This window comes from Myxocyprinus asiaticus, chromosome 31, assembly GCF_019703515.2.
Source record: "Myxocyprinus asiaticus isolate MX2 ecotype Aquarium Trade chromosome 31, UBuf_Myxa_2, whole genome shotgun sequence".
In the NCBI taxonomy this organism is placed as follows: domain Eukaryota; kingdom Metazoa; phylum Chordata; class Actinopteri; order Cypriniformes; family Catostomidae; genus Myxocyprinus; species Myxocyprinus asiaticus.
The window spans coordinates 3,967,562-4,084,485 of record NC_059374.1 but is presented as its reverse complement, the minus strand read 5'-3'; the positions used below and the strand labels follow the sequence as shown (position 1 = coordinate 4,084,485).

Sequence of the window (116,924 nt, the reverse complement as noted above, 5' to 3'; positions counted from 1 at the left end):
GTAATTTTAAATAATTATTATCTAAATTTGTTACTCTAAAAGCATCTTGCTGTCTCATAAGTATTTGCATAAGTTGACAAATTTTGCCCCATAACTACCCTTTATCTACTGTACCACACACACACAAAAAAGAAATGGTCAAAATATGAATAACTACAGTCTTGACCAAAACAAAATAGGTATCATTTGAAAGCTTAGAAGCTGTACTGTCCAATGCATGCAGGCATTTTGACAAAAACTGTCTGCAAATTTCAAACCACTTGTTCAAATCAGGTGTTCTGTTTTGATAATTTATGACAAATTTTGCACTCAAATTTTGTAATCAGTAAAAAATATCAAACACATCAAATAGTCATGTGTTATAATGTAAGTTGTTGGAAAGCTCTCAATGAGTAGAATGCAACCAGTTTTACTCACAAACAAAAATATAGCGAGTAATAGCTAAGTATATATCTTTGACATTTATGTTTCATGTGAATAAGTGTTGCTCATATGTCGTGGCTTCACTTATAACGTCACGAAAAATAAACTGAACATAAAATATCACAAATATCACATTGCCCACACACAAGGCAATCGGATGCATAGATCATTAGATAACTGGCACAAAGCACAATGTACAGAGTGCACACAGCATCTGGCTATCTGGCATCTTACAATCTGTCTGAAAACATGTTACCTTTCCTGGATCAGATGACGTCATCATAAATAATGTAGCATCATGAAACGCTAAACAAATCGGATTGGGTTCAGATCGGTGCTAAAAGTCATCCATATTTGGGCAGAGAGACATGTGATTGGTGACTATTACATATGGCCACGAGGAGATGGTGCCAAGTACGTCACATAGACTTAATGATGACTCAAATAGCACAGAATGAAACTCTTTCTGTAAAATCTCATAACTAAAATCATGTCTGCACGCTATGCAAACCTTTAGTAATTGTTGTGTTTGCATGTGTAATATGTTCTTATGTACAATTATTATGTTTTATTTGTTTGGAGAGGCTTTTGGACACATATTTGTACACTAGGATAAATTGTTTTTGTAATTCAATACCTTTTGATTGCTTTGTTGAATCAACACAAAATTTTACTCAGTTAAAGTTGACATGATTGGGAAGAAAACAAAAGCAGTTTTTCGGAGCTACTTTATTTACGCTTAGAGATATATAATGTCAAATCAGAAAAATAAGAAAAAAAGGAAATTTTTGGCTGATTTTTTTTCAGCAGTTTCTTAGACTGATAGTCTCAGAATTTATCATAATCTATATCATTAACAAATTTGAAAAGTTTTCTTTTAAATTATTCCAAACACTTGACCCTCCTTGTTTTTGTTGTTTGTTTTTTTTTTGTTTTTTTTTTTTTAGTTTTTTGTCAAGTTATAAGCCTTTAATTTTGGGTATGCCACTGAAACAGGAAATCTTTAAAAACACCCTCAGAGCTTAAAGGGTTCAAAGAAAATATCAAAACAACCTTCAATTATTGTGATAGAGACCAAGGTGGTCACAATGAGAATTGCACCGAATAGAAAGAATGGTGTTCCAAAAGATGTTTATTTCGTCAGAGGTGTAAAATGTGCAAATAAATAAGTGTTCAAAAGCAAACATAAAACCAAAGCTAGGTCTAAAAGCTAGACCTATTTTTTGTTTTTAGAGTGGTACCTACTCTCCTCCCTAAACTATGGAGGCCAGAGTTTTGTTGCACTCAAGCGGTGCTAGCAACCTTGTTTCACATGCTCCAAACACAATCATCCATCTTGTTCTACCCCTCTAGTGGCGACTGAATTAAATACATTACTTTTCCCGCCATACCAATTGTAACGATCGCTGGCAATGACAGGCAGATGAAGACAATGATGATGTGAAGAACCCAAGTGCAGTTTATTTACAGTGGCATCCAAATGTGAAACATAATAAAACATAAACATGAACTTGACTATACTAGACTAAACTTGACACGATGTTACACAAACAATACCTGACCAATTGTTTCTGACAACTGACAATTGTTCTGACAATGGCAAACATAAGGGCTAAATACACAAACATGGGTAACAAGTAAACAAGACAACCAATCACAAGACTGAACTAATAATAAGACAATGAAACATGAACCAATGACATAACAGAACTGATAACAAGACTCATGAACACAAACCAATGAGAACAAAACACATGGAACAAGAGAGGATCACATGAGGGAACAGATCACATGACATGGCAATGAAACAGGAATTAAACTTTCAAAATAAAAGACATGAACACAAAACATGAACAAAACACATAAACGTCACATATCCCCCCACAAGGGGCAGCTCCCGACGCCCAAACACTGTGGAGCAGAGGCAGGCCTGGACCGTTCTACTTTTCAGAATTTCAACTCTTAATCAGTAAATGAATTAAAAGTTGAAAGCGAAAAGACACTGCATGGGTCTGTTCCAAAACCTAGTGATCTAGCTCATTGTCTCCTACCTAGAAAGGCAGCTGTTTTCTACGGTAGAATCCTAACTGAAATGGAGCTTCATAAAAGAAGGATTTGGAACACTACAAAGGCGGCATCTCCATGCGTCATTCAAATAGCGTTCCACACATGAGACTCCAAACTCTTAGAGGAAAAGGTTCCATATAGAACCCTAAAGGGTTCTATCGATCGCTTAATATTTGGAACCCCTAAAAGGTTTTATATAGAACCCTTTTTTAATTTATATAAAAATCATAAAAATTACATCATTTTATATTAACTATAAGTTAACATTAGAACCATAAGTAAGATTAATAATCAAGTAAAAAACTACCAACTGACCAACGAAAAGCTGTTAAAATTTTTAGCACTGGGGCAGATACAGATACAAAATAATTTTGTTGCCACTGGTGTGACAAACTGAGTGAGGTCTTTTGGATACAACAAATTAAACAAAATTTCACTTCACTTCAGCCATCTCCATGTCATCAGTTTGATGCTCACTCTCTGCTCTCTCTGAGGGTTCTGGACACCATATGAAAGATCAGGTTGAGGATGGATGTGCTGATCCCTGCAAGTATGTGAAACATTTAATAGACCTGCTGTTAGTATGCAGAGTAATTAAAAACAAAAAAATTGGTAACTCTCTAAATTACATCTCAAAACTTACATTTTTATTACATACAGTGTTGTGTTTTATCTGTATGAAGATACAAACTAGTAATGCTGCACTCTAGAGCCACTGCAAACAAAAATTAACCATTATTTGGAATCATAAAAATGCAATGCAAAATAATGAGAAATAATATAAAAATATGTACAGTGCAGTGAAAAAGTATTTGCCCCCATCCTGATTTCTTCTGTTTTTGTGTATATCTCATACTAAATTGTTTCAAAAATTCAACCAAAATCTAACAATCTGATTAAACACAAAATACAGTTTTTAAATGATAATGTTATTTATTGAAGCAAAAAAGTTATCCAATACCAACTGGGCCTTTGTGAAAAAGTTACTAAATACCCAAATCTATGAAACTACATTCATAATGGGGTTCAGCTGGACTAAACACACCCAGGCCGGATTACTGCCAGCCCTGTTCAATCAAATCAACACCTAAATAGAACTTTTTCAGCAGCATGAAGTTGGCTAAAAGGTCTCACCCAGTAGCACACTATGTCAAAGTCGAAAGAAATTCCAGAAATGATGAGGAAAAAGGTGATTGAAATACTGTACATCAGTCTAGAAAGGGTTACAAAGCTATTTCAAAGGCTCTGGGATGCCAAAGAACCACAGTGAAAGCCATTAGCTCCAATTAGAGAAAATTTGGCACAGTAGTGAACCTTCCCAGAAGTGGCCAACCTTCCAAAATTCCTCCAAGAGCACAGCGACGACTTATCCAGGAAGTCACAAAAAAGCCAAGGACAACACCCAAGGAACTCCAGGCCTCTCTCGCATCAATAAAGGTCACTGTTCATGACTTCACTATCAGAAAGACACTGGCTAAAAATGGCATCCATGGAAGAGTGGCGAGGCGAAAACCACTGCAAACTCAGAAGAGCATTAAGGCTCGTCTGACTTTTGCCATGACACTTGATGATCCTCAAACCTTTTGGGAGAATGTTCTGTGGACTGATGAGTCAAAAGTGGAACTGTTTGGAAGACAGGGGTCCCATTACATACCTACGGTCAAGCATGGTGGTGGTAGTGTGATAGTGTGGGGATGCTTTGCTGCTTCAGGGCCAGGGTAACTTGCAATAATTGAGGGAAACATAAATTCTGCTCTCTACCAGAAAATCCTAAAGGAGAACGTCCGGTCATCAGTCTGTGAGTTGAAGCTCAAGCGCAACTGGATTATGCAGCAAGACAATGATCCAAAGCATAGGAGTAAGTTCACCTCTGAATGGCTCAAAAGAAGCAAAATTAAAGTTCTGGAGTGGCCTAGTCAAAGTCCTGACTTGAACCCGATTGAAATGCTGTGGCAGGACCTTAAATGGGCAGTTCATGCTCGAAAACCCTCCAATGTGTCTGAACTAAAGCAGTTCTGCAAAGAAGATTGGGCCAAAATTCCACCACAGCATTGTGAAAGACTGATCTCCAGTTATCGGAAGTGTTTGGTTACAGTTGTTGCTGCTAAAGGTGGCACAACCAGCTATTACTGTTTAAAGTGGTGGATAACTTTTGTGCTTCAACAAAAAATATATACAGTATATATATTTGAAAACTATATTTTGTGTTTACTCAGGTTGCCTTTGTTTTATGTTATATCTTGTTTGAAGATCTAAAACAATTTAGTATGAAAAATACACAAAAATAGAAGAAATCAGCAAGGGGGCAAATACTTTTTCACATCACTGTATCTTTTATGACAATGTTTATGTCATTGTTTTGAAGTCGGATGTCCCCTTTGACTTCCACTTGTCATGGCTCTGATGATGTTGATGTCTAGAACTTCAGGAGTTCTCTGAGTTAGGTGAAGGTCTTTGCTAAACCTATGTTAAATGATTATGGCATCTTCAATAAAAAACTAAACAAAAAACATAATTATCATATTTTTGTACATGAAAATAAAACTACAAACACCAAATACTCACAAGTTAAGAAACTGAAGCATTTCCACCACTACCTCTCTTTGACTTTGTACATTTGACATATTCACACTCTTGAATAGTGCTTGATTAATCTCTTTATATCAGTGCAGTATTTCAATGCTGTGATGTGCTCCTGGAAACTTGTTTCATTTTTTTCACCCATGTTTTCTAGATGCAAAGAAAATGTAATTATAACATATCCTGGTATCAGGATTACTAGTCAATCCACAACAGAGATTTTAGTGATTCAAGTTTGAAATTACTTACCTTCTGGTGGAGAATATTGCAGGCCTGGACGAAACAGTTTTGTCGACATTTATTCTTTGTGCTTGCTGAAATAAATGTGTAAGTCTTAAATAACAAGGAGTTAGGTCAAAATAAAAATTAATCAATAAATTAATTTATATTTCTTACCAGGGTAACGTTGCCCTGAAGCTTTCAGCTCAACCGACTTTCCGTGACTGTTACAATTTTAAATGGGATGCTTAAACGTTTTCATCACTCATTTTAAGCGCTGCTTAAATGCGCCATTTGCTCTATGTAGATAGGAGGGGAAAAACAGCGCTACATGCTCAATTTGTTTGCTGTTTATGATAAACACAATTTTTTTTTATCTTTTGTTGAATTATGAGTCAAAAATAGACTATACCATAGACTGTATATTAATACTAATGTAGCGAAGTGGCGTGAAGTGTGATATACCGAATTGAGTTTCTAAATTAGCGAAGAATAAGAATGAGTCTGACTACGCCACCCTGGGAATTTTACCCAGGGAATATACACAGATGTGGAATTAAACCAGTGCATAAAAAGGTCACACATGTCCGTTTCCACCAATGAGAGGCAAGAGACATGGATACCAGTAAAGAAATATATTCTCTTTTTATTTGTCACACAATAAAAACAGTAAAAACATTGAACAACTGTTTTGGAACTGCTGAAATTCACATACAATAACAATCCCTGATAATACACTCAAATACACACAATTTGACACACATACAACACTAAACAGAGCTGAGGTTTACCAGCAGGGAGCAACTAATTGCAGAGGCTATCTGTCCCAGAAAACACCACAAATCACACGTGCGTCTCTCTCTCTCGCTCTCTCTCTCTCTCTCTCACACACACACAAACACACACACACACACACACACACACTTGAGTGCCTAAGAATGATATGGTGATGAGCACAGCACATAGTGAAGAAAAACCACCACCAGGTACAGAATGGAAGCCAGTCTCCCTGCCCATAAGCACTCAGCTGCTGCAAAGAATGAACAAAACAAAAATCAAATTAATATTCAAATAAAAACAGTTGGTGTTAGAATGACAATGATGGGCTGAGAAACCCTCAAAACAGGGCCAGACACAAATCAGAGCTTAGCACAGTTAGTATCCACACAAAAGTATGCATATATCTGTGTGATCGTGTTTCAGAATCACTCGGAGAAAAGTAATCACAGTCCAGACCAAATTAATTTGACACCCTTAAAAGAAAACCTTAATATTCCACATTGTATGAACAGCCAACATCCAGGGAGACAAACAGTTATTTTGGCATAAACCTGAGATTGTGAAAACACAGTCCCACCAGGAGAGAAAATGCACTAGTATAGCACACGTCATGACTCGGCCCACTGTCCATAAACAAGAAAACAAATCAAGCAGAAACAAAACTTAACAGAATGGAGCTAAGTGGGTCAAAGAAGGTGAACCCCGTAACTCTAGCACAGAGGGAACACTTCAGCATGTCAACCAGCCCAGGAAAGATGGCTCATTAGAACATGCCAAAGCAGCCAACAGTGGTTACATGACAGATAAACTAGCTGGGGACAAACAGCAAGGGATGTGGTTCTCCACGTGGGAAACATCCTGCGAGTCACTTTAAACCCAAAGCTGTGGAAGTACATTGTAAAAATTTTATTTTTCTTCATTATAAAAAGCAAATGCAAAAGTAATGTAGTGTTCAAAACTATTTAGAAACAAAACTTTCAATAATTTAATTTATGCATACACATACATACATACTCACATTAAGCAATCGTCAACCCAAAGAACCCTCTTTGTAAATCTTTGTAAGTAGGACCTTTTTGGCATAAAGAGTTCTAGCCAAGTAAAAAAAAAAACCTAGGGTTCTATATAGAACCCCAAAGAACCTTTTTTTTTCTAAGAGTGCACTTACAACAGATTTAAAATTTTGTGATTTGAGAGAAATAACGCTATACACAAATGAGCATGAATATAGCACACACACATTTCGGGTAAAATAGTCAGGTTTCTATTATTTTAAACAACTTTTTATCGATACCTTTCACTATTGATTGGATAAGTATATTTGTGATAAAAATTTATCTCGCTTCTTCCGCCATCTTGGATTGATTTTACCACCGAGCTCATCACATTGCATTCTTGGATCGTCTGCCCTGGGAAGGATACATTCGATGCTTCCTTCAAATTTGGACAAACACTTATGGTTCACATATGGTACCTGAAAACACACAGACAAAAAAATAAATAAAATTGGACCATTTTCTTTACATTTTATTCTTTTTATTTCACTTTGTTACACCTGTTGTGTTCCTGGTCAGAAATTATTGGAAATTAATGGATTAGACTACGAAATACAGAAATAAAGTTTTCAGGAGCATCCCAATCCTTTAGATGAGCACATGCTGTCTGTGGACAGACACACACACACACACGCACACACACACACACACACACACACACAGAGACAGAGACACACACAAACACAACATGTGTTGAGAGCCCTTTAAGGCAACGTCTTACCATGTACACTCTTTGAATAATATTTCATGATCTACTTATCATATTATGTTGTGTTTGGGCTCGTTTGAATCGGAATAGGCTGGGTTTCCTGAAGCACTAAGTATTAAGTTAGCAGTACTTAAGTAGTACTTAATCTCTAAAACCCGTTTCCCTAAAGCATCGTTATCTAAGTAGATTGTAAAAACGATCGTAAATTAATGAGAGCTTTGAACCGCTCTTAAATCCATTAAGTGCAACTTAAACATCTTTCTGGCATCTTTCACAGTTTATCAAAGACAATGAGACATTTAATACATTTTTTTAATATATTTTGATCATTGGAAAGCCATTGTAATCTATTTCAGAGGATTACAAATTGTTGAAAAAATCGCTTATGATTCACATACGTATATTCACGTTACATGCATTTATTGCGTCACTTTCATTAACCTCTAAGACAGAGTTTCAGATGTACTGATGCTCAATCATACTAAAGCCATAATTATTTCTTTAATTCAATTCTGTAATAGGTAGGTAATACATTTCCATGTTTGTCAGTATTTCCACCTTATTTTCATGTTGAGAAGACAAACTCCTGGACATACTGGCCAAAGTGATCAGCACCTTTGGACCAGATAGCTCCCGTAACGAAGTACTTAAGTTCTACTTTACAACGAGCGATCTACATGCTGGTTTGGGAAACAGGCATTACTCCATCATAAAATAACGAGCGACATAACTTAAGATGATCATTAAAGCTTAAGTTGCAACGTTATCGGGAAACCCAGCCATAGTCTGCTGTAAGTTACGATACGTACATAATTGTCTACACTCTTAAGAAAAATGGTTCTATCAGGAAGACTTGCAGGCTTGAGTGAAATTAGAAAAGATTACATTTATTTGATGAATATAAAACAGAAAATGTAATGTCTCTCTTTGGGGTAAGCCCTGTCTGGCGGTCCGAAGAAGTTGTACTCGGAACCGTCATATCCTGCCGGAGATAGGAGGCAGGGGCGAGGAGCCTACCCCCGTGCAGGATGGGACTCAACTGGTGGTGGTGGGGTGGTGGAGGTTGCCGTGTTAGCACACTGAAACAGCAATGTGATAGATTGTGAGAAGACTTATAAAGCAATGGCTTACATGTGATTGGCTAGGAATTACCTAGCTAATGGTGCGATGATGTACAGCTGATAGTCTTCCCGCTAGAACTAGGCTGCGCTTACATTTCTAAATAGTACCAAATAAATGTTCTTCGGCTTGTAACAATAGCAGAACCCTTTTTTGGTGCTAAATAGAATCCTTTTTAAAGGTTCCATAAAGAACCTACCTTTGAAAGTGCTATTTAGAACCTCGATAGTGCTATAAAGAACCTTTTTGATGCAAGGAGGTTTTTTTTTTTTTTTCACCCCTCTATATATCTGCTCCTTTAAAATTTAATGTTATAGCATAAATTATGGTTTATGGTAAACAAATAAATAAAAGCCAGGCATGTGTGTCAATTAAGAACTTTTATTTTCTATTTAAATAAAAACATTTAGAAAAAAAAAAAAATGCTTTTACAGCTATCATTAGTTGAATACATTAATAAATTATTGTGATTAAATAATGCATAAATCACTCACATTAATAAATACATCAACAAATACATAATGTGAAAGGCTGGGATAGAAACTTGTACATTATTTTATCTTTTATATAGAGAGAATGTTTCTTTCATACTGACAGCCAGTCCTTCAAGGAAGAACAATGTCCCATGGAATCAGAAAATAGATGTAATAAAGGCTAAACTAAACTGAAGACTTCACTAAAATCTCTGTACAATCCTCTATGATATCTTCATCATCCATCACTGTGTATTTTGGTGTATTTGAGTGGCAGCCCCTCTCTGCAGGTAAATGAGGTTGTGGGGTCCAACAGCGCCTGTCTGAATAGAAATACACAATTAGGTTTACAGTCAGTGTTTCAGTATATGTGGACAATGTTTGTGAGCCCTTCACAATGTGAAAAAGAAAAAGTGAAATAAGGTGTGATAGTTTATTTTTGTTTTATTTATTTGTATTTATTTATTTTGTGACTGGGCAAAATGTTTATGCATAAACCCAAGTAAATAATTGAAACATTTCAAAATTCTATATGGATCACTCACAAGCTTAGTGGAAAAGCGGAGAGAAGTATCCTCATCGAACACAGCTGGAAGACACATGTAGCCATCGGCGTCGCCAGGTCATTTTTCCGGGACTTCAGCCCCGAATGTTTTGACTGTAGCCCTGAATGTAATTTTAAATGTAGGCTCTGCAATAAAATTGCTAACCCCCCCCAAGCCCTGAACCTCCTCAAGTCCTAGAAATGCCCCTGCATGTAGCTGCTTTTTAACTGTAAACCTATGACACAAAGAAATTACAATCTATTAATGAATTACAGTATATAAATTAATGGCAAACACAGATATGAAAAAAGAAAGATAAAAGTGCTTAAAACTCACATAAACTGATAGCTTTCAGGCAGGCATATGCTGTTATCAGAGCCGACCATGAATCATACCCTGGGTGGGATGGATACCTGAAATCACCATAAAAATAAAAAATTACCCACTTTTTCAGAACATTATATCAGTATTTGAAAGAAAATGAAAAAATAACAGCTCACCTCTTGAGTTGGTCACTTGCATTTTCTGGAAGAGGTCTATAAAATAAAAAAAGACAATCTTAAGGCTAGGAAACCACCAGTTACAGAAAGTTTTACTTTGTAAAGGTTACATTTTAAAACACTTAATATGGAATTGCTCAACATTGTGCAAAAACGTGCCCATGTGCTGTGCTGCCTTTATTGAGCAGTGACAAAACCACCTATTGTCTTATAACAGGTGTAGTTTCATTCATTCTGTGATTATTATTTAGAGGTTAAAAGCAGTAAAGTTGGTCCATCAGTCTCATGCTCTGCAGAGAGAGAAAAACAGATGTCATGAACTCTAGGTTGTATGATCATGAATTCCTTTCAAGTTTATTAAATATTTTTGCAAAAAATAACTGGATGCAGGTTTTTATTTGGACTATGTAGGGCTAAATTTCTAAATCTAAAGGTTAATAAGCTCTGAGTAAAATAACTTATAATTATTGAATGCGTAGAGGATAATGTTTCAACAAGAAACATTATTTTGCAAAATTAGTCATGCAAATGCTTAAAAAAGTAACAGCTTTTGGAAAGTCCTGCGATACAGTTTACTGTATATTCTTCTAGGAAGTTTATGACGTGAATGATCTGAGAAAATGCAATCTCCCCAACACGAACAGTTACAGCCATAGCGGTTACAAAAGTGTTATAAATTATGACTTCAAATTTGGCCAACCTCTTAAAATTGTTTTGCTCCCAAACAACACATTTACGATAAACTGTAAACTTTAATTTCACCATGGTTTCACTTTCAAAAACTGCAAGTGAAGTAAAAGAAAAATAAGCAAATGCTCACTCCCATTTAACTGAACTAATGGGATTTTTTTTCCCTGAAAACCTTCCTGCTAAAACTAATAATGGTTAAAATTATTTCAGCGAAATATAAAAAAACATTTATATCAAGTTTATCTGTGGTGACAGTCTGTGTAGCAGTCGGTTGAGCTGCCAGGACTCCAGTGCTGTGAGTCAACCAACGATGCGGTTGCATTGAAAGAATTTATTGACCGTTATATTCAAAAACCAAAAGGGTGGCAATAAAGAACCCCTAATGCCCAAAGCAAATAACCATTTCATCACAAAAAGGTTCTTCAGGAAGATATGGTTCTAAATAAAACTCTTAAGGTCAGTAAAGAACCTTTGAAGAACCATCTTTTTTGAATGTATGTTATATGTATGTTTCATGAAGTAATAAGGAAAACACATTTACTCATTGCATTCTACAAATTGAGACCTTTCCAACGATATAAAAAAAAGATGAGATAGCCATGTGTTATATGTTTTAACAACTCTGAATATAATTGTTGTGTAACAAGATTCAAGGTTTAGGGAATGATGAAGTGGGAGACGGCGATTCCAACGCAGGAATGTCTTTTTATTAAAGAGCACCTATTATGGTTTTTAAATGTGCCTAATTTTGTTTTAAAGGTCTCATACAATAGATTTACATGCATCCAAGGTCAAAAAACACTTTAATTTCCTCATAATTTAAATTGCAGCATTACTTTTTTTCCCAGTGTCAAAAACGACTCCTTCAATGATCCATTCTAAAGGGTTCATTCTAAACTCCTCCTTTCAGAGAGCCTACTATGCTCTGATTGGTCAGATGTCCCAGCCTGTTGTGATTGGTCTACCGCTTAGTGTAGTGTTTGAGGGTGGGTCAAAGCTGTTCGCGAGCAGCCAATGAAGACCAGAGGCGGGATTTTTGTTACCAAATTACGTAGGTTAGTACAGGAAGTAAGTCTGGAATTACTAACGACTCGTTTCAGGTGTTCAGAATCGGTTCTTTCTTTTGGGAGTCAATAACTCCATTTGTCGTGCACTTTGATTTTTGAAACTTTGCAGACTTTTTTACATTCACAAACAGCTATATAACACACTACATGAAAGGTAATATTTGAAAAAACATAATAGGTGCTCTTTAACAGAAAAAGTTGTTCGCTTCAAAGCGCAACGGTACAGCTTCACACGCACAACTCAAGGTGCTTCAATATAAATTTAAGACGGCAATGGCCAACACTCTACTGCCACCGTCTCCTCTCCTTAAAAGTCCCCGTCACTCCTCACTAAAACACAAGACAGTTGTTAAGCACAGGTGGAAATCATTCACCACTCATGCCTTCCTACCTATTTTCAGCATTTAGACGCAACCTTAAGCTATTCTAAACACCTCCTGTCAACTTGAAAAAGTAGATAGAAAGCAGAACATTGTATTCATTTCAGCGTAACCACATAGTCAACACTTTTTATCATACACATCATAAAATACATACAAATTCTTATCACCTACCCTTGTCTTTTAATTGCCAAAATATTTTTATATCTGGCTGTCAGGACCAAGTTATTTCATGGCAAATTTGTCTTGAATTTGCAATGGAAATGACATGTTGTTACACACATTTTTATCTGTAGTGCTCACTATATTCACAATCTTCCTTGCTGCTGGCACACAGTAATACTATAGTTACCTTGGTCTTGGCACTTCATTTAGCAGCAAGCAGGGGAGACTGATTTCTGCCCCATTAGGTCTTAATCTCGTTGTTGTTCCATATTTGACCAGATTTCCATTGTAAAAAATGAGGGGCGCTGTGGAGTGGGGAGTGGGCAGCAGATTCACTACCCCATATGCTCGTATAGCTAAAGTGTATAGCTAAACAGGCGTTTTAACTACCTGTACCTTACAACTTAAAAGTAGAATATTTTTTTTACTAGGCCTGCTTTAAAATACACGTGTCAGCGTTTTGAATGCATTTACGTGTAATCGAATTACATAATTGGCAGTTTCTAGTATGGATCTATGTTTTCAGGTGGATTAATATTTTAGTGGGGTTCTGCCCCACCTGCTCATATAGACGAGCTGCTGCAATTGTGGATTTTTGTGTAGCGGAACTATGTTTTACTTGTGTAGTAGAATATTGCACCATCCGCAGTTGGGTAAATTCTTAAAGGTGCACTCAGTAATTCTAATCCAATACACTTTTTGTCAAATTCTGCAAATATCTCCTCACAGTCTGCTAGCTGTCCGTTCTGTGGGTGGGCTGAAAAAAAATCGAGTATTTGTACACAGCCCTGGCTCTGTAAATGGGACAAAAACAAAGTGGATCAGACCGATACACACAACACTACTCGATCAGTCAGCAACAGGGGGTTCTTGTGCATGCACAGAATGGGGGGTGGGGGCAGAGCGAGAGGGAAATTCATTAGAAGAGCGACGGTGAATCTGGCTGGTGTGAACTTTCTACACTCCAAGGAGGACAAATGGCTGAGAAGCAGACCAAGAGAAAAAGGTCAGATGAATATAAACTAAAAAAGAAGGATTATGATAAGTCGAGGGCTAGGAGCCGCGTCAACATCGGCGAGGCTTTTCAGCGGTGGAGAGACCTCTGAGAGGTAAAAGGCTTGAAGACGGATGCAGAAGTTGCTCTTTTTCTTCTCAATAGGTGAATTTAGCTGTTTCACAGAACCCATATATGCTATTGTTGTGGTGTTAGATTTTGTAGCAGGAAAGTTGTGAGTGTCTGGAGCTGGTGTGCGTAAAACCGTCTCGCGTGCATGAATTTGGGGGGCAGAGCTTCCAAAGGAGCACTGATGGGAGGGGTGTGTTTGTTTTGGCAGTTGAGTTCGAATATCAACATTGTGTCTCAGGAATCACTGAGTGCACCTTTAAATGAATCAAATGTACTCTGCAATCTACAACTTCCATAGATGTTCAGTGATGTTTAGATCTGGTGAGCCATTGCATGAAACCACACACAAATGTTCTAAGTAGTGTGTATGGGGCATTATAATCTTGGGAATATCATGAGTGAACAGTACTTGAATCATGATGCATCCGGACCTGTGAAATTGTTACATATTCTTTGGCAATTATGCAACTCAATCACTGGACCTCATGACACCCACCGAATGGCTGCCCAAATTGAAAAGAAAAGGCTGTCCTTGTTTGGCATATCATCATTCCTATTATATAAGGTTTTTTTGCACTAATCAGTCATAAATATTAATAGTGTTTCTACCAATGCCACTGAATTCAAACATTCACTATTTGGCATCTGTGGAACTCTGTTAGTTGCCTCATGTTACTGAAAACTCTCATATGAAAGTGCTGATTCTCAGGCTTTGTGTTTTTTGTTCAGAGATCCACTCCTGCACAGTGGAGATAAATAATGGTCAGTCTTTACCTTAGTTTGAACAACTCTGACCATTCTCTTTTAATCTCACATATTACCACTACGATGCATTTGTCCCACTACAAATACTATAAATACAATTACATGACATCATATAAAATGATAGAATGTGAAATACAAAAAATTACAGTACACGCATAATTTGTACTATTTGCAAGCATTTTGTATGAGTTTACATTTATATACATACAAAAGTGCAACAATGGTACTGTGGTACTGTCTCTTTTAGAATTGCAGCAGGTCAGTGAGCAAGTACTGTGGTTGAGTGCACATAAATGAGAGAGTCGCTGCATGGTATCTTTACTGTGCTACCGTGCTTGATTTTAATTAGAGCTGCAACGGTATGGTATTTTCACTCTATGATAAACGTTGCGAAAAATACCACAGTAATACGGTATCGCATTACCAGTTTAATATTTAGGACCCTATTTTATGAGCGCTAGCACCAAGTGCAGCATTATGCCATGAGTCATAAGCGCAAAGTCTAGGCTCAGGTGGGTTTGATGAAATCGCTCGTGCAAGGCGCTAATGGGCTGGGTCAAGTGCAATTCAATTCAATAATTCTTCTCCAATTATTGCAGTGTCTGGGTCCTATTATATAGTCCATTCCCTCAAGCACCAGCAATATAAACAAAGACAGCACATTCATTAGGAGTTGGAAATCTGAATGGACTGTATGGAATGAATTAGAAGAATTGAAAAATGGACTTACATTATTGTGTGCATTAACTGTGTCCTTGTTGAATGTGACACCCTCCTTCATACACATGGACAATGTGGTTCAGGGTATGGATGTAGGTTCCATTAACTAATAGAGAATGTAAGTATTATTACTCATTTTCATGTACTGACACACAAATCATGGCTAGTATTAACAGTGATTGTATCAGCACACACTTCACTTCTACTGGTCGATTTTGATTTAGAAAAATTACATAAATTTATGAAAACACAAACAAATGTAACCAAAAATATTTCTAGATTCAAATTGCACTTTAAACTAAATGAAAACATAATCAAAATAACAAATTGCTAAAAAAAAGAAATCATACCAAATCCAAAAATGTTACCCTCTCCAACTTCTTACACCGGCCCCTTTTGCAGACTTAAAAATCACTCTACGACAACAGGTGGAAAAGTACCAATAAAATTAGATCATATATGCAATAACAACAAATATAAACAATAAGAATGATTTAAAAATAAACCATGACCTATAGACAGTTTCTTTTTCGCAAATCTCATACATTTTTGTTACAACAGTGATTGTCATGGACACAATTTGATGTTCCACTATGTTTTCAGAGTTTGGACATAAAATGTGGTACCACTTGCTGGTGGATTCTCCAAACTGTAAATGCAGGAGCTGAATTTAGACGTTGTGCTGAATACAGTTGTGGCATTGAAACGTTTTAGCGCAATGACCTATTTCTCAAAAAAATAGCAAACTACGCTTTACACCACTTCATTAACATACAATAAACTCACAGTTTACGCATATACACCCACAGAGAGCGCAAACACTCCCACCCACATCCACTTGCGCTGGCACGAAAATTGCACTTAGAATTAGTGCTCTCATGAAACTAGGATAAGACGCAGTGCATAGTCTTATAATAGAGCCCTTAGTCAAAACTAAATTTAGACTAAAAAAATACTGCAATTTAATTGTATGCCATATTGTCTAACGTATTTTATAAAATTATTATTTTAAGTCATGAAATTGAATTTAGCAAATAAATAAATAAATAAAAAATATTAATAATTTCTAAAGATTACTGTCCAGGTTAACTGTTCAGATATGCATTTGATTTAGCAATTGGTTGCTTCTTTATTTAGTTTGATTCTAAACAATACCTACTAAAAAATATTCTTTTCATTTGCAGTAATTTTTTTGGATTTTTCTTATACTAATGTCTATTTTCTGCTTCAGTATAATTTCCTGCATGCCTAAATCAATGTGTAAACCCTCTTTAGTACTTAGTAGTAGTGTTAAACACATAGAATGCCTTCTATATAAATAAAAAAATGTGACAGGACCAACTTATTGCCATAATCATACGCTAGATTTAATTCTGTTATATGGCACTGATGTTGATACTATAAAAATTCTACCGTTGAGCGATGACATCTCAGATAAATACCTCGTCTCTTGTATACTGCGATCAGCTAATGTTACTCAGTCTTCACCACACTATCATTCAGGTAGGACAATTCTTTCGACCACTAAAGATAGCTTCACTAATAAACTTCCAGATCTATCTCATACACTCCGTAAACCCCAAAGCCTAGAAGAACTTGATGAAATAACAGAAAATATAAATACAGTCATCTCTTGCACTCTTGATAGTGTCACCCCCCTTCGATTAAAGAAAATTAAAGAAAAAAGCCCCGCACCATGATACAATGATGACACTCATACTTTCAAGAGAGCAGCTCGGAAAATGGAGTGCAAGTGGAAGAATACAAAATTAGAGGTATTTCGCGGTGCATGAAGGATAGTGTCTGTAGCTACAGACAGGCACTAAAAGCTGCCAAGTAGCATATTTTAGCAAACTCATAGAAAATAACCACAACAATCCTAGGTGTTTATTCAGTACTGTGGCTAAATTGGTTAGGAATAAAGCCTCAACAGAACCAGATATTATGTTGCAGCACAAGAGTAATATTAAAATATTAAAAGAGATAAAATTGAAATAATCAGAAATAAAATTGGAATTATGCAATCATCTGTCACAGTGCCTCAGAAAACAGTGTCTCATAATTTTCCTCATGTGCAACTTCAATCCTTTGCTGTCATAGGTCATGAAGAGCTAACAGAACTTATCAAAAGTCACAGCATGATGTTAGATCCAATACCAACTAAACTCTTAAAAGAGGTATTCCCTGTAATCTCAGAACCTCTTTTTAATATTATTAACTACTCGCTATCCTTAGGACATGTCCCAAGAAACTTTAAAATGGCAGTTATCAAACCACTGATTAAGAAGCCACGACTTGATTCTGGTGAATTGGCTAGTTATAGACTGATTTCAAATCTCCCATTTAATTTCTACAGAGAAATAGTATATATGAACAATTTCAGTCAGGATTTAGGCCACACCACAGTACAGAGACTGTACTTATCAGAGTTACAAATGACTTGCTCATATCGTCTGATCGTGGCTGCATTTCACTTCTAGTGCTTTTAGATCTTAGTGCTGCATTCGATATGATAGATCACGATATTCTCTTGAATAAGCTAGAGAATTATGTTGGCATTTGTGGACTTGCATTAGCATGGTTTAGGTCCTATTTAGCAGACTGCTACCACTTTGTATGTGTAAACGAGGAATTGTCAAATCAAACAAAATGTAAGTATGGAGTGCCACAGGGATCAGTTTTAGGGCTTTTGCTTTTCTCCTTATATATGCTTCCCCTGGGAGATATTATCAGGAATCATGGAATAAGTTTACACTGTTATGTCGATGATACTTTATATTTCTTCAAAACCCGACGAAATGTCACAATTATCCAAATTAGCAGAGTGTATCAATGAAATGAAAGATTGGATGGCCCAAAATTTCCTTATACCTCTGTTTTGTCAGAATTGAGTAGTAGTTATTGGACCAAAAACCTCTAAAAATAAGCTGCTAGAATATCATTTGACTCTTGATGGATGTACTGTTACATCTGTCTTCAACAGCGAAGAACGTAAGTGTTATATTTGATAACAATGTCATTTGAAAAATCTAATTTTCAATGTTTGTAGAACAGCATTCTTCCACCTAAGAAATATTGCTAAGTTACGACACATGCTCTCTGTTGCTGATGCCGATAAACTAATTCATGTGTTCATGACCTCAAGACTAGATTATTGTAATGCATTACTGGGAGGATGTCCAACAAGTTCAATAAATAAACTTCAATTGGTTCAAAATGCAGCTGCCAGAGTGCTGAACAGAACCAAGAAATATGATCATATTTGCCCAATTTCATCATCGTTGCATTGGCTACCTGTTAAATTTCGTATAAATTTTAAAATTCTGTTAACTACATACAAAGCTTGGAATGGTCTAGCTCCACAGTACTAAAGTGACCTTATGACATGCTATATTCCATCACATTCATTACAATCGCAAAATTCTGGCTTGTTAATAATTCCAAGAATATCAAAATCCACAAAAGGAGGTAGATCCTTTTCCTATTTGGCTGCTAAACTATGGAATAGTCTCCCTAACACTGTTTGGGATGCAGACACACTCACTGAGTTTAAGTCTAGACTAAAGACTCATCTATTTAGCCAGGCATACACCTAATTTATTTTTCACCACACAATTAGGCTGCTTTAGTTAGGTCTGCCTGAACCTGAAACATTGATCATGATCTAAAAATGTAATAGCATCTATGCTAATATTATTCTATTTGTTCCCATGTCTCAACCTCGGGACTCCTATCCCAAGGTCACCAGAACCAGCTGGATCCAGCTCCATTCCTGCTTGGTAGCGGACTCCACTACTACGTGTCTCTGAGTGATAATGACAAAATGCAGCTGGTGCCAGCCAGACATCACTTCAGTCTATTACAATGGACTTCAGAGAATGAACTGATGCCAACTCCAACCATAAGACATAGGATAATTCATATGCCATTGCCTGAATCTTAGATTTAGGATAGACATCACCGAAATTACTGGCCGGTTGAACTGAGAAGCACTTCACTGATCTCTGCCTGCATCACTTTGGTCTAATGATGGACTACACTCTTAAAATGGAATACATAGACTATCAATAAATTGCCAACAAAAGGCTTCATCAGCCATCTAACAAAGGACAATTGCATCTATGTGAACTTCTGCAGTTAATCCAGGATGAACTTCAAAGACATTAGTCATTAATCTTACAGTTCTTACAAAATCTTTGTCTAAACACTGGCCCTTAACACTTAGATTAATCATTTTAAACCATGTCTTGCACTGCACATAAATAACTAATATTGGCATTATATTCATGCTGTTAGCCAGAGTTGAACTGGCCCCAACAGTGAGTCTGGTTTCTCCCAAGGTTATTCTTCTCCATTAACCAACATCTTATGGAGTTTTGTGTTCCTTGCCACAGTTGCCTTCAGCTTGCTCACTGGGTTTCTAAATACAATTATTATTTAATTATTTTTATACACACTTCATAATCATATTTAATCATATTTAACTAAACAATGATGACTCTAAGACTTTATAGATATTACGGTTTCATTTTCTGTTAATGCATGATTTTCTGTAAAGCTGCTTTGAAACGGTGTGTGTTGTGAAAGGCGCTATACAAATAAAAATGACTTGACTTGACATCCTTACCCTAAACCAACACCTAAACCTATCCGAAAGTGTCCTAAAAGCACATGCAACATAAAAAAAGCAAATATTCTGAAACAACCATGTCATTTCGTGACACTTCTATGACACTTTCATCTTACGTGTTAGCTTATGTGTTTGGCTGGGTTTGAACCGTGGTCGTCCAAACCAAAGTCCAAAACTCTATCAAGTGAGCTAGAGTGGACACTAGTCACATAGGAATAAGTGTGTACATGTAGGTGTGTCTGTGATACAAATGTTAAATCGTGTCATTTTTAAAATGATGCAATATAGTAAAAGTGTTTTGGTATCACAACATAGCAGTTTGTGAGTAATAATGTGAAAAATAAGTGTTTATAAAGTCATAATCAGCCGCTGTTGTCTTGATTTATGTGAAAGTGAATAAAACGCACAGTTGTAGCTCCTCTAGTGTTAATTTCACCAGGAATCTGCAGCGAAACGTAGAATGCAGCATGTAAAAGTCCGTTTTTTTAAAATGTTGTCATAGTAACATTCATTCTATGAGACTAGGTTGAACAAAATGCCAATTTAAATGTGAAATGCGTATTAAAGTCGCCCATTTTATTCATATTGTTTATATCCGCATATCAATGATTCATTTTTAATGAACCCCATTATAAACCCTTAAGAAAGGGTTTATTTTTATGAAAGTTCAAACATGCAAACATTTTAAACTACAAATTACAATAACATAATAGTACCATATTAATATAAGATTAGTCAGGTCTTTAAAATGAAAAACTACAATAGATGAATAAACAAGGTGAATTACTAAAACGTTTTATGAAAGGGATTACTTTAAAAGATTCAGTTAGGCCTACATTTATATATTTACTTTATTTACCTAAGCAGTGGAAAGTAAAAGTCTTATTCTTTGAAAGGTCTGATAGAAGATAGATAAATGTGAGATTGAATTATTTGTATTACAACCTCTGAAAACAAAGAGATGAATTGTCTCATCTCAACGAGGAGTGACTCTGCAGATTTTCTCAAGGTTATTGAAAGAAGTGGACAGATGAGACACTAGTGGAGTTTCATGTTAATGAAGGACAAAAAAAAAAAAAAGCATGCTTTTCTATTATCCCAAGGTAGACAGTTGTTGAAAGTACAAACGAGCTGAAACCTGAACCTTACCATTTCTGGGGTACAAGTTAGAAATACATTTAATCTTAGTTTTTTTAATACATTACTTGCTTAAAATTGACCTTTCAAAAAAACATAATATTATTACTTCCAGCTTAACCCTTACGAAAATCGAGAGTTCATGGGAAATTTGCTGCAAACTTATCGCAAATTGACCACTGATAATTTTCACATGCAAATGAGCTTTGCGGCAAACTTGCGGCAAATTGTCCATTGTTGCCAAAGGTTTGCCGGAGGTTCACCACTACCGGTTAAGAGCTGCAAACATTTTCTGGCAAACATTTGCAGTGAATCAAAAGCTCATTTGCATGTTAAAATAACATGCGGCAAGTTTGCGGCTAGTTTACATTTTTTGTAAGGGAGGACACCAATAACAGCAATTAGAAGGTTCTGCAACACATTACATTGAAGGAATATGTTGGGTTCAATACAAGTTAAGCTCAATTGGCAACAATTGTGGCATAATGTTGATTATCACAGAGATTAATTTAGTATATTAAAGTATAGCCATAAGATGTAAACAATATGTGGGTTAACAGGAGTTTAGTGTGATTAAACAGAAAAGGTTAGTTAGCAATTTTAAGTTATATCCAATTTTTCAACTTTGTTGCCATGACGACGTAACACCGTAAACCCTAAAAACCCTAAAAAACAACAACTGTAAAACCCATAACAACCCAGCGAAAATCCAGTGTTTGCTCTGCACCTTTAAGACTGTTATGATTGCTTATACCTTTGAAGTACACAGAAACCGAATTTTTCATACAGAGGCCAAAGACAAAGAAAAAGGTAATGTTATACTACATAATGACTGTTTTTTTATTCAAAAAACACTTTACTAACATTATCAGTGAATCTCGAGGCAAAAAACAACAACAACAAAAAAAGCATGACATGACCCCTTTAATGTTCTCTTTTGTTAAGAATTTATAAAGAGGTTTATTAATGTATTATATCATTAATAAGCTGTTATAACAACATGAATAAAAAGGGCCACTTTCATGCAATACTTGCCAAATAGTGGCCATTTTAACTGCTTAAATGCTTAAAAGGAGGGATTACGTCATTTTGCTGCAGACAGCTTTTTGTTTATATTCATTACTGTAATGTCTTGACTCGCTTGTGTTGTCACTTTCCATGTCACGTTGATTTCAAAAGAATGGTTTTACCTAGTCCTAGTTAGCTTCTGCAGATCTTCATGCTCATTCAGTATACAGTATACAATGTATTATAAAGCCTGATGACGATTAAACCATAATAAACTTTGTGTACGTGGGCTTCTAACACCTTAATATATGCATCATATGTATCCACTTTACATTTTCATTGGTTACTAATGTTAAAAAAGTGTTAGTAAGCATTTATAACGTGATGTAAAATTGCTCACTATTTGGCACAAAGTATTACATGAAAGTCTCCTCTTTTTATTCATGTTAATAAAAACATTTATAACCGCAAATCAATGTTTTATAATGCATTTGTAAATGAATTATTAGTCATTGTTGAATCCCTTTATAAACCCTTAACAAAAGGAAACATTCATGTGAAGTGATCTCGAAGATTCTTGCTGTTTTATATTCTGCAACATTGCCTGATGTTGTCTTATAAAAGATAAATATACAGGGCAATATATTTAAAAATCCAGATATGAGGCAATTTACTGGATCATTCTAATGACGCCATCTCGTGCTACAAAAGTCCTACTTTCTCTTATACTTCACTAAACATAATGCCATGCAAGACTCCACCTTCCATCTTCTTAGCAGTATAAAGCAGGTAGAAACTGTATCTCTCGCTCTCCCTCCCTCTCTCTCTCCCTTTTTCTCTTTCACCATCTCTTCATTTATGCAAGTCTCCAAGAGTGGGGGCAGCACCAATATCGGAGTTAATCCTCTTCTGCTGTGTCTTGGACTCTAAACACCCCAGTCTGTGAAGCTGCAGAGAACCGCACAGCGCCAATGGCTTCAGCCGGCCTGGAGATCCTGGGGATGATCCTGACTGTTGCGGGCTGGCTGGGCATCATGGTCGCCTGCTGCTTGCCCATGTGGCGGGTAGCGGCGTACGTAGGCCAGAACATCGTAATCACGCAGATTGTTTGGGAAGGTTTGTGGATGAGCTGCGTGGTGCAAAGCACAGGACAGATGCACTGCCGAGTCTATGACTCAATGCTGGGGCTTCTGGATGACCTTCAAGCTGCCCGCGCTATCACTGTTGTGAGTACGCTACTAGGCGTAGTGGGCATGGCGCTGTCGGTGGCTGGCGCGAAGTGCACAAACTGCACCTCAGACCGAGCGAGCAAGCCCCGCATCATGATGGCAGCTGGTGGGACGTTCATAACGTGTGGGCTGCTATTGTTAGTGGCCGTCTGTTGGACAGCCAACGGTATTATCCATGATTTTCGCAACCCGCTCATGGAGGAGACGCAAAAGAGGGAGTTCGGGAACTCGTTGTACTTTGGATGGGGTGCGTCCTGCCTGCTGATCCTAGGGGGAGCTATTTTGTCTTGTTCCTGCTCCTCAAAATCACAGAACAATGCCGTACCTACAAGAGTGGACTACTCAGGGGTCAAATCTATCTCTGTTAATGGATATGACAGGAGAGACTATGTTTGAGGGCTCAGAATCTTTGCACATTTAAGACCTTCAGAGTAAAGCCAACACATCTGCTAAATGAAGGCAACAAGTATTTAAAGATCAATAACACATTAAACATTGAAGCTGGATTTTGATTTTAAAAAAATTTTATCAGTTTTTTGTCATATTTTCCAGTAAAAAATATTGAAAATATTCTTTTAGTTTATATAGAATATATAGTAATCTTAATCTTAATTTCATTTTTCTTACTCCATTCCCTGCAAAACCAAATTTTACTAAGTATTTTTGTTTTATTGCCCAGCACAGTTACAAAAGTTACTAAATTTGGTTTGATTTCTCTGAAAACAAGACAGAAAGCATCATCTTGTGTCACTTTGCTTCTCGAGTAAATTGATCTTGTTTTAAGAATGTTTTTTTTTCTTCTTTTTTTTTTTTTTCTGTATTGGCACATTGTTTTTTCTATTTGCCAATGGGACTACCTTGTTTTAAGGCTGTTTTGACATTTTTACTGAAAAACAAGACATAAATACTGATTAAGAAAACGATTGTATGTAGTGTACCTACATGGCCGACATATTAGCATTATTGTATATTTGCATATGTATGTATTCATTAATGTTGCATAAACCACTATGTTAGTAACCATGTAATGTAAATGGTTTTGTCTTTTGATCTAATTCTTGCATGATCCAAACATAAGATGAATAATCAGTAGATCTTTAACTCAGTGAAATAGTAATCATAGATACTGACTTTTCTACTAAAATTCCAAGATTCACCTGATTAATCAAAGGATAAGTACTTGAAACAAGTTTAGAAAAAAATCAAGGGCACAACTGTACTCTATACTTTTTATGAATAAAAACATATTTTATTAAAAAGCAAATGCACATTTATTTGTATATCAGCAAAAATGAATTGCTTTGTTTTGCGGTCTAATTGTTTTACGTAAAAGAAATTTGCCGGCGGGATTACAAACCTGAAAGTAGTTTACATATACAGTATAAAGCCTTTTAGTTAACTTTTTCTTCTTTTCTCTAAATGTATGTAGACTAACATTAAATAAATGTTAAACTGTGGAAACAAAGAAACTAGGAAAACTGAGGAACTTTAGTGAAAGTTAGCTGCAAAATGCACTTTATGATTATTTCAAATCAACCCTGCTTTTAAAGGTCTGTCACATATATATATGATACTCTCCATGTCGGCACAGATGTGAATGGACACAATGTGCTGGTTGTTCTAGTAAATCTCTGTACCTCTTTGTGCCCAATTCTTGCTTCAGGAGAGCGTAACTGAGACGGCCATGAGTGAAGATAAAAGCACCTGCCTTATTGCTGTGAGGCCGCTCTGTAATTACCTGCTGTAACTCTTTCTCAAAGCATTCAGTGATCAGTCATTAACTATCCACTTTCAAACTTCATTTAGAATTCAAAAAATGTAATCAATGGCATTTTGAGTAATATTAATTTTAAAGTTTAAAGATGTTGAAAATAAGCAACAACACATGAGTTTGAATGAATTTTTGTTTGATGCAACAATTTTTAATTGGTCCTGATCACCATGTCAGTGTTTATTTGGTAAAAATGACTCAATAACTGTACATTATCCTACTTATTACATGGCGACTTACCAAAAAAAATAAATAAATACACGGACATGAAAGTCATTTTAAATTCTTTGATTATGTGGAGAGTGATACAAGAGACATAAAACTAGCACAGCTATGTAGGAAATCAGTTGCCTGCATGGGACAACAGCCAATTACCGTTTGTTTACGGTCATTCTAGTTTACAGCAGTATTTTAGAAAGTCGTGTTATACAGATTTATAATGCGCAAGTGTAATAAAAGGCATAATTAAAGTCATTAATACATTATTTAGTAGCAGTTTTATTAGTGGTAAAGCTTTGAAAGAAGCAACATATTTTAGCTTGCTCTACTTTTGAAATAGTTGCATTTAATTTAACCAGCAAAATAAACACTAAAAAGGTTAATGCAAGGTCACCATGCATGCATGACTGATTAGTCCAGTGTGTGTGTGTATGTGTGTGTGTGTTTGAGGGGGTGAGTGTAATGTTATGTGGCCTCGAGAAACCCTGGACTCCTGATAGCAGCTAATGACAAACTGTCAAGCATTGCTGATTCTGTCTCTATTGACTTCACTGGCTCCTTCTCAAGTGAAACCAGGAGAATCAGATATTTCATATTGATTTTACATGATTGTCTCCTCAAATAAGTGAATGTAATGCAGTGGAACACATTTTTCATCCATTTTACTCGATTTTATGAGTTTTCAGATTTTCAAAAAAACAAACAAAAAAACAATTCCTCATTACTAATTATATTCAATATGCAGGTTGTCACTTTGGCACTACATTAATTTTACATAACAAACAGAAGTTTTTAATTTTTAGGGCTTAAATTTGTTTTAAAGTGCAGCTAATGCCTATTTGGTGTACAGTGGGTATGGGTCTGAGGTCAGCACAAATATTGCCAAATTTGACTTTTGCAGACATTTAAATATATTTTATCCATGATTTACCTCCGTATGCCGGTGAGTCTGATATGTGACCAGCGAGTGCACACGCCTAACGATACATGTTATTACAGCCTGATCTGAAAAAAAAAAATGATGTGACTGTGGTGACATTTCTGCAAAATGACATTATGCGATTCATTACACGTATTGCGGTAGTCTTGAGGTCAAATTTCCACTGTGTGGCACTAAAAGCGAGTTACATTTTCTCCAAAACAGATGAGGTTTATAAGGTTAACCTTATCTATAGTGTCATAAAAGCAAATGTGAGATGAAAAATGCAATTGCTTAAGGGACAACATCATTTTGAGGTGTTTCCTCTTATGTTTGAGGTGCAACGCTCAATCAGTTGAGCTACTGTGCAACCAGTGTTGAGTAAAGTAACTGATACAAAGTAATTCATTACTGTAATAAAATTACTTAATAGTACAAAAAGTACTGTAGCACATTTCATTTCTTGTAATCAGATTGCAGTTACTGACTTAAGTTAATTACTTTTATGTACATTACTTGGGTTAAACATAGTTGTAATATTATTTATGTAGAATACATTTAAAACATGAATTACATTAGTATGTTCAGTTGTTTGCATTTCTGTGATAGCTAAATGGCGTGCACCCCCAATGAGTCAATGGATAAGGAGGAACCCAAAAACTTTTCTGTGCAAAGTGATTTAGAAAGTTACTTAAAGTAATTAGTAAAGTGATTACTTGGTAATCAATCAGTAGACTGATTACAATTTTAAGGAAGTAATTTGTAGTGAATTACTTTTTCAAAGTAACTTACCCAGTAAATGTAGTTGGTTATGTAATGCAACAGTTAAAATGTTACGCTTTACAAATCATGCGATATAGTAAAAGTGTTTAGATGTCATAAGATAGCATTGTGTGAGAAACATGGTGAAAAATAAGTGTTTATGAAATGATAATCTGCCGTTTACTTGTGATTTGTAAAGTGAATAAAAGTCTTTGTTGCTGTAGCGCCTCTAGTGTTCATTTCACCAGGAAACTGCCACGATATGTACAACGAGGCACGTAAAAATTATTTTGCCAAAATGTAGGTATAGTAACGAGATTCTGTGAGGCAATGTTGCATATTTACTTATATTTATACAACAAGCATGCATTTCTTTCATCTTCTGCCATTGGAAGCTTTGTTCAAATGTTTAAATCTGTGGTGGTCTTTTCAGTTATCCTTTAACCAGTTTATGTTGGGCTCCGGTTATCTATCCAGCACTTGGTCACCAAGTGGCAAATACTGTGTGAGGAGAGCTAAATCATTAAACTGACTTGTTTCCATGCCAAGGTTACGCTCACTTCAAGTCCGGCAAAGTTTAGCCAATCCCCCGAGACATTTCCCCAACATGACTCCACCTACATCTTTGTAGGCTATTATAAAGCATTGAACCCTTGTGCTGAGAGCTTTTCTTTGGCATATGGAACCTGCAAATTCAATTCTTGAGCACATTCTACAAGACTGAGTCATCAGAATGGCTGCTTTAGGGTTGGAGATACTAGGAGTCACACTTGCCATGATAGGCTGGATTGTGGGCATCGTGTCCTGTGCTTTGCCTATGTGGAAGGTTACAGCTTTCATCGGGGTGAATATTGTAACAGCACAGACCATATGGGAAGGAATCTGGATGAACTGTGTGGTCCAGAGCACCGGACAGATGCAATGTAAAGTCTATGACTCGATGCTGGCGCTCAGCTCAGACTTACAGGCAGCTCGGGCTCTCTGTGTGATCGCCATTGTGATGGGCGTGCTCGGGCTCCTGCTCGCCATGGTTGGGGCCAAGTGCACTAAATGTGTCGAAGAGGAGCGCATCAAACCCCGAGTTATGATCACCGCCGGGGTCACCTTCATTTGTGCGGCAGTCATGCTCTTGATCCCTGTATGTTGGTCTGCTCACAGTATCATCAGTGACTTCTACAACCCCATAATCATCGAGCCTCAGAAAAGGGAAATAGGTGCATCTCTTTACCTTGGATGGGGGGCCTCTGCCCTTTTACTCATTGGAGGGGGCATTCTCTGCTGCAGCTGCCCCCAGCAGGAGGAGAACAGGTTCGGCCCACCCAGCAGGATGGTTTACTCCGCCACACGCTCTGCAGCACCCAGTGGCTTTGACAAAAGAGACTATGTGTGAACGAACAGATTCTTTCTGAGTTAAAATGCTCAACTTGCACTCTCTTCGCTCATTTCTGTCCTAAACTGAGGACAGAACATAATGACGCAACAAGGAAACATGTGCTTCTGTACAGTGAGTTCTGCTACATTGCCAGAAAATATTCATCATATATACTTTCTTTGTGTTATTGTTATGTCCTGACTTTTGTTCAATGGCGTTACCCAGTTTATTCAACAAATTTTGAAGTATTGTAATTATTGTATTATTCGTGATAATGATTAATATGTTGTAATGATTGAATACACAATGAAATCAAAATCCAACTTTTGTGGCTTTTAGTCCATGTCTATCAGCTTGGAGGTCATCTACGTATATGCTAGTGTACTCCCATCTTGTACTCACAGGCCATCCTAAAAAAAAGCGACAAACCATATTTTGGCCGAAATGATGCCTATTGTCCATTTTTGCAGCAAAATGCTTGAGGGGGACCAAGCCCCCCACCCCCTCCTCCCCCCCGGGCAGACAACAAAACGTCCAATATTGACAGCTTTGTTTCTCGCATTGAAGCATTCAAAACACTTTATAGGGTCAGCAACCTTATCTGTGACATTCACTATAGGCTATTGGCTATTTAGAAAAAAAAACAACAACAACAATGTCCCACCCCAAATGTATTTTTCAATAGGAAATACGTCAACACAGAAAAGACAACTGCCCTAATCGAGGCATTTAATGGGGTCTTTAATGTTCTGTTTCTAATAGTTATAATTTCTCTTCAGTGTTTCAATATATTTTTTGTAAATGTTTTAGTACATGAGTGATTTCAGGTTTCATTTGAATATTATTTTATGCTTAGCAGTATGTGCCTTATTTTGTAACATACAATAAATGGTAACACTTTACATTTATGTTCCGTTTGTTAAGGATTTATAAAGGGGTTCATTAATGACTGATAATTCATTTACAAATGCATTATAAATAGTTGATATTCGGTTATAACGGCATAAATAAAATGAGTGACCTTCATGCAATACCTGCCAAATAGTGAGCCATTATATTTCACGTTATAAATGCTTAATAACACTTATTCCACATTAGTAACCTATGAAATTGTATCTCGATGCAAAGTGGACACATATGAAGTATTTATTAAGGAGTTTATTAAGGACCTATATACCTAAAGTGTAACACTTTATTTTAAGAGTCCACAGTAATGCACTAGTTAAACATGAATAAGAGCGTAGTTAATAATTAACTGAATGTAATGTAAGGCTCTCTTGGCCATAATTTACAACTTATTAAACATCACATTTATTGTGTAGAAAGTAATATAATGCTCAATTTTTAATTAACTGAATACATAATAAGGCTATCTTATCTATAATTTACAACTCATTAAATGTCTTATTAAAGTGATGTAATTAATGCTCTATTTTAGAGATCCATCATAAATCAAGTTTACTAAACCATATTAAGCCAGCAACTGAAGCTAATTAGTTTTGGCAATTTTTTTTTACTACTGATACACTTTCTGAAATCTTCTAATAAAGATTATTGGCCCCCAGTTCTAAAGTAAAAATGATACTTATTCAAGTTATTAATTTATTTGACATTTATTATGTGTTTACTGTATTTGCTGTGGTAACACTTTATTTTAAGTTTCACAATAATGCACTAGTTAAGCACAAATAAGTCAGTAAAAATTAACTGAATGTAGACTAAGGATATCTTAACCATAATTACAACTTATTTTTTGTTTAGAAATTAATGTAATTACTGCCCTATTTCAGAAATCATACTTCAAGTTTACTAAACAATATTAAAGCAGCAATTAAGTCTAATCAGTGTTGGCTTTACAAAGCTGTTACTAATAAATGACTAAAATATTCTGTTAAAGATAACATGACACTCTATTTTAAAGTGAAAGTTTAACCTACTCAAGTTATTGGTTTGTTTTGCACATGTTTCAATTACAACAAAACTCTCTGACACTTTAAAATAAGGTTACATTTGTTAACTGTAGTTAACTACATTAGTTAACATAAACTAACGATAAACAATACTTTCACAGTCTTTATTAATCTTAGTTAATGTTAATTTCAACATACAGTAATACATAAAATCAAAAGTTGTATATTTTAACATCAGTTAATGCATTATGAACTAATATAAACTAACAATGGACAATGTACTGTATTTTTATTAACTAAAATTAAATATTGAATACAGTAATACTGTAAAACGATATATATGTAGCATATAACAAATGTAACCTTATTATAAAGGGCTACCAATCCCTCCTTTTATATCTCACAATAATAGTCTATATTTGCTGCATTGTGACATAAATCATGATTTAGGGCATTTTAAGTTTTTGATGAATGTCGGTATGAATAAATGCATTTCTTAAGCATTAATAACATTTATAACAAGTTTTAATGCTAAATATTTGGCAACTATTGCATGAAAGTTACCCTTTTTATGCATTTTGTTACAACTGCATATTAATGATTTATAATGCATTTTGTAAATGACTTATTAGTCATTAATAAACCTTTTAAAAACCCTTAATATAAGGAACATTAATGTAAAGTGTTAACCAATACATTTCCAGAGGGGAAAAAAAAACTCTTTCTTTAAGTTCAATGTTACTGTTGTTTTTTTATAAACACAATGTTTGGGATTCTGTAAGAATTTTTTTAAATATTTTATTTAGAGTTTCTTTGGGTTTTAAACTTCAAGTTACTGTAATACAGAATTATGACTCTGTGCCACTGTCCTCTCATATATGTTTAAATGAGCCATAGTTAAATTAGCCATAATTAGAAACATTACAAATTAATTCTATCGATGGTCCATTTTTTTTTTCTGAAACAGCTAATTGAACATTCTGTGTCATAACATACTGTATATGGAGATAAAATTAATTTGTTATTCATTGATAAAATTATTTGAAACTGTCCTGATTTTATTTCTTTTTTAAACAAAGTTCAATATTACTTACTGTGCCAGCTTTTTTGAGTCTCTGCAATGTAAGGAAGAACAGGCAGTTAAAGAAACATTCATGGTCCCAATTATAAGGTGATGAGTTGAAGCCTCTGTCAGTGTAGGTCTCAAAGGTCTCTTCACTCTCTGCACAAGAATCTTGTCTTTGTCAGGGCCCTAATCCAACTGTCCAAAACAGCCCTGGACAATGGGCTTGTTTCAGGAATGAAGATAAAGACCAGACAGGCATTTTTCACCACTTGGTCATGGAATGTGAAGGAATCACATTAGACTATTACCTGTACTTCTGAGACCATCCATGCAGCTGAAAGTGCAAAGATTCTGAAGTGATGGGAAAACGAATCATCGTTTTATATGATGCCTATAAGTATGTGATTCTGTCAAGGTTCAATGTTAAGAACAAACAAACAAACAGTTAATAAATGCAAATAAATGTAAGACATGTAAATCACAATAAACATAAAAAGGTTTTAGAAAAAAAAAAAAAGGTATTGAACTTCATCATCAACAAAAGATTGGCAAACAATAGGATACATTTGCAGGTATAGTTTCAATGGATTTTAGGTAAATATCCACTTCATCCATTGTTCTGTATGCTCTCTGTGTTCTAAAGTATGCCATCACTGTTACATAACTACATACTGCTACATATAACAGTGCGAGAAAATACTCCAAACGATTCTGTGTAGGAGTGAACAGTGCAAATCATTGAAAAGAACCGACTCAAAGAGGGATTCATTTGCGAATCGGCATTGCTACAGTAGTTCTGATTCTACACAACTGACATACAGTATAAGGGACACATGACATGATGACACACATTCAAATTGGTTAGGTAGGGATCAGGGCAGTGTCATGACCAAAACGTCAACTTTTTGCCTGATTCATCAAAATGTCATTTTCATGCCGTTCTCACCTCAGTTTGGACGATTCCTTCACAGGTTTGGCAATCTTTGGATTTATTGAGCCTGTTTAATATAATGTTAGTTACATTGTACATTCATATTGATATTTTAGATCCCCTAACCCAACCCAACCCCATCCCTTAACCTAACTCTTAATATATCAAGAAATCAAAAGACACAACAAGCAGCACAGTCATAATAACTTACCAAATGACTCATGCGGCATTTAAAGTCTTCTGAAACAATCTGATAGCTCCGTGTGAGGTTTCTAAAAAGAAAATTTCATCATACCTATTCATTTAAATTGATATTTAACATGGTAGCTTGATCATACATTCTTTGATAAATTCACAGTATGCCCACTACTTCAGTTACTATTGCACCACTGGAGATAGGATAACACAGAGCAGATCGCTTTCTGGATTCAACCAGTCTTCCCTCAATATTGCGGCACAGACCACAAAACGTATGCAACCCATTTGAATTCTACAAAGACTGTTCTACATTACAGGGCTTTGGAGGAAGCCAAACATCACTGACAAGGAGAAGGGGGAACACTGAGCCATGCACCAACATTACAAGAAATACAAGAATGATTGTTTTTGAGATTTTTTTCATGTTTTTATTGCTTGTCTTGGAGAATTTAGATGTTGTCACATTTAATTCGTAACTGAACCGTTAAAATATGCAGTGAATTTAAACAAATAAACACAAGTAGATGTGCATGGCATAACCATATTATCAGTATTGTTCCAGTTGACAACATTTGTTTTACAGTTAATGGGTCCTAAAGTATTTTAAGAGCGCTGACGCTAAGCGTAGTGCTGTACAATAATTCATACATGCAAAGCCAATGGGCATGGCCATGATGTTTTGGTATATTTGTGCCATGTCTAAGTGCAAGTGGGTTTGGAGAAACGGCGCCCGTAAAGCGCTAATGGGCTATGCAGAGTTGCAAAAACCATATATGCAATGTAAGCAACACATAGGGTCACCATATTAAGGGGAGCGTTAGCGGCACACCAAGGGGGTGCAAATGGGATGAGGTTCTCATCAGGATTTGGATGTAGGCTCCGTTACATTAAAGAGAATATAAGCATTAATAATCATATTGATCAAGTGACACACAAATCATGGCTTGTATTACGTTTTCACTTCAACCATTCAATTTGCTTTTAAAAAATTAATTCATTTATTGAAACACACAAAAAATTAAAAAAAATTAATTAAAACAATAATATTTCTAAATTCAAATTACACTTCAAATGAAATGAAAATATAATCAAAATTACAAAGTGGTCAAAAAATCTTATATAACCACCTCCCGTAAAATCCAAACATTCTCCAACTTCTTCCACGGCCCGCTTTTGCAGTGACTTAAAATCACTCTATGACAACAGGTGGGAAAATACCAATACAAATTAGATCATAAATATGAACATGACAATAATAACTGAAAAATAAACCATGACCTCTAGAAGGTTTAACACAAATCTCATAAATGTTTATTTCATAAAATGGCTACAACTGTGATTGTCAGGGACATAATTTGATGTTCTACTATATTTTCAGAGTTTGGACATTAACTTTATTACCACCTGCTGGTGGAATCTCCAAACTGCAAATGCAGGAAATGAGTTTAGACTTTGCACTGAAAACAGAAATGGGTCTGAAATGTCTTGGTGCAATGACCTATTTCTCAGGAAATTGTGCTTTGCGCCACTTCATTAACATACAATACACCCACAGTTTGCACAAACACTCCCACCCACACCCACTTGCGCTGGCATGAAAATTGCACCTAGAATTAGCGCCCCCACGAAAATTAAATAAGATGTTCCATGGTCTTTGCTTGTGACCTAGCGCGGTCACAAAAATAGAGCCCAATATGTTTTTTTACATTCGATTATTTCTAATCACCCCTTAAACTGTGGTGTATAGCCTAAATGTTCATACTGCCAGTCAACGTGTCATGCAGGTGAATTGAAATTTTTTGTTAAAGTGTTTTGAATGTTTTTTTTCTCATTGAGCAATTCAACAACACACTCGTCATTTTCTGTATTCGATTGGCTCGCTGGAGTGCTCACTTGCATGTCTTGGTTGACATGGTTGTTTTGCAAACTTTTAAAGTAGTTATTTTTATCCGTGAAGGGCAGACCAGCTGAATGATGAGAAAAATTGACTAAGATGCTCAAAAACACAGAACGCCTTCTGTCAACAGCTGTTGCTTAGAGTCCCTAATGTTCTGAGCTGTGCGGTTGAGAACGATCCACGAGTAAACGCACCTGGTCTCCGCTCACGTCATGCTGTCGGTTGGGCTGTGCTGGCAATTTGTTTGTGCAGCACTGTTTAGTTCTGCTTTTGGACCATTTGTCGTTTAGTATTTCTCATATGCAACAGAAAACGTGCGACTTATAATACAATTTTATTAATGCAAATTTAGTCACTGTGACAATTTGGTCACAGTCTTTTCCCTGCTAAAAGTGTGTACTTTCCACGAATAGTCAAGAGTTTCAGTTGTAATTCAAACCAAACATCAGAATGGGCAGGAAATTTGGTTTCATTCAGTGGTTCTCAGCCTTTTTGACTCCAAGACCCCCCATTGTGGGAGAAAATATTCGCAGGCCCCCCATGTAGGCTATTCAATATTTATATTATAAGATATATCTATTATAAGATCTTTCCTCTAATACATCAACTGTAATGATGGCAAAGCTTGTTTTTCAATGTTTTTTAATTAAAAAAAACTACTAGCCTCAAGAGATTAAAACAATTCATCATAAATTGTGTGATTAAAGAAATATCTAGAACTGTATATTCTTCATAAAAAGCAAGCTGTTGAAGGGAGTTGATACTTTATTTAACATTTTCAGTAAGTTGAATTATAATAATTAGAAACAAATTATAATAATCTACCTTAATTTAAATAATTTTAAGAGATCTTTAGGCCCCCCTGGAAGTGTGCTGAAGCCCCCTAGTGGGTCCCAACCCCCTGGTTGAGAACCAGTGGTTAAAGTCACTTAAATCATGATAATTGGTGTCAGACTGTTTGGCCTGCATTTCTTAGAAACTGCTTAGCTCAAGCAAAACAGTCTCTTACATAAGTTTTCAGAAAATCATGCAAAAACGAATTAGTAAGCGAAAAGGCCTTGGCCTGTGGAGAATAGACAGACAGACTTTTAAGCTTGAAAGGAAAGCAACAGTAAAAGTGGAAAAAACCATGTGATACAGTAGTGTTATGCAGAACCTCATGTATAAACTTTGCTTAGATTTCATTCTAAATGTGTGCATATACATGAAAGGCAGATTCTGTGTATGCATAAAAGTTTTCAGATTTTTGTACTCCAAACTGCTGCAACATTGCGATGAATCCAGTTAGGAGAAAACTGTGCAAAAGCTCTAGCTTTTAGAAATTTAAGTACAGGAATACTTGTATATATATTCATTAAAAGTATGTAGAACATTTATATATGTTTTTAAGTTAAAATGTCATTATAATGATGATGACAAACAAATTATATATAAAAATACACTTTCACATACTTTTTCTGGACAGGTTCTGCTCAGTTTTATTGCTAGTCATGCACCTGATTAGCCTGAATGTAGCCAACTATTTTTTAAGGCTTATTTGTTTGTGATCTTATCTTGCAGAGAAAGGTATATGTAACATATCTGAGATGTGAGCAGTTTGAGAATCCATTTGCAAATGTTTATTGAAAGAGTAATCCAAGCAGACAGACTGATATGTAAGACAATAATCAAAATCAATGTCCGTAGCATAATCACTTAAACCGTGAGAGCAGTCTGTTATACAAACAAATCCAAATGTGTTGGAAGACACAGAGTTAGAATCCAGGCATTGGTCTAATAAAACGTGAAGGCAGTCAAACAGGCAAACAAACCAAAACAGAAATCCAATAACATGGGTTGAGAGAAACAGGCTAGGTAATCAAAAAACCAAACAAGACAAACCGTAAGATGAATGCTCAGTAAGGCAGTGAAATAACTGGCAATACTTTGCAATGTGATGCTACAAACACATGCCCTTTATACAGAAAAGACGGGAAGTAAGGCATGTTCAATATTCAGGTGACGGCACCCTCTGGTGGTTGGGTGAATGATCCATAGACTGAGATGTGACAGACTGGATCTCATCCATAATGTCCCAACATACTGGGGCTATGATAATCGATGACAGACACGGAGCAGCAATACCCGGACTCACTTATTATTATTCTCTGCGATTTTAATAGAACCAACCTCACCCGTTAGCTGCCAAAATACAGACAGCACATTACATGCCCACTAGAGACAGAAATATGCTGGATCACTGCTACACAGCATTAAAGGATGCATATTTCTCTGTCCCTAGAGCTGCTTTGGGACTCTCTGAACACTGTCTGGTTCATCTTCTTCCACCCTACTGGCTGAAACTTAAATCAGCTAAACCTGTAGTAAAGACTATAAAAAGATGGACCAATGAAACAGATTTCGAACTACAAACCTGCTTTTAATGCACTGATTGGAGTGTTTTTGAAGCTGCAGACACCAATATGGATGAGCTCACAGATACTTTAACATCATATATCAGTTTCTGTGAGGATATGTGCATTCCTAGTAGGACTTATTTAATATTCAACAATGACAAACCATGATTTACAGCAAAACTCAGGCAGCTTTGTCAGGCCAAAGAGGATGCTTACAGAAGTGGGGATAAAATCTTGTATAATCAGGCCAAAAACACACTGACAAAGGAGATTAGAGTGGCTAAAATAAGCTACTCTGATGCAGGCTCATTAGTTGAAAACTTATTTTTCAGCTTCTCAGTGTGGAGAGGCCTGAAAGACATTACTAAGTACAAGACACCATCCCCCAACATTGTAGGGAATCAACAACTGGCTGATGACTTGAATGTGTTGTACTGTATATTTGAAAATCCCAGTCTCACACCCCACATCCGCTCTGACCTTCACTTCACACAAACACCAACACCCCCTGCAACCATCCTCCTCCCACCTCCTGCTACTCAATCTGCACTTAAGATCTGTGAAGAGGAAGTGTGCCGGGTCTTTTGGAAACAAAAGACAAAAAGCACAGGGCCCAGATGGTGTTTCACCCACTTGTCTAAAAGCCTGTGCCAACAAGCTGACCCCTAACTTCACACAGATCTTCAACAGATCATTGCAGCACTGTGAAGTTCCCATCTGTTTCAAATGCTTCACCAACATCCCTGTCCCAAAGAAACCCAAGATCGCAGGACTTAATGACTACAGACCCATCGCTCTGATGTTTGTGGTCTTGAAGTCATTTGAGAGACTGGTGTTGGCCCACCTGAAGAACATCATTGGACCATTTCTGGATTCCCTTCAATTTGCTTATCGAGCAAACAGGTCTGTGGATTATGTAGTCAACATGGGATTGCAACATATCCTGCAACATTTGGACAGACCAGGGACATATGCAAGGATCCTTTTTGTGGACTTCAGTTAAGCTTTCAACACCATCATCCCAGCTATTCTTCGGACTAAATTAACCCAACTCTCTGTTCCCACCTCTGTCTGTCAGTAGTTCATTAGCTTTCTGATGGACAGGCAGCAGCTAGTGAGACTAGGGAAATTCACTTCTAGCACCTGTATGATCAGCACTGGTGCACCCCAGGGATGTGTGCTCTCCCCACTACTCTTCTCCCTGTACACAAATTACTGTAACTCCCCTCTGTCAAGTTCCTGAAGTTTGCAGATGACACTACAGTCATCGGCATTATCCAAGATGATGACGAGTCTGCATACTGAAGAGGGATGGCTGTCTGGTGTAGTAAAAACAACCTGGAGCTGAATGTGCTCAAAACAGTGGAGATGATAATGGACTTTAAGAGGAACACCCCAACATTGACCCTGCTCACCATTCTAAATAGCACTGTGGCAGCAGTGGAGTTATTCAGGTTCCTGGGCACTACCATCTCACAGGACCTGAAGTGGGAGACCCACACTGACTTACATGAAAAAGTCCAAGCAGAGGTTATACTTCGCCAGATGAGGAAGTTCAGCCTGCCACAGGCACTGCTAATCCGGTTCTATTCAGCAGTCATGGAGTCTGTCCTCTGCACTTCAATAACTGTCTGGTTTGGTTCAGCTATGAAATCGGACATGTGAAGACTACAAAGGACAGTTCGGACTGCTGAGGTGTTTATTGGTTGCCCCCTGCCCTCCCTTCAAGAACCGTACACTTCCAGAGTGAGGAAAAGGGCTGGAAAAATCACTCTGGAACCCACTCACCCAGCCCACTACCTTTTTTAACTGTTGCTTTCTGGCTGGGGTTGTAGAGCACTGAGCACCAGAACCATCAGGCACAAGAAAAGTTTTTTCCCTCAGGCTATCCATCTCATGAACAATTAAAACTGCCCCATTCAGCAATAATTATGTGCAATACACAGTTTAGTCCATTTATATTTATCTAACATATCCTACCTCTTCTGCCATTACATTCCCTTGAACTATCTGTATATAACAGATCTGTATTTGTACATACAGTTGTGCTCAAAAGTTTGCATACCCTGGCAGAAATTGTGAAATTTTGGCATTGATTTAGAAAATATGACTGGATCATGCAAAAAAACTGTCTTTTATTTAAGGATAGTGATCATATGAAGCCATTTATTATCACATAGTTGTTTGGCTCCTTTTTAAATCATAATGATAACAGAAATCACCCAAATGGCCCTGATCAAAAGTTTACACACCCTTAAATGTTTGGCCTTGTTACAGACACACAAGGTGACACACACAGGTTTAAATGGCAATTAAAGGTTAATTTCCCACACCTGTGGCTTTTTAAATTGCAAATAGTGCCTGTGTATAAATAGTTAATGAGTTTGTTAGCTCTAACGTGGATGCACAGAGCAGGCTAGACACTGAGCTGTGGGGAGCAGAAAAGAACTGTCAAAAGACCTGCGTAACAAGGTACTGGAACTTTATAAAGATGGAAAAGGATATAAAAAGATATCCAAAGTCTTGAAAATGCCAGTCAGTACTGTTCAATCACTTATTAAGAAGTGGAAAATTCAGGGATCTCTTGATACCAAGCCAAGGTCAGGTAGATCAAGAAAGATTTCAGCCACAACTGCCAGAAGAATTGTTTGGGATATAAAGAAAAACCCACAGGTAACCTCAGGAGAAATACAGGCTGCTCTGGAAAAAGACAGTGTGGTTGTTTCAAGGAGCACAATACGACGATACTTGAACAAAAATTAGCTGCATGGTTGAGTTGCCAGAAAGAAGCCTTTACTGCGCTAATGAAAAAAAAAAAAAAAAAGCCCAGTTACAATATGCCCGACAACCCCTTGACATGCCTCATAGCTTCTGGCACACTGTAATTTGGAGTGACGAGACCAACATAGAGCTTTATGGTCACAACCATAAGTGCTATGTTTGGAGAGGGGTCAACAAGGCCTATAGTGAAAAGAATACCATCCCCACTGTGAAGCATGGTGGTGGCTCACTGATGTTTTGGGGGTGTGTGAGCTCAAAAGTCACAGGGAATCTTGTGAAAATTGATGGCAAGATGAATGCAGCATGTTATCAGAAAATACTGGCAGACAGTTTGCATTCTTCTGCATGAAAGCTGCGCATGGGACGCTCTTGGACTTTCCAGCACGACAATGACCCTAAGCACAAGGCCAAGTTGACCCTGCAGTGGTTACAGCAGAAAAAGGTGAAGGTTCTGGAGTGGCCATCACAGTCTCCTGACCTTAATATCATCGAGCCACTCTGGGGAGATCTCAAACGTGCGGTTCATGCAAGATGACCAAAGACTTTGCATGACCTGGAGGCATTTTGTCAAGACGAATGGGCAGCTATACCACCTGCAAGAATTTGGGGCCTCATAGACAACTATTACAAAAGACTGCACGCTGTCATTGATGCTAAAGGGGGCAATACACAGTATTAAGAACTAAGGGTATGCAGACTTTTGAACAGGGGTCATTTCATTTTTTTCTTTGTTGCCATGTTTTGTTTTATGAATGTGCCATTCTGTTATAACCTACAGTTGAATATGAATCCCATAAGAAAGAATAGAAATGTGTTTTGCCTGCTCACTCATGTTTTCTTTAAAAATGGTACATATATTACCAATTCTCCAAGGGTATGCAAACTTTTGAGCACAACTGTATGTATTTATATATTTTGTCTTATTGTGTATTTCTATATATACACTTATATTTCTGTTATCTCTTGTTGTTGTATTTTTTGTGCACTAGAAGCTTCTGTCACCAAGACAAATTCCTTGTATGTGTAAGCATACTTGGCAATAAAGCTCATTCTGATTCTGATTGAAGGATAAATTCTGGATTTGGAATACATGGTGAATTATCATACATTCTAGAGAGAGCGTCAGCCTTAGAATTCTTACTACCTGGACGGTAAGTGATGGTGAAGTTGAATCTTGTGAAGAACACAGCCCAACATGCTTGTCTAGGGTTTACTGATGTACTCAATGTTTTATATGGTCTATGATTACTTGGAAAGGATGAAGTGCTCCCTCAAGCCAATATCTCCACTCCTCCAATGCCGCCTTCATGGATAGAAAGTCCTTGTTGCCTACATCGTAATCACTCTCGGCTGAAGTACGTTTTCTTGGAAAGAAGGTGCAAGGATGCAGTTTAGCAGGTGACCCATAACATTGGGAGCGTAAAGCTCCAATTCCACAGTCTGAGGCATCAACTTCAACAATAAATGGAATGTTAGGATCTGGGTGTTTACGACTGGGTGCTCAAGTAAAGCTCACCTTCAGTTTCACAAATGTCTGTAGTGCCAACTCTGACCATGCCAGTTTCTTGGGCTTGCCCCTTAATATGGAAGTGAGTGGGGCTGCAATGGTACTAAAGCCTCGAATGAATCACTGATTAAAATTGGTGAAGCCCAAGAAATGCTGAAGTTCCTTGATGGAAGTAGGCACTGGCCAGTCCTTGACTGTCTGGACCTTAGTCTTATCCATCTCCACACCCTACTCACGCAGTTCCTCTTAAGAGTTCTAAACTTGAAATTTATTAAGGGAAAAGTACAGGGACTGTAGGGGGGAATGAGGCTAAAGTATGGCCTGAGGGAGCAAGCTCAGCCCTGCAGGACTGTTTTGATCTGACTGATTGGGACATGTTCAGAGAGGCTGTCACATATTGGGCTGCACAAACTTACTACATAAGCAAATACGTGGATGACATTGTTAAGACAAAGTCCATTACCATCCAACCAAATCAGAGGCCCTGGCTCAATGCTGAGGTTCATTCTCTGCCCAGAGCCTGAGATGTGGCTTTCAAATCTGGTAACAAGGAGCATCAAGGATCAACTTCACACGTTGTCACATGATATATAGGAATTGGTACCCAAATGCAGGATTGCAAAAAATATATATTTTATTAACAAAAATACAAACAGGAAACACTAAACACTCATGAAGGAGAAAACTAGTAAAGACCAGGGTGGAACAGAGGACCAGGGTGGACCAGGAGATCAAGGTGGAGCCGGAGGAGAAACTGGAGACCAGGGCAAGGTCTGAGCAGTTAGGCCCTGCCCAGTATATTCATCAGCCACAGTACAGATGAGGTCAGGGGCGGCAACTGGGCAGAGGTCAGAGGTGGCTGCTGAGCAGATGGTGAGGTCAGTGGCATTCTCTGGGCAGAGGGTGAGGTCAATGGTGGCTGCTGGGCAAAGGGTGAGGTCAGCGGTGGCCGCCTGACATAAGTTGAGACCAGTGACAGTCGCTGGGCACTGGTCAGACAGGACAGCGACTGCTGGTGAGAGGTCCAGCTGGTGAGGGGTTAATCTGGATGGTGGCCACTGGACTGTGGTCAGTCTGGGTTGCGGGATGCAGGGAACTGGACTGACCAAGCGGCTGCTGCTGGTGAGGGATATTGCTGTCCGTGGGCTGGGATGATGAGAGGGAGCCCTCCGAGACACAGGCTGAGATAAAATTATCCCATTTTAAAGCCAGTTTAATGGTCTCGTAAAGACTCCAACCCTCATCCCCAACAGGAATACAAGACTTTATGGGCTCAACCAGGCTTGCAACAAAAAGGTCAATGAGGCAAACCTGTTTGAAGCCCAAGCCCGAGGATAACGCTAGAAATACTAGCACATACTCCCTCACCAACAGGTTCCCCTGATGGAGATCAAAGACACTGGGGAGTGGGATCCTGATGAAGAACAGGGGAACGGGGTTTAAACGGAAAAAAATTAATTCCTGATAGTTCCGTCTTGGTCGGATCCCCCTCCCCCCCCCCCCCCATTTTTTGTGGTTAAAAGGAACTCTACTAATAGAATTTAACATGTGAGTATATCGCCACGCCAGTAGGTGGCGCTTGAGCGCTCCTATGAACAGAAAAGAGACTCATTTCCCTGCATGTAGTCTCAGTATTAAACTCAAGCACTCAGGGAAAGACGTTAACTTTGTCCATCTCTTTTATTGTTCATCAGGTGCACAGTGTTCCACTAACTGTGTGCCCTTGCTGCTGGCCCAGATTCCCCTAGGTCTCAGGCCAGTAAAAACTGGGGGCTCGTCTGGGATCCATCCACACATATCCAGGGTGGGTAGTCATTGGATACAGCAGTCTTCCCTGACACTACAGACACAGGATGTCAGCGGTGCAGTGTCATCCAGATGACGACAGCCACGGGTGATAGATCAAGATGACTACTGTAACGCCACGTTGGACGCTGATCATCCAGATCCAGAAGAAACTCTCAGATTTGAGTCTTCGTTAGCTGCAGACCATTGCAAGTTCAATCGATGATGGCCAAGAGACTTACCATGTTGAAGATGTGAGTGAACCAGAACTGTACGACCTCATTGTAGAATATGTTAGAAGCGATAAACTTAAAGCTATGGAAGATGAGGGCATGACGCAACTCCTCCTCCTCCCCGACCTGCTCCAGGATGTGTTGTCAGCCTCAGATAAACGAAACCGCTGAACATGTGAGTGCCACACCTGCTTTGACAGGAGAACCACCACCACACTTGTCCCACATGGACCAAGACACTCATACACTCCCCACATGCTGGAGCAGGAACTCCATTGGCATTGTCCTGGTGGGTAGGGTGCACTCATCTGATTTTCCTGACCATGTTGTAAGATTGTCTGATGTTTCAGCTTTATTACTACGTAGAGAATTTAAACTACATGGCGGTCAAATCTCTGATTCAGGTTCTGATATCTTTCACAATAGTCTGAGTAAACAGATTGGAGGTAGGGTTGCAGGAAGGCTTTAGTGAGTCTGAAATCATCAGGACTGTTCTTAAGATCACAAAACCTGGTACTTTCAGAGAAATGCTGAGTAATAAAGAAGATCTGACAGTAGATGGTTTAAAGAGGTTTCTCAGATCACATATCAGAGATAAGAATGTAACTGAACTTTTTCAGGATCTGACTAATGCCTGACAACATGATAAAGAAAGCCCACAGCAATTTTTGAACAGGGTCATGGGGCTAAAGCAACGGGTTCTTTTTGAATTCCAGCAACCAGGTGTAGACTTCAGTTATGATCAAAAGCTGGTTCAGGGCACATTCTTACATACCATCTACAACTCATTGTGTTGAATGAGAAAAACAGCCATGTAAGATGTGATCTCAAACCTTTCCTTTCAGACATGCAGGTGACTAATGACTTTCTTTCAGAGCAAATGACTAGGTCTACCACGGAAGAAGAGGGACAATTAAAACAACTTGGTACCGTAGCTAAGACCAGACCGGTGACTGTGGGTTCAGCTCAACACAACCTAGGTGAACTAAATGACCAGACTAGTAAGACCAATCTTGACTCTGAGTTGCAGGCTAACCATGACGCTATTAGAGAACTGACAGCCCAAGTGTCCTCGTTAACTAAGCATCTAGCTCACCTGACGACAAACCCTGAGGCTATGAAAAACACTGACACAAACCCCCCTGTCACTCGTCCCCAACTAATGTCTCAGACAAAAGGGAAATGCCATGACAAAAGGGCCACTCAAGTTGTTTCCATTGTTTCATTTGTGGACAGGCTGGGCATAGAGCTGTTGGTTGTCTTCAATGGAAGCTGTCGGGAAATGAGAAGAGGTTGCTGAGTAACCTCAGACAGCGGGAGGCCCCAGGTAAAAGACGGTGTATCAAAGCCTCCCCTGTCAAACTCACTGTCAGGTGAACCCAAAAAAATGAGTAGCTCAACTGTCCTACCAGGCCTACCCAACGCAAAACAAATCTGACAAAACGGAGGCGGAGAAGATTTTCTATGACTTCATACAACGCTTTGGGTATCCACAAAAACTCCACCATGACCAGGGTCGGGAGTTCGAGAATAACTTTTTCCAACGCCTTCAACAGCTCGCTGGCATTGCTCATTCTCGGACCACCCTCAATCACCCACAAGGGAACCCTGTTGAACATCTAAATAGAACACTTCTCCAGATGCTCTGAACACTGTCAGAGGAAAAGTAATCTGAGTGGAAAGACCATTTACCACACATAGTACATGCTTATAACAGTACGAGACACGAAGCCACAGGCTATTCCCCATTCTTTCTCCTCTTTAGAAGAACCCCACGGCTGCCCATTGATTTGTTATTTGACCTTGAGCCTGAGCCATGACTGAAACCCGTCAGGAATACATGCAGAAATGGGCTTCATGGATGCAGGAGGCATACAAGATCGCCTCTGAAAACAGTAAAAAGTGTTCTGCAAAAGGGAAAAAAATATTACGATCATGGTGTCAGAGGAATGGTGCTTCTGCCAGGTGACCTCGTGCTCATTCGCAATCTATCAGAGAGAGGTGGACCGGGAAAACTCCATAATTATTGGGAGGACAAGGTTCACCGTGTTGTTGAACAACTGGGAGATGGACCTGTGTATCGAATCCAAGCAGAAACAGGTGACCATACTCTTCGAGTATTACACCGTAATCTCCTCTTGCTGGTGAATGACTTGCCACTTATACATGAGGTACCAAACAATCAGATGCAGAGACCATAAAGACGAGAACAACATCACACAAACCGTCAACAACTAATTTCTGAAACACCAGAGCAGGATTCTCAAGATTCGACAGATGAGGAAGAATATGTGTGCAACCCCAGGTCATTGCCAATGTTTGAAAGAAAAAGTCACGTTATGACAGTCCCAGCCTGAGCCTCACGATGATCTCTGAGTTGCGGCATCAGAGTTTCACCCTGTAAGTCACAGGACCCCATTAGAGGACATACACCAGGACATACAACATTTTCAGGGGGGTACACTAGAATCAGTGCAAACACCTGCTAGTCTGTAAACATCTGTAGAACCTCAGGAACTGCCAGATGACTGTATAGATGATGAAAGTCAGAAAGAGTCGGGAGTGGAAGCTGAGCCGCCCCCAGAGCTAGTAAGTGAAGGATTAGCTCCGCGGAGGTGTGCAAGTACAACAAAGCCCTGTAATGTGTTCACCTATAGCCAGCTGGGACAACCCACCTACCAACCGTGGGGACCAGGAATAAATGCAGTGCATACATGTGTACTGTATCCTATTCCTACATACCCTACACAAACTGATATCTGCCATTATCCTTCACCAGTTGTGTGGGCATATTAGACTTAAGACATGACATAATGTACAACGACAGACTCTTGACATTCAAATACGTAGTTGTGCTATATATTTTTTCTTTTTTCCCAACTGACTTTAACTTATGTTTGCCATTCCATGAGCTTAGTTCCTGATGTCCTGAGACATCTAAACAAAAGCAGGGGAGAGTGTAACGTGTTAAGAAATATCAATTTTTATATTTTTTTGATTTATTGAATCTGCTTTTTATTGAAAGCATATTCACATACAAAGGGGGAGGCTTTGATACTTCATCTTTTATCTGGGGCCTCGCGCTGTCTGAGGTTACTGATTGCCCCTCCCCAGCAACCTCTTCTCGTTTCCCGACAGCTTCTGTTGAAGACAACCAACAGCTCTATGCGCAGCCTGTCCACAAATGAAACAATGGAAACAACTTGAGTGAAGCAAAGAAAGCAGTAGGTGGCGCTTGAGCGCTCCCATGAATAGAAAAGAGACCCATTTCTCTGGATGTAGTCTCAGAATTAAACTGAAGCGCTCAGGGAAAGATGTTAACTTTGTCCGTCTCTTTTATTGTTCATCAGGTACACAGTGTTCCACTACCTGTGTGCCCTTGCTTCTGGCCCAGATTCCCTTAGGTCTGAGGCCGGTAACAACAACCCACAAAGCATGTGGAGAGTGTTACGAAGCCGAGACAAGGAGTTGAACCCAGATGCAGTTTATTGCACAACTCGGAGGTAAACAGAGAAACACAATGAAAAAACACAGATTAAATCAGGATATGAGTTAACAAAGAAAACCGATGACCAACAGGTAAATAACTCACGAATATAGGATTAAGGAAGATGTGAATACAACAGAAGCAGGTCCAAATGAGACTAGACAAAGACTGAGGGAGAGTGGTGAGACTTTATAGTGTTCTGATTGATGGTTTGATGGGGAGCAGTTGAAAATAATTAATAATCAGGAGAGTGCGAGGGGTTTGGAGGAGCAGAGGCTGACGAGGGTGTGACAGAGAGGCATCCAAATAATCACTGACTACAAGAAAAGTCATCCAGCCGATAACAATGACACCTCATTATCAGACTCACTCAACAACATTTATGCACACTTTGATTCATTCAACACCATACCTGCTGTAAGATCTACCCCGTCTCCTGATGACCAGGTGCTGTCTGTGACCAGTGCTGAAGTGAGAAGAACCCTACTGAATGTAAAGACCTGCAAAGCTGCTGGAGTGTATGACTTCCCTGGATGTGAGCAGAAGGATTTTGCTCAACTGGCAGACGTTTTTACAGACAAATTTAACACATCTCTTAAACAAGCCTCTGTTCCATCCTGCTTTGAGTCTACCACCATTATTCCAGTGCCAAATTTTTTTTTTCCAATGCAGTGCCTGAATGACTACCGCCCGGTATCACTCGCTTCCATTGCTATGAAGTGCTTTGAATGGCAGGTCATGGTCAAAGCAACCATCCCAGCTACTCTGGACCCTCATCAGTATGCCTACAGACATAACCGCTTAACAGATGATGCCATAGCAACCACTATCAATCTTGCACTTATTCATCTGGAAAACAAATGCTCCTATGTCCGAATGCTTTTTCTAGATTTTAGTTCAGCATTTAACACCATCATCCCCTGGACTCTTACCAATAAACTGTCTCTTCTTGAACTGAACACATCTCTGTTTCTCAGATTTTTCTCCAGTGAAAAAGGCCCTATTAATCTCACATGTGTCTCCTACAGAGTTTAACAAGGGATCCCAACAATGTCTCAAACTGTGCTCAGAATTGCCAAGATGCCACAGACTGTGATAAGAGATTTTAACATGAATGCAATCCATTTTCATTAAAGGTGCACGCAGAAATTTTTTGTTTATGTTGTGCTGGTCAAGTCACTTTGGACATTGAAATTTAAGAGCATCATTCAAACACAACAGTTTTCAGTTACCATTGCCATTGTAAAAAATACACTATTCACAGTCAGCCATGATTAATTTAATCCAAGAGTAAAAGTGTTTAATAAAAGGATGTTTACTGAGACTAAGCGAGTAGTTTTTGGTTGGTCATGTGATCATAGCATGGTGAATAAAACAGCTTTTATAAGGTTACTGATATGACTGGAGTCTTCATCTCATATGAATGATCATGAGTTTATTCATATGTTTCAAAATTACAATTAATTTCTTTAAGAGTGAAACTTTTTGCTCTTACAAGGCCAAAGTGTCTGAACTATGTTATACACATTAATACAATAGATATATAGTTTTACTGTATGTCAACCATAATCTAATCTTTTTCTATTTCTCCTAAGGAATTTTAAGACAATGTTAATATATAATAAAAACATAATTCATTTTCATAAAGTGCCCTGAGTAATGAAAGAGCAACCAAAGCAAAAACATTTCCCCCTGGGGTCCCTCCCAAAACTAATTCACCCTGTGGTCTAAAGCTGAAAGCATAAACAGCAGCAGAGATCCAATGAAGGCGAAAGTTGGGGAAATAAACAAAACCCAGCTATCTTTTAATGTTGCCTGGCAGCATTTACCAAAAATTGCCCTGTGTTGTTTTAGTCTGAGATAACATTTTCTATTAAAACATTCTGCAATGATAGTTCCACATAGATTACAGAACTGTAAGCATACAGCATTAAACTGAAAGCAGAGCTTGGTTATGTTCTACGTCTCTCAAAAACTCAGAAAATGCCTTGAAAACAACAACATACAAAATCAGTTTTGGAGCTCTAAACCATTTTTCGGAGTAATATTAAGAAGTTATTATCATTATTGATAATTTGGCTTTTTTTTTATTTTTTATTTTTTTTATGCTGTAGGTCATTTAAAACCTATTAAGGTGGAAGTCACATTAAAACTTACTTTTACTGACAAAAACGTGTTTGGTGTGAACGTCCCTTTTCACTAAAAATGAAACATGCTTTAAAATGACCAGGGTGAACCAAATTTCTGTCAATTTTTACTTTTAATTAACACTTTTGCCAAAAGAACGAAGCTGCAATCAATGTAGACAGTATTTTTCCTAAGCATTTTCCTGCCTGCAATTATGTATTATAATGGGTTTTAGAGAAAACTATTAACATGAAAATAGTGTATTTCTCCTATGATGCTGTTGTTTTGGCAGTAAATAGTTTTTATCTCAAGGGAAATGTAAGAAAATCATGATAAGCATTTTTTCTAAATATGTACTTTTGTATTAAAATTGAATCTCTCTCTCTTCCAGAACGAGCACTGACATATGCAATGCAATGTAATGCCATTTCAAGAATATGCGTTTACTGGTGTTTTGTAATCACAATGGTCTGAAACAATTATCAGGCTTTTGAATGACATATTTTAAACAAAATTCTTCAGCTTTTGATGGAAAACACAACAGAAGACATATTGTATGCTGATTGTCAATGATCTTACTTGATCTGCCCCCTGCGGCTTCTGTCAAGTATAGCGTCTGTGTAAAGCAACAGCCGATATCTCACACAACTGACATCTGTGTCTGAGTTTCAGGTCCATTTCTCTCTGTGAAACATTCTCAGCAGTTTGGGTGCAAGATGCTAAGATACGGGACAGACACTCTATGGATTGAATTGACTGCAAATATGGGACGATTCCAGATTTTCAGGATTCCTGATATCATGGTATAGAGCTGAAAACTTATGAGTCTCATTTTGATTCTTCTGCAGATGTTTTAGTTTAAAGTACTATGGAGTTGGTCAAACATCTCAAACACTCCTGACATTCTGAACAGCACTATGTAAAGAGGAGAAAACACCAACATAGTCTCACAGAATGAACGTTACTATAACTTCATTTTTGCAAACAGACTTTTATTCTAAGAATCCTATGTTTCGATACAGTTTCCTGGTGAAATGAACACTAGAGGCGCATTTTATTCACTTTCACGGCTGATTATGAATGAATGAATGTTGCATTTATATAGCGCTTTTCTGATACTACACTCAAAGAGCTTTGCACAGTGAACAGGGGACTCTCCTCAACCACCACCAGTATGCAGCAACCACCTGGATGATGCGACAGCAGCTATAGTGCACCAGTCCGCTCACCACACACCAGCTATTGGTGGAGAGGAGGGTAGAGTGATGTAGCCAATTCAGGGATGGGGATTATTAAGAGGCCATGATGGATAGATGGATGGCCTATGGGGGGAATTTGGCCAGGACACTGGGGTTACACCCCTATTCTTTACGAGAAGTGCCCTGGGATTTTTAGTGACCACAGAGAGTTAGGACCATGGTTTAACATCTCATCCAAAAGATGGTTATGACTTTATAAAGACTTATTATAGTGTGTGAGTAATAGAGTGAAAAATGTTATGATACCAAAACACTTTTAGGGCATTTTCACACCTAGCTCGCTTGGAGCATTTGTTTCGGAACCTGGTGCATTTTCTCCCTTGGTTCGGTTAGTTTAAGCATATATGAACACGGCAGTTGCACTCGGATCCGCACCAAAACAATCAGTCCGAGACCGCCTGAACGAGGTGGTCTCGGACTGATTGCAAACAAACTCTGGAGCGGTTCGCTTGTGGTAAGAATGCAAACCGACCCAACAGATCAACGGACCAACGGACCAAACAATATCCCTATAAAAACCATGAACATAACTGAGGGATCTTTGGAGAAGACATTTGTATATCAGCACTTCTCTGTAATTCATCATCAAAATGTGGATATAGCCTTTTGGCAACTATATTAGATATAATTGCATGTTTAAAATAGGAGCTGTTTTATCATTTCTGAGGTAATTTCAGTACAATCATTTATCTCTTTTGGATAGCGGCAGAAAATGGGTAGGAAGGCGTAAGCAACTTTTTGACAAATAAATTTTTTTTTTACGTGGCTTTACTCTGCTGTTTGTGTGTGTGTGTGCATGTGTGTACGTGCGAGAAAAGGAGAGAGAGATCTGCGAGAACGGGCATGTTTCAATGGAGAAATAATGTAAAAGCAACTAATGACGGATAAACATAACCATGACGGAAAATTTACAACTCTAACTGGTGATGCTTAAAAATTCTCAAAATGTTTTAATGGTTGACATATGTTTTACAGGCATATAATTTTAACCGGTATATCAATGGATGAGCTTAATCCTGGAACAGCAAACAAACATAGTGACCAATAAGGGGACAGCTTGCTCACATGTGACTTTTATTGACATAGTTTTGGTCCGCTTTGAAATGTTGCCTTGTGAAAGCAAACCGAACCAAGAAGAAAATGCAACATTGTAACAGTTTAGTCCCTGTTTCGGAACAAAGCACACGGTCTACAGGTCTGAAAACGCCCTTACTCTAACGCATCATTTAGAGACCAAACTCATCTAATTATGATACCATTTCACTTGCTTTAGGTGCTGGACATTTCACTAGGAAACTGCAGTAAAACATGTGAACAAATGTAATTTTGTTTTGCAAAAATGTTGCCATGGTCATGTAATATTCAGTCGATTAGACTTATAATTTTATTTTATTTTACTCCTTATGACGGTAATAAGGAGCCATCTATATTCTTACCTGTAGTTATGGCATTACAAATGGCAACAATGGAAGAACTATGGTTAACAAAAGCGCAAGTAGAATGTGGTATAATTGTAAACAATATAAACATAAATATGTTTGTAACAGAGATCGTAGTCTCAGGGCAAATGGAGTAGTCAGGAGGCAGCGGAAACAGTCATCATGAGTATTTTATTACTCTTCAGCTTCATTCACAAAACTCAAACAAAAATGGCACTCAGTGGTCAAATATTCACACACAAATGAGTCAATCAGTCTTGTTGTACACACAGGAAGAGTTTCTCTCTGTTCCCTCTCTTTCTGCCGATTGATGCACTTTGTCAGCCTTTTCAGGTCTCCCTCCACCATCACTATAACAAGAGTCAGGTGTTAATGATAATGACAGTCAAGGTGACGAGCCTTACCGCTCTCCCTTTCCCGCAGACAGACACTCGACCACACCCCATCCCCACATACCCCCACCGCCCGACTCAGGCCGGGGCAACATCCGGCCTGCCAACCCCCCATTTCTGGAGAGGAAGTCAGCCACAGCCATCTGCGCCCCCGGTCTGCGGATCACCTCGAATTTAAATGGCTGAAGTGCCAGTTACCAACGGGTGATCCAAGTTGGTATTTTTCATGCAGTGGAGCCATTGGAGTGGGGTGTGATCTGAGCATGAAGGCCCACCCCAGCAGGTAGTAGCGGAGGGTGAGGACAGCCCACTTGATTGCAAGATACTCTTTCTCGATGGTACTGTACTTTTTCTCCCTCAAGGAGAGCTTGCAACATATGAACAGTACCGGCCGTTCCTCCCCTCCCACCTACTGCGTGAGCACCGCCCCTAGCCCCGTCGGATTCATAAGTCTGCAAAATAAAGGGGAGAGAGAAGTTAGGAGCATGTAAAAGCAGGCCCCCACAAAGCGTGGACTTTACTTTTAGGAAAACCTGTTGGCACGACTCAGAGTATGTCTGATGTCAGAGTAACTAGGCAAAAACCTTCGGTAGTAGCCAACCAGCCCCAGAAACTGTCTTACCTTCTTTTTGGTCTTGGGCTTCGGGCAGACTGTGATCACTGCGGATTTGTTAACCTGGAGTCACACCTTCCCATGACCTAAGTGGAACCCCAGATACCAAACTTCCACACACCCAGTTGCACACCTCTTCGGGTTGGCCATGAGTCCCGCCCATCACAGTGACCTCAGGACAGCTCTCAGATGTTGCATGTACCGCCACTAGTCATTACTATAAACAATAATATCATCTAAATATGGCGCGGCATATGCTGTATGTGGTCTGAGAATTTTGTCCATGAGATGCTGAAACGTGGCCGGGGCCCCGAACAAACCGAATGAAAGAGTCACAAATTGGTGTAAGCCGAACGGTGTGGAAAAAGATGTTTTTTCTCTGGAGATTGGAGTTAAAGGGATCTGCAATTAACCCTTTGTTAAATCCAGTGTCGAATAAAATTGAACCACACCCAACCGATCGAGCAATCCGAGGCATTGGGAACGCGTCAAATTTGGACACCGCGTTCACTTTGCGATAGTCTTCACAGAACCGGACCGTCCCATCGCTCTTAGTTACCAGAACCACCGTGCTGGCCCAATCGCTGTGTGACTCTTCTATTACACCCATCTGGAGCATTGCCTCTAATTCTTCCTGAACAACCCTTTTCTTGTGTTCAGGAAGGCGATAGGGGTGGCTATGAACCACCACTCCTGGGGTGGTCTCGATATGGTGTTCTATGAGGTTCGTGCGACCGGGAAGAGGCGAGAACATGTCCGCAAATTCCGCTTGCATCTTGGCTACGTCTGTGAGCTGCGACGGTGAGAGGTGGTCTCCAAATGGGACCGGGGTGAATGAATTTGGTTTGAGAGTCACCTCTGGCATGAGCTCCGCCCTCTACAGATTTACCATTGCCAAGGCCACAGGTACCACCTCCCTCCATGATTTTAGGTGGTTGAGGTGGTAGATTTGACGTGCCCCAGCCCTGTCTGTTCGCTTAACCTCATAGTAATTTAGAGCTTTAGGTGGGCAGTAATACAAGCACTTTATCTCCCGGTGCAAATTCCCGTAGTCGAGTGCCCCTGTCATACAGTCAGTTTTGATGTTCCTGAGCTTAGAGCAAATTCTCCTGTGTTAACTGACCCAAAGTGTGGAGTTTTGCTCTAAGATCAAAAACATACTGAATTTTTGCTGTTTGAAGGTCCCTCTTCCCAAGCTTCCCATATGACGTCAAGCACGCTGCGTGGCCGATGCCTATACAACAGCTCAAATGGGGAAAACCCTGTGGAGGCTTGTGGGACCTCTCGCACTGCAAAAAACAGGGGTTCAAGCCACTTATCCCAATTTCTAGCATCCTTGTGTATGAACTTTCATATCATATTTCTTAAGGTTTTATTAAATCGTTCCACCAACCCATCTGTTTGTGGGTGGGAAACACTGGTGTGAATCGATTTAATACCTAACAATTCGTACAGTTTGCGTAGTGTTCATGACATAAATCCTCACTGATCAAGGCACTACATTTCTTTTGGAATCTCCACTCGGGAGATTATTCCGAAGAGTGCCTCTGCAACACTACGTTCTGAAATGTTGCACAGGGGCACCGCTTCCGGATATCGGGTTGCATAGTCCACCAGAACTAATACAAATTGATGCCCGTGTGCGGTCCATTCTAATGGCCTGACGAGGTCCATGCCAATTCTTTCAAAGGGGACCTCGATTAGCGGTAGAGGACGCAATGGCGTTTCTGGGGTGGCCGGTGGATTCACCAACTGACATTCATGGCATGCCGCACACCACTTGCGAATGTTCCCATGAATGCCCTGCCAAAAAAAATGGGCCATTTTTCAGTTAAGCGTTTTTCATGACCTAGATGGCCAGCCATTGGTTTATGGTGAGCCACCTAGAAGAGGGCTTCCCGACGGCTCCTCGGTACTAATAATTGGGTTGTATTTTCTTTTGTTTGAGTGTCCTGCATCACTTGATACCCATATTTTTCAATTATTAAAGATCAGTTGTATGTGAGTGTGACATCAGGCTGGAGCTGTTGACCATCGATGACTCTCACTTGGTCAAATGCGTGTTTGAGGGACTCATCACATGACTGCTCTAGAGGACAAGAATTCCCTCTATTGCATCATCTTGATGCAGAGCAGATGTAGACGGCCCTGGCACCGCCTCCCTAGCCATTGCATCGCACGTCACACACAGAGACAACATTTTACAGGACCCATCCACACATATAGTTTTTTTTTTTACAGTGGAGCACAAAAGTCACCATGATCAACTTTGTATTGATGCAACTTTTCAACAAAGATCAAATTCAGAATTTGATTGTGGAAAAGCCAAGCAACTATTCAGTAAGCACATTACAAAAATCAACAGAACTACAAAACTTTTTACAGAATGACCTGCAAAGGCAGGGGTTCAAACCTACAACCCTTGAAACAATAGACCAGTGCTTTAACACACTGAACCTCTCAGTTGACATACCCCCGATATAAACTGCTTATGTATCATCAGCACATGATGTTGATGATGCATACCAATTTTCTTTGAAATCCAACAATGTATTTACAAGATATATAATATTATAATAAATGTCAATATGGTGGAGAGCCAGTATGGCCTATATGGGAAAAACTGGTAATGCTGAAATTCGCTTGACCTAAGGAATCCACAGACACCAATCCCACGATTTTAGAACATACGGTTAAAAGTTACGGGCAAAAAAAAAAGCAATTATTCATGTTTCTTGACCCAAAGGTGGCACTATCACAAAACTCTGCATGTGCCCTCAGACTATGGTCCTCATGAGGCACACCAAGTTTCGTTTCAATAGGACACAGCGTTGCCGAGATACAGCCTCAATCTGATTTCACAGCCACTTTGTTAACTATTTGTTTGAATAACTTTTCAACAAAGGCAAATATCAAACTTATGTATAATTCATTATGTGTGGCTCAGTCTGGAGATTATTTTGAGCCATTTTGTGTACAAATCAGGCAAGTTTTGAAGGAACAGAAGTGAAAAAATGACAAATTACATAATCTAAGATGGTGGTCACTGTCTCTAGGACAAACGGTTAAAAAGATATGCACAAAAAAAAGTGCATTTTTGACATGGTGGTAGCACTATAGAGTATGTCCTAGAGACCCCAAATTTGGTATGGGGGCTATTCATGACTACCCCTATCAGTGTGCCAAATTTTATTTTTCTATATATGGTTCTATGGGCTGCCATAGACTAAGAAGTGAAAAAACGATGAATGACATAATCCAAGATGGCGGCCACTGTAATGGGTGGAGTTTTAATGTAAGGGGTTTAAAGGAATCATCAGGAAGAGAGTAGTCAGACAAAACAAGAATTGTGTCTCTAGGACAAACAGTTCAAAAGATACACAAAAAAGTGAATTTTTGACATGGTGGTGGCACTATAGAATGTGGCCTAGAGAATTTGATATGGGGGCTATTCACCCCTATCAGTGTGCCAAATTTCATCATTTTCCTATGTATGCTTGCTTTTAAAAAATATATCACTTTTTACAAAAATTCAATGTGGCGGAAGGGGCATTATGGCTGACATGAGAAAAATGTGAATAGTTGAAATCCGCATGACCTAAGGAATCAAAAGACACCAACACCATTATTTTAGGGCATACAGTTCAAATGTTAGAGGCAAAAATAGACATTTTTTTACATTTTTTGCCCCATAGGTGGCACTGTCTCCAAACTTTGCATGTACCCTCATATCATGGTCCTGATGAAGCATACCAAGTTTCATTTTGATAGGACAAACCATTGCCAAGATACAGTCTCACATCCTGTTTTACATGGACCTCGTTAACTTTGCCCTGCCGTAACTTTTAAACAAAGGCGAAAATCTAAATTCTTTACAATCAGTTCTGTGCGGCTCGGTCTGGAGATTATTTTGAGCCATTGTTTGGACAACTCGGACAAAGTTTGAAGGATGTGAAACTTTTAAACTGTAAACATCATTATCCAACATGGCAGCTACTGTAATTGGCGGAGCTATAATGTATGGGGATTCATTCATAATTTTGTTTCTAGGACAAACGGTTCAAAAGATACACACAAAAGAAAATTTAATTTTTGGACTGGTGGTGGCGCTATGGAGTTTGTCCTAGAGGTCCCAAATTTGCTATGGGGACTATTCATGACCACCCCTATCAGTGTGCCAAATTTAATCATTTTCCTACGAACAGTTCTATGGGCTGCCATAGACTCCCATTGGGGAGGAATAATAATAATAATATTAATATTAACAAAAACAACTTCGGTGCTTGGCCCCTAATAATACTAACAGATACAATAGGGGCTATGCACCTGCAGTGCTTGGCTCCTAATAATTTCCAGTGCATTGTGTCATTGTAGATTCTTTTGACTCGAGTCTTCTCATTGCATTTACACACCTGTGACCAGCAGATGTCCTCAGCATGCGGTGTTTCGAGCACTTCAAAACAACTAATAATTTTCAGAAGCAATTGGTTCAATTGACTCGAAGTTTCAGAAAGCTTTGTTTTTGTCATCACTACTGTTGTGGCACGCTAGTTGACCGTTAAGCTCACTCCTATGGTTAAAACGCAAAGTGGTTATCCCAGTACACCTTCCATCTCAACATTTCTTTTGCGTATGTACTTCAGAGCAGATCTCCTGTAGATTACATGACTCTGTTCTGCCCTCTACAGGTCTGGTGGAATATGACAATTCAGTCGTAGTGCATATGCATCGAACTTGTCCATACCGAACTCTATTAAGCTGTATTGGAAATTGTATGTTGGTTCAAAGTAACTCATTAATGTTAATGCAACAATTCCTTGTTTTAGGTTACATAAACCTGACTACATTAGGTTACACCACAAAACAAAATTTGTTTTATAATTTATTTCAGGTAAAAATAGCTCCTTCAAGCAACAACAGCATATGTTCACTTTTTACAGTGCATGACACTGTGGTGGAAATGTTCATGTCTTTCAGATAAAAATATATATATACAAAAATGACATAAATCTCATGTGGAAACACCTAAGCAACCACATAGAAATGCCTTGGCAACCACGAGAACATGTTAGAAACATTTAGTATGGCTGTTTTGTACCTGAAGCTGAAAGATCACCCATAAATCTGATGTGTCACTTTCTATGTACAATTTAGCAAATTACAACTGAAAATGATAGGTGATCTCTGCACCTATTATACTGCATACATCAAAGTTTTATACTTAATGTTTGAAATTTTAACAAACCCCTAACTAAAAGTATGAGTAAAAGTAATAGTAATGTTGCTTTGCATGACCATCACTTAAATCAATTACATTTGAAGAGCTGTGGTCAACAATGTAAAAATGAGGTAATTGTTGGGAATTCAGTAAATTACCTCCCCCCCATTTATTTTATAGATGTATATTTAATCGGCCAAACACATAGTCAAAGGTCTTGGCCCAGTGACCGCTAATGTACAGACTCAGGTGAGGAATCTGGGTGTCATCTTTGATTCTGATTTAAAATTTGGCAAGCAAATAAACTGTGGTAAAAAAAAGTGCCTTTTTCCAGCTTAGGTCTATTGCCAAACTCAAATCCTGCCTCTCTTTCAAGGATCTAGAGACTGTTATTCATGCTTTCATTTCATCCAGATTGGACTATTGTAACTCATTGTATCTGGGGCTTCCAAACACTTCATTATCATGCCTACAATTAGTACAAAAGGTTGCGGTTAGGCTCCTGACTGGTATTAAGAAGTGTGTCAGTATTTCTCCTGTGATGGCCTCTCTTCACTGGCTTCCAGTCAAACATAGAGTTCGATTTAAGGTATTTTGAACTGTTTTTAAGGGCTGGCACCTCACTATATTTCTGATCTTCTTAATCATTATCAGACATCTAGGCCTTTAAGGTCATCACAGAGCCTGCTCTTGAGTGTCCCCAAATCTCATTCGAAATCGAAAGGTGATCGGGCTTTCTCTGTTGCCGCTCCTTGTCTTTGGAATAGTTTGCCTCTCCACATTAGATCCTGTTTTACTATTGAGTCTTTTAAATCTCAATTGAAAGCACATCTTTTCTTGATTGCCTATGAGTGTACATAGATATACTGTAATTATATTTTATTAATGTTTTATTGTGCATGTGTCTGTATGTGGTTTTTCTTGTATTTATCTCGTGTAAAGCACTTTGGTCAACATGTGTTGTTTTAAATGTACTATAGAAATAAACTTGATTGATTGATTGGTTGATAAATCAGCACCTTTAATATAATTAATAAAATTTTTGAATGTACTCAAACACTGACACGCTCCTTAAAGTAAAGTAAATACATTACTGTTGCGAAATAGAAGAAAGGCTTAGTCACCACAGAACTCAAGCTGTTCTCCGTGTAATGTCTCCATCTTAACAGACTCCACCTCTCTACCTGATCTGGACTATAAAGGACACTTGTTTTGTCACAGATGTGCTCTGTTTGCTCCGAGGCATTGGCTCAAATTAGGCTTATCTTGCAGGTGCTCTCACTGCTGTCCAGTTATTTGACCACCAACAGCTCTGTCACATCACTGGCACAGGTCCTTCAAGAAGTCATGTCTTTAGGGTTGGAGCTTATCGGTATTGTGTTATGTGTGCTGGGCTGGCTCTTAGCCATCGTGGCTTGCACTCTGCCCATGTGGAGGGTCACAGCCTTCATTGGCTCCAACATTGTGACGGCTCAGATCATCTGGGACGGTTTGTGGATGTCCTGCGTGGTCCAGAGCACCGGACAGATGCAGTGCAAAGTCTACGACTCCATGCTGGCTCTCTCTCAGGATCTTCAGGCAGCTCGAGCCCTTACTGTCATCTCCATCCTTCTCACCATCCTGGCTGTGCTGGTGTCCATCGGAGGAGCGAAGTGCACCAACTGTATCGAGGATGAGTCTTCCAAAGCGAAAGTCATGATTCTAGGTGGAGTGCTTTTCATTGTGGCAGGGCTGATGCAGCTCATTCCTGTGTCCTGGTCTGCCAACAGCATCATCAGGGACTTCTACAACCCTTTGCTGCCTGATGCCCAGAGAAGGGAGCTTGGAGCTGCACTATACATCGGCTGGGCAGCAGCTGCACTCTTGATCATGGGTGGTTCTTTGCTCTGTTGCTCCTGCCCTCCGCAGGACAAAAAACACAACCCGTCTAGAATGCTGTACCCGACGTCTCGCTCCACAGCTGGTGGTGGGTATGACAGAAAAGACTATGTATGAAATAAAAGGAGAACTCTGAATTCAAAGTTGCAGTGTTCAATATGGGGCTTCATTTTCCAGAAGAGGGAAAACATGCCACATAGACTGCATCATGAGGGATCATGTTTGATGAAGTTATTTGATGTTTGTTCTGTTGGTCTCTATGTAAGTATGTTTAGATTATTAAGACTCAAACATTATCTCAAAATCTCAACACAACTTGATTTTCTATGTTGAAATGTATAAAGCGGATTTTACATTTGCAGGTCCTTTTTGTCGAACGGTTAGGACTAGTTGAAAAAGATTTTCTAAACAGTATTGATTTGCTTGGACACTTTTCTGAAAATAAATGTTGAATTTGTGTGGACTATGAGAATTCTCACATTTTTACCTTTTCCAATGTACTATCTTGATATACAGTGTCTACTTTTAAATTCTATTTCCATACTGTACAGTTGTTCACTTTTATATTGTAAATGATTCATACTAAAATTTGTATGTCATTTTTATTTATACAATATTTTAATTGAATGCATAACAAAAATGTTCATAATAAAAAGTTTTAGAAATTGGATTACACTTTACATTAACGTTTCTTTTGTTTTTTTATAAAGGGGTTCATTAATGACCAATAACTCATTTATGAATGCATTAAAATTTATTTTGACAAGTCCCTCCTTTTCTTTAAAAGCAAACAGTGAGGTAACAGTGAGGCACTTACAATGGAAGTTAATGGGACCAATCCATAAACATTAAAATACTCACTGTATTAAAAGTATAGCCACAAAATATGAAATAAAAAAATATGCTTACATGATTTTAGTGTGATAAAATCGTTCACTAACCTTTTCTTTGTACAGTTATAGCCAATTTTACAACTTCATTGCCATGACTATGTAATGTCAACAGTGCCTAAAACCATAAAATAACTGTGAAAATGACAATTTTAACAACTTTACAGCTCAGATAACACGAGTTTTAACAGAAGAATTAATTTAAGGGCTTTTATAAAATTATAAGCTTCACATTTATGCCTTTAAACCCTCCAAAAAATTGCCCCATTCACTTCCCATTGAATGTCATTCACTGCTTTGACTTGACTTGATAAGTGTTTTTACATTATTAAGCATTTATAACATGTTAAAATGCTCACTATTTGGCAAGTATTGAATGAAAGTCACCCTTTTTATCCATGTTGTTATATCGGCATATTAATAATTTATAATGCATTTGTTAATGACTTATTAGTCATTAATGAACCCTTTCATAATTCCTTAACAAAGGGAACATTAATGTAAAGTGTTACCAGAAATGTAATTGACTGTATTTCTGTATCAATCTATATACATATTGGTATAAAAACATTTCAACCAGCTTTAAGTCTTATTCTTAAATAAAAGAAAAATGTAAATAAACTGCAAACCTGATCCCAGGGTAATTGAAGTGGTTGCAAACACACATAAGGACCATTGTGGCCCAGAATTGTGGGAGGAGAGACAGGAGGGCTGTGAGTACTTTATTGTGAGTACTGATGCACAAAGAACAGCTAAGGAACTGTACTAAATAATTTTGTTCTGTGCATGGCTGATGGGGTCATTAAAATGTTGTACCATCAATTATATTGCAACAATGCATTAATAAATTATAGCAAGATGAGTTTTGTATTTTGTATATATGTTTGTGAGCTTCAATCTAGAATTGAGAAAAAGAGTTTGTTGAGGTCACCATGATGACACATTTATGCTACAGAAAACCTGATACCCAAGCCACTGGACCATGTTACCTCTAGTTAGCAACAAAGCCAAATACTGTACACCCCAGTAATTACCAACAGATCAACTAACAAGTGGAGGTGGCAAACGGTGGCATGGAGAGGACTGAATACAAACACAACAGAGTGAAACAAATAAATTTGTAAGATGTTAATTACTTATTTAGCCAATACATTAGCTTCATAATAAAAATAGGAAATGCCCATGCAACATATAATTAAATAAAAAAATAGTCAGAGGCCATCTTTTATTCATTCTAATTTGACTGATCTTAATGGAGAACCAGTTTTGGCGCCTCCTAACTGCTGCAACTTAAAATATTGATCAGGGTCTCGTATGGGTGACGCATGAATCAGCATATCACTTTACCAGAGAATGTCACCTGTTTCTATAAACACAGGATCAGTGTAAGCTCAACAAAGATAATGGAGCTAAATTACCTGCACTGAAAATATTAACTCTGTTGATAGGGTTATTTCTGATGGTTATCATGAAGGAAACCTTTGGTTAAAACAACAATTAAAATGCTAAAAATGTCTCCATTAAATTCAAAACACATCAAGATTATATAAATCAAATATAGGACAAATATAGGACTGTGAACTTGTCAACTATCTTTAAGATAACTGTCACAAATTAGACACAAAGCTAGGGAGTAGGGTAATGATTGTAAAGAGCAACCAAATCTAAAAAGAAAAAAAAGATTAAAGCTGCATTCTCATGAAAAACAAAAGACAAGACTAAAGCTGCGTACAAATTCCCATACTTTCAGACTATGTAATGCATTTGATGAAGAACTTGCTTCTCGATATTCTTTAGGTATGCAGGTGTGACCTGGACATACAATTGTACATGCAGGAACCTGCATTGACCGATGATGTACAGTACTGTGCAAAAGTCTTAGGCACATAAGATGTTTCACAAAAGCATTTGTCTTAAGATGGTTATTTATATCTTCAGCTTTAGTGTGTCAATAGGAAATATATATTTTAGACTCCCAAACATTACTTTTGCAAATAGAAAAGATTTGAATAGAAGAACAGGGAGCCCTGCAACAGAGTCATGGCCCCCACAGAGCCCCCCACTGAATAATGAGTCATCTGAGGTTACATAAAGAGACAGAAGCAGTTGAGACAGCCTAAATAGATAGAAGAACTGTGGTGAATTCTCCAAGAAGTTTGGAACATCCTATCTGCCAACAACCATGAAAAACTGTCCAGGTGTATCTAGGAGAATTGGTGCTGTTTTAAAGGCAAAGGTGGTCACACCAAATATTGATTTAGCTTTTTTATGTTTACTGGACTTAGTTTTCATTTATTACTTAATGTCATACAATTTATGTCATTATTTCTGAAGACATTCTCACTATGTAACATTTTTCACAAGTGCCTAAAACGTTTGCACAGGAGTGCCTATACTTTTGTGTATAGTGCCTATACTATACTTTTGTATAGGAGGGCTGAATGTCTAAGTAAATATATTGTTTTGAGTCAAAATTCCAATTACATAAATTCTTGTTTTCTCTAGCAGTGGTTTAGTATGTTTGCTTTAAACACCTAGTTCATTACAAGGCAGTCTCATTATGAAAATGACCGTAGCAATTTTTTCCCTTCACCATCTAAATGTCATTGCCGTGCCGTTCTCACCTCAGTTTGGACTCGGCAATCATCTGATTTATTGTACGTGTTTAAGCACAGCGTGTTTAATTGTAATATAAATATGAGTTTATTTACATTATACTAACATATTGATATGACAGATCCCCTAACCCAACCCATTCCTAAACCTAACCACTTATAAACTAAATAAAACATGTAACAAGCAAGTAAATGTAGTCACAATAATTGTATTTACATTACACTATTATATAGATATTTTTGAACACCTAACCCAATCCCTAAGCCTAAAACTAACCAATAATATAACAACAATATAATCAACCAACAATATAAAAGACATAACAAGCAGATAAAATAACAAGCAGATCACAGGGAGCAAGAGGGGACATAGACCTGGAGGGTGAGTTGTAGTATGAGGGTGCTGTTCTATCAGCTGTCCTGAGGGCCAAAGTGAAAGCCTTGAATTTGATTTGGGCAGCTATAGGAAGCCAACGGAGTGAGATCAAGAGGGGAGTGACGTAAGCCCACTTTGGTTGGTTGAAGACCAGACGCGCAGCTGCATTCTCAACCAACTGCAGTGGTTAATTGTGCTAGCTGGGAGGCCAGCCAAAAACACGTTGCAGTAGTCCATTCTTAAAATGACCAGAGCTTGGACCAGGAGATGTGCAGCATATTCAGAAAGGAAAGATGATTTTCCTGATGTCGTAAAGGGCTAACCTGCAAGACCTGCAGTTGATAAGATGAGGGTGGTGAAGTTAAGCAGGTCATCAACTATTACTCCCAGGTTCCTGTCTGTCCTAGTTGAAGTTAGCATTGTTGAACCAAGATGAATAGTGAGGTTGTAGTCAACAGATGGGTTGGCAGGGATTACCAGTAATTCTGTCTTGGCAAGGTTGAGCTGAAGATGGTGTTCCTTCATCCAGGCTGAGATACTGTATCTGAAAGGCAGGCTGAGATAGGAGTTGAGATGGTGGGGTCGACGGGCTGGATCGACAGGTAGAGCTGTGTATCATCGGTGCAGAGGATGTGTTGATGATGTGTGTGAGTGCGGGTTAGATTGGTGTAGGAGCAGCTTGCAGAAGATGGTAAGTAACAGGGTCAAGAGGACAGGTAGTAGGACGGTTGGAAAGAAGAACTTTGGACACATCAGTTTCCAAAAGTGGATAGAAAAAGAAGAACAGAGGATGGGCTGTGGGTTTGTGGTGTAGAAAACTGTCAGCTAATGATCGCTACCTTGTCAGTGAAAAATTTGGCAAAGTCATCAGCAGTCGGAGAAGTGGTGGGAGAAGGTGGTGGACAATAGAAGCCAATAAATGTTATCATATTTTTGTAATAGCTGTTGGGTTTAACACATTAAAGAAAAAATGGAAAGTGTCCACACACTGATTCGTTGCTCCAAAAATACTTACTGGGTTACACTTGCAACGTTTCTACCATTAGGTCTTTGTCGGCAAAACCTAACACATTAAAACCACACTGGGGTCAACTTTAAGAGCACGTTTTAAACTTTTGGTTAAATTCTACCTTTATCATAGAGTATCTTTCATAAATGTCATGTTGGGGCAAGTTGTCACATGTGTTTTATATGTTCTAATTTCATACATTTTAAATATGATTGTTTTAATGAACCCATGGGGCATGCTGTCACAATAGGTCAATGTGTGTTAAATGAACTGTTTCTTTCTTCCTGGGCAATAACGGTTGTCCCACTGTTACATAAGTATGGCTACAAGTCGTAAACATTATACATATTAACATGATTTTAATGTGAGAAAACCCTATCAGTGTAAAGCTATTTTAACTTTGTTGTCATGACAACATAACATTGAACTTAACTTGTATTGGACCTGGAACATTCCTTTAAACACATTCCTTTTTTTACTGACATGTAAAAATATTAAATAGCCTGAATTGTCCTCTGTCTCTGAGGGCACAATGCATGCTCTCTATAATAAATCTCAATCTAGAACCTTCACAGAGTTTTCTCTGTTCAAACTCAACTGTTCCTGGGGAAACCCAACTTTCTTCACAAGAGTGATTCCTCTGAAACTCAGGTCACATGATCGATACTGGAGGAGGTAAAGAGCCAGAGTCCTTGGAGGAAAGACCGCTGTTTTCTCAGACACGGTAACAGTGTGTCTCTGTCTGTTTAATGGGAGGAGGCTTTCAGTTTCATCTTAGGCCGATGTGGTAACAGTGACACAAGGAGTGACAAAGCATATTTAAAGGTTACAATTTAAATTTTGATATGGATTTTCATCTCAGTGATGATAGTGCTGCCTACAGTATAACAGGACTGGTTCCCTTTGATCAGAAAACAGTTTAAAAATATGAATAAACAGGACTGCATGAAAACATTATTCATTTATTTAATTATTTATATTAATTATTTAACATATCATTGATTTTGAAACATAATTTTGAAAATTGATCAGTTGCATCACTTTCACCTCAAGAAAAGTATTTGCCCCTTAATGTGCATTTGTTTACCAAGGAGACAACACTGTCAGTAAAATAATTTCCACCACATCTCAAATCATCTCAAAAGTATGCTTTTCTAAAATACCCATATAGGAAAATATAATCACATGTGAGAACTTTTACAGTAAATATCTCATTTATTTCTGCTAGACTTCAAGATAATTTAACGGAGAGTAAATTGAAACTTTTTCTTAAGTCTCCTGCTTCTCAGATGTTTCTCCCGAGAAAAAGGCCCCAGTAATCTTGCATGTGTCTCCTCTGAAGTATAAGAAGAGATTCCGGGGGCCTGGGAAGCTCAGCGAGTAAAGACACTGACTACCACCCCTGGAGTCATGAGATCGAATCCAGGGCGTGCTGAGTGACTCCAGCCAGGTCTCCTAAGCAACCAAATTGACCCGGTTGCTAGGGAGGGTAGAGTCACATGGAGTAACCTCCTCATGGTCACTATAATGTGGTTCTCGCTCTGCGCGTGGTGAGTTGTGCGTGGATGCCGTGGAGAATAGCGTGAAGCCTCCACACACACTGTCTCCGCAGTAACGCGCTCAATAAGCCACGTGATAAGATGCGTGGATTGATGGTCTCAGACGCGGAGGCAACTTAGATTTGTCCTCCGCCACCCACGAGGACCTAGAGCGCATTGGGAATTGGGCATTCCAAATTGGAAGGAAAAGAGGAGAGAAAAAAAAGTGAGAGATTCCAACGTCTAAAGAGGTCTCTTGACAGTTCAGCAGTCTGCATGGACCCCGTGGTCCCTTTACAGGATCACATCACTGACAAGGAGAAACCAGCATCCTCCACTAGTCTAAAATGAGCAGCTCAACATTACATAGAGGTGGAGCTGACTTCCGACCCCTAAAATTTCCCCTAGGCATCTTCAGAGCTTGCAGACTTCAAAGCTTTCATCAATGAGGACAGTTTAACTACACAGTGATGTTCCAGAAAATGAGATTGAATACATGGAGAAGACTTGTTGTTGTCTGCCCCTCCTCTGTTCCCCTCAGTGAATAAACCATCACTATACCTAAAGCTGGACTCTTTGAGACAAAACACAGTAGAGCTCCAGCTAGCATGATTCAAAACATAACTTCCCCTGGAACACAGGCTCAGACCTCACAGGGGAAATTCCTAGTGCTGCCACCATGTGACCTTCTTTAATAAAGCCTGATGACTGGCCATAAAACCGTAGTTAACTTAATGTAAAACAAATAAACAGTACAATTGGTTTTCCTCATAGAAAGTCATTAGGATAAAATCATCATTAGTATATCATTAAGCCTAGGGTTGCCACTTTTGAAGTTTTAAAATAAGGGACACTTTAATTGGGGGGAGGGGAATTACGGCCCCTAACCATATCCTCCACAGTTTTAGCAATAAATGTGTTGAGTTAATATGCGTTATTAATACAAATTGTATACCCTTTCTTATTTGCTAAAATGAGAACTTTCCTGACCCATTACTTATAAATTCTTTCTTTTATATGTTAAAAGTATATTTATTTAAAAATTTTTTTTTTGATTATTTGTCTTCTTTATCTTATTTATGTATACATTTTGGATGGTGTTATACATATATTATACATTTTCCTTCACCTGTACTTGTCTTTATGATTGTATTCATACATTGTTTGATCTTATTGAACATTTATATAGAAAAACACTCCACAGTTTTGCCACCATTTGTGGACTTTTCAGACAGTCCCTTACCACACCCTCCACAGTATTAGCACGTTTTAGCACAATATGATATAATATTTTCCAACTTATATCAATGTGAAATTGGCGATCTGGAACGATTTCACCGTGACGCCATCTGGCCAGCTTAAATACGGGACAAATCACGTCCCGTATTGATTCAATATGGGACGCATCATTTTATCTTTAAATACGGGACGTTCCCATATTTTACAGGATGGGTGGCAAACCTAGGCCACTTTTGTGAAAGGTAATTTTGATAAACTTGTGCTGTGTCATGTGGAAAAAGTCTAGAGAGATTCTCCCGCCTAGAGTTCCAAATGGGGCATAGCAGTCTACTACCCAACAGTCCATGCTGCATATCCTCTTTACCAGGGGTCTTGCTGAACATATTGTAGAGATTAAATGTTACATTTGATGCCTATAGTAACGTGTACGGTACCAAATTAATGTATGTAAATATATATGATGTGTGCATTGCAAAAAAAAAAAAAAAAAAAATATTTAAGTGATATACTGTACAGCAGGTCTGCAAACTTTTTTGACAAGCTGTGCCATTTTGAATTTTACTTGTAAAACACTGCCATACTCCCTCCGAGAATATAAACAGACAGATCCTCTTCATGCAGAAAAAAAAAAAAAAGAAAAGAAAAGAAAAAAACTTTTATAAGGTTAATGATATGACTGGAGTCTTATAAAAAAAATACTGTATAAGTTTTTTGTTTTTTAAAAGAGTATTGCATGACTTCTCTGTGCTGTTTCTATGCTGAAAGTTCTGTTTATTTCCTCTAGATGGCAGAAAAGATTGAGAAAGAAATTCTCTTTAACATGTTTCACTCAAAATCTACTCCTCCTGTTAGTCCAGAGGATGCTCCATTCAAGATTTTAACTCATAGTGCGAAAATAAACGAATAACCAATTTCAATAACCTACATTTGAACAAAAATCCTACTTTTATTACATGCTTTGTATGGCAACCACCAAATGTTTTAGCATGGATTCTTTATCTAGACTCAAAAGTTTTTAAAGTTTAGATCATTATATTTGCAAAGATATGGGACCAATCATCATCAGAGGATGCCAGTATATTTTCTTAAATTAGTAATGCATTTTCAGTTCAATAACAAAGAGAAATCAACAGTAATTACCGACCTTTATAGAGCGTAACAGTCTGGTTCCGGAAGTAAAAATCCCATTCATTTTTCTCATAGATGAATGGATTTTCAATGGTAACTTATAAACATTTAAAAACAGACCTACCTTGAGCTCTGATGTTTTTTATCAATGGTATATGCTTCTGCTGAAGCCATCAGTCTGTGTTATTTCAACTTCAGTGTTTGAAAATAGTGTTTGATAGTAGAATTTATGGTAAACAACTACATTACCCATGGTACAGCAGAGAAAGATCCACCAATCAAATGTGCCTCGGAGCGACTGCCTACTCTCATAATGCACTGTGAGTGAAGTAATCAAGTCGGTGTCTCTTCACCCTTAAACTACTTGTCTATTTGCACATATTGGATTATTTTGCAATAAACGTAAAATATATTGTTTCTATACTTATAATCAACAACCTACAATCAATAGTTTTATATATTCCCAACATTTTTTATTCAATGACATCATTCGCAATGCTTCATGGGATTGTAGTCCATGCCCTCATGAAAGACGGTGAGTATACAGGCTTGTACTTTCGTCTTTTTGTCCCATATTCAAATACTTTTTTGCCTCAAAACAAAGTTAGTGATTTTGTGATTTACCTCAGAGCTGGTTGGTTTGGTTTATGGATTTTCAACTCTTTTATGGAGAATTTTATGAAAAACCTATGCGAAAAAATGAATGGGAAAAATACTTCTGGAACCCAAATGGCTGAAAAAGTGGGCAGGCACTGTTGTGCTCTATCGATTTAATCGAGGTCAGTGTGAACACCCATTAAAGGGGCAATCAATAATTTTTAGATTATGTTTGGCTGGACTTATACTGTCACCTAGCTGCTGCATGCAGCATCATTCAAAAGTTATCAGTGTTATTGAAGAAAAGCTCTATTTGTATTCAGCCATGATTAATTTATTCCATGAGCAAAAGTCCCAAATAACAGGGTGGTTACTAAGATAAAGTGAACAGTATTCAGCTTGTCACATGATATTAGTAGACCCTATGTCTGCTGCATTAGGCGACTTGTTCCAAGTTAAAAAAAAAAAATTAAACTTCTTTAACAGAAGTGCTATTTCTTTCTTTATGTGTACAGTAAATGAGAAAAAAAAAAATTACTGAATGCACCTTTAATAAAGCTGAAGTGTTTCTGTGCCACTAGCATCACCAAGTGGAATTGCATCCTGTCTTCCATTAGAAACAGAAAGTGCCCAATGTGCATCGTGCAATTTAAAAGAAGTCTGATTGGATATCTTGCCAGTTCTAATTCATGTGATTATAAATGAAGATAAATCCATGTGATAATTCAACTATTCTTAATACAATTGCTGACTTTTATTTTACTGATGCTTGATTTGCAAATACATTTCTCAATAAATATGCAAACATTACATAAAACATAAAAATCTATTCCAATTGAAAATATTTGTATAACCTACAAAAAGTACAACATACTAATTACAAAATGGCATGTTATTACAAATATAATTATTGTAATAACACATTGTGCAGATCAGTTACACCCCTTGGCAGAAATGAATCCATGACAGTGTGAGCAGTTTGAGCATTATAAATCCTTAATATCAGTGAGTTGTCAAGAATGTCAGTTTTTAAGCCCCACCTTCTTGAGTATCTGTTATACTCTATTGCCATGCTTGCAAATCACATCGTTTCAATTTTAGAACTAAAATATTGCATCTTTCTCTGTAATGTTATTTTATACAATGTCTTTACCATAAACATGATCATGACCAGCATGATGTCATTGTGCATTGATTTGCTCATCCCTTACATTTGGGATTAGACAATATCAAACAAGTACCATTTAAATAAACAATGTTTCTGGAAAGTTATAAGACGGTTGATTGGTAGAAACGGTCACAACATACAGTATGGTGATTCTCATACATCAAAAACATGTTTGAGTCTAATTTCACTCTGAAATCAAAAGAAATTAATTATATTTTGCTGAAACAAAATGAAGCCTGTTTTTATGACCATTATGATTTTTAGAACCCCAAAATTCTCATTACTGTAATGCACCAAAAAATCTCATTGTCCTTCCCATTATACAAAAACCCCCAAAACAAAACAATATTATTATTATTTGTTTTTTCACTGTTACATTTTTTGGTCCCACTTTATATTAGGTGGTCTTAACTACTATGTACTTAACCATTTGATACAATGTATTTATTATGTACATACATGTTGTTGCATTGTAATTACATTTAAAGTACTTGAATTTAATTACATTTGCAGTTACACTGTTAACTTTACCCCTAACCCAAACCCAACCCTTACCCCAAAACCTAACTCTAACCCTCACCTAACTCCTAAACCTACCAGTACCTCAACCTCAGTAGCAGCAAATGTGGGCATTTTACAGAACAACATGTAGTTACACAGTAAATACATAGTCTGTATGTATTTAATGTTAGTACATAGTAGTTAAGGCCACCTAATATAAAGTGTGACCATTTTATTTTTTTACTTTAATACAAAAACATTACTGTGATACAGTAATTAGAATCTAATAAGAATCACAGTTGAAAATAATGACAAATACCAAAAACATCCAAGTAAATTGTCTGGATGCATCACAGTTAGGCAAATAATGCTTAATTGATGAAAAAAATGTCACAATGAAAAAACATTTTTTTAACAGTCCTAAAAATAGACTTCAGTACTTCATGCAAAATTGAATTTCTTTTTTCTCTTTGATTTTGGGGTGAAATGTAATATATATATATATATATATATTAAATAAAGCCTATTTTTAGGACTATTATTATTTTTTGTTTTCATGAAAATAACACACGTTCCTCTTACAATATATATAAAAAAATAAAATAAAAATATGTCTCCTTACGTAATACAATATATATATATATATATTCTTTTTCACAGTAATACAAAACATTACTGTATAACAGCAATACTAATATAATAAGAATCACAATTTAGAATACAGAAAAAAAAAAAGAAAAAAAAAAATCCAGTTCATTACAGTATGGGCAATCATGCTTAATTTCATAAAAAATTTCACAATGCAAAAAATCTGAATTGTCCTAAAAATAGGCTTCAGTACTTCATGCAAAATTGTATTTCTTTCTTTTTTTACCAAAAAGATATTACAATTTTATTTTTTGATAAAAAAAAAAAAAAAAACACAAATTCTCCTTACTGTCATGCAATAAAACAATGATGTATCATTACATTTTTATATTCTTTTCACTGTAATACAAAAAAAAAAAAAAAAAAAACTGTATTACAGTAATCAGAATCTCATAAGAATGAGAAGTACAAAAAACTCAAAAGGGTCCAGATGCATCACAGTAATGAGAATTTGAGGGAAAATGTGTTAAATTGTCATGAAACAATATCACAATGCAAAATAAATCAAATAAAAAAATGGGAAAATAAGCTTCATTTTCTTCATGCAAAATATTATTATTATTTTCCTATGATTTTGGGGTGAAATATGACCTGGAAATGTTTTTCGTTAGATTCGCCAACACATTGTTCTTAAATAAGCAGGTCTTTTGTTTTTTCTCCAAGACTTGTGCAACCATTCCAAAACTTTTTTTTATTACTTGGCCAGTGTCTTTGGCAATTCTCTGCTGATCATAATCCACGAGAGTCTGATACAGTCTCAGGTTGTGCTTCTCCAGTCCCCATCTGTCCGGTAAGTTCTGAGTGCCAGCACTGAAGGCTGAGCAGCAGGTTTATTTGCTGAGTTTGAGCCAGTCTCTCCAGGGTGACTGATTCTGCTCTGGACCGATCTCTGATTTGATGGAGGGGGAACAGGACGGTCGTCTGGATTTACGCAGGAAAGAAAGGCGACCAGTTGATCTCTTCTGATGCAGTTGTTCTGTCTGCTGTTGACTCCTCAACTGTTGATTAATGATAATCTGGATGTCATCCTGAGAGGTACACAAAAAACAAAAATATTATAAATGGAACAGCAGCAACTTCAGCAAGCCGCTGTAAAATATTTTGGGTACAAACGCAATAATTCAAATCATGTATTCATATCTACATTATTGTGTTTCAAAGTGTATTTTGCTAATACTTTGTGACAGTTTGAAATTCATAAAAAAAAATTATACAGGTGCACGACTAAAAAATATCTCTATGAAAACAGTCTGAAGAACAGCATGTAGCTCAAAACATCATGTCTTTGTCTTTTGGAGAGTTTAATTGATTGATTTGGGAACAACAGTGTGCCAACTTTGGTGTGTGTTTTTATAGTTGATCATTTGGAAATGTGAAATGATCTAGAATGCTGAAGTGTATTTCAAGTCCTTTTAACATTTAATCACGTGAAGGATATGAATACAAAATATTTATAATAAAATTTTCACAAGTTAAAATGTTGCACTCAGTTTTTAGCTGCCCCGTAGGTCCCAGTAGTACTTTGGACTCTATACTGACCCCCATAGTCATGGATACTGGAAGTTTGTTTTACTAAGTGCTGCCGCTTCACACCGAAGATGTTTTGTCTATCTTCTGTTTTATTTCTTTTAGGCCACGTCCACATGAATACAATTTCGTTTCAAAATGCATCTTTTTCTCTACATCTAAGCCTTCTGTCCACACTGAGAAAACGCTCTCCCAAGTGGATACATTTGAAGTTATAGTGTGGACGGGGAAGATGGAGATATCCGAAAATGATGAAGTATTTATTGTCATGATCAAGATGGCGGCCCGCACTGTAGCAGCTTTATTGTGCTGTTATTCACTTTGATAGCATTGGTAAAGATAAATGTTATGTTGTAGAACCTTCACACTGCATTTCTTTTTTTTTTCACCCAATTTGGAATGCCCAATTCCCTATGTGCTTTTAAGTCCTCGTGGTTGCGTAGTGATTTGCCTCAATCTGGGTGGCAGAGGCGAATCCCAGCTGCCTCCACATCTCAGACCACCAACCTGTGCATCTCATTACGTGGCTTGTTGAGTGCATTACCACGGAGACATAGTGTGTGTGGAGGCTTCATGCCATCCACCGTTGCATCCACGCTCAACTCACCATGCACCCCACCGAGAACGAACCACATTATAGTGACCACGAGGAGGTTACCCCACGTGACTACCCTCCCTTGCAACCAGGCCAAATTGGTTGCTTAGGAGACCTGGCTGGAGTCACTCAGCACATCCTGGGATTCGAACTAGCGAACTAACGAACTCCAGGGATGGTAACCAGTGTCTTTTACCACTGAGCTACCCAGGCCCCCCACATTGCATTTCTTTAAAGGTGACAGGAAGTTTACTCGGAATTGGTGTCCGGGGACAGAACACGAGGCCAATTGCGTTTCAGACCGTACATGCAACAGCGATTTTTCGCATGTGCAGTAAGAGGATGTAAGCATTTTAATACGTTTCGGTGTGGACGATCAACTTTTGGAAAATGCTTGAAAACTGCAGTGTGGACAGAGAGCATCCGGATTAATGTAGACGTAGCCTTAGTCTGTGTTTTTCTCCCTCTCATACTAAACACATCCCTATTATGGATATTCTTAGATTTAATCCAAACAAATTTCTTGCGAGCTCTCTGCCGGCTGAACACCACCTTGTGCTCGCACTTGGCATTTGATGTCGCACCATTTATTCATGATCCGCGCCGTTAAAGCTGCAGGTCATAGTGGTTTGGACTGCTGGAGTGATGAAACAAACCACTATGACCTGCAGCTCTTACTTTTTGCGCGGATCACAAAGAAACAGCATGACATCAAACACCAAGCACAAGCACAGAAATTTGAGGACCTCTTGTTTGGACATTTTAACTTTCACTTGCACTCATTCTGTTTGGACTGTCTGTTGGATCACAATCCTGCTGATACCATCACTCTGGACTATACTGTTTACTCTGGCTCCGTAATTGTCTGTATAGCAAGAATATTGTGTTTGTTGTTATATAGTTTGGTTTGCTTGTTTTGTGCGCTATATAAAGTAAACATATTATTATTGTCATTATTAATGGTAGTAACTTAGTCAATTGCATGACACAGTGTCATGTGCTGTCAACATGGCAGCGCCCGTGAGGGGGCAACCCGCTCCATGTAAAATTAAACAGCTTTTATTTCATAACTGATGTGACTGGAGTCTTCATCTAATGTGAGTGTACATCATTTTCAACATATTTAAGAAAAAATACTACTCAGGTCTTTATGTGTACAACTTTTTTAATTAGCAAAAGCTTACTGAGTGCACCTTTAATTCCTGATATCAAAAATTACATCATTACTTGTGGGAATACCCATTCTTGATTTCAAAAAAAATATTTAAACTAGTAAAAGTTTTCACTAGTAGATTTTGAATTTTCACTAGTGGAATATGACAATTATCTGTTAATCATTATTGTTCAAAGTTAAATTACAAATATCTATAATTCTGTACCAGTTTCCAAGTGCACATATCAGCTACAGTATGTAATTATTAGTAAACATGATACATTTTGATATCAATAAATACACTGCTACTAGTACAAATGTCCTTTCCTGAAATCAACAATGGAATTACAACTACTGAAAATGCTCATTTTTGAAATCTGCAATGTTATTGTAACTACTGAGAAAGTCTTTTAAGACATTTTGAATTACTCTTCAATTTACTGATATCTGAAATACTGAATTTAAAATGTTAAAATAAATGATCAAATTAAAATTAGCACACTGAATACTAGTAATTCAGTTGTTAATATTAGGAATGGACATTTGCATTATAATTATTGATATAAAAAATTATCATGTGAAATTGGAATTGTAATAAGTAAGAAATTAATTATATCTGTATTTGCATTTTGAACAGAAGTGAATTCTACTAGTGAAAATTTTTACATTTACAGATAATAGGGCTGTGAATCAAAAAAAAAAAAATAATCAAATTAATTAAATGGTATGCCGATTAAATAATTTAATCGCAATTAATCGCATATATAAATATTGGCTGAGAAAGCCCCTCAAATAACAATAATTTAATATATAACTATTAAATAATTATAAATAAAATATATATATTTAAAAAAATACAAATAATTAAAATGCATTACATTATTCTGGCACACAGTTAAAGCATTAAAAAAAATACAACACAAAAAGTGGCTTTAGAATGCAATATATTGTTTATTTTAATATTATTGAACATAAGCCCATCATTGGCCTACAGTTCACAGCAATCCATTTTACAATTGAATTCGTCAATCAGTCCGAGATTTATTATAAGGGCTTGTTTAAGGACGAGTCAATGTACACCCGCATCAGACGGATGCTTTTGGAATGTCTTGGTTGCGTTGCATCATAACAACCGTTTGATGTTAACTGTGTTAAGTTAAATGAAGTTTGAAACTTTTAAAAGCACGTCTTGAGATCCCTGCATTCGGATTTGCGCTCCATCAAGCTGTGTTTGTATGCAAGAACGGGTTCTCATCTTGTGTTGTCTGCTGTCGGTAAGTGTGGTTTGTTCTCTGTCTGTTTGAGCTGCACTTTCGCTTACTGCCCCCTGGAGAAAGCAGGTGGTACTTCAAGCTTGAATTGCTCATATGGAAGGAATATTTCTTATTACGGTCCGGGGACATGATTAATTGCGTAAATTTTTTTAACATGTTTTTTTTTTTTTTTATATATATAATTAATCGCACTGAATTAACATGTTAAATTGACAGCCCTAACAGATATCAATAATTATGTTTAATAATATGTCAAATAATTTTTGATATCAAGAGTATGACGTAATTTTTATATCAAGAAGTAACGTTTTTACTAGTGCAAACCTAATTACTAATATCAAAAATGAGCAATTTCACTAGTGAAATTTGAATTTTAGATATCGCCCGGCCTGGTCAATAGCGCAAGTTTGGGGCAGGACTATCTGTCTGTCGACCAATGCGTGTTCATTTTTGCAAAGTACTTTGGTTACACTAGTGGCACAGAATTGTTAACCTCTGTTATCTACTGGATAGAAACATGAATGGTTTTGTGAATGTGCCAATAAGTTCACTTACATCATTATTACACAACATGAATCATTATCATGAATCATATATATCTTATCTCTCATCTTTTATCTACCCTCTCTATTACTGTGCATTTCAAAATCAGTGGCAGCACATCAAACGGCTTCATGTTTCTAATGTGAAAAGTATAACCATCACAAGCTCACTAACCTACTGTAACACAAACCATAGGCAAACCTTACTGCAACACTGCAGAGGCATTGCATAGCTGATAAAAAAAACAGTAATGAACAATTTCTGTCCCCTAAATCATCTGGCAAGTAGCAAGAAACAAACTCTACATATAGCTGCAAGCAGCAATTATCGGAATTCAGCAGTTAAAGGAAGCTGAAAATATAGGACTTCAAATAAATGCATGTACAATGATTAATCCTTTAATAGCTTGTGTTAATGTGTTAATTATGACTGCTCTAGTGGGAGGTTTGTTTATTAACTTATTTCTCAGTGTGTGCTTTGCATTATCTGACCTGCCAGGCCTCCAGTTCTTGTGAAAGTTCTAGTTTGCGCTGAATGGCCTCCAGCAGCTGGTTGTTTAAACACATCATATCATGTTTAGTTCTCATCAGCTCTGTCTCCATCGCTGTTTTCCTGCGTGAAAGAAAAACAAAACTCTTGTCTACTCTAGAAAAGTGAAGTATACTGTAGAAATACACCTATTCCAAAAACATTCCACTCACATAAACAATTCTGTAATATCCATGGGCGTAGCACTCTTTAAAAAGATTTGGTCCCTAACACTTTTTCAAGCTAAACCCATATCGAGTCCAAATGGTGGATTTGTATACAGTATTATTTGCGTTTTGTTACTTTGTGCTGATTGGGCAACCATCCAGCCAATCACAGGTGAGTTTCATGAGCCGAAACAACCCTTACGTAATAGGCCGTCAGTCAGACAGTCTAATCAACAGGGCTCTGTTCATTTCTACAAAGTTGATTTCAAGAATGCTCATTTATCCATGTTTTTATCTGCACTGATGTTGATCTAAATGAATAATCTAGAGATGAGGAACACACAAACGAGAGCTATTTATCAGCATATCGTTCTTGATTGGCAGCATTACATGAAATGCACTGCAGAAGAAAAACAAAGGACAATCCTTCTTTTAAGCACACACTGTAAGTGGAGTTTACATCAGCGCATGAGTCTTCATTAAGTTATGCTTTTCACATTATGTTTGTAAGGTAACAGTTTGATCGGTTGTTTTTGCCAGTTTAAGCAGATTACTAGATCTGTGTTAAATATGTAAAGCTTTTTTAATATCAGCTCCTGATTTTTACCTCTATGTTGGTGTGCAGTCAATAAACTGTAGGAAAAAAGATAGATCTGCTGTGTTCTTAAAACACATGCATTTTACTGAAGTGAATAGACATGTAGACACAAAAATGTAGGGACGTTATTGAAACTCATAATAATATAAGACTATAATTGTTGTCTTTTGATAAAAGTCATGACAGCAGCTCACAAACTATAGGGAAATGATAGATTTGCTTTGATCTTATAATGCTCAAAACCTCTACTAAAGTCTCTTTGTAGATCTGTAGACATACACATTTTAAAGTATTAAAATTTTCTTTTGATCGTTGATTCAGTGATTAACTCATTTCACACAAGACGCTCATTTGTCACCACCTTCTGACAGCTGTCCCCCCCCCCCCCCACACACACACACACTTTTAAAATGATTGCTCCAACCCTGGTAATATCTATATTTACTTTTTCATAAACATTTGTATTAATCACAGCTCTAAGTAAATCAATATTTACTTAGCAATGGCATCATCACGGTCCTTGATGGCCTGTTGAACAACTTCTTTATCCAGTATTCTCTCCGCACGCTGCTTGAGCTCCGTGTTCTCCACTATAAGACACTTATTCTGAGAGAGAAGAAAAATTATTTGAATGATTCTGAAATGTCTGACTAATGCTAATGTTGTGATCTTAATATTTCTTAAGTGTAAGAGAACACAAGAAAAATACTAAAAGGTAAACATCACAAGCTGATGCACTGTATTAGCTCTGCTTGAAATCTTAAAATCTGCTATCAAAAGACTATACACAACAAAAGTGTAAAACTTGTAATACTGTTCTTAACCCTGGTTGCAAATAAAAATAAAAAATAATATATATATATATATATATATATATATATATATATATATATATATATACATATATATATATATACATATATATATATATATATATTATCAAAATAGCAAAAAAAAAAAAGAAAAAAAAAGGTATCGTTTTAAAATTTAGAAGCTCTACTTTACAATGCACGTATGCATTATGACCTGAACAAGTGCTTTGAAATTTACAGACAAACCAGAAGTGTTCCATTTTGATGATTTATCAATAATTTTGCACTGCACATTTATTGCAATCAGTAAAAACATCAAACTGATCAAGTAGCCATGTGGCATATGTCTTTGGAAAGTTCTCAAAGAGTAGAATACAACCAGCCTATTTGTTGTACTCACAGACAACAATATAGCAAGTAATAGCTAAGTATATCTCTTTGACATACATGTAAACAGATGTTGCTTATAAAGTATGCCACGTTTTCGCTTATAACTTCACAGGAATAAAACGTAAAATAAAATACCTAGAGGAGGTGATTATCTATAAAACGTGCCCACACACAACGTAATCTGATGCATAGATCATTAGATAATATGAAGCACAATGTGCACACAGCACATAATGTGAAATTTAGGTAAAAACACGTTAGCTTTCCTGGATCAAATTATTTTATCGAAAATGGTATAGTACGTTGTCCAGCATAATAGAACACTAAACCAATTGTATTTGGATTCATGGATTGTCCACTCTAATTACATATGGCCACCAAGAGATGGCGCCAAGTACATGACACAGACTCAATGATGACTCAGATGACACAGAATGGAACTGAATGAGATCTCGTTACTCATGCCTGCGTCTTTGGAGAGAGAGCATACCTTTATTCATTGTTGTATTTGCATGTGTAATTAGTTTTTATATACATTTATTATGTTTTATTTGTTTGGAGAAGTTTTTGTGTCATATCAACACAACATTTTACTCAGGTACAATTTTTCAGAGCTACCTTATTCACATCCTGAGATATATAATGTCAAATCATAAAAATAAGAAAAAAGTTGGCAAGTTTTTTTGTGGTTTTCAGCAGTTTCTTAAGCTGAGAGTCTCAGAATTTATCATAATCTATATCATTAAAATGATACCAAACACTTGAACCTTTTTTAGTTTTTTGTTGAGTTATAAGCCTTTAATTTTGGGTATGACACTGAAACAGGAAATCTTTAAAAACACCTTCAGAGCTTAAAACCTGGGTTAAATCTCAACATTACAACTGAATGCATTGGGGGACCCTGGGATACGTGATGTCTAGGTGATAAGAGATGCTGTGTGTGTGTGTGTGTGTTACATTATTCAAAATGCCCAACCCTAGAATATAGGTTGAAAGCATGTTGTTTAGAACAGACATACTAGTGTGGCTTGGTCTGAAGGTCATCTAAGACAAATTTCATGCAGATCGGACAAAATTTGTAGAAGTAGGAGAATGTAGGAGTAGTGGAAAAAAGTTTTCGTTCAAATTCAAAATAGCGTAAATCTAGTCAGGTGGAAATTAAAATCATGGTATGAAAAGAAAAAAGAAAAATAATGTTTCTAGCACACATGGTTCAAAAGTTATAAGCAAAAATGTAAGTACAAATTTGACCTGTTGGTGGCGCTAGACGGTTTGAGATAGAGACCCCAAATTTGCTACCAGGAATGTTCAGACTCTCCCCTATCAGTGTGCCAAATGTCACAACTTTTTACCATACTCTTCTATGGGCTGCCATACACCTAATTGGTGGAATAATAATAATACTATGCAGAAACCAATGGATACTAAAACAAGGGCTTCGCCTTTGGGACTATAAACAATATAAGGACTTATGCTACATTTAACCCTGGTTTAACGTTGACTGACTTTTAACCCTGGATTTAGGAAACAGACAACCTCTCATTAAATATTCAAAAGCTTAACTTTTTAGTCACGGAAACTTTTACATGCTGTCTAGTTTCAGCATCTGAGTGTTAAAAACAGTTAAAATGTTGAAAAGGTTGCATTCTCATGTGGGGCCATACTCGCCCGAAGGATGTTATAAACCTAGTGAATATGCAAATTAGAATGTTAACCCAGAATTTACAAAAGCGTTAAATCTCAAACCCTTTTGACATTTAACTGTGTGCAGGTTATGAATTATAGATATTCACAATTAAATTTTCACTAGTTAAAATGCTGATTCTTGGTATCAGCAATGGAATTACTACTAGTGAAAATGCAGATTTTTGATAGCAGTAATTACATTTGTGCTAGTGAAAATGTTTTTTCTTGATATAAAAAATTACGTAATTATTCACGGAAACACTCACTCTTGATTTAAAATATTACATATAAACTAGTAAAACATAATTACTGATATTTGTATGTTCATTTTCACTAGTAGAATTTCACAAGGATCTGCCATTCACTCCTGCTCAAAACACAATAACAGATACCTTTAATTAATTTCTGACTAGTTAAAATCATTTTTGATATCAATAATTACCATTACTAGTACAAATATCCATTCCTGATATCAACAATTGAATCACAACTAGTAAAAATGCTAATTTGTATATCTATACATGTATTTTAACATGTTAGATTTGGTATTTCCAATATCTGGAAATGGATTTCAGATATCAATATACTGAAGAGTAATTAAACATATCTTTACTGGCTTTCTGACTAGTTACAATGGCATCATATCGAAAATGAGCATTGCCACTAGTGAAAACCAAGTTACAGATATCAAAAATTAGCATTTATACTAGTTGTAATTCAATTGTTGATATCAGGAATAGATGTTAGGACTTGTAACAATGTAATTATTGATATACATTTTTTTTTGTCTTTACTAAAGAGTAGTACATAGCTGATATGTGAAATTGTAATTTCAACTAGTATGTAATGATATACAGATATCTGTAATTGTGTTTTGAACAGGAGTGAATGACAGATCATTGTGAAATTATACTAGTGAGAATGCTAGATATGACACAAAAATTACTAATTGAAAATCCATTTTGATATCAAGAATTGTTTTTACAAGTGCAAACCTAGTTACTAATATCAAAACTGAGCATTTTCACCAGTAGTAATTCCATTGCTGATATCAAGAATTAGCATTTTAACACGCAAAATATATAGCCCATGATTAAATGTCAAAAGGGCTTTCAAAATGAATTAATAAATTAATTTCTAACCCAGTGTGAAGTATGAAGAACAGTGTGAGACAAGGAACAAGATTGCATAGGATTACATTAACCCTGAATTAACTATTTTAATTGTGAAATGCCCAACAGAGGGTCAGTAACGGCTAGTTTAAGTTATCTGGTCATGCTGTGTTCTTTTTCTACTTTTCTGACACAAAAATTCCTCAGGCTTTGCCAGGCACTCCAAACAATGGGCACATTTTTCAGGAAACTGACCCCAGAGCAGTGGCAGTGCTATTGGACTGTTATTAGATGCATCTGAATGGATGAATGCATGAGGAATGGTCACCTGATCCAGAAGCTCCTGTAGCCGTTTAGTGTTCTCACAAGGATCGTTCACCGCTCCCACAATGGACTTTCTCATTTCCTGCAGACACAAACGATACACAAGTTAGCACTGCATGGCGGTCGGCCCAGGAGAGTCAGTGAAGTGTCCTCTTTGTTAGAGGCTGATGGCAGGGCGTATCTCTCCACAGCATCAGTATCAGGTAACACACATAAATGAGCCTCTGTTCCATCTCTCTTTCTGTTTCTCTCTCTTTCAATCTCCCTCTAGCTACATTTGTGGCTTCATTGATGCATTAACACACCCTGATATGAACAAAACACTCTAACACAATTCCCAGATCAATGCAAACAGCAGCACTCCTCCACAGAAAACCAGGCCATCAAACAATATCAACTGGACAAAACTAGGACAACAATGTATTATGAATAGTGTTGTGGAAAGCTGTATAATAACCAAACCTTTTGCCCATTAATAATATAGCACATACTGTACATTTAGTAAAATTAGTAGCATCGCTACTTTTAGTTAACTACTCCCCAACAGTGCTAATAAACATATCTTCTGGAAATTTTTACAAGCCATGAAGACAATCAGAATCAGTGTCAACTGTCCAAAGTCTCTGACTACATAATTCAATTTGAGTTCCACTGAAACATGAGACAGTATGAGATTTTAGAATATGTTGTGGAAGGTAATACATTCTATTCAACACAGAATGGAACAGCAGTAGGTAACGGGTCAGCTACTGACATGTTTGTCAATGTTTCCCAAAGCAGTTTCACCTGTAGTGTGTCACAGTGTACGATTCTTTGTGCTGTATGCTTCAATTGTGTCAGCATGCCCTGCAGGCTGTCATGCGAGTTGTGCTCAGCCTCTGAGTTGCAGGTCACGGGTCGCAGTATTTCCAGGATGTAGTGCACTTCCTGGGAGACCTGCAGAATGAGTGGAGATTGATGGATGTTTAGTTTCGACCAAGTGTCAAATAATAAGTTAGAAACAATGGATGTGCACAAATAATCTCCTGCACTAGCTAGTCGACTATTAACATTGTGCGACCCCCACGTCCACATGTGTGGACGTTGTATTTTGGCTTCGCTATACGCAATGCATAATTTAATTTAAACTGACTGATCTCAGTTCAGGAGACTCTGTGCTGTCAGTAAAGGGTTAAACTTTCGACGTACAGAGTCATGTGACAAAACAACATGGTGGTGATCACAGATGAGTTTGTGTTTGGTTGAAACGCCAACAAAACTACATCTGGTAAGAAACCTAATTATGTTTTTACATTAAAACCAGTTTGAGTCAAAAGATTAGAGTCTCTAGTTTCATCCAATATGCCATTTTAAAAATTTTAAAAAGTACACATTCGTGGACCGTATGCTCATTTTCAGTTAAAATTTCCTATATTCACTGTGCTTTATCAATGGATGCATCCAAAAACTGGAAAATGCTGCTTTCAGAGACTTTATATGGAATTAGGATGAAAATAAGGTGCATTGCAAACTGTTCTGAGACCAGTGCAGACAGACAGCTCAATGGAGGTTAAGTAATTCACTAAATAGGGAGCAAGGGAGCATCCTATAGCTCACTATGCAGCTAAGTGCATTCAATCCAAATATCCTATTTAAAGTTCAGTTTCAGGCTGCAGATCATGTTTGGATCACTCAACTGTTTGGCAGATATGGGACAATGATAATCAGTACATAGATTCAGAATGTATTATTTATACTTTTATTTTAACATGGTTAGCAGCGATTGGATAACACTGGCCATTACTTTGAATCAGAATTATTTATGCTAATTTCTGAAACGTCTCAAAAACATGAATAACCAACACTCTTGGAAATATAATAAACAATTAGTTAAAAAAAAATCTGACTTTCTATAGCTTGGTATTATTAAAAATGTCACAACTTAGTCTCACTGTCCACATATGCTGACATACATTTTTAGGGAAACTATTTGGTCTAAAAAATGGACAATGCACACAGCAGTCACGCAGTATTCTTTGCGCATTTGCCGGCTGCAGGTAACACCGAATTATGCTGTACTTTCCCCCTGAATCAAAGTATCTCCCACCAATATGATGCCGTCATTGTGTGTTCTTTCAAGCAAAGCCAAGTGTGGCAATACTTGTAATATTTTGATTCTTATTGAATTCTACTTTATTGGTGTTCGGTTCTTGTTGGAGTCATGCAAACCAACAGACGAGGATCTGCTTTTATGGTGAAAAGAAACTGTGAAGCGGTAAGAGAAACTTGGAAGCTTATCCGACCAGTATGTGTGTATGTGCGTTAAATCTCTTAACAGGGGCAGAGCTCATTTTTTAAAAAGCCAACTTGCACTACTTGTTTTTCTGAATAATAACATGTGAAATGAAAAAAATTGGATTTATGTACATAATATATACACATTATGTGCCCTAATGCCGTCAGTATTGGTTTCTACATAAGCTCCGGGTGAGTGCAAAAGTTTTTTACTGTTATTTTTATTATTATTATTTTAATTTTCATTAATGCATATTTTTTATTACATTTTTTTCCCAAAAGAAGCATAGTTTGTTGAAGTTACATTATTTTGAATCCGTTCTTGGTAACATTTGTAAATAAAACAACATATACATTTCACGTACATGTCACACTTGCTATTTTTAACTTTTAACATTTTAAGTTACGAGTACTAAATTACTCGTTTTTTGTGGATTAAAGTACTCGACTACAAAAGTACTGTGGAATTAGTAAAACCGCTGCTGGAAAACTGTGAAGAAAAACAGTTTTTTAATTATGTATGTACGTTTATGATGCCTTTTTGTAGCTTGTCAGCTTTTATGTTTTTGTGCTCCACAGAAGAAAGGAAATCATATGGGTTTAGAGCGACATGAGTAAATAATTACAGAATTTCGTTTTGAGTGAACTATTCATTTAATACTGGGAAGGAATTAGTAATGAAATGCTACTGTAATTGTTTCTGTCATACTCTTGTATCGTCCAAAGAAATTAAAATGCATTTGACACACAGATATCCTTTTATTGAATTCAAATAGATGTGTTCCATGTAGCTAAAAATGGAACAAATGAGAAGGAGAACCGTGTGACCACAGGATACATCTCCTGTACCATGAGTTTGTTTGACACTACTTTTACTTCTGACATTATCAGGTTACTGCAGGAGGGATTGTTGTTAATGTTTGAGTGGATCACCTGTTCTCTGTCCAGACTCCAGACTGTGGGCTCTAGACTGTGCTCAAGTTCTGACAGTAATGACGAGTCATTGTGACTTTTCTCCTGGAGGGCAACTTCCTCCTGGAGCTCCTCGACCTGACACTGCAGCTCCTGAGCCCGAGAACGAACCACCTCCACCTCACGACACGTCTCTGCCAGCTGCCATCAAGAAAAACACCTTCTTTTCAAATATAAACCTTGTTTTAATTACAAATTATATTATCAGACAAACAGTTTGAGGGAAAAGTTGAATTGAAAAATTGACATGCATTTCAGAATATCCTAGTATTTGGGATGTCCCTGTTTTGCTTTAATGACAGTACGAACCCTAGCTGCCATGTTATTCCTGTATGATTTGAGAATAGTTCGGAATCTTAAATATTTATGTCATAACTTTTTTTCTCTCCAGATTTTCAAAGTGGGGTAATTTTTCAATGCGACATTGACAAATAAAGTTGTCCAAGATGATAAAATTAGAAATCTTTTAAAGATCTAATTTAAAACATCAATTACATGGAAATGAAAACCAGTGTTATTATGGCTAATTATATATATATATATATATATATATATATATATATATATATATATATATATATATATATATATATATATAGAAGAAGCAATTGAGACTGCCTAAATAGATTGAAGAACTGTGGTGAATTCTCTATCTGCCAACAACCAAGAAAAACTTTGTCCAGGTGTACCTAAGAGAGTTGGTGTTGTTTTAAAGGCAAAAGTGGTCACACCGAATATGAATTTAGCTTCAAGTTTACTGGACTTTGTATGATGTTAATTTATAAATGAAAACTATTTATGGCATTATTTTTGAAGACATCCTCACTATGCAAAATTTTTCAAAAGTGCCTAAAACTTTTGCACAGTACTGTATATTAGGGCTATCAATCGATTAAAATATTTAATCAAATTAATTACATGGTGTGCTGATTAATTAATCGAAAGGATAAATAATTTGCTGCGAAAGCCTGAATATATGAATATTTGCTGAGAAAGCCCCTCAAATAACAACAATTCAATATATAACAATGAAATAATTATAAATAGTTATATTTAAATAATATACAGTAATTTTGGTTTGTAATTTATATATATATATATATATAATTATTATTATTATTTTAAAAAATAATATTTGGATAATTAAAATGCATTACATATTATAAGGGCTTGTCTAAGAACCTGTGAATGTACACCTGCATCAAATGGATGCTTTTGGAGCGTCTCACTTTGGTTGCATCGCATCATAAACATACTATTTTTAGGTTGCTGTGTCAAGTTAAACATAGTTTAATACCTAACAAAACACGTCTTGAGATCCCTAAGTTCAGATTCACGCTCCATCAAGCTGTGTTTGAACGCAAGAACGCATCCTCGTGTTGTGCTCTCTGTTGAAGGGTTGGTTTGTTCTCTGTACAAACTGCGCGTTGCCTATACAGCTTAGTGCCCCCTGGACAAACAGGTGGTACTTCAAGCTTGAATTGCTCAGGAATCTTCCTTATTACGGTCTGGGGACATGATTAATTGTGTACATTTTTTTAACACGTTATTTTTTATGTAATTAATCATACTGAATTAACGTGTTAAATCGACAGCCATATATATATATAATATTTTTTTTTTCTTTTTTTTTTTACAAATACATTTTTGAGTCATGAATATCAAGAAGTTTTCTTAAGCTGGAGTCATGTGACGCGATGCAAAGGCTGGTCGCTTAAAGGCGAGCTCAGCTTAAACTTTGCAACAATTATCCTTGTAAGCAATATTTTTTTCTTCTCCCTTTTTGCTCCCAATACTCAATACCCAATGCGCTCTAAGTCCTCGTGGTGGTGTAGTGACTCGCCTCAATCCGGGTGGTGGAGGACGAATCTCAGTTGCCTCCACGTCTGAGACCGTCAATCCGTGCATGGCGTATCACGTGGCTTGTTGAGCGTGTTATTTTTACGCTGTAAAATTTTATAATAAAGAATGAGTAAGTGTTTCAAAACTTTTGACCGGTAGTGTATATGTATATATATATATATCTAAGTCACTTATTCCATCTACCACTGACTGCTCAATTGGGAACATTTTAGTTTCAGATCATGCTTTGGTGTGTTTAGAGATGTTGCCGCATATAGAGAAAAGAAAATCATACAGATGGCAGATTAATACATCCCTTCTACAGGATACTGAATTTCAACAAATGTTAAAGACAGAAGTCAATGTTTAAGTAGAAACCAATTGGTCCTCAGTGTCCTCTGTGGGTTTGGCATGGGAGGAGCTTAAGGCAGTTCTTAGGGGGCGGATCATACAAAATGTCTCATTCATTAAAAAGATCAAAACACAAGAATTCATAGAACTGGAAAAGAGTAATAAAAGTGCTGTAGTGCCGAATATCATCCAATGGTCTTAGAGAGTTGACCCGGCTAAAATACAGGTACAATACTATTCTGTCACAGAAGGTTGAGTTTTGATTATTCAGGGCAAGACAAACATATTTTGAGTCTGGGGACAAAGGAGGGAAACTTCTTGCCAGATAGAGTTTTTTCCACCATTCCTTCAGTGAAGTCTTCTGGAGGCAATACATTTACTTCTGCCACAGATATTAATAAAGCCTTTAAAGAATTCTATTTCAATATTTATAATTCCACGTCTATGTCTACCGATAAGGATATCAGCAACTTCGTAGAGCCATTAGAACTTCCTAAATTGAATAATGATTAAAAAACTCTCTTGACTCAGATATTACTTTGGAGGAACTTGTTGAGGTATTTACAGCCTTCCCAACAGGTAAGGCACCAGGGCCAGATGGTTTTGCTGCAGAATTTTTTAGATCTTATGTCACAGAACTGGCTCAACTTATGTTGGAAGTTTACACAGAGTCATTAAAGAAAGGTGAACTACCGCCAACCATGACGCAAGTCCTGATCAGGCTCATTCTTAAAAAAAAGATAAGGACCCAAATGAATGTAAAAGCTGTCGTCCAATTTCCCTAATCCAGTTAGATGTAAAAATATTGTCTAAAATTCTGGCTATTATGAGTAATTACATCTATTATACATGTAGATCAAGTGGGGTTTATTCATGGTCGTAGTTCTTCTGATAATATTAGATGTTTTATAAATATTATGTGGTCAGTAGCGAAGGATCAGACCCTGATCGCTGCCATCTCTCTTGATGCCGAGAAGGCGTTTGATAGGGTGGAATGGGACTATCTTTTTAAGATTTTGGAAATTGCCCGGAAATTGCCATATTGCCCTGTCATGGCTTTCCAACCTGGCACCTTTCAATGGCCTAAGCAAGGCATTAGGTATTTAGGCATTTTATTTCCAGAAAGTTTGAGAGATTTTGTTTTGACCCATTAATGAAAAGGTTCTCGTGTGATGTGGATAAGTGGGCTTCAATACATTTGTCTATGGCTGGGAAGGTCAATGCTATATAAATTATTATTAAATGATAATTAAATTATCTACTACAGTCTCTTCCCCTTAGAAGTTCCTCTTTCTTATTTTAAACAATTTGATAGAATATCTAAGTCCTTTATTTGGAATGGTAAATAACCTCGGTTGCATTTCAGTAAGTTTCATAGACCAATTGACAAAGGAGGTTTAGGCCTCCCCAAAATTATTATTTTTTCTTTATTACTATGCTTTTAATCTTAGACACTTGACCCATTGGTCTCTTCCACCTGAGTGAGCCCCTTCCTGGTACTACAATGAACAAGCGGTTCTTGCCCCAATCTCGCCATTGCAAGTCTTTCTATCAAGCTGCCTGGAGAATTAAAAATGCATCCCATTATTTCACACATTCAGTATGGACTAAGGTTTCCTGTTTGTTCAATTTTTATATTTACCTAAATGTTTCCTCAAGCATATGGCTGAACCCAAAATTATGTATTAACAAGTCCCCCTTTTGCTGGAAAGAATGGATTGAGAGGGGTGTTGTTACACTTGGTGACCTATATGAAAACGGAGCTTTGAGATCATTTGAAAATATAACACAGCAATTTGGGATTTATAGGTCTCGATTTTTCAGGTATTTACAGTTGTGCCATTTACTTTGTACTATATTTGGTGGAAGTACATAGCCCCCTAAAGCTGCAGACACCCTCTGTATGGTGCTCACGGCCTTTGGAAAGGGGAATGAGGTGTCAGTATATTATTCCTTGTTGATTCAGGGTCTTGGCGATAGGGCCATAACAGCTCTTAAGAGGTTAGGGGAAAGAGATTTGAACTTGGTATTTGAGGATGGGGAGTGGGAAATAATAATTAAAAAAAATGTAACTATGTCTAGGGATGCAAGGGTACTCCTAATTCAGTTCAAAATTTTGCATCGTTTCTACTGGACTCCCTCTAGATTGTTTAGGCTTGGTTTAAAAGACACACCTACCTGCTGGCAATGTCAGTTGGAGGATGGAGACATAGCCCATGTTCTGTGGTTCTGCACTAAGATAAAATAATTCTGGGCAAGTGTCCAGAATATTATCTGTGAGGTTTTAGATACTCAAATTTCATTTTGCCCCAGACTATGTATACTGGGTGATGGGGCGATTATTAAACTAGGAGAAATAGGAGACAAATATAATAAAAGCTGGGTCCAAACTAGCATAATTATCTGCAGACAAATAATTCTTAGAGGATGGAAGTCAATTGGTGCTCCCTCATTTCAAGAATGGCTCACCGAATTGGGTAGGGTGGCGGCATTTGAAAGGATGTCATCTAAATAGTTTGGCAGATTGGACATGTATGGTATGAAATGGGACAGGTATTTGTCCTTTCTGGAAGGCTCTCAGTGAGGACCATGTGGAGAGAAACAAAATGATGTTAGTAATTGTGGATTCTGTTCTTTATGGAATTCTTTCTATTCTCTTTGCTTGTTGATTTTTATACTTTTATTTTCTCAACAAACAAAAAAATATTTGTTTGTTTATATGTGTGCATTGTGTAATTTAGGCTTTGAACACAGGGTTGTTTGTTGAGGGACAGGGTGGGGTTGGGAGGTGGAGGGGAAAATAATGGGGGGCTAAAGATGATTCTGTGTATATATGTACAGGTGCATCTCAATAAATTAGAATGTCGTGGAAAAGTTCATTTATTTCAGTAATTCAACTCAAATTGTGAAACTCGTGTATTAAATAAATTCAATGCACACAGACTGAAGTAGTTTAAGTCTTCGGTTCTTTTAATTGTGATGATTTTGGCTCACATTTAACAAAAACCCACCAATTCACTATCTCAAAAAATTAGAATATGGTGACATGCCAATCAGATAATCAACTCAAAACACCTGCAAAGGTTTCCTGAGCCTTCAAAATGGTCTCTCAGTTTGGTTCACTAGGCTACACAATCATGGGGAAGACTGCTGATCTGACAGTTGTCCAGAAGACAATCATTGACACCCTTCACAAGGAGGGTAAGCCACAAACATTTATTGCCAAAGTTCACAGCTGTTCACAGAGTGCTGTATCCAAGCATGTTAACAGAAAGTTGAGTGGAAGGAAAAAGTGTGGAAGAAAAAGATGCACAACCAACCGAGAGAACTGCAACCTTATGATTGTCCAGCAAAATCGATTCAAGAATTTGGGTGAACTTCACAAGGAATGGACTGAGGCTGGGGTCAAGGCATCAAGAGCCACCACACACAGACATGTCAAGGAATTTGGCTACAGTTGTCGTATTCCTCTTGTTAAGCCACTCCTGAACCACAGACAACATCAGAGGCATCTTACCTGGGCAAAAGTGAAGAAGAACTGGACTGTTGCCCAGTATTCCAAAGTCCTCTTTTCAGATGAGAGCAAGTTTTGTATTTCATTTGGAAACCAAGGTCCTAGAGTCTGGAGGAAGGGTGAAGAAGCTCATAGCCCAAGTTGCTTGAAGTCCAGTGTTAAGTTTCCACAGTCTGTGATGATTTGGGGTGCAATGTCATCTGCTGGTGTTGGTCCATTGTGTTTTTTGAAAACCAGAGTCACTGCACCCGTTTACCAAGAAATGTTGGAGCACTTCATGCTTCCTTCTGCTGACCAGCTTTTTAAAGATGCTGATTTCATTTTCCAGCAGGATTTGGCACCTGCCCACACTGCCAAAAGCACCAAAAGTTGGTTAAATGACCATGGTGTTGGTGTGCTTGACTGGCCAGCAAACTCGCCAGACCTGAACCCCATAGAGAATCTATGGGGTATTGTCAAGAGGAAAATGAGAAACAAGAGACCAAAAAATGCAGATGAGCTGAAGGCCACTGTCAAAGAAACCTGGGCTTCCATACCACCTCAGCAGTGCCACAAACTGATCACCTCCATGCCACGCCGAATTGAGGCAGTAATTAAAGCAAAAGGAGCCCCTACCAAGTATTGAGTACATATACAGTAAATGAACATACTTTCCAGAAGGCCAACAATTCACTAAAAATGTTTTTTTTATTGGTCTTATGATGTATTCTAATTTTTTGAGATAGTGAATTGGTGGGTTTTTGTTAAATGTGAGCCAAAATCATCACAATTAAAAGAACCAAAGACTTAAACTACTTCAGTCTGTGTGCATAGAATTTATTTAATACACGAGATTCACAATTTGAGTTGAATTACTGAAATAAATGAACTTTTCCACGACATTCTAATTTATTGAGATGCACCTGTATATATATGAATCAATAAAAAGTGTTAATAACAAACATGTTTTCTTAAGCTTACTCCATTTGACCTGAACAAAACGTGTCTTTATAGAAATTTCGAAATATCTGATTTTTTTTATTTTTTTTTTATGTTTTTTTGTTGTCACACAACAAAATAATGGATTCCTGCATGTTGGATACACCACACTGACTTTGATTTGATGGACAAAATTTTTTTAAATACCAATTAATATTTTAAAACAAAATAGTTTCACTGCTTTTTTAAAGAAATAATAATAAAAATTCATTTCAAACTACTTAAGCAAACTACTTTTTAATACTGTATCCGGACGGTTACACCACTAAGACATTTTTGATTTTAAGCCCCAGGAAAAATACCAAAATGAGTCTGAACTCAGAAATTGAAAACATGTTAGTTAAACATAGTAGAGGTGCATTAAAGTAATTGTTTTGAGTAAATTGCATTTTTGAATAACTTGAATAACAGATCCAGAAAAAAAAAAAGTGTCACATCATTGTTGACCCATAAACAAATGTGCACAAACAGACTAGCTGCATCACAACACACAGTAAACAAAGTAAACACAACAGAAGTACATCATTGTTTAAGAATGTTTGGCATACTCTTGGCATATATTTAGTGTCTATAAAGCATGTGACTATATTTTCACTGATCAAAAGAAACATGCCAAAATTTCAACACAGATAAATCCTGAATTCCAATTTGAACATGTAAACATGACAGTTTCTTGCTGTATTAGCTGCCATGAATTCAAACAACTGAACCTAAACATTTTTCTGCTTTAGTGAATTTGAACCAAAATCCTCATAGTTTAAAGAGGTTAAACTTACAGTTAAACTCTTTTGAAAAAGTTGTTACAGATGCAAAACAAGTAACTAACAAAAAGAAACCAACTACATTTTAAAAGGATGCTACTTTTTAAATTTATCAGATAATATAATATATGCTATGCTGAATCAGACTGTATCTGGCTTTTTAAATGAATAAACTCAATTAGTATGACAGCAATAAACTAACAGATATATTTATATGAAATTCAACCAATAAAATAAAATAAAAAAACACCATAATTTCGATAACTGAGAGGAAAAGAAAATGATGAACAGCAGCATTTAATTAAATATTTCTATAAAAATGCTGTGCAGGTCTTCAAATGAATCAGTGAATTGACTTAAATTGTCATGAACTGTCCAAATGATTCACTAAAACAAAACCCAAAGCAACATTAGAGACAGGACTGCTTAGGAGAGCATCTTGGATTTTTACCTCAACTTGGTAGTAAAGCTGCGTGAGCAATACTGCACGTGTTTTGGTTGCGCAGCACTGCTAGTCATTGTAAAAATGTAGCCTACATGTTGCTGAAAAAGCTACACTATTTTGAAAACAGCTCAACTACTGTCACGCTACTGAAAAAGTAGTTGAGCTAACGTGTAAGTCCTTTTTATACTCTTGAGCATTGTGTGTGTGTGTGTGTTGTGTGAGAGACCGAACCTGTTGTATGTGTGTTTGACTCTGTTGCTCCTGTTGATTCAGGCGTGTTTGTAGTGAAGACACACTCTCTCTTAGTTCCTCATTCTCTTGGCACATGGTCTTCAAGCGCTGCTCTTGTGTTTGTTCACGCTGCGTGAGTCTCGCTACCTGAACATACAAAAACATTAGCAACATTATTCTATTGACTCCTTAACTTCAGAAAAAACTATTTCACACCAAAGATGCTACTTTACTTTATTACCATATGGTTAATTGTATAATGAAACATTTCAAATTAATTTAGGTGACATTTTTCAGTTTCTTCAGACCTACATGGGCAGCATCCTAACTGTCATGGAACCTCATTAGTGACTGATTTAGAACACGCTACATCGCCAGAAACTCCTCACATGTAGCACACAGGAGAATCAACTGATTTCAATAGAGTTTGATGTTAGCATGTGGTTTATCTAACAATGCAACTCACTAATAAGCATAAAAAGGCAAAGCACACACAAATATTGGTTAACACAGTTCATTTTAAACAGATTAAACTTTTTTTGAATATTTTTCGGTATTGAAAAAATATATGTTTATTTATAATCAACATTTCTCTCGACTTGTTTGCCATCTTGGATTATTTTTTTTAACTGAGCTCATTGCAATGTTTGCTCAATGTCCTTGCAAAAAAGTGTTAATACATTCCACAAAATGGTAGCAAGAAATGCAGGTGGCACTCTACCACCTGTGCACTGAGCATTGGCCATGAGCTCGTCCATAGACATTCAGTCTATTTTATGATCCCCTGCACCTTTCCCACTGTTTCGTTAAATATGTCTGCCTCTGAGTGGACTAGAAGCTTAATCTAAGTGTCACTGGAAAGCTGCGATGGTGTATAATATTTCATCATCGGTGGTCAAGAACATATTTTATTTGTTTATCATGCTTTTTCTTCCGCAAATTTTTTTGTGGATATCTGAGAAATAACATTGGATTGTATACCCAAGAAAGCTCAAGGAGAAAATGGCTCATTTTGAAGAAAACTGCCTTACCATTACTCGGCAAGTCTACCCCCAAACCTCAACCCTAAACCTAACCATCAGTGGTGTAAAAATGTAATCTTAATGAGAAAGTGGAACCTCAAAGCACTCATCACTGATTAGGTGAACATAATTACTTCCTGGTTTACACAAGGGATGAGAAACCGTGTCACTGAGGCTGCTGATACAACGTGCTATTTAGTAGCTCCACAGGAAAAGATAAACACATATCAATTGACTAAAAAATGTCTGTTTGGAGATGCCGCTTGTAATTCGTCAGAATGAGGTTGATGTCAAGGTACTGGAACATTTGGTAGCAACATATCGACTTACCATGTGATCATGTTGGCTTATAAGTTGCCCCATACTGAACCTACTGTATACACGTTTTTATTTTTATTTTTTACCGACTGTGAAAGAAAATCTGTGAATTTCTGTGGAAAGGATTTAAGTCAAGCTATACATGGTCTTACACAGAGTTGAGTGTACCAAACTCTTTTTCGTAGACAAGCACGCAGCAGGCGGAGGATCTGTAGAACTTTGTAAATGACGGGCATTCGAATTCTGTGGAAATCTGTGGCCAGAGATTCCATATAAGCCAAGTATACTGTTATACACTTTAGAATAATGTATTCATATCCAAGTATGTAAGAGATGGAAGAGTCTCTCACCTGTTCTCTAAGAGCACTGATGATTTCTTCGTCCTGAGGTCTGGCATGTCCCCTTTCTCTCATTTCCTGTTTGAGTCTCTGCAGCTTGTTGGTCATGGTTTGTTCCACTTCCATAGCCTAAACATCCACAAGACAACACGACAATCAAAAATTCTGTGTCTGAGCAATACAACTGTATCAGCTTTCAGACATTTTCAATCAATGTGTTCATAAATCAAATGGGCTGATATGTGGGAGGGCACTCATTTAGAAAAAAAGGCAAAACATATTTTTCCACAAGAGAATGTGGCCCACATTCATAATGAAAAGGAATTATGTTCGCTTGCTGAGAGCAAAACAAAAGCTCTGATTGGGAGTGTGGCGGCCTGCAGTGACAGACCTGAATCAGCAGATAACTGGACAGCCGCCAACATGCATCAAACACATTCAAAACTGCATCAAAATCACATGACTGATGCAGCGTTGCAGTGACATCATCATGCTAGATAACTAGGGTTTGGGGGTCAGCAGTGGGGGAGGAGTGGTGACCTGTCCCAGTTCAATGGAACTCAACTACCACCAACGACATGGTTAGTGTTCCCGAGAGGCCAATCCTTTTCAGGACTGGTGATAAAGCTAATGCGCTGTGATGTTAAATACTGCGTGTCCAGCCACTGCACTATTCAGTAACGCTCCTGACAGCTGATGCCCCAACCCAGACCCCATCCCTGGGGAATAACATATCACTTGGCTGTGGGTTTTCAACTATTAGATTTATATCTAAATATAGGTATAATGGAGTGTGCCACAAGACTTTATAGAAGGGACTGGTTTAGTGTGTGTCTAAAAAAATCAATACTCAGCTAAAACATTCAAGGGTATGGTTAAAATTCCCAAATATTGTCAAAAGAGGAATTTTGTTCTAAAGAGTTGGACTTGTTTTCAGTCAGTGTAAGTGTATTTTGTCTTTCCATTTCCATTCTGTCCAATTGGCAGATTTTTTAATTAGTTTTAACCGTAAACCTCACTACATTTATTATGTATTAACAGCTAGTTTTTTGCCGAGCTAGCCTCATAGAATGAACGTTACTATAATTTTCCAAAGTGAGTTTTATGTGCCGCGTTCTATGCTTTGCCGCAGTTTCCTGGTAAAACTAACATTAGAGGAGCTACAAAAAATTTGCGTTTTATTCACTTTCACACAAATCATGACTACTACGGCTGATTATGACTTTATAAACACTTATTTTTTGCTTGATTACTCACATACTGCTATGTTATGATATTGAAACATTTTTACTCTAACGCATCATTTTAAAAACGATAAATATTACCGCTTGTATTTCAGACCCACCTACATTTACACACTTATTCCAATTTGATTAACTTGCGCGGTATCTCACCAGATAGAGTATAGGACTTTGGACTCGGAAGAGCAAGGCTTGAGCCCAGCCAAGCACTCAAGCTTAGACGTGAGACGAAAGCATCATAGAAGCGACACAAAATTACATGGTTGCTTCAGAAAATGGGCTTTTCGTGTGGCAGGTTAGGTTTAGGTGTTGGGCCCAGATATACTTCATAGGAAATCGAAGAACAATCAGGTATGAGGCCATTAAGAACAAAATCTGGCCATAAAGAAGGTGCTTTGCGTTAGTTTCGGTGGTTCATAACAGCTCGCCTAGGTGAACTTTTAGGAAAACTTCTAATTGGCTGCTAAACACCTTCTTGATGCAATTGGTCCACGTCATTGGTATGTCTGACCTGAAGCTCAACCTACTACTTTGTTTACATTTTTCAGTCAGTATTCAACCTGAACATCAGTACAATCGTTTGCGTAGAGACATTTTTCAAGAACATCTCATGTGATTTTTGTTTTGTTTAATTAGTCTACAAAAATTTAATTAAATCTACTCATATACTCTCTCAAGAGCCCATTCACTCATGTGCCATCTGCAGCAAAAGCCATTCACACATCTGCCCAAAGTAAGATATGCCTCCATAACCATTTTTTGTCTGTATTATCTTTTATACACGCATCTTTGCAGTAGTATCAATGTCATTATAAATTACAATAACAGAGTGTAATCTGTGCATATTATGGCCGCGTATAGCCTGTTATGGCATTAGCGTCATGAATTCAAAATGTAAACAAGACAAATTAAACATTTTCTACTGCATATACTGTATATTACTTTAAATCATCATCAAGTGGTTAAAACAGTTCATTTTACTGACCTCATGGGAATTCTACTCAGAATGAAGTATACAGTCTGATAAAACATTTTAATGTCACATTAGTTTAGGTTTTACATGAAGCGTCCTCATATTTAAATGCTCCTCTATACACCTCCCACAGCAGTGTTGCGAGTGTCTGAATGTTCGTAAATAGTATACCATTGCTCGGCTGTTTAGAACTTCTTTTTATCACTGAATGAAGAACAAATAAGAACTTCTATGGAAGTATATTGGGGTCTTAAGGGTAAGGATGTCTGTTTTGTTTACCTCTCATTTGCTTTTAGGACACTATTAGTAAGGTTTAAGTTTCAATTTTAGGTTTGGGAGGTGTGTTGTACTCATTAAACCCTCCATTTAACGATCACCTTTAAAACCACGTCTGATTACGACACCATTTCACTCGCTTTTGGCACCCCTTGCTGGAAATTTCACTGGGAAACTGCAGTAAAACATGAAAATGAAGCAAGTAATTTTGTTTTGCAAAAATGTTGCCATGGTCATGTACATTTCATGAAATCAGGCAGTTTTTTGCAGTGCTGGTTTCTGAACTCTTCTAGGTAAGATCAGGTCATGGCTTGGAGGCTCCCTACTTTAAACGTTTCTTTCCAAAGCCAAACATAACCTACAGCCTATTTCATTTTATTGATAGTTTACAATGACAATCTTTTATGCAAAAATATCTTTAGCCCAGTAAGAAAGCCAATAAAATTGCTTGTGTACAAAAGTCCTAGCTTAAAACTTAAATCTAGTAGAATGCCAGTATAGATGTAGCTTATACTATGCAAATCCCTGAAGATATATGACCTCACAGCAGATAACTGAATAACATCACAAGTGTGAATGATTTACAAAGTCATACACTTCAACTGCAATTGATTTGGTAAATCAAAGTTGTATGACTTCAACAACTAAAGACTTCCTTATTTAAGGTTTTCCAGTAAATTATTTTATGTTATCTCCCTGGAGAACTGACTGGACAACATGATTTCAAAATGTGAAGAGGAAAAATGGATCATATGTGGGTTTATGTTCACAGAGAATACACCTGTTTATTGTCTCATAAAATAACAGCACACTCAACAAAACTTCAGAATTGTCTCGAAGTTCAAAAACAGTTGGATTGGGGAGCCTGAGTAGCTCAGCGAGTAAAGACGCTGACTACCACCCCTGGAGTCGCGAGTTTGAATCCAGGGAGTGCTGAGTGACTCCAGCTAGGTCTCCTTAGCAACCAAATTGGCCCTGTTGCTAGGGAGGGTAGAGTCACATGGGGTAACCTCCTCATGGTCGCTATAATGTGTGGTCCTTTAAAATTTATTAAATCGTGACATTATTTTCATGACATTATATATATTTTAACCCCCAGTTCTTATTACCACAATGCAGCAAAAAGATGATCATTATGATATTTTCATAACTGCAAGGTGAAAAAAAAAAAAAATATTATTTAAATTGTAAATTTATTATGATTTTTTACATTGTGAGATTATTTTCATGACAGTTACGCAAATTTTCCCCCAAATTCTCATTACCGCAATGCAAAAATGTATGGTCGTAATGATGTTTTAATTACTGCAAGGTAAAATATATATATATATATAAAATAAATTGTTTTTATACATCATAGCATTACTCTTCATTTTTGCTTATTTTAATTTTTAAAATCATTGTTTAACAGCATCTTTTTTACTTTAATGAATACATTATATTTTTTTACACCAAAACAACAGGAAGTAATATAAAAAATATGATAAAAAACAAACCGACTATAATTTCAGATTTTTTACATTTTGAAATTATTTTCATGACAGTTATGCACAATTTACCCCCAGTTCTCATTACCACAATGCAAAAAAGTATGGTCATAATGGTGTTTTTATTACCTCAAGGTAATATATATATAAATTATAAATTGTATTTATACATCATAGCAGTACTCTTCATTTTTACAGTACTCTTTCATTTTACATTAGCATCTTTTTTTACTGTAATACATATATTATATAAGTATTACATTAAAATAAGACTGTGTTACTGTAATGAGAATTCCCATTAAATAACACAACCCATAAAAAAGCAACATTTTGTGAACATTTATTGGAATAATTTTTCCAAATGAGACCATCCCCAAAGGTAGGTTTTGTCAGATTAATTTACTTCTGGGGACAATTTTGTACAAAACTACAGCCTAGTAAACCTACATACACAAACAATTACTCACCATTCAAGGCCTTGTACACCTGGAAAAGGGTCTGTTCACCATATCTGGCAACAGCACATCTGAAACCAAACTTCGAAAGTCATTTATCCAAAACTCCGCTCTAGTCACTGTTTGATAGCGCTCATAAAAAATTAGCTCATATGTGGTGGAAGCTGGGGTGGAATGGGTATACAAACTTCCCCTTCCTCCAAAGCAGGACAGGATACATAATCATCATTATTTTCTGAACTTTGATTTCTTGGAAAATATTGGTCATAGACATGGTCAGTGTGGTGTGTGGGGAATAAAAGTGTGTGGGACCTCCCTGTGGGACGGTACAAGTTAGCCATTGCTCCAGTCCAAACTGACAACAATACACGACTACAGACACAACAGACAACGCCTCATTCTGTCATTCCACTCTCATGTGATCGTAATGAACTGCTTTAAGTGCCCTTGTGAGTTTAAGGACAGGGAGATTTAACAAGTGTGCAAACACAGAAGAAATGTACAAGCCTAGACCTTGCAGAACAAACCTGCGAGATTAGATACCAAACCAGAGTGAAAAGAATGTGTATATGTGTGTGTGTGTGTGTGTGTGTGTGTGTGTGTGTGTGTGTGTGTGTGTGTGTGTGTGTGTGTCACCGAATGAGTCAACAGCAGCAGGTGGCTCTAAATTTAGCTTTCACAGAATTTCATGAGAAAAATATTGTCATGAAGAATTTACACCAAAACAACAAGAAATAAAATAAAAAATGTGAAAAACAAAGACAAAAGCGTGATTATAAAACAGTTAGTTCCAACTCTAAAATCTGATTGCATGAGCCCCATTCAAAGCCAAAAAAATGGCGTACATACACCTGTGACTGCACATGAATTTAATTCTATATTAATCTGCAGTGTTGTTAAGTTACTACAACATTGTAAAAAACTAAACTCTGTTTCACATTGTGCCCAACAACAACATATTCTTCTAATCCCAAATCAATACAAAACTAAATGTAATTATATTTTGCATATAGAAAATAAAGCCTATTTTTAAAACCATTAAAATGTTATAGTAGGTAGTTTACTATAGTAAAAAGCAGTATAGTAAAAAGAGATGCTGTTGTACAATGACTGTTTAAATTAAAATCAGCGAAAATGAAATCCAGTTCCAAGAGAATACTTCTATAATGTCTAAAAATTTTACAATGTGAATAATATATAATTATTCATATTGCAGTAATGAGATTATCATAATGACCATCTTTGCTGTAATGTGAAATGGGGGTAAAATGTGCAGTTATGAAAATAATGTCACAATGTAAAAAAACTTAAAGGCCATAAAATTAGCCTTAAATCTTTTTATATGCTAAATGTAATTTCTTATTTTTTTCTTAATTTAGGAGTAAAATAGGGCCAGGACATTTTTTGTGAAAATTCCTCATGGACGGTTTAGCAAAATCTCTACCAGCTAACACATTTCTACCTTTGCATGTTATATACCCTCATCCTGTCAAGTCCTAATGGCAAATTAGATTTTATGCATAGTCACATTATTTCATGACAATTAAGCACATTTCCCCTAGGGATGCACCAATATGAGACTTTCTTGCCGATATCAACTTTAATAAAAAACCATAGGCCGATACTGATATTTTGCCATTTACCTTTTTTTGTCATCAGATCACTTTTTTACTTTGGAATTATGCTTAAAGAATTTACAAATAGGTACAAAAGCTTTTCCAATGTTCTAACAATAAATAATTTCCATTGAACATGGATTGGAATTGACTGTTAAACATGACAGGCCAAAATGTTTAATAGAGCCAACAATGAAACATAAATAGAAGATACATTTAAAACTTAATATGATAACATGATGATTGATGTGAAAAAAAGGTTATTTTGTACTTCTAAAACATTTTTGCAACAAAACCCCCTTTAAATTCTGTATAATAGTAGTATAATGGATAATGCCATAAGACCGCTAGAGGGCGCCGCTTGCTCACACAGCGCTGACTGAAGCACTGAATGCAGAAAAGCAGCCTTTTAAGGTTTAGTAATCACGCAAGCCCATATTGTGATTTCAGTCTTAATTCTAACAATCATGCAGCATTAAAGGATATAATACCGATGTCTCAGAAGTCAAATTCTGCTGGTTTCAAAGCGTTTTCACAACTGTCACGTATGTTTATGGCAGTTTTTCCGCATTAACAAAAGAACGAGAGAGAAAAAAAAAATATTACGTATATTATGTTTTTAGGAGTCCCAACCCTACTACATATTGTGGCTATTATTACTTCTGGATTGTGCGTTTGAATTCACAGAGTTTTAGGAGTGTGTTACTAATTAATTATAAATCAACCATCGGCTTTTCATATCTGCGTTAGTGCCAATGGTTTTAATTTGGTCAATAGTTGACTTATAAGAATCAAGCCTATACAGTGGTGCATCCCTAATTTCCCCCCAAATTCTCTTAACTGTAATGCAGAAACGTCTCATTCTCATTATTGTAATATGAAAATAATTCTAATAAATTTTCCTCTACAGTATGTAGTCAAAACGCAGTAACTACAACAATGAAATTTAGAAAAATGGCTTTTTCTTTGCTCAGCCCAATGTAGATTTTAACTTTTCACACTCCATTCTTTCTAAATCTGAGCTCAATTGAGCACAACTTGCCTGTCACAGGAAGGACTGGGAATTTTAAGGAATTGAATGATTCTGCTTCCGTTTCCTCTTGTGAGGTCCTACTTGTGAGAAGTATGTGAAAGAAATGCTTTTTTTTTTTTTTTTTGCATGTACTGCACAATACAATGTATTTATTGTGTAACTACATATTGTTCTGCAAAATTCTAACAAGACTCTGCTACTGAGGTTGAGGTACAAGTAGGTTTAGGAGTAGGGGTAGGGTTAGAGGTTAGGGTTTAGAGTAGAGGTCGACCGATAGTGGATTTTGCCGATACAGATAACTAAGGCGGTGGGAAAGGACCATAGTTTTTCAAATTGATTAATAGAATGTAAAAAAAATGTTCTTATTCTTTCTTTATTATGGCGGGCAAAGACAAAGAGTCCCAAATTAATAAAATCTCAGATGTGTTTTTTTTTTTTTTGTTCAACCAAAATCTTAAAAATAACTAGAAAGAATTAAGATTTGGTACATAACGCGGGACTGGGGACTCTTTTTACAGATAACTGTTAGTTCAAAAATCAACCATCGGCACCGATTAATATGTAAAACCGATATATTGGTCTACCTCTAGTTTAGAGTGAGGGTTGAGGAAGGGTTAGGTTAGGGGTAAGGTTAACAGTGTACCTACAGATGTAATTAAAGGCAGGTACTTTAAATGTAAGAACAATGCAACAGCACATATGTACAGTACAAAATAAGTACATTGTATCAGAGTAGTTAAAGACATCTAATACAAAGTGGGTCCAATACAATTCTTGCAAAGACATGTTTACACAGATGTTTTAATGATTTTTCAAAGGCATTAATGAAATCCAATAATTCAAAAATCCAAAATTGGCCCCATTTACTTCCATTGTATGTGCCTGTAACCTGGATTTTTGCTTTTTTTTTTTTTTTTTTAAGAAAAAGGTGGTACGAGTTGAAATTAATTTTTGTGGTAATCAACATTATGCCACAAATATCATCGGTTGAGCTTAACTTGTATTGAACCCGGAACATTCCTTCAATGCACAACCATCTAATTGAAGTGGTTTGAGATTATCTTTGTAATTCAGGTCAGATGAAACACAGGTTTAGCTCACAACACCTTGAGCGGAAAGGATAAATGAAATAAACAGGAATGCCACTGAACAATGACAATACTGTAATCCTTGCACACTTTACAAAGTATCCAAGCTTGAAAACTATAACATTTGATAGATTTACTGCAAGTCTGTGCTGTAGGGCTAGGGTTACCTTCCACTTACTGAGCTGACAAATATTGATGTCAGCTTATTTTACTGTATCTTATCTGAGACCAGGAACAGTATGAGGTCATCTTTATCTTAACAAAAGAGAGTTATTGGCCTTCTAATCAAGTGTTATTAATGTGTATGTTTCGCAGTAGTGTGCAGTTACGTTCTGTAGACTGTCTAGTAAAGGGCACACCTTATCTATTCATTACACAATAAAAGCAACAAATGCATAAAGAGACATGCCCCTTAATGACCGTATCACGAAAACTGACTGCTTGACACACTGATCACTCAATACATGAGTTAGACAAAAGGTTATAATGATGTTGATATGATTTTATGTAATGAAAAATACTTAATAATGTGCATCAATTTTGTAAAGAACAACACAATGTTTTTTGTAGTGTTTTTCTCTCAAAATATTAAATTGCAGCACAAACCATCATACGACTTTCCTAAACACCTGATTTCATGAAAATTACGTTACTGTGGCGACAAGCAATGTCCACACATAAAAGCGAGTTAAAGTGAGTGATGTGAGTGAGATGGAACCGACCCTGTGGAGTTGTTCTCGGAGTCTCTGGCTCTGTTCATTGTGTTCATGGTTTAGTCTGGTTTTCTCTCTCTCCGTCTCACTCAGGGTCTGTGTCAGTCTCTCCACCTGCATCTGCAGCTCCTGCACATCTCGCTCCAGCTCGCCCACCTGACTCTGCCACTGCGCCTGGCAGCCGTCCAGTTTCACCCGCAGCTCATACCTGCCCTGCTGCAGCTCCTGCCATGCAACACCAGCAACAGATAAAGATCAGCTTGAGTGTCTGATTTCACTTTTAAAGCATCTGAGATTTATGACTAAAGAGCTGCACATTCAGATAATGTGGTTTATCTTTACATTAACACTGTGCCAAATGTAATCAAATAAGATCCTAATAGATCAACTTTATCGATCTTCTTGCAGGATTATTATTTGATCTTTTTAGGATATGTTAGGTTTGGTTCCAAATAATGATATAAATTCCTTTAGCAATCCTGGACTCATGCATTAGTATTTTTACTATCAAAACTCAACTAAGTCAAGGGCATTTGTTACGTAATCTCTTTCAGTTGACCTTCAGTGGACTTAAGATACTGTACAGATTTCAAATCAAAGTTTGATTTTTTTTTTTTATGGTCAGGACCTGAGCTGACACTTTAAGGTGGAAAATCAGACATTTTATTTCAGTTTAAGAGTGTTTCAATTCATCCTGCTTTTGAATCTGATTTGGAATCAGTCAATATAATGCAATAATGCATAATGAAGTCTCACTGCAAAATACAAATAAAAGATCTTTAAAGAAATTAATATATACAGCATATATATATATATATATATATATATATATATATATATATATATATATATATATATATATATATATATCACACACACTACCGTTCAAAAGTTTAGGGTCACTTACTCATTCTTTATTTTATTTGATTTTTTTCACAGGTGGTGACCCCAAACTTTTTTGAAACACTGGACCGAAATGTTTCTCTTGATCTTAAAAATCTTTTGATCTGAAGGTGTATGCTTAAATGTTTGAAATTAGTTTTGAAGACAAAAATATAATTGTGCCACCATATTAATTTATTTAACTACAAAACTAAAATTGTATTTAAAATATTTTTTTTTTTTAAATGGATGACTTGGACCGAATAATTAAGAAAAGCAGCCACTAAGTGTCCAGCATATACTGTTTAAAAAGCATCAAAGGGTAATTCCTCAAGAAGTTGGTTGTGAAAATGCCAAGAGTACCTTTCTGCAAAATCTGGGCAAAGTGTGACTACTTTGAAGATGCTAAAATATAACATAGTTTTGATTTATTTTGGACTTTTTTTTTAGTCACAACATAATTCCCACATTTCCCTTTTTATTATTCCATAGTTGTGATGACTTTACTATTATTCTAAAATATGAAAAAAAATTTAAAAATATAAAGAATGAGTAAGTGACCCTAAACTTTTGATATATATATATATATATATATATATATATATATATATATATATATATATATATATATATATATATAATACATTTCAAAATACTAAAAAAAGATTTTGAAATTGTCTTGAGATTCATAATTGTTTTCTTTAGATTTTGTGGTGACACTTTACAATAAGGTTCCACTTGTTAACATTAGTTAATGCATTAAATATCATGAACTAACAATGAACAATGAATATATTTTGACAGCATTTATTTTTAGTAAATAAAAATACAATTGTTCATTGTTAGTTCATGTTAGTTCATAGAGCATTAACTAATGCCAACATATACACATTTTGATTTTAAAAATGTATTACTATACTGTATGTTGGAATTATCATTAACCACGTTTAATAAATGCTGTAAAAGTATTGTTCATAGTTAGTTCATGTTAGCTAATGTTAACTAATGGAACCTTATTGTAAAGTGTTCCCGATTTAGTTACCAAACAGCCCATAAAACATTCCAAATACAGATATGTCGAGGAACGTGGCTTTTATTTATTTATTTATTTATGAGATACTTTAGTATTTATATTTCAAAAAAGCTATTCAACTAAAATTGGTGTCAGTACGGGCAGGTGCCCATTGTGACAACTTACCCCATACAATCATTTTTATTGGAGTTATAATGATGGAAATGTTCAGTAACGGTGTTGTAGTCAATTTTGTCTATACAGAAATTGACTTTAAAAAATAAACCCAGTCTGAGATAAAAAAAAAAATAAATAAAAAAAAATTCGCTAGAGTAAAAATGTTGACAGCCTTGGACTTCTCTAAATATATTCTCAATGTGATTACTTTTCATCATGGTAAAAACGTCCATGTGTTCATAGCTTAATCATACACTGTGACTGGGCTGTAATAACAACTTCCCACTGACTGTTTGGAAATATGACAAAAGTCGCAATTTTCTGTGACGAGTCTCTATTAATACACACAGTGACTGCGGTCAGTGAGCCGCGAGAGAAATAGAAACGCTGTCAGGAACTTCTCACCTCCAGCTGATGTGTGTATTTGTCATGAAGTTTCTGTCGTTCTTCTTTCAGTCGTCTGTTCTCCAAGAGCAGCGCGTTCCCCACCTGTGCGGCCAGGAGAACCTCATCCTCCTTCTGCCGAAGAGCCACGAACAGCTCCTCACTCTCCTTATACACCGGCAGATCTTCATCGGTGCTCAGCTCAAACGAGTAAAAGTCTTCATCCACTTCCATGCGATGCGCTTTACAGCACAGCTCGTCTCCCAGACTCATGGCTTCAGAATTAGGAGTAAAAACAGTAAAGCTCATATGTAGAGAGCGTCTTCAGGCTCCATGTGTGAGTGCTGTACACAGTTGTAACTTGTGAGTGTTCTCAGGTTATCTCTCTCATGGGTTGGTTTGGAGGCGGATGGTGGAAAGGAACTCTTGTGGGTTGGGCTTCGTTTAGTTTCAGGTGACTTCAGCCTTTAAATGAGGCTCACCATCAACTTAATAGCTTGAGCTGTCAATGAGGACAGGTAAATGTTGCATATGAAATTGATTGCTCATTTCACTGAGCCAACCATAGCATAGTTAGCCTACTTCTTTACACTCTGTAGTGCTTCCTATCAGCATCTATTAGGTAACATTCACTTTCACTAGTAAGTGCATAAATAACTAAAAGAGATTTATTTGAGTTACAATGACATGTCAAATTTTGTTGGGTTTACCCAATTCAACTAGTTTCTTTCTATACACAGGGCTCTATTATTATTATTATTATTATTATTATTATTATTATTATTATTATTTGATCCTCTTTTGTCTGCAATTTGGCATGCCCAGTTCCCACTGCTTAGTAGGTCCTCATGGTGGCGCGGTTACTCACCTCAATCCGGGTGGCGGAGGACAAGTCTCAGTTGCCTCCACTTCTGAGACCATCAATCCACGCATCTTATCTCATGACTTGTTGTGCATGACACCGCGGAGACTCACAGCATGTGGAGGCTCATGCTACTCTCCACGATCCATGCACAACTTACCATGTGCCCCATTGAGAGTGAGAACAACTAAGCATGACCACGAGGAGGTTACCCCATGTGACTCTACCCTCCCTAGCAACAGGGCCAATTTGGTTGCTTAGGAGACCTGGCTGGAGTCACTCAGCACGCCCTGGATTCAAACTCGCGACTCCAGGGGTGGTAGTCACCGTCAATACACACAGGGCTCTATTTTCATAAGTGCGCAAAGCGCAGCGATACATGCTACGACAGTGCACAAGGTCTTATCCAATTATCGTTGGCGTTGGTGGGAGTGTTCGCACTGGGTGTGGGTGTATTGTATGTTAATGAAGTGGCGCAAAGCGCAATTTCCTGAGAAATATGTCACTGCAATAAGACATTTCAAAAACATGTCTGTTTTTAGCACTAAACTCTATGTCTAAACTCAGTTTCTGAATTTGCAATTTGGAGATTCCACCAGCAGGTGGTAATAAAGTATTATTATTATTATTGTTATATTTAGAAGATTGGATTTATGATCTAATTTGTATTGGTATTTTTCCACTTGTTGGTGGAAGAAGTTGGAGAGGGTGCAATTTTTGGATTTGGAATGATTAATTTTTTCGTTTAGTTTAAGGTGTCAGTTGAATTTAGAAATATTTTTGGTTGAATTGTTTCGTATTTCAATAAATGAATTGAATTTTTCAAAATGGAAATTGACAGGTAGAAGTGAAGTGCATTCTGATATAATCACAGTTTTCCACACAGAAAAAAGGAGTGTGTCACTGTCACAGAAATATGCCTTACATTCAACAGCTTAGTGCGCGCAGTTCGCCAAATCCAATTGGGCCTAGACTTGTGGGCAGTGGTAGCTCAGTGGTAGCTGTGTGGTAGTTGTGGGCAGTGGTAGCTCAGCGGTTAAGGCTCTGGGTTACTGATCAGAAGGTCGGGGGTTCAAGCCCCATCACCGCCAAGATGCCACTGTTGGGCCCTTGAGCAAGGCCCTTGAACCTATCTGCTCCAGGGGCGCCGTATCATGGCTGACCCTGCACTCTGACCCCAGCCTAGCTGGGATATGTGAAAAAGAAGAATTTCACTGTATATGTGCAAATGTATAATGTGTGATAAATAAAGAAAATTATAAATTATAATTATTACTTCCTGGCCATGCCCATTGACTTTGCGTGTATGATTTATGGCATAGCGCTGCACAAATAGGGCCCAAAGTGTTTATGTTGAGTTTACATAGTAATTTTAAGTTAAGAAAACACATTTCAAACACAAATCAAGTTCAGCCAAACACTTTTTATTTTTTTTATTTTTTTTTTGTGTGTAGGCTACTTTATTGATTTAAACTAAATAACTTTGTCATCATCTTATTAATTATGCACAGATTATAAAGCATACATAGAATATGTATATTTATACACAACATACAATTCTAGTTCATATATTTGAGCAAGTGCATATTAAAATTCCACTAGCATTTGGTCAAATAAATATTACATGTATGAAAACATTCATTTTTGTAGTATTTTGCAGTAAATGTTGCATATGCAGTATGTACAAGTATGTGACTTTTTTGTGACTTCAATAAAAACCATATTTGAACACGCAGTATAATTGATACACTGTATGAGTTTTGCTTATATTGTCATATATCAGATTTCTGTATGGATGATATAGTGTATCAAATGGGATATAGTAAACCCCACAGAAAATTTCACCACTTTTATATTTTTTAGTTTGAATCAGCAGGCCAATCAACATGTCAAACCTTTCAGATAAATTCATATGATTAAATTAATAGACATAAAGAACATAAAGATACATCAGAAAATGTATTAATTGCTATTTTATCAACACTTTAGAACATGCTTTTTTAAATATGTTGCTTTTATTTGCAATTTTACAACTTGTAGAAATCATCGTAATAACATTGAAATGATAGGGGTTGATGCCAGAGTTTATATGCAAAGTCACATGACCTCAGTATTTGTTGGGATCTATATATAAAAAAACAATAATAATTCAACCTACGCACTTATTGCTCCTCTTCCCAGCCTCTCAAATGTTCGTATCCTTCAGGATACACAAAACCCTTTTAGGGCTAATGAAATAGATTTTCAACAATACCTCTGACAATTACCAGCAAAATCTAAAATTATGGATTGGGAAACATGTGATATTACATGTACTATATGAATAAAATTACACTGAATATTTTGTGAAAGTTTTATAAATTTAAGTTGCAAAATGTTACTGAATTCCAATATTATGTCTATATTTCTGTTCCAAAACCTTATGAAGTACCTCTGCTAGATCAAGAACGCCATATTTACATTTGCCATCATCATCTGTAATTTGCACTGTAATATCCGATGCAGTATTCACGGCAGATTGCACATGTCTAATATTCATAACTGATTACTGACTGTGGACATTTTTTATGTAATATTGAAGCTTTTTTCCCCCTTTGTTTTGTACTGTTTTGGCATTCGCACCAAGAAAATAAAAAATCTTTATCTTATTTACAAAAGGTAAATAGCATCCAATAGTTAAAAAAAAAAATTAAAAAAAAGAAAAGAAAAAAAGAGAGAGGCTTGAAGTTGGTTATTTTTAACAGTTTCTTCTCTAATAACATATCAGTCTGGTTGTTGTATTTTAAGGAATAAAAAGCATCTGGTTTGAAAATGTATAATGAGCATCATGGGGGTTGTGGGTCAACAGAAGCACTAGGGCGTGATTAAAGTGGGCAGCATCCTGACGCATGGCACAGTATTGTGTGTGAGGGGCCCAGAGCTTGCGTACATATGGTCTGGAGGCTTAAAGACTGCACATCAAAGTGTGTCTGCTCACATGCTATTGTTCCATCATTACACAGTTTAAAGCCCTCTCATAAAAGCAGCAGGACTGAACCAGAGAAAGTGTGCTACACATATGCCTCCATACATAATGAACGACAGCATATTGTCTAATAGAAATAAACAATTACTCTCTGTCACTGCCCACGGCTGTATATCACTTAGTTGTTATTTTAACCCTCTTTAATTTCAACTAGTTTCAACTAACTGTGTTTTTTAATGACCGACAGAAGCCCCTGACATTCTCTTCATCTAATGTAATGAATGTGAACATTTGTGCTAATCTATGACATCTAGTGGCTTTGACTATGCAGCACATTGTTTTCAAACTTAGTTTGACAGAAACCAAAAGATCATCTTTTGGATGCGTCTGTTGAGGCACGTCTCACCAGTGGACTAATATAAGTAATTAATTCAGGAATCAATTGGGCTACACTAGTTGCACTGTATGTTTTACATAATAGATGAAAAAAAAAACATAAAGAGTCATTAACTGTTCTGAGCATGGTGAGGAACGGTTCCAGGAGCGTTTCCACTTGTGCAAGGTTCAGCACAACATGATTACAAACCGTTTTCGGCCCGGATTTCTCATTATGGTTAGCTAACTGTGCTCAATCGTGCTGGTAGAATGGCTTTAGTACGTGGCGACTCACAATTGTCAATTTGTCAATGGCAAGGTGACTCATTTGTTTCTAGGTACCTGGCAAAGTTCGCTATGGTGAGGTTAATAAAATGTAATAAATATATACATGGTATGTTTGGTGTATAATCATGATTTTATGATGATGGATTAACTAGTATAGTACATTTTTGTTCTACACGTCTTTTTCATCAGGAATATAGATTATGCTAGCTCATTAAAGGTGCACTCAATAATTTGTTCCTCATTAAAAAAGTTGAACTCCTAAAGACATTAATTGTAATTTTACAATATATGTAGGAAATCATGAGCACTCATTTTAGAGGAAGACTCCAGTCATATCAGTAACCTTATGAAAGCTGTTTTATTCTACATGGAGAGGGTCCGCACATGGGGGCTGCCATGTTAGAATCACATGACCAGCAGAATACTACTCACTATCTCAGTAACCGTCTTGTTATTGGCAGTATCGGTTTTAACCACGCAATTGCGTGGGGCCCCGGACGTTGGGGGGTCCCCCACCCCGGTAGTAAAGCTCTGCAAAAACCGCTTGAGGGGTGATGTGTTGTTCAGTGTACACGCGCAAATACGCTGTCAGCGCTCTTAGAGCAGTTCACATTAGAGGTCTGCCGGGTTTGGGTCAGTTTTTCAAGTAGGACTTTTAGTTCGGGTTTGTATTTTATGTAAAAATATACAGGCCTTCTGAACTTGTTTCGCCCACGCACTCTCATTCACAGATACGCACGAACGGATGAGTTAGGGGCCGTTCACACCGAACATGTTTTTTGCCCGCGTCTGTTCTGTTTTTCCATTGTTTTCCTATGTAAACACGCACGGGACGAATGTCCTTGACTGCTGCACCATGTCTTGCTGTTTCTTTTTTTTTCCTTCTGCTCTAGTGTGCTGAGGGGCTGCCGTGCCTTGTATGTTTACTGTTACAAATGTTACTTACATAAAATACAGCCATTTGTAACATGATGAACAATAAATACACTGCAGCATTAGAATATAAGCTCCAGGTGAAAGTAAAGTAAATAAGACTATATTACTATTGTATACAACAAGTCATCAAAGTAATAATAATAATACTATATCATGTTATAATGACAAACTGGACAACAACAAATAAATGTTTTCCAAAATGTTAGCGAGTGAAGTAGGTTTTGCACACCCTGTTCATTAAAAAACAAAGGTGTTTTGTAAAAATATGTGTAGGTAAATATTTTTTTTTTTTATCACTGTAATTTGGAAAACTGGAAAACATGCATTAATTATCTTTAACTAGATTTGTATGTTTCAGTAAACATTTTTAATGTACATGGCTACAACGGCCAATTTAAAATTATGATTTTTTTTTTTTAGCAAAACATTTCGAAATGGGGTCCCGGGTTGGTCGGTTGCTTGGGGCCTCCGAAAATGTAAGCCCACCCCTGGACATTGGACACTTTCACTCATGGATAAAATTAATCATGGCTGAATGTGAATTGTGATTTTACAGTGGCATCTGTAACTAAAATCTACTGCGTTTGAATGATGCTGCATCCACACCGCTAGGTGTCACTGTAAGTACAAGACGACATGAACAAAAACTTACTGAGTGAACCTTTAAAACTCATATAATACGTCCGGTGACATACACAACCCCTCACTTAATGATGGTAGAACCTCTTGTTTTATACTCTTTGCTTTCCTTTTTGCGTCATGGGACATTTCATCCATGTGCTTTAGCAGAGTAAAAACTAAGGGTAAAAGCAGTACAAAAAAACTAAAATAGGCGATCATCCTCCATGCTGCACTCGCTCCACTGTTTACCTCTCACGTCATCACCACATACATATTTGTTCCGTACATTTGCATTGTAGATTCAAATGACTACAACAACCATGCCACGATTCAATAGCAGTGTTGCAGTGTCACTGAGTGGTAGCAGGGAACACTCTCAGAGTGTTTAAGCATTGTGTCCCATCTGCAATGGCAGAAGAATGCATTCGAGAACCATTAAAGAAACCGAAAGACAAAAATATTAGTTTTTTGTATATATATTTTTTTTTAAACGGATCTGGTTCTGAACAAATATTGATTGTCAGTTACTAACCCATGCAGAAATTACATGTCAGCTTTAGTGAATTTTAATCTAGTAGGGACATATACAGTTTCTACTTGGGCTTGTTTAGTGTCTTTAATGATGAGTGCCATTTGACTTCAGGGAAAGGTACTTTATAGCTGAAATTGTTCCCTGGAGTCTTCTATTCTTCATCCTCTTCATTGTTTACATTCTCCATCAGTGAGTCAAATGTGTCCAGGGTGACCTAGCAGAGCATAACTGGTGTGTGGACACAATGGGCCGTGTAGATACGATGGGCTTTGAGCAGAGAGATGATAACAAATCCATTTCAGGAGAGACATTTGCATGTATGCCACTAGACAGGACATTAGGAATTGTCTCGAACAGGATTCAAACCTCCAGCATTTTTTCTGGGAATATGTCCAACATGACAGTGGTGTAGTCTTCAGTTTCCTGTTTAAATTCATTTGTGATGTTGGTCGCTACACTAATATCTACATTTTCCTCCCCTTCAAACAATAATAGCATCTCTTCATGTCTCTTGTTCTTCATCTTTGGGAGTGAAACAGCTGTTTCAACAGAGTCAACAGAATCCCAAGTGTTTGTATCTGAAGGGCATAAAGTTGCACAGAGTTGTTCTCAAAAGTTCTTACTTCATTAGGTTGTGTCGCAATACCTTGTGAAGTCATGCAGCTGAGATGCAGATGTTTGTATCTGCTTTCAAAAGCACATTTCCGCTTCTGCAAAATACATTGGAAAAGTTGAATAATGTAATGTAAGGCTTTCACAAACCTGTCATGGCCAAATGAATTAATTAAAAAAAAAACAAAAACAAACATATATACATTTACAAAAAATAAATAAAGAAAATGAAGACAAATTTTGTGGAACCAAACAAATTTTAAGCATTGTGATATATATTTTCAAGAAAATTAAACACATCCCCTTCCCCCAAAAATTCTCATTACAGAAAGTATATATACACACACACACACACACACACACACACACACACAGTATACACTCACTGATCACTTTATTAGGAACACCTGTACACCTACTTATTCATGTGATTATCTAATCAACCAATCATCTGGCAGCAGTGCAGTGCATAAAATAATGCAGATATGGGTCAGGAACTTCAGTTAATTTTCACATCAATCATCAGAATGGGGGAAAAATGCAATCTCAGTGATTTGGAACATGGCATGATTGTTGGTGCCAGACGGGCAGGTTTGTGTATTTCTGTAACTGCTGATCTCCTGGGATTTTCACACACAACAGTCTCTAGAATTTACTCCGAATGGTGCCAAAAACAAAAATCATCCAGTGAGCGGCAGTTCTGGGGATGGAAACGCCTTGTTGATGAGAGAGGTCAACAGAGAATGGCCAGACTAGTACGAGCTGATGAGTTGAATCAGATGTGTTTAATTAGGGAGACATCCAAAATGTATAGTGTTGGGAGGCCTCCAGGAACAGGGTTGGGAACCACTGCCCAAAAGTTTACTCAGAATGGGCGCAAAAACAAAAAAGCATCCAGTGAGCGGCAGTTTGGCAGATGGAAACGCCTTGTTGATGAAAGAGGTCAACGGGAAATGGCCTGACTGGTTCGAGCTGACAGTACGGTAACTTAGATTACCACTCTGTACAATAGTGAGAAGAATAGCATCTCAGAATGCACAACACGTCAAACCTTGAGGCGGATGGTCTACAACAGCAGAAGACCATGTCGGACACTTTTTTTTAGGACCATAGTGTTCTTATTTTATTATTATTAGTTTCTTTAGATTTTTTTGACCAGGTTTTCCATATCCTTAATCAGTTCAGAGAAAATTGCACATCATTTTATTACTAGGGATAGGAATTGTAAGTAGGCCCTATGAACTCTGTTTTCATAGGGTTTCTAAACAAATGAATTTATTAAAACTTGTGTCAAATGTAGAACAAATGGTGCTTTTATACAGAACCTCACAGCACAATCCAAAACACAACATTGGAGCTGTTATTGTCAAATACACAGCAGTTGTAGGAATCAGACTACACTGGTTGTGCTGTGTGTTCATGCTGTAGATTCAAAAGAACTAGCTCATAAGAGTAATTTGCACAGGAAATGCTGCGGTTAATTAACCGTAAAAACGTGAAATGTTGTATTAGTTGCAAAAACGACTGTCTTAAAATTGTTAATTTGTTTTCTGTGTAGGTTTAAATGTGAAGACTCTCCTCCTGTCTGGCTGGTTAGAGAGGCAGTTACTATAATTACTGTGTCCACATCAGCTAGTGTGGAGTCACGGCTGAACGTAAACTTAGCGCACAAGAAACTCACTGGCTACACACTGATTCGGCCTAAAGACAGCATGGCAGAGTAATCTGATCTACCCAACTTTTTTTCCGCCAAAAAAGCTAATTAAATTGACTGTTTGAGATTATTTTGGATTAAAGAATGTCCAGGGGAAAATTAAATAGGAAGGAAATCCGATGTGTACTGCATGCAAACGAAAAGTGGCAGCAAAAGGATCCAACACATCTAACATGGTTCAGCATCCGAGAGATCATCATCCAGCACTGCATGACCAGATGAAGGTAATTAAATAAAATATCAAACCTGCTTAATCTCAGATGCAAACTACTCACCTTTCTGCGAAATTCGGCTTTTTATAACAAAATGTTTCACTTCATACAAATCTGAAGTATTTTTACATTTTGAGATGGAGAAGGAGAGGGATCCGGTGTTACAGTAGCTATGTTTATATGGACAATACTTTTTTTATTCGTAATGAAATCATTCCAATTGATGATTCCAAAGGTACGGTTTACATAATCACAATTAAAGCGAACGGGTTGATGTGCGCATTTATATGTCGCAAGCATCAAATCGGAAAATATCTTTTGACATGCGTAGTGCAATGCAAAATTATCCAGCATTCCGTGCTGTTTCAGAGATGCACATGCTAGCTATCGTCTTACCTGTGCTACTTTTCTGTTTTATAAAACTTCAATTTCAAATTAATATTCTACTTCGAATCCTAAATAGGAGAAGGTGAGCACATGATGCTTTGTGTCATGTTGCTTCCATTTATCGAGCAATACATATGCCCCCCCAGAACAAAAGTGCCACTATGTTCTATGGTCGAGGGGTAGGCTATATGGCACCAGAGGAGGTTACAGTTGGGGCACGAATTCCACTGAAAATGCAAGATGCAACTGTACTATACAGTATAAACTCGGCAGCTGTGCAGAATACCATATTATCTCGAATCAGTTCAGTGTCCACAAAAGCACAGTGAAGAAATGTATTTTCATGTTCTGTAATGACATAGTGAGAGGACTGATAAAGCAGTTGATCCGGGTGCCAAATGAGAAGGAATCATGTTTCTTCAACTAGAACTACTTTGGCATGCGCGAAATGCCATGACGTAATTTCTGCATCTGTAATGAACATGCGCAGAAAATCCCAATTGCAGAAGCAATCCAATCAAGTGTTTACATGGCTAATATTTTCCTGTTGAATGGATTATCAAAAGGGTTACACCACCCCTTTCAGTCCGAATGAAATTTCAATCAGATTTGGCCAGTTTATTCCGATTGACGTGGTTACATGAGATTTTTATTTTTTATTTTAGATTGGGCAACTTGTCTGATTATAAACGGAGTATTAAGGTCAGTGTATGCGCAGCTAGTGTTAACTTAAAACCTTCTGGATATTTTTTTTTTTTCATGTGCAGTCAAAGTTTTTGGTTATGTTTGGCCGATCACTTGCTTGACTACATCCAGTGCCATTGAAAAAGAGAGCCGTGACACTATTTGTACTCACCGCCACATGGTCACGTGGTTCATGTAGCTCTCAATAGTTCCAAACACATCTGTGCTGTCAACCTGTTTGAATGGGTTTAAGCAGGACAGACAGCATCAGCAACTATATTTGCAGCAATTTTCGGTAAATATTAACGCATAATGTGCATTGATTACTACATTGACTACATTTATAGTAGCATTTTTTCTGGGGAGAGATGGAGAGACAGCATTAATC

The 116,924-nt window shown here is 37.1% G+C and overlaps 3 protein-coding genes across 3 annotated transcripts; 2 read left to right on the top strand and 1 right to left on the bottom strand.

Moving 5' to 3' along the window:
* The first annotated feature begins 23,129 nt into the window (after positions 1–23,129).
* Positions 23,130–24,005, top strand: LOC127422299 (claudin-4-like). Its single transcript, XM_051665723.1, has one exon. It carries the CDS (start codon positions 23,130–23,132, stop codon positions 23,781–23,783), a length of 654 nt encoding a protein of 217 aa, XP_051521683.1. The 3' UTR covers positions 23,784–24,005.
* Positions 24,006–27,742: 3,737 nt separating this feature from the next.
* Positions 27,743–59,753, top strand: LOC127422284 (claudin-3-like). Its single transcript, XM_051665698.1, has 2 exons — positions 27,743–28,272; positions 59,012–59,753. The coding sequence occupies exons 1-2, from the start codon at positions 27,792–27,794 to the stop codon at positions 59,662–59,664; spliced, it is 1,134 nt and encodes a 377-aa protein (XP_051521658.1). The 5' UTR covers positions 27,743–27,791; the 3' UTR covers positions 59,665–59,753.
* Positions 59,754–69,692: 9,939 nt separating this feature from the next.
* On the bottom strand, positions 69,693–106,710 carry LOC127422267 (BICD family-like cargo adapter 1). The gene is made up of 10 exons (XM_051665667.1): positions 106,370–106,710; positions 103,903–104,118; positions 95,024–95,140; positions 93,334–93,480; positions 85,173–85,352; positions 82,752–82,901; positions 81,970–82,047; positions 78,138–78,247; positions 76,840–76,960; positions 69,693–72,284 (listed from the first exon to the last, which is right to left on the bottom strand). The coding sequence occupies exons 1-10, from the start codon at positions 106,655–106,657 to the stop codon at positions 72,087–72,089; spliced, it is 1,605 nt and encodes a 534-aa protein (XP_051521627.1). The 5' UTR covers positions 106,658–106,710; the 3' UTR covers positions 69,693–72,086.
* Between the last annotated feature and the right edge of the window lie 10,214 nt (positions 106,711–116,924).

Coding starts and splice junctions, on each gene's coding strand:
- LOC127422267 (XM_051665667.1), bottom strand. CDS start 106,657: ATGAGCTTTACTGTTTTTACTCCTAATTCTGAAGCCATGAGTCTGGGA. Junction 93,481..95,023: donor TCAGTGCTCTTAGAGAACAG/GTGAGAGACTCT, acceptor TTGTATGTTCAG/GTAGCGAGACTCACGCAGCG. Junction 82,902..85,172: donor GGAGTCTGGACAGAGAACAG/GTGATCCACTCA, acceptor CTCATTCTGCAG/GTCTCCCAGGAAGTGCACTA.
- LOC127422299 (XM_051665723.1), top strand. CDS start 23,130: ATGGCTTCAGCCGGCCTGGAGATCCTGGGGATGATCCTGACTGTTGCG.
- LOC127422284 (XM_051665698.1), top strand. CDS start 27,792: ATGGCTGCTTTAGGGTTGGAGATACTAGGAGTCACACTTGCCATGATA. Junction 28,273..59,011: donor GCCTCAGAAAAGGGAAATAG/GTGCATCTCTTT, acceptor AGGTCCTTCAAG/AAGTCATGTCTTTAGGGTTG.